This window comes from Mytilus edulis, chromosome 11 (genome assembly GCF_963676685.1).
Source record: "Mytilus edulis chromosome 11, xbMytEdul2.2, whole genome shotgun sequence".
Taxonomy (NCBI): Eukaryota; Metazoa; Mollusca; class Bivalvia; order Mytilida; family Mytilidae; genus Mytilus; species Mytilus edulis.
In genome coordinates this window covers 69,856,112-70,000,290 of record NC_092354.1, presented here as the reverse complement: position 1 = coordinate 70,000,290, position 144,179 = coordinate 69,856,112, and the positions used below count along the sequence as shown (strand labels likewise).

Sequence of the window (144,179 nt, the reverse complement as noted above, 5' to 3'; positions counted from 1 at the left end):
ACTCATTTTCCTTCTAATTGTTTTCTAAATTTTGTTTTCCAGTATTGAAATGATCTCCAACTCCACTGTACAAGGCATGTTTAACATGTTTAAATAATTATGTATACTTGTACCAGTAACTGTTGTCGTTCTTGATTTGTGTCGGAACTATTATTGTTTACTCTTCGTTTTTGGGTCGTACTCGTTATTGAAGGTCGTACGATTTTCTATAGTATTTAGTAAACACGTCCTTCATCTTCTTTATTTCATGGAGAAAAATTTACAAGTTCTGTTCTTCTATAAATCCGTGTTGTGGGGAAGTGCGAAATAGAACATTTTATGATCAAAAACGAAAATTTAAGAACATGTATCTATAATACTAAAATAACGAGGTCCAATTTGTCAGCCGTCATCACGTAAAAACGACGAATCAAAGAATGCAACTTTATATATAAATTATATAGTACAAAAGTGTAGATTAAAAATTACACCACTCCAGGCCCTTTTGTTTTCCACGTAATTAATATTGCCAATAATTAAAAAGTTCCGGGTCGAGTCCGATACCGATACTAATAGTATATTCACCTGTTACCTATTACCTTATATGTACGTTCCGCATCTGACAAGCGCACCACCAAACGGTGTATTTAGTATTATGCACGGGTCGACAGGCTCAAACAGAAAGATTTGAAAGCAGAGAAAACTGTGTATCTTATAATCGGCCTGACTTTATCAGATAAAAATACTAATACTAAAATAAGGTTTGCGCATAGTTATATACTTTAGTTCAGTCACGGACCTTCGAAATCACGGGTGTGTTCTAGTATAAAAGAGGGACGAAAGATACCAAAGGGACCGTAAAACTCATAAATCTAAAACAAACTGACAACGCCATGGCTAAAAATGAAAAAGACAAACAGAAAACAATAGTACACATGACACAACATAGAAAACTTAAGAATAAACAACACGAACCCCACCAAAAACTAGGGGTGATCTCAGGTGCTCCGGATGGGTAAGCAGATCCTGCTCCACATGTGGCACCCGTCGTGTTGCTTATGTGACTACAAATCCGTTAAATAGTCTAATTCGGAAGGTCACATTCACGAAAGGGAAGGGGATTAATAATAGTACAATCTAGTCCGTTTATTCATTATGGCTTTCTCTGGTGTTCTTTGTTTGATTTGTTGAATAGACAGATTGTCCCACTAAAAACACCACTCAGGTTTGTCACGATAACAACGGCTAAAAAAAGTTCAAATGGAACATCTGAGATATACTCAGAGATGTCCATTGAATACTATAAACAACTGCAAACAAGCACATGGCTTTCTCAGATTTCAAAGTGGCACATCCATTGTTGCTTAGTTGAGTTTTAAGTTTGTTCGTTTCTGTATATATTCGATACCATGTTAAGACATAAAAGGAGGAAATTGCTACCAGTATAGCGCTAGTCATACCAGTGCTCATTACAGCGTTGGCAATGACGCCTTTGACAGAATCAAAGGCACAACTGAAAAAAAGTAAAGTAAAAGAAACTGTTTTATATAAAGGGGTAAAATTGTACTGTCATGGTAAGAAAATACAAATAATCGAAAATTTACCAACATATTTCTCTATTAAGACTCTCAATCGTTTGAAAATACATAAAATAACACCAGTACAAACTTAATCCCAATTTTATATTTGTTTATTAGACGTTTACCTGTGACGTCTATTCGACCGTGCAAGGGCTGTATAGCCAGTCAAGGTCGTTAAAAACTTCCATTTGTTGTTGTTACGTCTATTTATTTTGGCGTTAAAACATTCGTGTGACGCACAGTTCACATTTATATTGTAATGTACTTTTGTAAATTTAGTTAAAGTATCTGATTTTTTTTTGCTGATTTAAATGTTCAAATGAACTATTATATTATTCAATAGACCCGGATTTGTTGTTGTTTTGTGGATTTATAACTATTGAACAGAGGTACAATACTGTAATACTTTATTTATGTGTAAATCATATACAAGCACTGATTAAGGAACTAGCAAATTGGAAATCTATTTCCAACTTAACTAAGATTTACTGATTGCCGATACATTAAATCAACCCTGCTTATGGAATATCATGAAACCATCCAGTCTACCGCATTTTTTTTATGACAAAGGTGCAGCCAAAGGAGTACAAATTTAAATTTAAGACCCAAAAGAATCTTGGTATCTAAGGTTTATCGTTTGGATGCTATAGACAATAAACAAAACATGTTTATATATATTGTCATCCTAAAATATTTGTTGTTTCTCAGATGTCAAACGTCACGGAATATCAATTATTGTTTTTCACTTGTACTTTTGATTAATATCTTTTTATTGTGTACGTTTTATAGACTTCCCTGTTTTAATATGCCTTGCAGTTAATTATTAGGCACAAGAAAAATCACAAAAACTACCGAGAAGATCCTGTGTTTCATGCATTGTTATCAAGGATATGAACACGTTCCGTTCTACCTTCAGTGTTTAAAGCCTTTTCGGAATAGTTTTTATTCGGGTTGATACCACACCCTTGCAAATTTGAAGGCTTATGAAATAATTAAAAGAAAAGGACGTATAACGGATAGTAGTCAGATCCTTATACGGAAAGAAGATACAGGATCTGTTTTCTAATCAGACTGAAAATATGATTGAAATTGACACTAATAATCTTTAACCATCCTAGTTTCATTAACACATTATGATTTATATCGCATGTACGTTCGCATGTACACAATTAGTATTTTTAATTGGTTATAAGTCATGCCTAATAGATAATTTAAGTTGTTTTAGTGATTCAAATTGTTAATTTATTTTTTGATTTTTTTTAATGCGGCAAAACGCCAAAACAAATGATAAAAATTGTCATTAAAGGACAATAATTTAAAGAAAGAGTCGACAGAAGATTTCCTCCATTTGTTGCTGATGACGTTTTTTGTTTTTGATGTTCTGTTGTTGTCCGCTCAAATTTGATTTGTCTTCCTGGGTTTTGGTTTATAACCCAGATTTGCTTTTGTTTTGACGATTTATAACTATTTAACAGAGGTAAAATACTGTAATACTTTATTTATGTGTAGAGCATATACAAACACTGATTTGCATCATTATTGTTAAAGCGTTCTTTGAATACACTTCAACATAGTTATCAGTTTGCTTTAAAATTATTATTGGCATAAAATGTGGCAATTAAAACCCCAAAACAGTACGTGTCTGTGCTCCACTAGTATTACCAGAACAATATACTTGATTTTCATAAAAACAGCAGAGACAAAAATAGTTATCAAATATTAAAGGGTCAAGATCACAGGTTTATAACAGTTCTATGATCATACCGTTTAGCGCTATAAAACCAGGTTTAATTCACAATTTTCTACATTTAAAAATACATGTACCAAGTCAGTAATGTGACAGTTGTTGTCCATTCGATTTTTTATGTGTTATGTCATTTGAATTTTGCCATGATTAGGGACTTTCCGATTTGATTTTCCTCTGAGTTCAGTATCTTTGTGATTTTACTTTTTTCACACTTACAAAAATCCATTTGGACCTAACACTCTAAAGGAACACACTAGTACAGCGATTATAAAAGGTCAAACACCAAGTAAGAGGAGCAATTTTCGGTCTTTGTTTCCAAAATTGACATTCTTCCTAAAATAAACTGACAGAAATGCGTTCAAGGCGGACGTCAAAGAAAATAAACCCTCAGATAAGCAGGTATTCACTATGAGCATAGCATATAAGGAGCAGAATCCACTTGGACGTATATGATCCTTGGAAATCAGTATATGTGCATGGTCCAGAGTATGTACAAAACCATAAGAAATATCGCAAATACATCTGTATAACAAAAATCGTTCATGTTTATGCCATAAATGATTTTCCAGTTCTCGATTTGTATAGAATTATAATAACTCTAACGGCAGAAGATAAACTCAACAACTAACAAACTATGGCCGTCACGTGAATGAAATTGAAACGGTAACGGCCGATACCGAACACACGAATATCGTATCCACTTTCAGCTAACGTCGTGTTGATATGCATACATTCCTTATCCATTTGCATTTCAATATTTGTCTAGAAAGATTTCCTCTTCCATGTTACTTAATCTAAAAAATAATGAAAAGTAGTCAGTAATGTAAGCAATATTCATGCAATCTAAGTTACATCATTTTATCGAAGAAAATTGTTCGTCAAGATATGTAATACCAGTAAATTCGATGATCAATTTAAATATTTCCGCTTGCTTATATTGTTCCTGGCACGCATACATCTAGGTTTTCTAGTTGAGTGCCTGGTATTAACCTCTTACCATTGTTTTGGACACGATAATGTTATCCATGTTTGTTTATAGTACTTATAGTAAATTGTTCTTTTGAAAGATACCATAAAAACTACAGAATAACCTGTGTAATGCATCCTCTCTAAGTATATGGAGTTTGTCGAAAGGTTTCAACAGTACAAATCAATACTTTGAAATGCAATTAATCATAGATGTCTCGTTTTTAACATATTAATTATTTATCTTCTTCCATTTTATTTTTAAATATGCACTGAAGGTTTAGCCAAACGTATAACCGATGAATATTTCTCAACATTATTCATTTACTTGCATCTTAAATGAGGTATACTATATTCCCTGACCATCAGTTCAAAAAAAAATAGCAGACCCATCAGCATTTTCAGCAGGTAACAAACTTTTAAAACAGCTATAATTGCCTAAGTCTTTGTTCCCATATTTTCAAATATGCCATAACAAGTGATGTCTGTGAACGATGTAATCCACCTGGGTTTATGCGCATATTCAACAAGGTCACTCTCCAACATCGTAGAAGAGAATAGAATTCGTGGCCAAAATATGTTGATCTACTATTGTTGATCATTTTGTCTGTTTCGTTTTTTTTTATATTTTCTTCAGTTTTTGCTCAAAACACAAAAGAAGGTGAACAAAAAAAAATGATTAAAGGACAGTAGTGACAGCCTACTATATATATCGACAACATTTTACTTGTTAGAACATTGTGTTTTGTCGATCAGTTCTGTGAATGAAAGTGTCTATTTATCTTTCATAATTTCTACCATATACACGATGTAATGCAAAACGCAAAAAAAATATAAAATCTTAATGAAAGGACAAGGAGTTGTTTGGCGTTTTCTTCTGTATTGTCTAAATCCTAAATTGTAGACAAGACAAAACAATTTAGTGCCACATGTGGAGTAGGATCTGCTTACCCTTCCGGAGCACCTGAGATCACCCCTAGGTTTTGGTGGGATCGTGTTGCTTAGTCTTTAGTTTTCTATGTTGTGTCTTCTGTACTATTGTTAGTTTGTTTGTCTTTTTCATTTTTTGCCATGGCGTTGTCAGTTTATTTTCGATTCATGAGTTTGACTGTCCATTTAGAATTTTTCGTCCCTCTATTGTACATGTTGTTCCTCATCATCAATTTAAATTATTTAAGTTTCTATCTATCTATTCAATTTTCAAGGTATAAGGAAAAATAAATTGAAAAAATAGGCACACATTGGCGGCAACATAAATAAATAGTCTGATTGCCATTCCAAGGTTTAACCTTATTTGTAAAACTTGTCTTGCTGAAAATTTTTGCAATATAAATGTTATCTCTATATATAGTTTTGTTTTCAAGATAATAGGCAAAACTGGTAAAATGGTTATAATTGTCATTTAAGAGCTATAACTCCTGTTAGATTTTTTTGGAAAGTTTTGCAGTGTATGCACAATCAGTAGAACTCGATTGTATAAACAATTATCTATTGGCATTTCTTTTTTTCCTAATGTATAACAGTTTTAAAAAAACAATTGCATTTGACCGTCATGTTCTATTTTGAGCCATGTCGGCCATCGCAGTTGGCAGGCATAATCATCTGACTATTTTTTAAACCAGAAACCCCAATGACTACTATTGCAAAGTTTGTGTTTGAATTTGGCACAGTAGTATAAGAGGAGGATTTGTTTTGTAAAAGATATCGACAATAGCTTCCGACGATTACGACAGACAACAAACGCCAAGTGATGAGAAAAGCTCACTTTGACCTGTGTGTAAGGTGAGCTAGAAAGGGTTTAAAAACTAGAAAGAAATGACGATGATTTTTCATTACAAATTGTATTTGTTACATACACTATTAGTTATTACTTTATTAATGCACACTTCGGTCCATAAAACGGATGAACGCGGAAGGTAGATGACCTGTAACACATTATTTGACATTCTTTATTTCGAGTATAATATTGTGAGCCTTTTATGATACATGCATCTATAAAATATCAAAGTGAATTTGCACATGTACGTACACGCAATTGTATAAATTTGAAAGTGAAATTGTCAACTGATATATTTACAGCAGTCTAGTATTTTAAGAATATTTTTCAATTTTTGTCTTATTTTCTTTATTCTGTATATCTTTGGCGTTTTACCCTTAATTATACTGCAAATTGTAAGTTAATACCTCTTATGTGGATGGACTAATCATACAGCACAGATTATTTAACATGTCTTATTTCTTGTGATTACCATGTCGGTGTGTGATATTTTTTGTAAAATAATTTTTTATGTGGCTTTTTGTCATATTAACATATCCTTACGTTTTCGTTTTTTCAATATATAGTTAAGTTTAATTTTGAAAAAATATATTATAAATGATGGCATTTTTGTCAAAAGTTATAGATGTTGTAAACCATTTAACATGTTTAATGCCGACGGTTCAAGAATATAAATGAACTCATTATAGATACAAGGAATATAGTTTAATATTCAAGAATATAAGAGCGTCTAAATGGGATTTACTAAAAGTAAAATGGACCAAAAATATAAATACTATAGAATAATTTAGGGCTGAAATGTAGAACAGTAAACAGTTGACATACGATGTGGAAAATGGAGAAAATGATCTTTGAAGGAAATTAAATAAAAGAGAAAGTGGTCCTAAACAAATTAAATAATACAGAAATTAAGGAAATAAATAAATGGAGAATCCCCATCGTGAACCTCATATAAGAGCAAAAGAACAGAAAACAACTAATTAAGCAAATTCACAGTTTTAAATTAAATTACTGTAAATTATTCATATGTGTGAGGACTATGATGCTGAAATGTTATCAAATATTGTTATAGAAGGCATTATTAGTTTTCTATGGAAATACTTTTTGATTATTTGTAACAAATAAACTTCCATATAACATTTCTATATTCCAATTACAAGCATCACAAAGAATTCTCAATTATTTTTATTTTTATTTTTAAAAACATACTGTTGACATTTCTGGAAGTTTCAAATAATTATTTTTGTTTACGACAGTCATCTTTGATTTCATTTCTTAGTTAACATTTTTAATGTAGATGTACATTATATATTAACATTAAATATTGGTTTACAAATGATGTATTTAGACTTTCATATCCTTTAAAGCCATTACTGTTTGCATATAGATTTTCATATCCTTAAAAAAAATACATAATTGGGTTGAAATCCTCTAGGAGTTTTTATGGAGAGAACTTTTTGTAAGCAAATATTTAAAAATTCTGCAAAGCAACAAACCTAATGAACGTAAATATATCAATTTTACTTAAGGTTGTACTTCTGTACATAAAGACAATGCAATTTCCCTTAGGAACTCTTTTTATGGTTATAGCTGTGCCATTTTTACTCTGAAGATTCGTAAATGAAATATATATTAGAATGAATCGTTTGTGTGCACTACTAGATTCAAAACATAAGGTTTTGCGCCATATTTTAAACAAATATTTGCCTTGAACATCTTAGAGTTTAAACTGCAATTCCTGTATTACAGCTCCCGTTACCTTGGGATTTTGTCAGAGCTTCGAATTAAGATGAAACATAGCAAGCAGATATGGGAACCAGTTACTAAGTACAATAAAATGTCTATGAATATCTCCCAAAAAGATGTGTGCATTAATAAAGTAATAACTAATAGTGTAACAAATAAAATTTGTAATGAAAAAACAAATGTTTAATTTTTTGCTGAAATTTATGTACCCATGAGCCTCCGTAAACTTATAACTCGAAAATAGACTGACAGTGCCATGAAAAATTAAACAACACAATACAAACAACAGTACACAAAACACAGCTCAAAAATAGAGACTGATCACAAGAATTCCACCGAAAAAAACAGGAGGTGATCCCAGGTGCTCTGAAAGGGTAAGCAGATCCTGCTCCACATGTGTCATTCCTCTTGTTGCTCCTGTAGGAAATGAAGCCAAAAACTGAAATGTTGGTTATGAGTGACAATACATCATCAATATATCTGAAAGTGAAAAAAAAGATTTTGTATGAAATCATATACAATACAATACAATACAACATTTTTATTGTTAATCAAGGACGCCCTAAAAGAGCAGTATAATTACAAACAATTTATAGAATACAATGATTATTATTGATTCTTAATGATAAATAATGACAAAATATAGAATAGAGAAAATAAACAGAAAAGCAAAATCAAAACCGCAGATATTTATATATATTCAACATATAAGTAGAAATACATGATAGGCAGAAGAAGTTCATAATTAGTACAAATTGGCATATCGAAAGTCCGTAAATAGCACGTCAACAAAATCAACAGATTTGTTGTTGATATAAAAAAAAATCAGCGTTTCGTTATCGGTACTTACATCAATTTTAGTGTTTTTGTTGTGCCGTTGTTCTTCTCTTATATTTGATGTTTTCCCTTTAGTTTTAGACATTATTAAAAGAGGGACGAAAGATACCAGAGTGACAGTCAAACTCATAAATCGAAAATAAACTGACAAAACCATGGCTAAAAAGACAAACAGACAAGCAAACGTATACATGACACCACATAGAAAACTAAAGAATAAGCAACACGAACCACACCAAAAACTACGGTTGATCTCAGATGCTCCGAAAAGAAGTGGTAACAAATCCGGGAAATATTCTTAATTCGATAGGTCACATTAATGAAAGGGAAGGGGATTGTAGTTACGACGTAAGGAACATATTCGATATCATTTGTGAAACGGTTATTCCATAACGGTCAACCTACTTGTGATGGTGTCCGTAAAATTTACGAAGGGATGATTTCAACTTCACCATTTGGAACTCTTGGTTTGATAGCTTCCTTGTGAGCAGCAACCCTCTATCAAGAAAAAAATGATAGGAAATGCAAGCACGGGAATATCGTATCAATTGAGAGATATATACCCCGTATACAGGTGCTGCTGGAATGTTGCTACTTTGAAATGGAAAGTTCACAATTGGAAAGCTAAAATCATCTCTTTTGTCGTAAAGTTTTGTTTTCAAGTGACACTCATTGTCAATGTCTAGATGTAAGTAACTAGGTTCGTCTAATGTTGACCGATTGATATTTTAGTCTGGTAAAACACAACTTCGGGTTCTATCTACTCGAGTTGATGTGAACCTCGCCATACAGTCATTTTGATTGATTTTAAATACAAGCAATGCATGTGGTTGTTTAATTTTATATTTTCTTTTTTGGGCTTCTTTTTATATATTTGTTTATTTTTGTTCTTATTGAGATTGTGACACGATGATGATGGCTGTATCATTATTTTGAAAATTTTACCTTTTTAGTCTGTTTTGTTCACGCATCGTTAAACATATAATGGAATTTGATTAGACTGCCATACAAGTGAGAGGTTTAGCGCTATAAAACCAGATTAAATCCACCATTTTCTACATAAGGAATATGACAGTTGTTGTCCATTCGTTAGATGTGTTTTTTTCATTTGATTAGGGACACCCCGTTATGAATTTTCCTCAAAGTTCAGTATTTTTTCTATGTTACTTTTTTCTTTCAGACAAATACTTTATAGGTTTCATATCTACTGTTGTTGTTTTTTTATTGTGCTACGTGTCGATCTGAAGAGTCAATTCCTTTCCAATTGTTTTCTACATTTTGTTTTCCAATGTTGTAATGTTCTCTAACTGTACTTTACAAGACATGTTTAACATGTTTCAATAATTATTGTATACGTATACCAGTTGTCTCTTTTGGTTTGTGTCGGAACTATTATTGTTTACTGTTTATTTTTAGTCTTACTCATTATTGAAGACCATGGTTTCCCCTGGGTAAATTATTTTTTTCGCCACCTCTTTCGCCAAAACTATATATTTTTCGCCATTTTATATTTTGTTTTGCCAAGTGTTGTTAATATATATTTCGTTTACATTTTTGTTATTCTTTCTATCTCCCAACCCAAAAAGAAAAACAACAACAAAATGAGTCTCAAACTTATATTTTAGTGGACATTATAATGAATAAACGATACACATTTACTTTTTAAAAGATACTGTAAAAATAGTAATATATATATAGAAATCATCATTTTGACCCTTGGGAACACAAGATTCATCTTCAATTAGTTAATTGGATATATATATATATATATTCCCCTCCTGTTGAAGAATAAAGACTAAAGGCAAAGATTTTTCTTACTTTTGAATAAGTTTGGAACAACCCCCCAAAACTGGGATAACCTTACATGGGGGACTGCACCTCGAAAAAGAGATCATTCTGCTGTTGTAGAAATTTAAGTATTGAGGGGTTAATCCCAGCCTGTTGAACATATTTCTTCATAACGACAGTTAGTCAGAGATTACTCTGACGTCCAACGGCTGTTTTTTGCCAAACAAGCTAAAGCCGTTGGACGTCAAGAGAATATCAAACTAAACGACAGTTTTCTTTTCTGGACCATCGTCCAAAACAAGACATGCTTGAAACACATGCATCGTTAAAAACGACTCTCAAGTCAATTATCTATATCAAAGTTGAAGAATAAAGTTTTAAGTCGGAAAATGTTTTTGCTTTGGAGTTTTCTTGTCCGGACCATAGTTAGAAAATAAAGAAAAGAAGATGTCAAAAGTATGAATCGCACATGTGCGTCAATTTGTATATAAAGCCTTTTTGTGACATGTGATAGACGCTATTTAAACAAATCATTAAAAAAAATTAACAATACAATCAACACCTTTATTAATTAGTCCTTTGATGTCTACAGCTATAAAATGCAATCAGATGATTATTGAATATCTGACAAAATCTTAACGAGTTCAAGGTGACTTCCGAGTATTGTCTGATCAGGTACAGACAAAGTCAGAAAAACCCGAATTTTGTTTTTAACTATATGGACGAAATAAAATCTGTCGCCAAATTCTTTCGCAAATAAGGAAATTTAATCGCCACAATTATTATTTTTCCGCAAAATGCAAAAATGGCGACTGCAAGCGGAAACCCTGATAAAGGCCGTACGATGTCCTATTGTATTTAACATACACGTCTTTCAGTCTCACGTTTATAACAGGATAATCAAATATTTTAAGTTATTATGAGTTTATTGGATAGACTGTAAACAAACATACAATCGTTGTCAATTATACCATAGTATTTCTTTATATCAAAATGTTCCGGTCGTCAAGGAAAAATTGAAATATCAATTTTCAATTCTATTTCATGGAGAAGAATTTACAAGTATTGTTCTATAAATCCGTTTTTGGAGAAAGTGCGAGATAGAATGATTTATGATCAGAAACGAAAATTTAAGAATATGTACATATTAGTACAATTCTAGTCCGTTGATTTACTATGGCTTTCTCGAGCTCTCATGTCTTAAGTCATTGTTGAATAGTAGAGCTCTGATCCGTATACTATGTAGATCTGCCCTTGCCAATTGTCATATCCAGATTGGCTTCCCCAGTACTTTTGTTTGAAACGGAATTTTTGTTTGACATGTTAAACAGCCATATTGCTCCACTATAAACACCACTGAGATTTGTCATGATAACAACTGCTAAAAATAGTCCAAATGGAACATCAGAGATTAATTGCCATGTTCCATATATACTCAGAGGCGTCCATTGAATAATATAAACAACCACAAATAAGCACATGGCCTTCGCAGATTTCAATGTGGCACTTCGTGAACATCCGTTGTTGCTTAGTTGAGTTTTCAGTTTCTTCGTTTCTGTATAAATTCGGTACCATGTTAAAACATAACAGGTGGAAAGTGCTACCAGTATAGCGCTTATCAGACCAGTGCTCATTACAGCATTGGCAATGACACCTTTGACAGAGTCAAAGGCACAACTGAAAAAAAAAGCAAAATAGAAGAAACTGTTTTACACAGTTTTATAAAGCGGTTAAAACTGACATGGTAAGAAAATACAAATAATCAAAAACTTACTAACACATTTCTATATTAAAATTGTTAATCGTTAGAAAATGCATAAATAACACCACTGCAATCCTAATCCCAATTTTATATTTGATTATTAGACGTTTACCTGTGACTTCACTTTTTGTGGAGTTAAAACATTCGTGTGACGCACAGTTCACAATTATATTGTGGTGTACTTTTGTAAATGAATGGTTAGTATCCGTTTTCCCCCTGTGTTTTAAATGTTCAAATGTACTATTATATTATTTAATTGTATATGTCTCTGTCCTGAGTGTTCTTAAATTTATATTGTACTGTATTCCTGTCCGGTAATGTTGTCATTATAACGGTATTGTTAACATTACCATTTAAGCGGGAGATTTTGCAAGCAATAAAACCATGTTCAACCCGCCATTATAGTTAAAATGTCTTGTAGTAAAGCAGGAATAATACAGTTGTTATCAAATAGTCCGTTTCTATGTTTGTTGGCGTTTGTTGCTGTTGACGTTTAGTGTTTTTGATGTTCTGTTGTTTTCCGCTAAAATTTGATTTGTTTGCCTGGGTTTTGGTTTGCGACCCTGATTTGTTTTTGTTTTGTCGATTTATAACTATTGAACAGAGGTAGAATACTGTAATACTTTTTTTATGTGTAGAGCATATACAAGCACTGATTAAGGAACTAGGAAATTGGAAATCAATTTCCAACTGAACTAAGATTAACTGCTTGTCGATACGTTAAATCAACCCTGCTTATGAAATATCATAAAACGATCCAGTCTACCGCATTTCTATAAAGAGCTTTTTTTTGTTACAAAGGTGCAGCCAAAGGAGTACAAATTTAAGACCCATGCAACAAAATCTTGGTATCTAAAGTTTTATCGTTTGGATGCTATGGACAATAAACAAAACATGCATGTATATATTGTCATCCTAAAATATTTATACCCTATAAAATAAGGAATATATGTGGTATGATTTGCCTTTAGATTTGCAATTTCGTTGTTTTTCAGATGTCAAAAGTCGAGGAATATGGCAATTATTGTTTGTCACTTGTTCTGTTGATTAATAACTTTTCATTGTATACGTTTTATAGACTTTCTGTTTTAATATGCCTTGCAGTTTATTATTAGGCACAAGAAAAATCACAAAAACTACGAGACTTCGAGGAATATTATAAACGGAAGGCCCTAATCAAATGGCAAGATAAAAAGCTTAAACACATGAAACGAATGATAACAACTGTCACATTCTTGACTTCAAATGGCACAGTTAGAAAAGTAACCTGATTAAAATTCAAATCCTGTTTTTCATGCTTTGCTATCAAGGATACGAACACGTTCCGTTCTACCTTCAGTGTTTAAAGCCCTTTTGCAATAGTTTTTATTCGGGTTGATACCACACCTTTGAAAATTTGAAGGCTTATGTAATAATTACAAGAAAAACAGTAAAACGGATTATAGTCAGATCCTTGTACGGAATGCGGATACAGATTCTGGATTATAATCAGACAATATGATTGAAATTGATTTCCTATCGTTAATTATCCTTTTTTAGATGGTGACGTTCCCTTGTCACCATCTTACGGTGTTTATATATCTTAACTTGTACGATTCGCTCGTGTATGTAACAATGTTTAAGATTTTAACGAGAGAAATTTATGTATTACTGAAAAATTATTACACCAGGGTTTTCGATATCACAAACTAGTCAAAACATTTACTAAATTTTATCATCGGTATAAGGACATCATTCGTAAATATAGCTCAACATGCAGACTTCTTATACGTTCAGGTATTTCACATCCATTTTTTTATGGAAATATTATATAATATGAGCACAAAGGTGATATAGTTACGATACTGTTGTCAGGTCATTAAAGATTGCATATTTTGGCGTTAATACTGATTCACTTATAGGGTCTTTGCATCAGAACTAAACACATTTATTCAAAAACCAGTTGTTGACATGACACAGGTTATGTTCTTCTCATATATGTTATGATTGTATGATATTCCGGGTGCGGGAATGTCTCGCTACATTGAAGACCTGTTGGTGACCTTCTGCTGTTGTTTTTTTCTATGGTCGGGTTCTTGTCTCTTTGGCACATTCCCCATTTCCATTCTTAATTTTATACTTATAATCTTTAACCATCCTAGTTTCTATGTTACTACTAGATTAACATATTACGGTTTATATTGCATGTACGTTCGCATTTACACAATCAGTATTTTCAATAGGTTTAATTTCAAATAGTTAAAACTGTGAAATATAGTATCCTGTTTGTGTATCCGTGGCAAATTTGTTGCTTAAGTTGCAGTAAATCGTGAACAAAGACTACTCAAATGTCAAACCCGAAATAAAATTGGGCAAACATGGTTGTATTCTTGGTAAATATGTTGTGCAACTCTCTATCTTATACATGTACCTGATATATTGAAAAATACGAGAAAGAATTAAAACATTGTACATTCAATGTAATGGTAACCTATGAATGACAATAAACGTTTCGAAAAAAATAGAAAATCCGCCGACAGCATCATTAATGTTAAAGAGTTCATTGGATACACTTCAACATAGTTATCAGTTTACTTTAAAAACATTAATGGCACAAAATGTTGCAATTAAAACCCAACAACAGTTTGTTTCTATGCTGCACAAGGTTTAACAGAACAATATACTTGTTTAATCGATTTTCATAAAACAGCAGAGACGTTACAAAAATAGTTATCAAATATTAAATGGTCAATATCAAAGGTTCATAACATTTTCTTTAAAGAACCTTATTTCGTCAGTTCTAAAATCATACTTACAAAAATCCATTTGGACCTAGCACACCCAAAGAACACACTAGTACAGCGATTAAAAAAGGTCCAATACCAAGTAGAAGGAGCAACTTCCAGTCTTTGTTTCCAAAATTGACATTCTTTCTAAAATAAACTGACAGAAATGCATTCAAGGCGGACGTCAAAGAAAATAAACCATCAGAAAAGCAGGTATTCACTATGAGTAGAGCATACAAGGCGCATAATCCACTTGGACGGACATGGTCCTTGGTAATCAGTATATGTGCATGGTCTAGAGTATGAACAAAACCATAAGAAATATCGCAAATACATCTGTATAATAAAAATCGCTCATGTTTATGCCATGTCATGAATGATTTTTTAGTTCTCGATTTACATAAAAGTATAATAACTCCAACAGCAGAAGATAAACTCAAAAGCAAGCAGAAAATTGCTGTGGCGTGAATTAAATTGAAACAGTAATGACCGACACCGAACACACGAATATCGTATCCACTTTTAGCTAACGTCCTGTTGATATGCATACATTCCTTATCCATTTTGCATTTCAATATTTGTCTAGAAAGATGTCCTCTTCCATGTTACTTAATCTAAAAAATAATGAAAAGTAGTCAGAAATATAGGCAATAATCATACAAATGCAATCTAAGTTATATCATTTTATCGAAGAAAATTGTTCGTCAAGATATATAATGCCGTTAGTTCGATGAGCAATTTCAATATTTCCGCTTGCTTATATTGTTCCTGACACGCACACATCTAGGGTTTCTAGTTGAATGCCTGTTATTATCTTCTTACCATTATTTCGGACAGTTTTACTACATATTTATTTATAGTAAATTGCTCTTTTCAAAGATACCGTAAAACTTACATGATAACCTGTGTAATACATCCTCTCTTAGGATATGGAGTTCGCCGATTGGTTTTAACATGATTCTGTACATGGTTTTTGCAATACAAATCAATACTTTAAATTACAATTTTTCTCAGATGTCTCGTTTTTAACATATTTATTAATTATCTTCTTCCATTCAATAAGTAAAATATGCACTGAATGTTTAGCCAATCACATAACAAATGATTTTGTTTTAATATTCGCTCACCTTGATGTATGTGCAAAATTAACCTAGAACACTTTCCATATTGGAGATAAACTTATCATATATACCCGTATCTAATCTTTGTATTTGCGCCAGACGCACGTTTCGTGTATCAAAGACTCTTCAGGGCGCTCGAATCAAAAACTTAATAAGGCCATATAAAGTACGCAGTTGACGAGACGAGAATAGAAGTAATAACAAAAATATGTGTTGTTGATCTTCTGTTGCTGATGACTTTTATCTGTTAAGTTTCTATCTGTCTTTTTTAGTTTTTTCTCAGAATAATGACAATCTATTATCGGTAACTATATCGGTAAAATTTAACTTATTAGAAGATCATGTCTTATTGATAATTTAACAAGTTTTAGTGATTCAAATTGTCTATTTATTTTAGGATTTTTATTATATGCGGCAAAACAACAATAACAATTGGTAAAAATAATAGGAAAATAACTTAAAATACAGAGTCGACTGACGATTTCTCCCATTTGTCTTAATTGTAGATCTTACGTTCTTGGTCAGTTTCGCTCGTTTAAGTATCTATCTGTGTATTATGTTTTTTAAGATATAAGACAAAAACGAAATAAAAGGTAAGAATCGACACCAAATGGCAATACCTCTAATGATGGAACTACTCAAATATCTAGACATATTTGCTCTGTCAAATTTTCTCTATTTATAACGGTTATCAAAATGATATACAAAAAGAGAATGTTACCCCATATGATCTATTTTATCCAATGTCAGCTATCTTGGTTGACAATCGTCATCATCGAACTTGATAGACAAAAAAAGAATGTTACAACTATGCTATATTTTACCCCATGTCGGCTATCTTGGTTGACAACTATTATAAAGGTTCATGATTACAGTCGAGTTTGGTTAAATTTATTCCAGTAGCGATTTCTTTGGTAAAAGTAACGACGACTGACTACGACGTCGACGGACGACGAACGGCAGGTAATAAGAAAAACTCTGTGGGCAAGGTTATCTGGAAAGGGTTTTAGAACTAAAAAGAAATGGCAAGGATATATATTCGATGATAAATTAACAATTTAAGTATAACTGATGGACGCGGAAGGTAGTTGATCTGTAACACATATGTTGACATGTAATTTAATTTGCTATATAGTTTGACACTTTTTACTTTTCGTGTATAATATTGTGAGCACTTAAAAATACACATGTCTGTTAAATATCAAATTGTGACTGCACGTACGTACAACCAATTTTATCGTCCTTCCCTACGGCTATATCACCCTGCTCTGTCACTCAGTAATTCTCGTATAAAGACTTCAAAACGAGACCAGGCATTATCAGCGACGTCACAATGTGAGAGGAGAAGTTATCAGCGACGTCACAATGCGAGAGGAGACGTTATCAAGCTTGCTTTCGTCAAGCGTAAAACTGTCTTAGGGAGAGGAAAAAAGACCATTAATAGAACGTAGCTCGTTCGCTACACTCCCTCGCAAAAAAGGTTCACATTGTGGCTCGCGGCTGATATTTTACGATATCAATGTGTAGAAAACCCGATAATCTATATGTATCAATGTGAAATGGTTAATTGGTATATTTACAGCAGCCTAATATTTGTAAGCTTTGTCTTCACTTTTTGCCTAATTTTCTTTATTCTGTATACCTTTTGCATTTTACCCCTAATTATACTGCAAAACTGTAACTTAATACCTATTCTGTGAATGGACTTATCCTATAGCACAGATTATTTTACATGTCTTATACCTTGTGATTACCAAGTCGGTGTGTGATCTTTTCGTAAAATTCATTTTTTTCAAAAGCTATACATATTGTATACCATTTAACATGTTTAATGCCGTCGGGTCAATAAAATTAGAGGGCCTATATAGGACTTACTAATTGAAATAATGGGCCAAAAGTAAGAGTACTAGACAATTTGAGGCTGAAATATAAAACAGAAACGAATGGGTTTAACATGCAGAGCATGGACAAAATTGTACTTAAAACAAATCAATTTAAAAAGAAGGTGATCTATAAAATAAAATAATACAGAAATTATGAACAGAAAACAACTATAATTTAGCGAATTCATAGTTTAAAATTACTGTAAATTATTCATATATATATGTGGAATATGATGCTAAGATACTTTAAAATATTGTTATAAAAGGCATTATTAGTTTTCTATGGAAATACTTTTTAATTATAAAATATGTCTTTGAATGAAAAGTTCATATGCACTACTATTTTTTTTCCAAAATTCAAAACCTAAGGTTCTACATCAAATTTTAAACAAATATTTTCCTTGAACATCTTAGAGTTTAAACGTACACTGATCTCCTGTATTACCACTCCCTTTACTTTTGGTTGTTTTCAGAATTAAGAATTAAAATAAAACATAGCAAGCAGACATGGGAACCAGTTGATAAATAAAATTAAATGTCTATGAATATGATATATCTCCCAAAAAGATGTGTGAATTGTGAAACAGCTGTATTTACAATGTCCATTCTATAGAGCAATATAGTGTCCCTTAAATGTAACTCATTTCTAATCCTGACATCAGTGACTCATTTGCATATTTTGTATTACAATTTGGTTGAATCTCCTGGACAGATAACCCCGTTATGATTTGGACAATGTCTTATTTCGATAATACGAAAAATGTATGATAAAATAAATGATAAAACTTCATACAATAAACAAGTTACATACCTTAAATACTTATACACTGTATGTAGATTCTCAAATACAGAAAGAAATCCCTTGCATTTGACGCTGTAGAAATTTTATAATACGGAATGCCAGGTTTCTAAGCTATTAAAGAGCGTGAACCTTTGAAAGAAAAAAGGAAATGAATCAATGAGGCCGATTTTCTAGAGTTTCATTGTTAACATTTTAATTTCACAACCATGAAATTTAATTAGTTGATTTATATTGCATACTAATGATTTTGATTATCTATCAAATCTATTATATCATTAATTGCATGGTGTGAACCTTGATATTATAAGAAAACATCATATAACTTTATTATAAGAGAAAAAGAAAGAAAAGTTCAAATTGTACATTACGCCATTGTTGTGTCTGTCATCTTGTACACATATTGTGATGAATCTGTATTCCTCTGATGTCTTAACAAGTTAAAGGTGGTCTGAATGGGGTTTACGGATAGATGATAAAGGACAAAATATACATAATAAAGAAGAGATGAATAGTGAAATATAGAAAAAAGTAGAATAATAAAAAATAATAACAAGGTTACAGAGCATATCACCGCAAATAATATGGAATACAGAAACGAATAACTTTTCTGCATGGTTTCACAGATGATATCGGATATGTTCAAGTACAACCCCGTTTCCCTTTTCACGAATGTGACCTACCGCATTATACTTTTCACCTGGTTTGTAAAAACATGAGCATAACGACTGGTACCACATGTGGAGCAGGATACGCTTACCCTTCCGAAGCACCTGAATCCCCCCCCCCCCCCAGTTTTTTGTGGGGCACGTGTTGCGTATACCTGATTTTTCTATGTTGTGTTTTATGTACTTTTGATAGTCCGTTTGTCTTTTTCCTTTGTAGCCATGGAGTTTTTATCAATGTTGAATGTCCCTCTGGTATCTTTCGCCCATCTTTTTCATCAACCGAAAATCACAGACTAATGCATTTCATGTGTTAACTTGATATAGGTGTGATGTTTTTTGATAAATAAGATATCAAAAGAGAATTTCAATATATAAATTTCTTATTGACGGTAAAAATGCATGCAGGGTTATACAAACAATAACACAATCTTATATGATCATTATGTCCTTATGCGTCGACAAATACTCGAGTTACAAAAAAATAAAGTAAAATCACAAAAAATACTGAACTTAGAGGAAAGTCCATTTGGCAAAATCAAATAACAAAACGCATCAAAAAAGAACTGTCAAATTCTGACTTGGTACAGGCATTTTCAAATGTAGAAAATGGTGGATCAAACCTGGTTTTATAGCGCTAACCCTCTCACTTTGATGACAGTCTCATCAAATTCCGTTATATTTACATTGATGCGTTAACTAAAATTATATCTGAATTTTTATCATAATGACCAAAAAATATATACGTTGTTTCTTAATGAAAAGAAATATTCAAAAATATACATAGAATATCATATCTTTTTTTCGTTTATGAACAAAATCAAATATATCTAGCATGATTGTGCTTTGGATTTCTAAATTTCGAGTATGCACGTTTTTGCACTGCAAGTGTGTAGCCTAAGATGCAAAATGCATTTGGAACATATATTATTACAAATGCATTGATATTGTATACATAATGAAATGCTCGGAACCGGTACTATGTCTTTACTCGATAAATAAAGACAACTGTAGTATACCGCTATTCAAAAGTCATTAATCGATTGAGAGAAAACCAATCCGGGTTTCAAATGAAAGCCGAGGAAAATACATCAACTATAAGAAGAAAACAACGAAACAACAGAACACTCATGACACTGAGGTGCAACAAAAAAACGACAATGCAACATACATTAATATGTTATTTCTACGGCGAAATACTCAGTCAGTTGAATATGAGATAAATGTGTTATCTAAATAAGCATGTACTAGACTTATATGTCAACAACCCACATATTTGTTATTTTTTCTTTTAATTTCAACTCTCTTGTAACACCACGATTTAATTATGTATCGCTCGTGAATATATCGCAGTGAAGTGTAATAGTAAAAGTGTTCTCCTTAGGTAAAAAAAAACATTTTCCGGCATCATGGACAATCAATACAAGGAAAAACATTATAACGGAATAATCACATTCGAGTATTTAAAACAATGCAAATCACATAATTTAAAAGTTATTGTATAATGGCACATCACTAGATATAGGAAGATGTGGTGTGAGTTCCAATGAGACAACTCTCCATACAAATAACAATTTAAAAAGTAAACCATTATAGGTTAAAGAACGGCCTTCAACACGGAGCCTTGGCTAACACCGTACAAGAAGCTATAAAGGGCCCCAAAATTACTAGTGTAAAACCATTCAAACGGGAAAACCAACGGTCTAATCTATATAAACAAAAGGAGAAACGAGAAACACGTATATATTACATAAACAAACGACAACTACTGTACATCAGATTCCTGACTTAGGACAGGTGCAAATATTTGCAGCGGGATTAAACGTTTTAATGGATCCAAACCTTCTCCCTTTTTCTGAAACAATAGCATAACATCACAACAAAGAAAAACATACGATAAAATATCAATTGGCAGACTTAACTCAATCAAAAAACGTATGATTAAACAATGAACGAATAAATTTGATCTGCGATATCTGAATACAAATGCACAGTTAATAAAATATTAGAGACAAACATTCATGACCAAAAAGCTAACAAACAAATTCAAACACAGGACATGACTGAGAAATATTTAACCAATCAATGTTCACTTTAGAAAAAAACGGGTTTTTTTATAATCTTGAAGTTTATACAAATGTTGTAAGAATAACTGAAAAATTGAAGATATTACAAATAATCAAAGCTGGTGTACAGACAAGATCCATATAAAAACAAAATAACAAAAAAGCATTATAAACAGTATCAACAGGTCGAATTAACAAGAAAATACGATTTGAGAGTACTCGCAGTTACTGACAGCCAGTTAAAAGCCAAAACCAATTAATAATAAAAAATCATGCATCAGAGACTAAAATCGACTAAAACACATCACAGGGATTTAGTATTTTAACGTCATTAATAGTCAAAGAAGACATGACTTGTGCAATGCCAAAAATAAATGTATCGACAGGTAGTAGTATAGTGAAGAGCGACTTCTATAGAAATAAAAGTTCCGTTAATTTGTTCCGGCTGTCTCTGATATCCTGTTTTCCTTCTTCAAGAACTTAAATTTGATACAGAAATCCTGTTTGATTTGTTAAACAGACAGATCGTTCCACTGAAAACACCACTGAGATTTGTCATGATAACAACTGCTAAAAATAGTCCAAACGGAACGTCTGATATAAGCTGCCAGGTGCCATATACACTCAGAGGTGTCCATTGAATAATATAAACAACTACAAACAAGCACATGGCTTTCGCAGATTTCAGTGTTGCACTTCTTGTACTTCCGTTTTTGTCTAGTTGAGTTTTAAGTTCCTTTGTTTCCGTATGAATTCTGTACCATGTTAAGACATAAAAGGTGGTATTTGCTACCAATATGGCGCTAGTGAAACCGGTGCTCATCACAGCATTAGCAGTCACACCTTTGACAGAATCAAATGCACAACTGAAACAAAAAGCAATATTTAGAATAACAACAGAAAGATTGCAGACCAAATATATGTTCAACTTAACCCGAACGAAATGTCCTATATTATTGCTGAAACAGGTAATATAGAAATTCAAAGTGTGGTTGGTGCTAATTTAAGAGCCATATTTACACAGGTACAAAATTAAAATTCTTTTTAATTTCTTCTCCCCATTTTTGCGACTTTCAAACAAGTGAGAGGTTTAGCTAGATTTTAAACGAGGTTTAATTTTTCTTTTTTTACATTATAAATTGTGTTTACCTAGTCAGGAATATGGTTGTTGTTATCAATTCTTTTGATGTGTTTGAATTTTTGATTTTGCTATTTGATTAGGGATTTTTCGTTTAGAATTTTCCTCGAAGATCTGTATTTGTGTTATTTCCCGCCATGTATGCTGTATTGGGACATATCACTTTGCTGAAAATGATTTTGTTTTCGTATATAAACCAGTATCCTGGTGAAATTATAATACGTTTCAGCAGTCGTGAGTTAAAAACAATCCCAAGAGCTCTGTACATGTACATGTGTAAAGACCGTTTTGCCCAATTGCAACATAGAAAATGGCCAAGGTATATCTGTTCTTTGTTTTATTGTCCGGTCTGGTAAGCCACTTATCGATATGATTAATCCTGACTATATAAGCCATTGTTTGTAAATTTGCGCAATAAATTCGTGCTATGTAAATCATTAAATGGACAGGATCAATATTTTTTTGGCAATTTTGGCCAATAGTAAATTCGTCAAATCTCATAACATCCATTTTATTTTTCATACTTACAAAAATCCATTTGGTCCAAACACGTGTAAAGAGGTCATAATGACAACTACTAAAAATGGTCCAACACCAAGTAAAAGAATTAGTTTCCAATCTTTGTTCCCAAAACTGACAGAAAAGCACTAAAGGCAGACGTTAAAGAAAACAGTGTCTCTGAAATGCATGTGATCACTATCAGCATTGCATACAAGGTGCATAATCCACTTTGACGGACATGGTTCATTGTAATCAGTGTCTTGGCGTGGTCCAAAGTATGTACAAAGCTATAAGAAATATCGCAAATACATCTGTATAACAAAAATCGTTCATGTTTATGCCATTTCATAAATGATTTTTCAGCTCTCGATTTGTATAAAAGTAAAATAACTCCAACAGCAGAAGATAAACTCAACAACAAACAGACTATGGCCGTCACATGAATTACATTGAAACAGTCATGGCCTACACCAAACACGGGATTATCATATCCGCTTCCAGCAGAAGTAATGTTGATGTGCATGCATTCCTTATCCATTTGACGGAAAATGAATACTAAACTAAAAATTGTATAAAAGTATAATAACTCTAACAGCAGAAGATAAACTCAACAACAAACAGACTATGGCCGTCACATGAATTACATTGAAACAGTTATGGCCGACACCAAACACGGGATTATCATATCCGCTTCCAGCAGAAGTAATGTTGATGTGCATGCATTCCTTATCCATTTGATGGAAAATGAATACTAAACTAAAAATTGTGTTCGATAAATGATGCTAATTAAATTGTATGAATATTGGGGTTCGTGTTGTTTATTCTTTAGTTTTCTATGTTGTGTCATGTGTACTATTGTTTTTCTGTTTGTCTTTTTCATTTTTAGCCATGGCGTTGTCAGTTTGTTTTAGATTTATGAGTTTGACTGTCCCTTTGGTATCTTTCGTCCCTCTTTTGCATATAACGCAATTTAAAATTGTGCTTTATGACAGTTTAGAATAACGCCATATGCTATATGTAGCTGTCGTTTTGTTGTTTCGGTAGATTCTATAGAGAACAGTTAATGTGGATTTCCATGTTATAGGAAGAAATATAAGCAATATTCATACAATTTAATTAACATCATTTATCGAACACAATTTTTAGTTTAGTATTCATTTTCCATTATAGTTGATGATCAATTTTAATTTTTCATATTTCCTCTTGTGGGTATTGTTTCTGGCACAAACATACCTTTTTCAGTTTCTAGTTTAGTGTCACGTTTTAACTTTTTATCATTGCTTTGGACACGCATTTACGAGATATTTGTTGATAACAAATTGTTCTTTTCAGAGATACCTGAAAAAACAAGCTTTTAATATGTTTAATGTATGATCTCATAGGATAGAGAGTTTGACAATAATTAATACAATACTATACATGCCTCTAGCAAGGCAAATCAATACTTGTAATTGCAATTAATCTTAGATGTATCGTATTTAAAATATTAAGCATTTTACGGACGCCATCACGAGTTGGTTGCCCGCTACGGATTATCCGTTTCACAGATGATATCGGATATATTCCTAATGTCGTAACTACAATATCGTTCCCTTTCTACAAATGTGACCTACCGATTAAGACTATTTACAGGGTTTGTAATAACATGAGCAACACGACGGGTGTCACATGTGAAGCAGGATCTGCTCACTATCCGGGGCAACTGGGGTTTCTCTCAGTTTTGGTGCGGTTCGTGTTGCTTTTATGTTGTGTCTTGTGTACTTCTGTTTTTTGTTTGTTTTTTTTCTTTTTTATTCATGGCGTTGTCAGTTTATTTGTTATCTATAAGTTTGAATGTCCTTCTTATATCTTTCGCCCCTCTCAAGTGTGTATGTTCGTCTTTTTGTTTTTAAATTAAAAGGTTTAGCCAGATGTTTAATCATTTTTTCAATATTCCTAAATACAGTAAAATCTACTGAAATAACCAACCATACAAAAACATAGGGCCGTGTCAATCGTAAGACTTGGACGTGAATATGATTGTCTTAGGACACGTCTAATAGTCCCCAGTCAGGGCAACGAAATTCCCCTAAGATAAGATAAAATATTTATAAGTTTGGTCATAAAGTTAAGATACTAGTATATAAATTGTGTCTTATGATGGTCTTAGGATAGTCTTTAAAGCTACGATTTAATTAGTCAAAAGAAAACAACAAACATGACTTTCGATTGGTATTTGGAAAATTTATCTCCACATATGTATCAAATTACGACAATAGTCACCACCGAGTATTCTTAATATATATGTTATTTCAATACTGAACAGAGTCATCATGTTTTACTGTTGCTGTTTCCGGATGATTCAAATTATTTCAAATGGTATATAACATTCGTTTCTAATGTAATCATTTTATCAAAGTTCTATAGCAAAACAAACATTTGTTAACCCTTTCAATGATGTTAAGATATCGATTTCCATGTCCTTTAAAAATAAAAAATAAATACCATTCGTGTTTAAATCGTCTATGAATTTCTATGAAGGGATCTTCTTTCAACAAATGTTTCAAAATCTGAAATGCAACAAACCTTAATCATATCGAAGTTAATATGATAGTAATACCAATGAGCAATGTGGGGATCTATAAATGTTTATCCTTTCAGAACCAACATTGAAGAAATTTTACATTATTATCTGAGATAGCTATAACACACAGTTATATAGATATCGGCGTTATGTAACAAAGAGCGGATGTAATTGAACAACTATTAACTTTTAATTAGCTTTTTCAATATGCTAATGAATGATTCCAATTAGCTATCAAATCTATTATATATAAACTCATCATAGATACCATTATTAAAATGTTGTTTGCCAGACGCAAGTTATAATTCAATACTTTACATTGACTGATACATAATAAGTACACAATGTATAACGTTATTATGAGAGAAAAAGAGAAAAGTTCAACTTGTACATTACGCCATTGTTATGTTTGTCATCTTTAAAAAATAATGTGATGTATATGTATACATCTGATGTGTTAATAAGTTTAAGGTTGGTCTGAATGGGGTTTATAGATTGAGAACAAAGGGGAATACCTAGAAATTGGCAAACATAATATATAGAGATCATTGGGGTGCTAAAATATAAAGAAAAAGAGCAATCAAATTAAAGAACAGAAAAAAATACCCTAAACATTAAAAAACAGAAAAGAACAAAGGGGGCACCTAGCCATTTGATTTAAAATTTAATGTTAAATACAACTGTGTTATGGTCTGAAATGTTTGACGCTCAACTTGAGAAATCAAAGACTAGTTCACTACATTGAGATGGAAATCTGTATTATTTATTCTCTGCAACCAGATATTGAGTTAATCCGAGTAAACAGTACGTCAGTGGTTTGATTGTCGACGTAAAATGTCATTCCTTTCGGATTTTTCATTGCAGGATATTAAAGTCATGATTTTAAAAATATGCGGATGTATTATGTACTTTTAATTAGCTATTGAACATGTCTTTTAATGATTTCATATAACTATTGATCGAAATGAAATGGCAGTATTTATTTATATTCAGTACTGATATTACTTCCAGGATATGAATTTATTATGAGAGAAAAAGAAAATATAGCTTCCATGTTTACAGTACGCCATTGTCATGTTTGTCGTCTTTAACAAACATGTGATGCATCTGAAGTTCTTCAATAGAAAGAATAGACAAAATTTGGCAAACAAATTAAAGAATGCAAAAAAATGTCCAAGAAATTTAAAAGAATGCAGAAATGAAGATCCCCATATAGAACCTTCTGCATGTTTTAAGGTGGTACCAAACACCGTAACTAAAATCTGGGAATCATCCGAGTAAACAGTACGTCAGTGTTTTGATTGTCGGCGTAATGAAAATGATAGGGCAAATGCTCTTTTAAAATATAATTCCTATTGGGTCCTTCAGCGCAGATTTAAGTCATTGTGTAGAAAATATGCGAATGTAAACTTTACAACTATACAATCACTTTTAATTAGCTTTTGAACATGTCTTTTAATGATTTCGTATAACTATTGATCAAACTCTATTAACATAATTGTGCATTTTGGCCGTGACATTATAAGTACACAATTTATAACCATGGCAACAATAACAATAACAATATAGATTATTTGGAAACACTCAGACACATATTTACATGTACAACAAGAGGCAAAATACATAGTCATTATATTATGGTTACTACATAAAATCAAATTAGTTACAATATTTTAACTAATTTCTTAATAAACAATGATAAATTGTTAAGAACTTTGATATTGCGAATTGAAAGCAGTCCCTTCATTTTCTCAACACATGGATAAATGCGGTAATATTCTGAAATATGGCAGTATTATAATATCTTGATATTACTTCCATGGTATCAATTTATTATGAAAGAATGTAGAAATAAAGATCCCCATATAGAACCTTCTGCATGTTTTAAGGTGGTACCAAACACCGTAACTAAAATCTGGGAATCATCCGAGTAAACAGTACGTCAGTGTTTTGATTGTCGGCGTAATGAAAATGATAGGGCAAATGCTGTTTTAAAATCTATTTCCTATTCACGGGTGTCATTCGGTTTATCGAGAGAAATGATCGTGAATGAATAGCTAACGGCGGTCAAGTATTGAGAGACGATCGTGAAAGTTCTGGTAACGGATCGTGAAAGACATTTAATGTACATTCTAGTTCAGAATCTTTGAAAAAAATCGCTTAATTTTCAAAACGCGGAAATATTCCGAACAAAAATATATGTGTGTCAAAATGGTTTAACTTCCTCAACATAACTGTGAAAGAAGATAAAGAAAATATGAAGTACTTTTTGAAAAAAACACAAAAGGCGCAATGCGTGTCTATGAAATTAATTACAAATAACACGCTTTTTGTACCTATAATGGTCATATTTCAGAATATCATGATATATTTGAAATTTGTTCTTTGGTGTATCTGATAGTACAGTAAAATTAAAGTATGTTCTTCCCTTAAAAGCGTTAATTTGTTTATGAAAACCTTGAATTTGTTGAATTTCCATCAAACTTGATCGTGAAAGGTCAGGCAACGTATTATTTTGATCGTGAAAGAAAATGCGTGACCAGACTTAATACTAGTAATCAGAAATCAGTATTTCTTTTACCATTTGATAAACCTGCAACTGGTTGAAGCCTGTAACTATTTTGATAAGGATGAACATTAAAGCTATTATTTTTTTTCTATTCAACACTTTACCTCGAAAGTTAAAAATAAACAACAACTAAAAACGTGTCTAAATAAGTGTGAAAGATTCAGCTCTGTGAATCGGTCTAGTGCAATTCAGGCAGACCGACACTATTTAGGATATGCAACGTTTAAACCAAAATGTTATCCATCAAACAAAAAAATTACAGCAAAAACGGCATCTTTCATGTGTAATTTGAGATTAAACGATAACCAACATTTTGTGCAACAGTACTTTCTTAGGTTCTTTAAATACAAACGCAGATGTGGATTGCTTTAACTATATACTACAGACTGTAGAATACCAGATCGCAAATGCTGTAATGTCTGCTTTACTTATGATAGTATATTTGTTTAACGTCTACAATAGCAAGGGTTTTACTAGAAGTGTCAAATGCGCTTAAGATTGTCATTGGTTCATAAAAAGAGGTCAAGGTCAGATGAACCATGCCATACAGATCTCTACAAATATCCCGTACACCAAATAAATGTATTCCGATCCTTACAGTGCCTTAGAAACTGACAAATGTAAAAGTTATGCTTGGCCGATTAATTCGGAACATAAGGTCAAAAGTATATGAACCCTGACCGACAGCCAGACATAGACATCTTACTATCATTCAATATATCAAATACAATTGACATCACCATTGTCATATATGAAACATGCAGATAGACATGTATACTATACACGAAATACCTCGACGCTATAGCATTCAGGTATATATCCAAAAGGACAAACAACATAAAACAAACATTGCCGAATGATGCATGAGAATGAGTTCGATGTTAGTTGAAACCTTGCAGAAGTCGAAAATGTACACCTTACAATCATAACAACAACACTGGATGGTTTTTTCGGCGTTTTGTCACCCATTGTCTTTTATTATTGCCGTATTGTTATTTCTTTTTCTTTTTATTTTCTGAAAATATTAATACTTTGAAATGCTTATACTTATGTGGAGCATGATCTACTTACCCTTCCGGAGCACCTGAGATCACCCCTAGTTTTTGGTGGGGTTCGTGTTGTTTATTCTTTAGTTTTCTATGTTGTGTCATGTGTACTATTGTTTTTCTGTTTGTATTTTTCATTTTTAGCCATGGCTTTGTCAGTTTGTTTTAGATTTATGAGTTTGACTGTCCCTTTGGTATCTTTCGTCCCTCTTTTATTGAGGATGTTGACCTATCTAGCTTTTCTCAATACCAATAACAAATATTAATTATCATATAATTGAAGAATAATTTGAACGTCTTCGTAGCATCAGATCTTTCACGATCCTTTTCACGATCTTCAAAAATGCGGTACGTCATCTTTCACGATCCGAAAAATCAATTTTGTGTAAATAGTTCTTTATTTACCAAGTTTCAGATTATATTCATACAAAATAACTATGAGAACCATTTGATTAATTCAAATAGAATGCCCTTACTCGGATGAAAGTAGTTTATCTAGTCGAATTTGTGAAAAAAAATCGTGTTTGTTTACATTTTTTATGTCATTGAAATGTCGAGAAGCAATCTGCCTTTTGTTGTTTTGTAAAAACTATGTACTTTTGAAATTGGATATTCTCACATACTGATCATAATGTTAAACCATTTTGACAGACAGTTTTATTTTGTCGTAAATTTGTCTGTGTAATTAATTAAATTAGAATATTTACTGATCTTTCATATGTCCTCTCGATTAAATGTCCTTCACGATCCGTTACAAGAACTTTCACGATCGTCTCTCAATACTTGACCGCCGTTAGATATTCTTTCACGATCATTTCTCTCGATAAACCGAATGACACCCGTGCTATTGGGCCCGTCAGCGCAGATTTAAGTCATTGTGTAGAAAATATGCGAATGTAAACTTTACAACTATACAATCACTTTTAATTAGCTTTTGAACATGTCTTTTAATGATTTCGTATAACTATTGATCAAACTCTATTAACATAATTGTGCATTTTGGCCGTGACATTATAAGTACACAATTTATAACCATGGCAACAATTACAATAACAATATAGTTTCTTTGGAAACACTCAGACACATATTTACATGTACAACAAGAGGCAAAATACATAGTCATTATTATGGTTACTACAAAACAATGTTAACATATAATCAAAGAAGTTACAATATTTTAACTAATTTCTTAATAAACAATGATAAATTGTTAAGAACTTTGATATTGCGAATTGAAAGCAGTCCCTTCATTTTCTCAACACATGGATAAATGCGGTAATATTCTGAAATATGGCAGTATTCTAATATCTTGATATTACTTTCATGGTATCAATTTATTATGAAAGAAATTTAAAAGAATGCAGAAATAAAGATGAAAATGATAGGACAAATGCTCTTTTAAAATCTAATTCCTATCGGGCCCTTCGGTGCAGATTTAAGTCATGTGAATGCAAACTATACAATCACTTTTAATTAGCTTTTGAACATGTCTTTTTTTTTTTTGCTTACGGAAATAAAGTATTATTATTTAATTATTTCGTATAACTATTGATCAAAATCTATTATATAACTTGGCCGCGACATTATGAGTTTAAGTTTTAAGTTTAAGTTTAAGTTTAGTGTGTAAGACATTATGAGTACAAAATGCATAATGATCAATGGCAGTATTATATCTTGATATTACTTCCATGGTATAAATTTATCATGAAAGAAAAAAGGTTTACTTCAATATATATATAGTACGCCTTTGTGGTCTTTTACAAACATGTGATGCATCTGAATGTGGGTCTGGATGAGGAATATAGAATAGAGAATAATGAGCTATTAAAAAAGAAAAAAAAAGAAATAGAAAGAATTCGAAACCATGCATCAAGAATAAAAAGGTTCTTGAATAGAAAGAATATACAATAATATGCAAGCAAATTAAAGAATGGGGAAAGATGTCATAGAAATTTATAAGAATGCAGTAATGAAAATCACTTTATAGAACCTTCTGCATGTTTTTTGAGCAATCGGAAATCAAAAACCAAATTGTATGCAGTTGATGTGTTAACAAGTTAAAAGTGCATTTTGATAAATCAGATAATTATTCAAAGATAGTGAAAATTTGCAAATTTTCTTTTGATTATAAAATCGGCTACAGTGTGATACATAAAAACAATCTAATTACAATATTATTATAATAGATATCTTTTTCATTATTCTATGACGAATATACGAATAACAATAAAACTGAATATTTATCAGATGGACCAGAAATGTACTAGTAGTTGTACAACGGTGAAATATTTTAAATTATCATAGAAAACTATATTTTTATTTCATTGCAAAAAAGATCAAATATATGCTCGTGTTTGGTGGTTTCTTATTGTCGAGTATCGATTTGTGTTTTAGCACTGCAAATGTTTACGTATAAACAAGAAACAAAAATTCTGTTATTTGACAATAATGTGAAGTTACAAGCTACTACATACATCAAATTGGGAAGTACCCATGCAGTAAGAAAAAGATATGTGTCAGAAAAGGAAATTTTTGTCGTGTAAACTGCCGGTTCCAGATCCGAAAAAAGGAGTAGGGGAGTCATTTTCTTCTTATTGGCGCAATCGTATGTTTTATTTTTGGCGCAAATGTAGATTTAAAACATGTGGCGCAAACGTAGCATTTGAGAAAAAGGTTGTGGCGCAAAAGGACGCAGAGGGTCTCATATTATTTTTTTAGGGGGGAAGGGGGTCTGATTCCAGATCACGAGGATTGTTTTTCAGAATCCTAATCATCATTGTATAATAATACCGCTTATTTTTTCGCGTGTACAGAACGGCTTAGTTTTCCGTATTCACGCAAAATAATTTGATTTGCATGAGTCTCCCTTACAAAATACCAATCGTCCAATCCCTGGTCATGCTTACACCTTCATGAGACCCACTGTAATATTGTATATTTAAACTTATTGACTGGGTCTTAATGGAATAATAAGTTTATTGTTCCTCGAGGTGCAACTATTGCCCTGAGGCGTAACCGAGGGCAATGTTTGTATCGGAGGGAACAATTAAAGTTTGGTATGGGAAAAAAAGTTATGCATGTCTTAAATGTTTGCTCCATTAAACTTTAAAGTAACACATGAAGGAATATTTTTTATTACTTTATTTAGATTGATTAGGTGAAAAAAATAGCTTGTAAACTATGCAAATTTTCGTTTAAAATCAACATCGGATCAATCTGTACCGTTGTCTATTATGGAGGCTCGAGGGTACAAAAATTTCAGCAAATATTTAAACATTTTTTTCATTCCAAATTTTATTTATTACACTTTAAGCTGTTACTTTATGATATAGTACAAAAATCAACCCCAAAAAATCAATTCGTTTTGGCTCCAGATGACTTATAGTAATTTTATATCATTGAAAGACCCCAAATTTTCTGCAATTGGTGCCAAAATTTAAAAAAAAATGGCATTAAAATATATATTTTTAACTCGTCGGTAAACTTTGTTTTAAGAATTTAAACTGTACTTAGACTAAATAATTGTAAAATTTAAGCGTTTTTTGTAATTTAGTTCTTTTTTTTTCGATATTACCTCTATTTCTCCTATTAGTTCAACAGATAAAAAGAAAATTAACAAAAATACATGTTTCTTTCGAAGGCAGATTGTGAGCTTTAATGAACGGAGACCCCATGTTTTTATTATATTTTTCATTTAAGTACAAAAGATGTATATGTTAAAGTTCATAAATAGGAGGGAAAAACAAGCGAATACCTGCATTTAAAAAAAAATGGATTTATACCCTCAAGCCCCTTTAAGTGAATAATCTTAGTACATTGACCATAAATGTAGGGCTATAACCTAATCTTGTCATAATCCTGAAATAAGTATGTCGTATGACGTATTATTCTTTCAAAATATTTCCGTTTTCGGTTTGCATTACACGGATGTATGTTAGGTTATCATTTATATAAGATGTTATATCAAATTGTCTAGGTATCAAACCATGATCGCACACACATCATCATCTAAGTAAAATTTCTTCTTCCCTTTTTTGTCCTTTTTATTTTTTCGTTTTTTTTGTTTTTGTTTTTGTTTTTTTTATTATTATTTGTTTTTTTGTTGTTTTTTTTTGGTTTTTTTTTGTGTTTCTGTTTTCTAAATAATGATTTATTTATTTATATATTTTTATTTTTGATTTTTTTTTTCTGTATTATTATTGTTTTCTTTTTCTTTAATTTTCCGTCTTTTGATCCATATTTATATATATATTTACTAAATAGATATAATCGGCAACTTTGACATATTCACCATTTCCTTTCTCAATTTTATACCATTCTATACATGCATGCTCATACATATATTTTTGTATTATATTGCTATAAATGTTAAATGGAGAAGACTTCATAAGTCTGTTTGACTTGTGTCTTATCCAATTTGTACTTTAACAAATAAAATATGTTTAAACTATATAAGATTTAAAAATAATGTCTGAGTCTTGAATAATTTGGGATGTCCTTTAAAATTTGCTTACATGTATAAATGTTTGCAAAAATATACAAAGACTTCGAGATGAGCACATAATCTCCGTCAAAGTTTTTATATAAATGTTCAAGACCATATGATTATTTGGACCGTACGCGTACGGTCCGACCATACGCGTACGGTCGGACCGTATGAGTATACGCGTACGGTCCAGCTGACCAGACATGTTTTGAGATCATATGGGTTAAAAACAAATATTTATCAAAATCTTTATTTTAAGTTATACAAATTGTTATTATTACAAATAGATGGATGAAGTGAATAAGCGAACAATTGACATTAAATATTTGTTTAATTGTATATGTGAATCCTATTTTGTTACTCTGGCCCAAGGTGACACTAGTCTTGCTACCAGAGGAACGTCATACTTTTTTTTTTAACATTAACATGTTTTGTTCATGCATGTTCCTTTGCATATGCATTTTATTTGTAAAGTTCCTAAATATTCTATGACAATTGTCCTCCCACATTATGTTTACTTCCGATAACTTCAATTTCAATGAGCATACTGGGCTGCAATTAATGAATTACTGACATTCTAAATACAGGAGATTAACAGATTAAATAAGCGAGTTTTTTTTTAAATAGTTAAAATATTAAGTTTTTATTTCAATTACTATTGAACTTTTTATATTAATTTGAGATATAAGTTATGTTGATCTGTTATATACATTTGTATCTAATAAACTTGACCAACTTCTTAATATTAGTCCGACCGTACGCGTACGGTCCGACCGTATACGTATTTTGAAAAAGTACGCATACGGTCCAGACCGTACGCGTACGGTCCAAATACTCATACGGTCTGGAACATAAACACATTTTGTCTGTATTAAAACTAGATTATGTTGGATGATTGACTCATATGTATGATAACCTGTTATACATATGCACATACACATAATTAGTTTGTAGCTTCGATAACTGAGTATTTAATATAAATCTTTTGATAATGAAATGCACATTTTTACCCCCAGGGGTAGAAGGCATATAAACACCCAAATATATACGAACACAATGCAACAATTATAACTTATGTTAAAAACATCATATATATACTATATATGCAGGTGTTGTAACCATTCTGTTCATTGCAACTGATGTAAATAATTGCTTGAAATGAACATGAACTATAGGCTAGGTAGAAATAGATGAACAGGGACAATAACAATAACGATATGGTTTTGTGGACACTTAGTACAAACTCAACAAAAAAGTGAGCTTAGAGATATTAGGTTCTCAGTAGAACAATATCCAGTTTCGCAATATTTATGTTTAAGGAAGAAAGAAAATTCCACATTATTAGACATTAATCCGGCAATATACAATTTATCAAATATCGGGGTATTTGTTTTATGAATACTTTATTATTGTTTTAATCTGTAAAAATAAGAATATGTGGTTCCATTACCAATGAGACGACAACTCTCCACAAGAGACCAAGTAACACAGAAATTAACAACTATAGGTCACCGTACAACCTTCATCAATGCGCAAAGCCAATAACACATATATAGTCATCTATAAAAGGCCCCAAAAGGACAAAGGTACAATAATTCAAATGAGAAAACTAACAACATAATTTATGTACAAATTAGTGAACGAACAACAAGTGTGTTACACAGCAACAATTAACTACAACCACTTAATTACAGGCTTCAGTGTACATTTCCAAATCTAGTTTCAAATTTTTTGGTCTAAGTTCTAAGTTTAAATGATGTCTTTTCATATTTTTAAGAAATGGCTAAACCATTGATCTTCCGGAACTGGTACATGGTCACTTCCGGAACTGGTACATGGTCATTCATGTTTAGTTTGATTGCTGATAAAATTAGCAGCAAATTGTTTTCCTGAATAATGACCGCTTTGAAATATTCTAGAATAATCATAATAAAGAAATGTAAAAGCATTGACTAATTTGAAATATTTCAGACTAATTATAATAAAAAAAATACAAAAGGCAAAAGGGGTTCCTCCTTTTGAAATACTAGTAAGTAATTTTCATAGCAATTAGTATATCTGTATATCTTAGGCCTTTTATAACTGACAATGCAGTATGTACATGTGTTTTGTTCACCGTTGAATGCCATATGTTGACCTGTAATTGTAAACGACTCTGTCATTTGCAGGCGGAAACCCGGTTAAAATAGAACAAAAGAATCGAAGCTCTTTGTTAGAGAGGGCCCTCATGGGATCCTCCCTCCGCCTGAATCCCGATTCCCTCCGCCTGCGTCCCGGTTCCCTCACTCCGGAATGGTCCGGACCACTCCGGAATATTCCGGACCCAGGTGAATCCCGATTCCCTCACTCCGGATTTGTCCGGACCACTCCGGAATATTCCGGACCTGGGCCTGAATCCCGATTCCCTCACTCCGGAATAGTCCGGACTGGTCCGGAATATTCCGGAGTCACCTCGGCTCCGGACTCCGACCACTCCGGAATATTCCGGACTCATTCACCATGCCCAATTTTGAAATTGCCGTCCAGTCCGGAATATTCCGGAGCACATTTTTATGGCCTTTTTGTGTTTCAGGAGAACGTTTAAATCAAAATCAAGGAAACATTCGTAAAAATAACAGATTGAAATCCCTTTTCGGTGCTTGAAATTAAAATTCAGTCTAATAATGAGTTCGTGCAGTGACAAATGTGTGTAGTATTTTCATGATGAGAGTTATACATTAAATAGGATTCCAATAGCTTGTTCCTGTGATGATATATATAAAAAGTGACAAGAATAAGAAAGAAATATTCAAGTTAAAATTTGTTTAACAATTAAAAAAGAGAGATATATGAACATTTGGTATTCAAATAAAATATATCTTTCTTGTATTTGTATACTTCAAATGCCCTTTAATGGGTCGATACATTTATCACGAAGCACTTTCTTCACTTCTTTCACATTCAATATAAATTTATTGTGGAATATAGAGGTCGTGATGACTATAGAAAATAAACTTTGAACATCAGGTTGGTCAAAGATTAAAATTTACTTTTTGTGGTTGTTGTTCCTTTTGTTTCTGGTAAAAAAATGATATCTGATTTTTTTTAACTTTAAATCGCAAAATAATTCTGGGATCTGTTTTACTTCTGAAATGTCTCTCTTTCAAATAATGGTGTCGTATATGTCCACTATGAAAAGTTAAACAAAACATAAATCTGACTCGTTGTTGAGGGCCTTACGACAACATACAGAGGATAACATTTAGTCATTGACAATCTTACATCTTACATAATATATAACAAAGTTTAAACTATTGTCATGAAGAAATAATTACATTAGATGTATGTTTCATTATACATTATTCTATTTGGCTACATTGCAATCTCGCGTTATTCCTTAGTCAACTTCATAACACAATAACATTTATCATTCATGATGACACGAGGTTCCACAAGAAAGTGCACATGTAAGTTAAATAAAAACTTGATGAAAACCGTGTTTTCATGATCCTAACTGAAAGAAATGTAATAATAAGTATTGAATGCTTCTTTTTGTAACTTCATAGGGTTGTAAAAGCGTTGACCGTGTGCACATTTTTAGACTTGTTTAGAAATTTACAATTTTCGCACAAAATGTACTTCGGACTACGCTTTTACATCCCAATGAAGTTACAAAAAGAAGCAGTCAATTCTTAAATAATGGTTTTTAAAAGCCGATTAGAAAAACAAATTTGACAAAAGCAACCGACCAAGGTTTCACATAAGCACTACATGTGTCTCTGGAGTCTCTGCATTGTGATTTCACATTGATGTTGATTACAGAAACTCAATGATTATCATTATATAAACAAATGTAAATAATTTTTTTTCATTATTTTGTTTGAAATCTGTGATAAAAGAAATACGTTTTATGATTGTTAAGTGACTTATAGACCCAATGGGTCGGGTGTATTTTATTGTGTATGTAAAATTCTATCAGATAACCTTTGGAGCAGTTATCAGTCTTTGAAGCATGCTCACTAAGGTTCTTTTGGTGATATCATTTTCCTATTGGTCAAAACTTTTTTTTTTTGCTTTGACCAACTTTGGAGGAGTTATTTTCAAAGAATTGATAAAAAAAAAAAAAAAAAAACAACACATAAGTTTACTTTCTAGCTTATCTAGAGCAAAGCATCATGTCAGGCATTGTCATTACTAAAAAACAATAAATTTCTTCTAATCTGAGAAACAATTCGACATTTTAGCAAAATGTTTTACTAATGATACTGATGATCCACCAGAATGTTATATAATAGAACCATACAAATACATGTACATGTAATAAGCAAAAACATGTACATGTAAAAAATACGTGGTATGATTGCCAATGAGACAATTCCCCACAAGAGACCAAAAGGACACAAACATTACTTCAGGTCACCGAATGGCTTTGACAATGATCGAAGCTCACATCGCATTGTCAGCTATAAAAGGCCCGAAATGACAATGTAAAACAATTTAAACGAGAAAACGGCCTTATTAATATACAACAAAAAAAAAAAAAAATACATGAAAAAATATTTTGTTTATGTGTTGCTCTCCTAGCTCCAAAATGTATCCTAAAATCAAAGATCTGGAACATATTCTATCGTAACCATTTGGTAATTAATGCAATTAGTGTCTCAGTTAACACAAGTAATATTATAACACCATATAGGAAAAACACAGAACTCCTTTTGTCATATTAAACACTGTCAAACATCCAAACATACTATCCACACTCATCTGTGTCCACACTTGTTGTGTATGTAATATATATTTTGAACTTTACTGAACTGATATATTACACATGTCACTATAATAAAAATTACTTACTTACTTACTGTAAACTGTTTTACCAATCTATATGAAGACATGGAAATGTATCAAAACAACCAATTATCTATCTAATTGGTTACAATTTTACCTAAAAATTTGTGATTTCAACCTATATGTCTATGTAAGGAAAATTCGGAAACGCATGCTCATTCCGCCACAATGGCGATTATATATCACCTAACTTCATTCCATTTCATATTTATATATATTTCTTTTTGTTTGAAATTGGATTTTCGCCGTTTGCTATTTATAAGAATTATGTATAGATTGGAACTAGTATAACAGTGGTTAATGTATCATACATATATATTTTTAGGCCTACGCATTAGACATAAGAAATCTGTACAAATTATTAATATAAAACATAGTTACGCAAGGGAAATGATATGTTATAAGAAGCTACTTATCCTATTTCTGTGTTTGTTTCGTTTGTAGCAAAATGATTTTAGAGTAAAGATTCCTATGAGCAAAATTTAAAGACGTTTGATGATCAGCTTTCCAAATTGTTTTTGTTCTTGTATTTTTTTCCACACACAGACACATATATAAAAGACGATGAGGTATGATTGCCAATGAGATAACTGTCCACAAGAGACCAAAATGACACAGAAATTAACAACTATAGGTCACCGTACGGCCTTCAGCAATGAGCAAAGCCCATACCGCATAGTCAGCTATAAACGGTTTTAAACTGAAGCAAATTATCTATTTTATTTATATTTTGATTAAAAACATTTTGGAATTACAAAACAATATTATGTCCATGGCAGTTGAGTAATTGATTATTGTTTGCTTTTTGTATCATGGCATATAATTCAAAAACATCCTTTGTTCGACCTGTTAGTCAAATGCATTTGTCGAAATATACTTGTTCATTGTTCGGTCTTTTAAAAAATGTTGTTTGTGCTGTATTTAGACCCCTCTACCAAGAAATTTGTTTTGCATGCACATGTGTAAAAAAAATCCAAAGCAATCATAGGTTTAACTTTCTTTAGACTTGTATATATATTATATCTGTACAACCTTCAAACCTATGAAACATCAATTATTGATAGAAAAAAATACCGTTAGACTAAGTGCAATTTGAATAATTATGTAACATAAACGATACAAATGTGTTGCAAACAGAACCTTTTGCCGATTGCACTTCAATTTATTTATTATGACAGAATACGGTATTTTTTCAGTTTAATTCGCGCATAATTTTAAAATACTTATAGTAAATGTAGGTTTAAGTGAGAAATAATATAATAAGAAATGCTATCTAGAATTCGAAACCATGCAGTAAATGCAATAGGCTGGTCCTCTATCTCTGATATACGGGTATCTCAGATATCCTTAAAAAGACAGGGAACAAGTCTTTCAATGTAGGTATTTTGATTGGTTTAATCAAAATGCTTTGGTTAAAGAAGTACTGTCATGTGTAGTTTTACAATTGAACTTCAACCGTGAGTGCGACAGTATTTCATCCAGCAAAAAGAAGATTAGTAATGGAATATCGTCAAAGAGAGAACAAAGATAGAATACGGTACGAATATTTTGGTTCTTCAAGTTGTTTTGGTTTTAACAGTTATAATTGATCAAATTAAATAATTATATTTTAATTTAAGATAATTTTCGTTAAGAAATTTAAAACAAATAATAGTTCGACTTCGGGACAGATTTAGGAATAGCATTGTATGAAGTATATAGAGTTCCCATTTTTAGGAAGGAGTCTCACCCTTGAATAAAACCCTTATTAACTGTTATTTTATGTTATAGAATAGAACGATTAAGTTTTCAACATTGTTAAATTGAAATTACATCTAAGAGTCCATGTGATTAATGAGACGATTCCTATGTCTGTTCCGAAGATACATGTTTGATAAACGCACATGTTCTAAGTAAAAAAGTCATGTCCTCTAGTCCTAAAGGCGCTTTGAAAAAAGTCATAGGGGGCTATGTTCCTGCCTTATGTTTATTTTAGCTATCATCTACTTGAATTGATTCTACCCTATGGAGCCGTTTGTGACAGTTCTTATCTATAATAGATCACAATACCAAGAACAGATCAGAGAGCCCTATCTATTTTTTGGTAAACGGACCGAAAGTCACAGGACAAAAAGTCACAGGACATAAAGTCACCTAACAGTCACAGGACAAAAGTCACAAATAATCTGTTGACAATTGTTTGAATATATAAGAGAAATATCTTGAAATATTTACTTTTTAATACATATATTCATATTAAAGTTTAAGAAATGTGTCATTATACTTGAAAAATTAAGATTTATTTAAATTTTATAATGCAAAAGAAAGATTTCTTTGCACCATGAAGCCATTTAAGTGCCAACTGAAGCCACTTTGACATTTTGTTTTTTTAATAATTATTTGATCATCTTTGATATGTTTTTGATAAATTTTGTTTACAAGGTTGGTTTATTTACAATAGTTCAAGAAAAATACAAAAATATTTTTGTAGAAATAAGCGTTTTTTATTCAAAGAAAATATCAAAAAAAAATGAATTGTGACTTTTTGTCTTACATTCTAGTTTTTTTGGGTCCTCATTTAAATTATTAGTGAACTTTTTTTTAATTTTCGATTACGTTAAATATTTTATTCATTCTAATGATTTGATTAATTATGTTATGTTACAATCATTTCATTAACTTTTTAACAAAATAAGTTTTGATATGGTTGTTATTTATTACTGTATATTGCAAGTGACAAATATCCTCATTAATACTAAACCACATAGGTATTATTATGTAAGATTGTATAATGTCAGGTAAAGTCTGGTAACAACAAAAAAATACATGGACACTGTGTAATCCAATTTAACATTTACCTGTAATCTTTCGAAAGAAATTGTATTATGGTACGATCTTTTTACCTTTTTATGAGAGGTTTGGAGTATGAAAGCGGACACATTTTTTCTTCTTCTCAAATACGTTCTTTGTCTCTAAATTTATTTTAAAACGCCCCTCATAGTAAGGGCCGCATATAATGCCAGGTCTTTAAAGCTTACTATACTAGGTATTGGTTTTGTACATCGTTAAATGCCATACTGTGACATATAATATATAAATCGTCTTTTGGTCGTATTTTTTGTGTCTTTTGCAAGTTTTAAATACGTAATGTATTTATATGCATGTTTCTTTTTCAGTTCAACATCCAATCCAAGAAAGGAAGTCTTTCTTTTTTATAAAATAGAGTCACCACTTAGTAACTTTTATGCCGCCCGATTCGAGGTGTCTGGAAAGTGGTACACTATAGTACAGAGCAATTCTACTTATACAAAAAAGCCGGTAAGTGTTTTAGTGGTAATCTTATAACATGAAAATGAGAAAGTATACCGATTAACACGTTTAAAAAATATACCCAACAAATAACAGCGTATCCAGAACCTTGAAGTCGGTGTGTGTGTGTGGTAAACGGACAGAAAGTCACAGGACAAAAAGTCACAGGACATAAAGTCACAAATTTGGTAGGACAAAAAGTCACAAATATTTTGTTGACAATTGTTTGAATATATAAGAGAAATGTCTTGAAATATTTACTTTTAAATACATATATTCATACTAAAGTTTAGGAAATGTGTCATTATACCTGAAAAATCAAGGTTTATTTAATTTTAATCATGCAACAGATATATTTCTTGGCACTATGAAGCCATTTAAGTGACAACCCACTTTGACATTTTGTTTTTTTAACAATTATTTGATCATCTTTGAATTTTTTTTGATAAATATTGTTTACAAAGTTAGTTTTTATACAATAGTTCCAGAAAAATACAAAAATATTTTTGTAGAAATAAGCGATTTTTATTCAAAGAAAATAGTATGAAATTCAAAACAGTGTAGCTGTGGCCATTGATTGACACATTAAAATCATTCATTGAATGGGACAATTTAGGTGAACGTTTGTATGTAACGACCAATGCTCACTATGTACTTTTTAAAGACACTTAAACTATGGGGTCACCAAAGGTTCTCAACACCTAAATAAAGTAATTCGAAAAATTAATCAGAAATAACACGATATTTTGATTTATATCAATTATATAAATCAAAACACAAAGGTTATTCCTGATTAATTTTTCGAATTATTTTATAATTAAAGGCGTTAAGAAACCTTTGTTGACCCAACAGTTTAAATGTCTATCGTAGGTACGTCATGAACAGTGGTTGTTACAGACAAACGTTCACGTAAATTGTCCCAGTCAATGGATGATTTTGATGGGTCAATCAATGGCCACAGCTACACTGTTTTGAATTTCATACTAATCAGAAAAAATGAATTGTGACTTTTTGTCCTGTGACTTTTTGTCCGTGACTTTTTGTCTGTGACTTTTTGTCCTGTGACTTTCTGTCCTACATTCGTAAGGGGGGGGGTGGGGGGGTATTGCGATCTAAATTATATATTTAATAAACATTTATGTGAGTGTGCGTGGTAATGGTAATATTTTAGTCATTATAATGATTTAATTACGTTATATAACAATAATTTCATTAACTTTTTAAATGGCCTTGTTTCTTTGAAATTGGTCTACTTAATATTTTAAATTAAAGATGTCAGATCATCATTTCTATAGTTCTTTATCGTTATTTTTTTTTTTAACATTTCACTTTTTTCTTTAGTCAATTGATCTCTATTATAATTGTCTTAAGCATGTATGTAATATTTGCCACTTGACGTTGAGTAACCAACAATCACCTCTTTAATCTGTAATTATCAGAGATAATAGAGATCAATTGCGGCTCTTGGGCTGATATTGAACCTAGGGCTGATAATACATGCGATATGAAAAATGGCATGTAATAATCTATCTTTTTATCATATTTACGGAAAGACATGTGATAACAATCGAAGCATGTGATAAACTTTTCATATCAGCCCGCTAAGCACCAATTCGGAAAATATGGAAAATACTTTAATTTAATGCTATTATCATACGGTAAAAATTATATGTTATTTAGTCTAAATATATGATAATTACATTTATCGGTACCATGCATTATTCTCTTTTCTTCAAACTACATCAGAGAAAAATAATATATGTCTCTAATATCATTCATATCCTCATAAATGATGACCCATGCCTAGCCTCATACATGTATGTACATGGTAATTGAAACAGGAAAAATATACTGTCATATATTACCGTATGCTTGGACTAATAGATAAATGTATTTATATATAAGTAGTTCCAGATTATGTTTTATAATATGCAATTGCGGTTTATTAATGATTATAAATAAAACAATGACAATCAAATTCTTTTTTTGTGGAAAGAGGTTTGGGGCAGTATTTTTTAAAATAAATTGTTGGTTTCCTTTGAAAATAGGAATGAAAAGAAAATACGACATTCAATTAGAAAATCTTGTTTGTAAAGACAGTTTGATGTTGAATAAAATCACAAAAAGACAGTTTTGAAGAAAAAAAGTCACAAAAATTGGTAATGTGAGAATTTTGTTATGGAGACATATATTCCATATATCGATACTAACATTCTTGGCACTAAACATTTACTGATATGAACATATTTTGTGAAAACACAGAATTTGATTAGGTATTTCTTTCGGTTCATTCCCTCTATTCCCACTTTTTATAAATCTGGTAAGAAAAGGTAAAATTTCATGTGGGAATAGAAGGAAAACTTGTGCAAGCAAAGGATTATACTGTACAAACATTTTTTAATCAACTGTTAATTGACCAGTTTTTTTTTTTATTAGAACAAGAATAAGTTATTTTTGCATCTGTATGAATTCTGGTTTTTTTTTAAACAAAATAAATAATGAAGTAAAGTTAACAGTTTTCACCCATTATTTTATATTTTTGATTATTGGTCCAAGTAATTATATTTTAGAGTATACTTTTATTCCACATCTTAAGCCAACAGGAATCACCAAAAGCATTAAATTATCGTTTATTTAAAGTTACTTTGGAGTTTGAGAAATATTTATTTTGGATGACCGGCAGATATCCTTATTTCTTAAATTTGGAACTTTGAACATGAAATCTCCAATAGAAACTGGAAGATGGCAAAACATAGAAAGAGAAAACAGAAAATGTGTATTGTGTAATTCAGATGCCATTGGTGATGAATACCATTACATTTTTAATTGTTCAGCTTTCGATAATTGTAGAAAACAATGTATTGCATTTTACAATAGAAATAGAACAAACACATTGAAGTTTTATGACTTAATGAATTCCCCAAAATGTACATGTGCAGAACTGAACGAACTTTGTTAACTTATTAAGGAGATCAATAACAAATTGAACTTTTCTGGATGAACAATTGGGAATGCCTCTATCTACTTTCGTACATTATTTATTTATGTAATTGTATTGAAATATGTATAATTATCTGTATACCTTACTGTAATTTGGTTTGTGAGAATAAAGATATATATATATATATATAAGATTATACTTGGTTATAATATTATTTATATCATGATTTGTTAGTAAAGCAGACAATTTTTTGAAGTTACAAATCCAATCTATTTATCATAATTTTTCTTTATTCTTTAAGTACAAATTCAAAAGTTTAAAAATAAATCTAACTCCAATCTATTTATCATAATTTTTCTCTATTTCTAAGTATTTATTTGATGAAAAAAGAAACATATTACAAATAAACAAGGAATTATACCTAAACAGTGTACCAAATGTGTTATGCTTTAAAAAAAATACAGGTAAATCTTAGGTGAAATTCTAATTAACCCTGATTGTTATGAAAACAAATTATTTATCAAAACATCTATTGTTATTTGCAAGTGGGAATAGAAGGAATAGTATTTTTAAAAAGTGGGAATAGGAGGAAGACACCTTTCTTTCATGGTCAGATGATTTCACCTGTTAATCGATCTCAATCTGGGATATTGTGTATTAAAAATAGAAATTAAATTTTTTTTTAAATCGTACTTTTTCCAATCAACAAGTACATGTAAATACATTTGTAGTTTTAAACATCAAATCTTTTAAAAAGAGACATTAGTTTACACACAGGTGTCAATATTTACACACTCAACAATAAATTGTCATAAATCACGCATGTTGAAGCTGGGATTAATTAACGGATAAAGTTAAGAAGTCAAATCAAGCTGCGATTTATTTCCGCTCTAGATTTATTAATAATTAATAATCTTTTATTCGTAAGCAATACAGCTTATAGAATTATAAATATTACAAATATTCAATTACATCAGTGAAATATATTCACATTTAAACAATTTAGTAAAAAAATCATATAAGTAAGTATACCCATATAACAGAACAGCAGAGTATGGTAAAACTTAACACATATTAAGCATTCATAATGATAAAATTAATTACGTGCCTTTTTGGCCAGAAATAAAAGCTTCCCTAAATGAATTGTTAAGTTCCTTTACATTATGAACAGATAGCAGTTGTATGAGTTTAAAATTCGAAGGTTTTCTCCAATAATATGGTTTGATAAATTTCTTTCGAAGTTCATTATACTTTTCACATACTAAAATAAAATGATATTCATCTTCAATTACAGTACTTCTTTATCACACATATTACAAAGTCTCAGATGTCTCTTAATATTATAAAATCGGTCAGTTTCTATATTCAAACAGTGAGCAGATATGCGATATTTACAAATAAATGGTTTATAAATATAATTTACAGCATGATCTAAATAAAATTGTAACAGACCCACCAAAGATTAAACATCTGAATGGGAGCGCGTTTCCTATCACATTATGCAGAGAAGCATTTTGGGAAAGGTAATAAATTACAAAAATATATTTTTATTTATCAAGAAGTAGAAAAATCTACATACAAAAAACGTTATATGGTTATGTCATAACACTGATGTTACGTTGCATTTCTTCTCGAACCATCGTCCTACTATCTCAGCAGTCAGCACAAACACAAAATAGCAAATACGCACTTAACAAAAGCAATTTGATAATAGCGACCTATGACAGATACTTGTTACAGTTTGAGAATACAGAAATATAAAAAAATTTATCTTGATGCCAATACAATCTGCAATTCATTGTCGTGTTAACAAGAACGAATTCACAGACCTTTGTTTCATATTGAAACAAAAAGTATCCATACTAAATATTGACTGATTTTCAATTATCTGTAAAACTGAACATAATACTGGTACAATAGAAAAGGAGTTCCAAAACCGAGTCACTGAAATTCTTCTGACGATCTTGCGTATCTTCTAAGAAAAAATGGTAGGTAAAATACTTATGTCACATATTAAAATGCATGTCGTAATGCTAAACCTTCATATCACATTTTATTTGTTTGTTTAAAATAGGTGTTTGAGAAAATTGCATGCATTGATTCATTCTTATTTATTGAGTGTACATTTATATATTTCTAGTTCAGCAGTGACAAAACCCTTAAAAGGAATCTAAAGGCGACGTACCCAAAAATCCTGGCAGAATCCAGCCTATGGACCTGAAATTGGGGACTGGGTACGGACATACAGACCCTCATGCACATGATCCAAAGTTGTGGTGAGGACGGAACCGTCTTGGGAAAGCATGGTCCATGTTTAATTTAATTTCATTCGTTTGTCCTTTGATTAAATCACGTTAATGATACGTACTTTTCTTGGTTTTTTTTCTTCAAATTTCCAATTGTTACGTCATAAAAAGGCCTTATATATAAAAATGATGGGGTAAGATTGCCAATGAGAAAACTCTTCACAAGACGCCAAAATTAAGAATAAAAGTTCACCTTACGGCTTTCAGCAATGATCAAAGCATATACTGCATAATCAGCTTTAAAAGGTCCAGAAATGACAAACGTTAAACAATTTAATCGAGAAAAGCTAACCAATGCGACCTAAGCTATACACAAAACAATAAACCAAAAAGCAAATATGTGACTTAGCAAGCTAGCAACAAACGACACTGAACAACAGGTTCCTAACTTAGTTCATATCAATACATACAGAATGTGACGGTGTTAAACATGTTAGCGGGCGCCAAACTCTCCCCTTACCATGCTCATTATGTTGTGTCCACTAAAACTAGATGAAATCATATTTAATTACTTCCTTTTAACCTTCAGTATGCTGCGATAATTTGATGTTCAATATGTTCCTACAAAGTTATCAATTATTAATGAAAATCTACGGAAGCGTATTAGCGCCACATATTTTTTTTTATTTTTCTTCCTATGTTTGCGTTATAACGCAAACCTTTGCGTTATTACGCAAACATTTACGATATAACGCAAACCTTTGTTTTATCTTATTTCTTATTTAAGATTCAAAGGAAACAGTAGCTATTAATGGAGGAGGCTGTATATATTAAAATTTATCACCTTTGTAGTCATTGCAAAGTAAAATGCTTGAATAATTAGATCATTGACCAATAATGAGCAGAATAATATAAAAAGATGTGGTATGAGTGAGTGCCAATAAGAAAACTCTCCATCTAAGTCACTATTCGTAAAAGTAACCATCATAGGCCGAAGTATTGTCTTCAACACGGATCATTGGCTCACACTGAACAACAAACTATAAAGGCCCCCCAAAACGATATCCATATTAAAAATCGAGTAAATTGAGGTTATACCGAAGAAAAAAATCAACCCTGCTAATATAGCTATAACCGAATATAAATATATACTTCCAAAGTAACTCTCGCTTGAGAACTGTGTAAAGTAGGTTAGATTTGAGTTGTAACGCAAAGGTTTGCGTTATAACGTTATAACGCAAAAACGTTATAACGCAAAGATAGGGAAAAAAATGTGTGGCGCCAATACGCTTCCGTAAAAATCATTAACAAAAAAGTAATAAATTTGATCCAGACCATATGGGTATTTGGACATGCAATACGCGTACGGTCCGGACCGTATGCGTACAAATGTATAGTTTTAACCATATGAGTATTTGGACAATACGCGTACGGTCCGGACCGTATGTGCCACGTATGCGTATACTCGTACAGTCTATTACGAGCTGGAACATATCTGTTATTGGTTTTTAAAAATCAAATATATTATAAAAATATTATAACAATTAGATGAATAAAGTGAATAAGTGAACATTTGATTTTAATCAATTGAAATTAAGTATTTATTTAATTGTCTATATGAATCCTTATTTTTTTATTACTTAATTTATTTCCACAGATTTTTTTTATTAATTTTATTAATTTCTGTCCAGTGTTTTTGTCGGTTTTTGTGGTAAAGTTCGTAAATATTCTCAAAAGAAGATCTTCAAACATTATAATTACTTCCAATAACTTCAATTTCAATGATTGAAAGTTCAATCCATGTAATTTGCTAAATACAGGAGATTAACAGATTGAAATAATCAGTCTTTTTTTAAATAGTCAAAATATTTAGTTTTTATTCAGTTTACAATTTAACTTTTAAAATTGATTCGAGATTTCTGTTATCTTGATCTGTAATATATATTTTAGTCTAATCAGTGAACTTGACCAGTCAGACCGTACGCGTACGGTCCAAATACTCATATGGTCCGGAACATATTAACATAAATTAGAATATAGTAATTTATGTGTCATTTGGACTGTTGTAAAGCGTTGTCTCATTGGCACTCATACCACGTCTTTTTTACGATTTGATTAATTTGGAACTCTCTTTGTAGTTGAAAACAGCAATTTGTATTCTGAGAAATAAAACAATTTATTGTAGTTATTAATTTCTCAATGACAATGTTTCATTATTAGTAATTGCTACTCGATTTAAATTTGTCAACGTTCAGGATATTCATAACATATAGTTGTCACTGGACGTACTTTTCAAACATTTTACTGTGTAAAAAGTTTCAAATAATTGTTCGATCCTTAAATTTAACTGTCTCGTGTGGAGAAATATCGTAAAACACTTGTTGCCTCGATGGCATCTATATTTTTCGGTGGTTTCCTTTTTCTGGTGATAAAAAAATGTCTGGACAATGGATGGACATCTCAATATGTTCTTTCACAGACCGGTCAAAGAAGTCTGGAAATATCCGTAGTGATTAAAAATAACAACTCAGTTGGTCACCTTTGACCGGAGTCGAAATATTAAGACAGTTTTGGTTATTTAACGTGCAGTGGCCAATGTTTCAGTATATACATCTTAATTTTATAGTTTAATATGAATTATAAAATATACAACTTAGAAATAGTTAAAACGGGTTGATTTAATCTCTATATTCGTTGCTTGATTTAATTATAAATTATTTTTTCTTCTGTTGTAAAACATGTTTTCGGGAAATAGTAGCTAATAATGGATGCAGATTTGTACTGAAAATAGATATAGTATTATTTTTTTTAAATCTGAAATATTCTTATCACAGTAATTAATAAGCGCATGTGTTTAGATCACAATTAACGTTCATCCTGTTTATTGTGTTATTCTTTGCATGATTTAATTATAAATTATTTTTTCTTCTGTTGTAAAACATGTTTTCGGGAAATAGTAGCTAATAATGGATGCAGATTTGTACTGAAAATAGATATAGTATTATTTTTTTTAAATCTGAAATATTCTTATCACAGTAATTAATAAGCGCATGCGTTTAGATCACAATTAACATTCATCCTGTTTATTGTGTAGACCCAGTTGAAACGTTGAGCAATGAATAGATGACAATTCAATCTGAGTTTTATGATTGTTTATGAATGGAAAGAAAATAAACCCTCAGAAAAGCAGGTATTCACTATGAGTAGAGCATACAAGGCGCATAATCCACTTGGACGGACATGGTCCTTGGTAATCAGTATATGTGCATGGTCCAGAGTATGAACAAAACCATAAGAAATATCGCAAATACATCTGTATAATAAAAATCGCTCATGTTTATGCCATGTCATGAATGATTTTTTAGTTCTCGATTTACATAAAAGTATAATAACTCCAACAGCAGAAGATAAACTCAAAAGCAAGCAGAAAATTGCTGTGGCGTGAATTAAATTGAAACAGTAATGACCGACACCGAACACACGAATATCGTATCCACTTTTAGCTAACGTCCTGTTGATATGCATACATTCCTTATCCATTTGCATTTCAATATTTGTCTAGAAAGATGTCCCCTTCCATGTTACTTAATCTAAAAAATAATGAAAAGTAGTCAGAAATATAGGCAATAATCATACAAATGCAATCTAAGTTATATCATTTTATCGAAGAAAATTGTTCGTCAGGATATATAATGCCGTTAGTTCGATGAGCAATTTCAATATTTCCGCTTGCTTATATTGTTCCTGACACGCACACATCTAGGGTTTCTAGTTGAATGCCTGTTATTATCTTCTTACCATTATTTCGGACAGTTTTACTACATGTTTATTTATAGTAAATTGCTCTTTTCAAAGATACCGTAAAACTTACATGATAACCTGTGTAATACATCCTCTCTTAGGATATGGAGTTCGCCGATTGGTTTTAACATGATTCTGTACATGGTTTTTGCAATACAAATCAATACTTTAAATTACAATTTTTCTCAGATGTCTCGTTTTTAACATATTTATTAATTATCTTCTTCCATTCAATAAGTAAAATATGCACTGAATGTTTAGCCAATCACATAACAAATGATTTTGTTTTAATATTCGCTCACCTTGATGTATGTGCAAAATTAACCTAGAACACTTTTCAACATTGGAGATAAACTTATCATATATACCCGTATCTAATCTTTGTATTTGCGCCAGACGCACGTTTCGTGTATCAAAGACTCTTCAGGGCGCTCGAATCAAAAACTTAATAAGGCCATATAAAATACGCAGTTGACGAGACGAGAATAGAAGTAATAACAAAAATATGTGTTGTTGATCTTCTGTTGCTGATGACTTTTATCTGTTAAGTTTCTATCTGTCTTTTTTAGTTTTTTCTCAGAATAATGACAATCTATTATCGGTAACTATATCGGTAAAATTTAACTTATTAGAAGATCATGTCTTATTGATAATTTAACAAGTTTTAGTGATTCAAATTGTCTATTTATTTTAGGATTTTTATTATATGCGGCAAAACAACAATAACAATTGGTAAAAATAATAGGAAAATAACTTAAAATACAGAGTCGACTGACGATTTCTCCCATTTGTCTTAATTGTAGATCTTACGTTCTTGGTCAGTTTCGCTCGTTTAAGTATCTATCTGTGTATTATGTTTTTTAAGATATGAGACAAAAACGAAATAAAAGGTAAGAATCGACACCAAATGGCAATACCTCTAATAATGGTACTACTCAATTATCTAGACATATTTGCTCTGTCAAATTTTCTCTATTTATAACGGTTATCAAAATGATATACAAAAAGAGAATGTTACCCCATATGATCTATTTTATCCAATGTCAGCTATCTTGGTTGACAATCGTCATCATCGAACTTGATAGACAAAAAAAGAATGTTACAACTATGCTATATTTTACCCCATGTCGGCTATCTTGGTTGACAACTATTATAAAGGTTCGTGATTACAGTCGAGTTTGGTTGAATTTATTCCAGTAGCGATTTCTTTGGTAAAAGTAACGATGACTGACTACGACGTCGACGGACGACGAACGGCAGGTAATAAGAAAAACTCTGTGGGCAAGGTTATCTGGAAAGGGTTTTAGAACTAAAAAGAAATGGCAAGGATATATATTCGATGATAAATTAACAATTTAAGTATAACTGATGGACGCGGAAGGTAGTTGATCTGTAACACATATTTTGACATGTAATTTAATTTGCTATATAGTTTGACACTTTTTACTTTTCGTGTATAATATTGTGAGCACTTAAAAATACATATGTCTGTTAAATATCAAATTGTGACTGCACGTACGTACAACCAATTTTATCGTCCTTCCCTACGCCTATATCACCCTGCTCTGTCACTCAGTAATTCTCGTATAAAGACTTCAAAACGAGACCAGGCATTATCAGCGACGTCACAATGTGAGAGGAGAAGTTATCAGCGACGTCACAATGCGAGAGGAGACGTTATCAAGCTTGCTTTCGTCAAGCGTAAAACTGTCTTAGGGAGAGGAAAAAAGACCATTAATAGAACGTAGCTCGTTCGCTACGCTCCCTCGCCAAAAAGGTTCACATTGTGGCTCGCGGCTGATATTTTACGATATCAATGTGTAGAAAACCCGATAATCTATACGTATCAATGTGAAATGGTTAATTGGTATATTTACAGCAGCCTAATATTTGTAAGCTTTTTCTTCACTTTTTGTCTAATTTTCTTTATTCTGTATACCTTTTGCATTTTACCCCTAATTATACTGCAAAACTGTAACTTAATACCTATTCTGTGGATGGACTTATCCTATAGCACAGATTATTTTACATGTCTAATACCTTGTGATTACCAAGTCGGTGTGTGATCTTTTCGTAAAATTCATTTTTTTCAAAAGCTATACATATTGTATACCATTTAACATGTTTAATGCCGTCGGTTCAATAAAATTAGAGGGCCTATATAGGACTTACTAATTGAAAAAAATGGGCCAAAAGTAAGAGTACTAGACAATTTGAGGCTGAAATATAAAACAGAAACAAATGGGTTTAACATGCAGATAATGGACAAAATGGTATTTAAAACAAATCAATTTAAAAAGAAGGTGATCTATAAAATAAAATAATACAGAAATTATGAACAGAAAACAACTATAATTTAGCGAATTCATAGTTTAAAATTACTGTAAATTATTCATATATATATGTGGAATATGATGCTAAGATACTTTAAAATATTGTTATAAAAGGCATTATTAGTTTTCTATGGAAATACTTTTTAATTATAAAATATGTCTTTGAATGAAAAGTTCATATGCACTACTATTTTTTTTCCAAAATTCAAAACCTAAGGTTTTACATCAAATTTTAAACAAATATTTTCCTTGAACATCTTAGAGTTTAAACGTACACTGATCTCCTGTATTACCACTCCCTGTACTTTTGGTTGTTTTCAGAATTAAGAATTAAGATAAAACATAGCAAGCAGACATGGGAACCAGTTGATAAATAAAATTAAATGTCTATGAATATGATATATCTCCCAAAAAGATGTGTGAATTGTGAAACAGCTGTATTTACAATGTCCATTCTATAGAGCAATATAGTGTCCCTTAAATGTAACTCATTTCTAATCCTGACCTCAGTGACTCATTTGCATATTTTGTATTTTCAATTTGGTTGAATCTCCTGGACAGATAACCCCGTTAAGATTTGGACAATGTCTTATTTCTATAATACGAAGAATGCATGATAAAATAAATGATAAAACTTCATACAATAAACAAGTTACATACCTTAAATACTTATACACTGTATGTAGATTCTCAAATACAGAAAGAAATCCCTTGCATTTGACGCTGTAGAAATTTTATAATACGGAATGCCAGGTTTCTAAGCTATTAAAGAGCGTGAACCTTTGAAAGAAAAAGGAAATGAATCAATGAGGCCGATTTTCTAGAGTTTCATTGTTAACATTTTAATTTCACAACCATGAAATTTAATTAGTTGATTTATATTGCATACTAATGATTTTGATTATCTATCAAACCTATTTTATCATTGATTGCATGGTGTGAACCTTGATATTATAAGAAAACATCATATAACTTTATTATGAGAGAAAAAGAAAGAAAAGTTCAAATTGTACATAACGCCATTGTTGTGTCTGTCATCTTGTTCACATATTGTGATGTATCTGTATGCCTCTGATGTGTTAACAAGTTAAAGGAGGGTCAGAATGGGGTTTATTGATAGATGACAATGGACAAAACATACATAATAAAGGAGAGGTGAATAGTGAAATATAGAAAAAAGTAGAATAATAAAAAATAATAGCAAGGTTCAAGAATTGAGCATATCACCGCAAATAATATGGAATACAGAAACGAATAACTTTTCTGTATGGTATCACAGATGATATCGGATATGTTCATAAAGTTGTCAGTACAACCCCGTTTCCCTTTTCAAGAATGTGACTTCAGCATTATACTATTCACTTGGTTTGTAAAAACATGAGATAACGACTGGTACCACATGTGGAGCAGAATACGCTTACCCTTCCGAAGCACCTGAATCCCCCCCGTTTTTTGTGGGGCACGTGTTGCGTATATTTGATTTTTCTATGTCGTGTTTTATGTACTGTTGATTGTCCGTTTGTCTGTTTCCTTTGTAGCCATGGAGTTTATTTTTTATCAATGAGTTTGAATGTCCCTCTGGTATCTTTTGCCCATCTTTTTCATCAACCGAAAATCACAGACCAATGCATTTCATGTGTTAACATGATAAAGGTGTGATGTTTTTTGATAAATAAGATATCAAAGGAGAATTTCAATTGATAAATTTCTTAATGACGGTAAAAATGCATGCAGGGTTATACAAACAATAACACAATCTTATATAATCGTTATTTCCTTATGCGTCGACAAGTACTCGAGTTACAATATATCTGAATTTTTAACATAATGACAAAAATATATATACGTTGTTTTAAATGGAAAAAAAAATATTCGAAAATATACATAGAATTTCATACCTTTTTTTTCGTTTATGAACAAAATCAAATATATCTAGCAAGATTGTGCTTTGGATTTCTAAATTTCGAGTACGTTATCCCATCGAGCTAGAGATAAAGGATACTACAGATACAGTTAAGTCGGCCTCGTATCTTGACTGACATCTAGAAATTGACAATGAAGGTCGATTGAAAACAAAACTTTACGACAAAACAGATGATTTCAGCTTTCCAATTGTGAACTTTCCATTTCTAAGTAGCAATATTCCAGCAGCACCTGCATATGGGGTATATATCTCCCAATTGATACGATATTCCCATGCTTGCATTTCCTATCATGATTTTCTTGATAGAGGGTAGCTGATCACAAGGAAGCTATTAAACCAAGAGTTCCAAATGGTGAAGTTGAAATCATCAATTCGTAAATTTTACGGACGCCATCACGAGTTGGTTGACCGTTATAGAATAACCGTTTCACAAATGATATCGGATATTTTCCTTACGTCGTAACTACAATCCCCTTCCCTTTCATGAATGTGACCTACCGAATTAGACTATTTACCGGATTTGTTATCACATAAGCAACACGACGGGTGCAACATGTGGAGCAAGATCTGCGAACCCTTCCGGGGCACCTGAGATCACCCCTAGTTTTTTGGTGGGGTTCGTGTTGTTTATTCTTTAGTTTTCTATGTTGTGTCATGTGTGCTGTTGTTTGTTTGTCTTTTCATTTTTAGCCATGGCGTTGTCAGTTTGTTTTAGATTTATGAGTTTGACTGTCCCTTTGGTATCTTTCGTTCCTCTTTTTTGCACTGCTAGTGTGTAGCCTAAGATACAAAATGCATTTGGAACAAATATTATTACAAATGCATTGATTATGTATCATAATGAAATGCCCGGAAACGGTACTTTGTCTTTACTCAATAAATAAAGGCAACAGTAGTATACCGCTATTCAAAAGTCATTAATCGATTGAAAGAAAACAAATCCGGGTTTCAAATGAAAGCCGAAGAAAATACATCAACTATAAGAAGAAAAAAACGAAACAAAAGAACACTGAAGTGCAACAAAAAAACGACAATGCAACATACATAAATATATTATTTCTATTGCGAAGTACTCTGTCAGTTGAATATGAGATAAATGTGTTATCTAAAAATGTATGTACTAGACTTATATGTCAACAACCCACATATTTGTTATTTTTTCTTTTAATTTCAACTCTTTTGTAACACCATGATTTTATAATGTATCGCTCGTGAATATATCACAGTGTAGTGTAATAGAAGAGGTGTTCTCCTTATGTCCGAATTTTTTTTCGACATCATGGTCAATCAATACAAGGGAAAATTTCGAACGGAATAAACACATGCGAGAATCTAAAAAAAAATGCAAATCACATAATATAAAAGTTATTGTATAATGACACATGACTAGTCCGTGAATTTTCTGGCTTTCTCTGATATCCCGTTTTCGTTCTTTAAGAACTTAATTTGATACAGAAATCCTGTTTGACCTGTTAAACAGACAGATCGTTCCACTGAAAACACCACTGAGATTAGTTATGATAACAACTGCTAAAAATAGTCCAAACGGAACGTCTGATATAAGCTGCCACGTGCCATTTACACTCAGAGGCGTCCATTGAATAATATAAACAACTACAAACAAGCACATGGCTTTCGCAGATTTCAATGTTGCACGTCTTGTACTTCCTTTTTTGTCTAGTTGAGTTTTAAGTTCCTTTGTTTCCGTATAAATTCTGTACCATGTTAAGACATAAAAGGTGGTATTTGCTACCAATATGGCGCTAGTAAAACCGGTGCTCATCACAGCATTAGCAGTCACACCTTTGACAGAATCAAATGCACAACTAAAACAAAAAGCAATATTTAAAATAACAACAGAAAATTTGAAGACCAAATATATGCTCAACTTAACCCGAACGAAATGTCCTATATTATTGCTGAAAAAGTAATATAGAAATTCAAAGTGTGGTTGGTGCTAATTTAAGAGCCATATTTACATAGGTACAAAATAAAAATACTTTTGAATTTCTTCTCCACATTTTTGCGACTTTCAAACAAGTGAGAGGTTTAGCTAGCTATAAAACCAGGTTTAATTTTTCTTTTTTTACATTAGTTTTTATTTTTACCTAGTCAGGAATGTGGTTGTCGTTATCAATTCTTTTGATGTGTTTGAATTTTTGATTTTGCTATTTGATTAGGGATTTTCTGTTTAGAATTTTCCTCGAAGTTCTGTATTTGTGTTATTTTCCGCCAGGTATGCTAAATTGGGACATATCACATTGCTAAAAATGATTTTGTTTTCGTATAGAAACCAGAATCCTGGTGAAATTATAATACGTTTTAGCAGTCGTGAGTTAAAAACAATCCCAAGAACACTGTACATGTACATGTATAAAGACCTTTTTGCCCCATTACAACATAGAAAACAATGGCCAAGGTTTATCTGTTCTTTGTTTTATTGTCCGTTCTGGTAAGCCACTTATCGATATGATTGATCCTGACTATATAAGCCATTGTTTGTAAATTTGCGCAATAAATTCGTGCTATGTAAATAGACTTGATCAATATTTTTTTTCGCAATTTTGGCCAATAATAAATTCGTCAAATTTCATAACATCCATTTTATTTTCCATACTTACAAAAATCCATTTGGTCCAAACACGTGTAAAGAGGTCATAATGACAACTACTAAAAATGGTCTAACACCAAGTAAAAGAATTAGTTTCCAATCTTTGTTCCCAAAATTTACATTTTTCCTAAAATAAACTGACAGAAAAGCATTAAAGGCAGACGCTAAAGAAAACAGTGTCTCTGAAATGCATGTGATCACTATCAGCATTGCATACAAGGTGCATAATCCACTTGGACGGACATGGTCCTCGGTAATCAGTGTCTGGGCGTGGTCCGAAGTATGTACAAAACTATAGGAAATATCGCAAATACATCTGTATAACAAAAATCGTTCATGTTTACGCCCTTTCATAAATGATTTTTCAGCTCTCGATTTGTATAAAAGTATAATAACTCCAACAGCAGAAGATAAACTCAACAACAAACAGACTATGGCCGTCACATGAATTACATTGAAACAGTTATGCCCGACACCAAACACGGGATTATCATATCCGCTTCCAGCAGAAGTAATGTTCATTTGCATGCATTCTTTATCCATTTGCATATAACGCAATTTAAAATTGTGCTTTATGACAGTATAGAATAACGTCATATGCTATATGTAGCTGTCGTTTTGTTGTTTCGGTAGATTCTATAGAGAAAAGTTAATGTGGATGTTACAAGAGTAAATCCAATAAATAATGAGGCATATTATTTATCAGAAATATTAGCAATATTGATACAATTTAATTAACATCATTCATCGAACTAATTTTTAGTTTGGTATTCATTTTCTGTTATAGTTGATGATCAATTTCAATTTTTCATTTGTCCTCTTGTGGGTATTTTTTCTGGCGCAAACACCTTTTTCAGTTTCTAGTTGAGTGTCACGTTTTAACTTCTTATCGTTGTTTTGGACACGCATTTACGAGATATTAGTTGATAACAAATTGCTCTTTTCAGAGATACCTGAAAAATAAACAAGCTTTTAATATGTTTAATGTATGATCTCATAGGATATAGAGTTTGACTATGGTTTTGAATACAATACTATACATGGCTCTAGTAAGGCAAATCAATACTTATATAATTGCAATTAATCTTAGATGTATCGTATTTAGAATATTAAGCATTTTACAGACGACATCACGAGTTGGTTGACCGCTACGGATTATCCGTTTCACAGATGATATCGGATATGTTCCTAATGTCGTAACTACAATCCCGTTCCCTTTCTACAAATGTGACCTACCGAATTATACTATTTACTGGGTTTGTAATAACATGAGAAACACGACGGGAACCACATGTGAAGCAGGATCAGCACACTTTCCGGGGCAACTGAGGTTACCCCCAGTTTTGGTGCGGTTCGTGCTGCTTTTATGTTGTGTCTTGTGTACTTCTGTTTTCTATTTGTCTTTTTCTTTTTTTATCCATGGCGTTGTCAGTTTATTTGTTATCTATGAGTTTGAATGTCCTTCTGATATCTTTCGCCCCTCTTAAGTGTGTATGTTCTTTTTGTTTTTAAATTAAAAGGTTTAGCCAGATGTCTAATCATTTTTTCAATATTCCTAAATACAGTAAAACCTTCTTAAATAACCAACCATACAAAAACATAGGGCCGTGTCAATCGTAAGACTTGGACGTGAATATGATTGTCTTAGGACACGTCTAATAGTCCCCAGTCAGGGCAACGAAATTCCCCTAAGATAAGATAAACTATTTATAAGTTTGGTCATAAAGTTAAGATACTAGTATATAAATTGTGTCTTATGATGGTCTTAGGATAGTCTTTAAACCTACGATTTAATTAGTCAAAAGAAAACAACAAACATGACTTTCGATTGGTATTTGAAAAATTTATCTCCACATATGTATCAAATTGCGACAATAGTCACCACAGAGCAATCTTAATATATGTTATTTCAATACTGAACAGAGTCATCATGTTTTACTGTTGATGTTTCCGGACGATTCTAATTATTTCAAATGGTATATAACATTCGTTTCTAATGTAATCATTTTATCAAAGTTCTATAGCAAAACAAACATTTGTTAACCATTTCAATGATATTAAGATATCGATTTCCATGTCCTTTAAAAAAAAAAAAAAAAATACCATTCGTGTTTAAATCGTCTATGAATTTCTATGAAGGGAACTTCTTTCAACAAATGTTTCAAAATCTGAACTGCAACAAACCTTATTCATATCGAAGTTAATATGATAGTAATACCAATGGGCAATATGGGGATCTATAAATGTTTATCCTTTCAGAACCAACATTGAAGAAATTTTACATTATTATCTGAGATAGCTATAACACACAGTTATATAGATATCGGCGTTATGTAAAAAAGAGCGGGTGTAATTTAACAACTATTAACTTTTAATTAGCTTTTTCAATATGCTAATGAATGATTCCAATTAGCTATCAAATCTATTATATATAAACTCAGTATAGATACCATTATTAAAATGTTGTTTGCCAGACGCAAGTTATAATTCAATACTTTACATCGACTGTAACATAATAAGTACACAATGTATAACGTTATTATGAGAGAAAAAGAGAAAAGTTCAACTTGTACATTACGCCATTGTTATGTTTGTCATCTTTAAAAAATAATGTGATGTATATGTATACATCTGATGTATAAGTTTAAGGTTGGTCTGAATGGGGTTTATAGATTGAGAATAAAGGGGAATACCTAGAAATTGGCAAACATAATATATAGAGATTAATGGGGTGCTAAAATATAAAGAAAAAGAGCAATCAAATTAAAGAACAGAAAAAAAAACCTAACATTAAAAAACAGAAAAGAACAAAGGGGGCACCTTGCCATTTGATTTAAAATTTAATGTTAAATACAACTGTGTTATGGTCTGAAATGTTTGACGCTCAACTTGAGAAAGACTAGTTCACTACATTGAGATGGAAATCTGTATTATTTATTATTTATTCTCTACAACCAGATATTGAGTTCATCCGAGTAAACAGTACGTCAGTGGTTTGATTGTCGACGTAAAATGTCATTCCTTTCGGATTTTTCATTGCAGGATATTAAAGTCATGATTTTAAAAATATGCGGATGTATTATGTACTTTTAATTAGCTATTGAACATGTCTTTTAATGATTTCATATAACTATTGATCGAAATGAAATGGCAGTATTTATTTATATTCAGTACTGATATTACTTCCAGGATATGAATTTATTATGAGAGAAAAAGAAAATATAGCTTCCATGTTTACAGTACGCCATTGTCATGTTTGTCGTCTTTAACAAACATGTGATGCATCTGAAGTTCTTCAATAGAAAGAATAGACAAAATTTGGCAAACAAATAAAAGAATGCAAAAAAATGTCCAAGAAATTCAAAAGAATGCAGAAATGAAGATCCCCATATAACACCGTAACTAAAATCTGGGAATCATCCGAGTAAACAGTACGTCAGTGTTTTGATTGTCGGCGTAATGAAAATGATAGGGCACATGCTCTTTTAAAATCTAATTCCTATTGGGCCCGTCAGCGCAAATTTAAGTCATTGTGTAGAAAATATGCGAATGTAAACTTTACAACTATACAATCACTTTTAATTAGCTTTTGAACATGTCTTTTAATGATTTCGTATAACTATTGATCAAACTCTATTAACATAATTGTGCATTTTGGCCGTGACATTATAAGTACACAATTTATAACCATGGCAAAATAACAATAACAATATAGTTTCTTTGGAAACACTCAGACACATATTTACATGTACAACAAGAGGCAAAATACATAGTCATTATTATGGTTACTACAAAACAATGTTAACATATAATCAAAGAAGTTACAATATTTTAACTAATTTCTTAATAAACAATGATAAATTGTTAAGAACTTTGATATTGCGAATTGAAAGCAGTCCCTTCATTTTTTCAACACATGGATAAATGCGGTAATATTCTGAAATATGGCAGTATACTAATATCTTGATATTACTTCCATGGTATCAATTTATTATGAAAGAAATTTAAAAGAATGCAGAAATAAAGATGAATATGATAGGACAAATGCTCTTTTAAAATCTAATTCCTATCGGGCCCTTCGGTGCAGATTTAAGTCATGTGAATGCAAACTATACAATCACTTTTAATTAGCTTTTGAACATGTCTTTTTTTTTTGCTTACGGAAATAAAGTATTATTATTTAATTATTTCGTATAACTATTGATCAAAATCTATTATATAATTTTGCAACTTGGCCGCGACATTATGAGTTTAAGTTTTAAGTTTAAGTTTAAGTTTAGTGTGTAAGACATTATGAGTACAAAATGCATAATGATCAATGGCAGTATTATATCTTGATATTACTTCCATGGTATAAATTTATCATGAAAGAAAAAGGTTTACTTCAATATATATATAGTACGCCTTTGTGGTCTTTTACAAACATGTGATGCATCTGAATGTGGGTCTGGATGAGGAATATAGAATAGAGAATAATGAGCTATTAAAAAAGAAAAAAAAGAAATAGAAAGAATTCGAAACCATGCATCAAGAATAAAAAGGTTCTTGAATAGAAAGAATATACAATAATATGCAAGCAAATTAAAGAATGGGGAAAGATGTCATAGAAATTTATAAGAATGCAGTAATGAAAATCACTTTATAGAACCTTCTGCATGTTTTGAGCAATCGGAAATCAAAAACCAAATTGTATGCAGTTGATGTGTTAACAAGTTAAAAGTGCATTTTGATAAATCAGATAATTATTCAAAGATAGTGCAAATTTGCAAATTTTCTTTTGATTATAAAATCGGCTACAGTGTGATACATAAAAACAATCTAATTAGAATATTATTATAATAGATATCTTTTTCATTATTCTATGACGAATATACGAATAACAATAAAACTGAATATTTATCAGATGGACCAGAAATGTACTAGTAGTTGTACAACGGTGAAATATTTTAAATTATCATAGAAAACTATATTTTTATTTCATTGCAAAAAAGATCAAATATATGCTCGTGTTTGGTGGTTTCTTATTGTCGAGTATCGAGTTGTGTGTTAGCACTGCAAATGTTTACGTATAAACAAGAAACAAAAATTCTGTTATTTGACAATAATGTGAAGTTACAAGCTACTACATACATCAAATTGGGAAGTACCCATGCAGTAAGAAAAAGATATGTCAGAAAAGGAAATTTTTGTCGTGTAAACTGCCGGTTCCAGATCCGAATAAAGGAGTAGGGGAGTCATTTTCTTCTTATTGGCGCAATCGTATGTTTTATTTTTGGCGCAAATGTAGATTTAAAACATGTGGCGCAAACGTAGCATTAGAGAAAAGGGTTGTGGCGCAAAAGGACGCAGAGGGTCTCATTTTTTTTGGGGGGGAGGGGGTCTGATTCCAGATCACGAGGATTGTTTTTCAGAATCCTAATCATCATTGTATAATAAAACCGCTTATTTTTTCGCGTGTACAGAACGGCTTAGTTTTCCGTTTTCACGCAAAATAATTTGATTTGCATGAGTTTACCTTATAAAATATCGTCCAATCCCTGGTCATGCTTACAACTTATTGACTGGGTCTTAATGGAATAATAAGTTTATTGTCCCTCGAAGTGCAACTATTGCCCTGAGGCGTAACCGAGGGCAATGTTTGTATCGGAGGGAACAATTAAAGTTTGGTATGGACAAAAAAGTTATGCATGTCTTAAGAGGGACGACATCAAAAGTTCAATGAAGGATAAAAAACTTAATTCACATAGTTTTTTCACTGACCCCCCCCCCCCCCCCCCCCCCCCCCACCCCCCTCTTAACTTAATTTGGGAAAAATTGATTGACCCATATGGATATATGTAAAAATCAATGTCGGATAACCAAATCTTGCAGCCGTTCAACCCCCCACCCCCAAACTATTTGAATTAAGTTTTTTATCTTACATTGATCTTTTGATGTCGTCAATGTTTGCTCCATTAAACTTTAAAGTAACACATGAAGGAATATTTTTTATTACTTTATTTAGATTGATTAGGTGAAAAAAATAGCTTGTAAACTATGCAAATTTTCGTTTAAAATCAACATCGGATCAATCTGTACCGTTGTCTATTATGGAGGCTCTCGAGGGTACAAAAATTTCAGCAAATATTTAAACATTTTTTTCATTCCAAATTTTATTTATTACACTTTAAGCTGTTACTTTATGATATAGTACAAAAATCAACCCCAAAAAATCAATTCGTTTTGGCCCCAGATGACTTATAGTAATTTTATATCATTGAAAGACCCCAAATTTTCTGCCATTGGTGCCAAAATTTAAAAAAAAATGGCATTAAAATATATATTTTTAACTCGTCGGTGAACTTTGTTTTAAGAATTTAAACTGTACTTAGACTAAATAATTGTAAAATTTAAGCGTTTTTTGTAATTTAGTTCTTTTTTTTTTCGATATTACCTCTATTTCTCCTATTAGTTCAACAGATAAAAAGAAAATTAACAAAAATACATGTTTCTTTCGAAGGCAGATTGTGAGCTTTAATGAACGGAGACCCCATGTTTTTATTATATTTTTCATTTAAGTATAAAAGATGTATATGTTAAAGTTCATAAATAGGAGGGAAAAACAAGCGAATACCTGCATTTAAAAAAAATGGATTTATACCCTCAAGCCCCTTTAAGTGAATAATGTTAGTACATTGACCATTAATGTAGGGCTATAACCTAATCTTGTCATAATCCTGAAATAAGTATGTCGTATGACGTATTATTCTTTCAAAATATTTCCGTTTTCGGCTTGCATTACACGGATGTATGTTAGGTTATCATTTATATAAGATTTGAAAATAATGTCCGAGTCTTGAATAATTTGGGATGTCCTTTAAAATTTGCTTACATGTATAAATGTTTGCAAAAATATACAAAGATTTCGAGATGAGCACATAATCTCCGTCAAATTTTTATATAAAAACATTTTGTCTGTATTAAAACTAGATTGTGTTGAATGATTGACTCAATATGTATGATAACCTGTTATACATATGCACATACACATATTTAGTTTGTAGCTTCGATAACTGAGTATATAATATAAATCTTTTGATAATGAAATGCACATTTGTACCCCCAGGGGTAGAAGGCATATAAACACCCAAATATATACGAACACAATGCAACAATTATAACATATGTTAAAAACATCATATATATCTGAATTAAAAAAGTAATACTATATATGCAGGTGTTGTATCCATTCTGTTCATTGCAACTGACGTAAATAATTGCTTGAACTGAACATGAACTATAGGGTAGGTAGAAATAGATGAAAGGGGACAATAACAATAACGATATGGTTTTGTGTACACTTAGTACAAACTCAAAAAAAAGTGAGCTTAGAGATATCAGGTTCTCAGTAGAACAATATCCAGTTTCGCAATATTTATGTTTAAGGAAGAAAGAAAATTCCACATTATTAGACATTAATCCGGCAATATACAATGTATCAAATATCGGGGTATTTGTTTTATGAATACTTTATTATTGTTTTAATCTGTAAAAATAAGAATATGTGGTTCCATTGCCAATGAGACGACAACTCTCCACAAGAGACCAAGTAACACAGAAATTAACAACTATAGGTCACCGTACAACCTTCATCAATGAGCAAAGCCAATAACACATAGTCATCTATAAAAGGCCCCAAAAGGACAAAGGTACAATAATTCAAATGAGAAAACTAACAACATAATTTATGTACAAATTAGTGAACGAACAACAAATGTGTTACACAGCAACAATTAACTACAACCACTTAATTACAGGCTTCAGTGTACATTTCCAAATCTAGTTTCCAATTTTTAGGTCTAAGTTCAGATGGTTAATGTATTCATGTATTGTTATTTGAAGATATATAAAAAATTAATTAAATGATGTCTTTTCATATTTTTAAGGAATGGCTAAACCATTGATCTTCCGGAACTGGTACATGGTCACTTCCGGAACTGGTACATGGTCATTCATGTTTGTTTGGCTGCTGATAAAATTAGCAGCAAATTGTTTTCCTGAATAATGACTGCTTTGAAATATTCTAGAATAATCATAATAAAGAAATGTAAAAGTATTGACTAATTTGAAATATTTCAGACTAATTATAATAAAAAAAATACAAAAGGGGTTCCTCCTTTTGAAATACTAGTAAGTAATTTTCATAGCAATTAGTATATCTGTATATCTTAGGCCTTTTATAACTGACAATGCAGTATGTACATGTGTTTTGTTCACCGTTGAATGCCATATGTTGACCTGTAATTGTAAACGACTCTGTCATTTGCAGGCGGAAACCCGGTTAAAATAGAACAAAAGAATCGAAGCTCTTTGTTAGAGAAGGCGATAAATGCTTACTGTAATGTTTACTATAGTAACAAAAAAAATAAAAGTTAATAGAAACAAATAAAATGACAATTTTCTTCTCAATTACGAAGTGTTCTATTTTAAAAACACCATTTGCATAAGGTTTCAATTGATCTATTACATAGTTAAAGTCATAAGAAACGAGTGAGTGGTGAAAAATAATGTTTATCCAATTCTTGAACCAATGCATGCTGTATATATATATCATAAACTTAGTCCTCTGTGTACGATTTTCTCATTTCTTACGCAAGTATATCGTATAATCGTCATTTTTTCCCCTCTTTTTCTGTTATGATTTAACAAATATGGCTGCTCATTAAATGTCGTGTTTTGAAGCCGATGTTTACCGATGGTCACCTTATGGTAAACAAATAACAAAAAACATGGGTATTGAGCACGTGTTTAACATGTACAATCATATAATTGTTCATTTAATGACAGATCCATGCGTATTGCAATCACCGGATTTTTACGAGGAGGGTTACACTCAATTAAGTCATTATGAATACTGAAAATATGTCGGCGAATTGCTTCCTGGAAAGGAAGCAATTAAAAATAAGTAAACTTCTTCTAAATGTTGACAAATTAAAGAATTTTCCTCAGAAAAAGAATATGTACATAAGTTGTATAATGAAAACTATCCATTTACTAGTAGTTATAAAAAAACATATGCATATTTTTTTTTAATTTGAGGTTTCTTATGACTTTAAGCAGAACAATTGGATATCAAGTCGACGACATGGGTATCTATCAAGTTGGAAGCAGAAAATGCATAAATTCCGATTTTTTTGAAAAAAATACCACGCACAGAGAACATATCAATCTATAAGTTTAGTAATTTTCGTGTCAGCCCTTCCATTATGTGACTGAAGAAAAAATTATGTATCGAAAAGAGAAAATCGAGTGCACCTTTTTATGTTAAGTTGAATATTTTGTCTTGAAAACGTACAAAGCAAGAATATTTGATACATCATCTCGCTTCAGATTCTATCATTTGTATATATCAAAGCTACAGGTTGACTTTATAACATAAAAAAACCACAGTACGAAAAGATGAAATAAGTGAAATACCTATCTAATGAATCATAAAAACAGAGTAGGTGTGTTCGAATAGCTATTTTTTTTACTAAAAGTACTGATCAGTACTTGACGACATCTTGTAAGTTGGATAATGAAAATGAATATCTTCGAAAAAAAAAAATGTGTGTGTGTTAGCTAAGGTTTGTAGTCTTCAACCACCAAAAAAATCTAGTCTGCCCTTCCACGAAATATTTAATTAGAATTTTTTTTAAATCTTTATGAATTTTCAAAAATTCCACCTGACAACCGATTAGACAATAGTTTTAAGTTGAATCAATGCAGACAATCATTAACTGATGTTCATTAGCTAGCAGATACATTTGTCTTTTAAAATACAACTAACATATAAGGATCGTAATTGTGCTATGCGGATAAATTTGTCGGTTTTCAAGAGCAAAATTGGCAGCGCGTCATCCCTACAATGGCTTCCATTTCTACGATTGTGAAAATTAACTGGCGTAATGGGGAGATAATTTTGACGAAGTAGAATCCTGACTGCAAACCACATCTTCTAATTCTATAATGAAAGTTTTACATTAAGTTTTCTCAATGTCACCTTCGACATATTTGTTTGGGTGAAAATGTTTGTTGTGTCGTACCTATCTTTTTTGTCCTACGTCTTCTTACATTTGGTCTCATTTGGGTCTAAGCGTTACGATTTTTTGTAAGCGTGACACGTGAAAGTCAAATTATTGTGTCGTGAAATCGGGAAATGAGATCTAGTGGGCACCGGGAAATGACAAAAAATGAGAATTGCTTACGTACATAGTGTAAGCGGGATTCGGGAATCTTACAAAACAGTAAGCGGGATCCGGGATCGGAACCCCCCTTACCCCTTACATCTATATATATTATAGTGTGTTCCAAGGAATTTTTCCATAAGGAATGATTCGGAAAGCCTTATATTAGCATTAACATGATAGAAGTAGTAGAAATGTACCGTTGAAGGTAATTGTATACATCTTCCTAATGCAAAGCTAATTATGATTGCTCTTTTGGATTCTTTTAATGGTATTCAAAGTCTGAAATTTCTGCCTTCAAGTACTTTTGATCTCAGCGTACCTAAAATAAAAAAAAGAAGATGTGGTATAATTGTCAATGAGACAACTCTCTATAAGAGACCAAAATGACACAGAAATTAACAACTATAGGTAACCGTACGGCCTTCAACAATGAGAAAAGCCCATACCGCATAGTCAGCTATAAAAGGCCCAGAAATGACAATGTAAAACAATTCAAACGAGAAAACTAACGGCCTCATTTATACAAAATAAATGAAGGTTGTTCCAAAACTCGTGTTACACGTAGGTAATAATATCATCAATTGTGTAAACGTTTGTCAGTCGATTTATGACGCAATTTTACAAATCCTGTATCACATTTTGTAATTTAGGGGCCAGTTATAACCCGCCGACTATACGATGTAGGTTTAGCTTTTTGTTGAATGTGCGCTGGAACTGTGTGTGTAATATAAAAAAAATGAAGATGTGGCATAATACCTAACGAGACAACTATCCGCAATAGACGAAATGACACATACGGCTATAAAAGGCCTCGAAATGACGAATGTTAAACAACTAATTCAACTTGATTTGGAATCTTGTAGATAGGTCTTACTGACAATCATGCCCCATCTCCTAATGGTTATTACTGACAATCATGCCCCATCTCCTAATGGTTATTACTGACAATCATGCCCCATCTCCTAATATTTATTAGTTTGTATTTCTTCACTTCATTATTGTCTTAATTGACTAGAATTTATGTGTTACATATTTGTTTTTCGTTCCTTTTTATTACATAAATAAGGCCGTTAGTTTTCTCCTTTGAATTGTTTTACATTGTCTTATCGGGGCCTTTTATAGCGGACTACACAGGCAAAATTTGCTCACATGAATTTCACATCAATCTCACGTGAAATTCACATGAAAAATTTCACGTAAGATTCACCTCAATCGAGCTTATACATGAAACTCACGTGAAAATTTTCATGTGAATTTCATGTGAATTGAGATTCACATGAATTTGATGTGAAATTTTTCACATGAATTTCACGTGAAATTTACAACAACAAAAAATGATATTTTTCATGATTTTAATTAAATTTAAAAATTTAGATGTTATTTGAATTACTCTATTTTAAAAATTCATGTCAATTTCACATGAAAAATTTTACGTGATTTCATGTGAAATTCACATGAGTTTCACACAAGAATCACATGAAACTCACAAAAATTGTTTTCACGTGAGTTTCACGTATAAGCTCGTTTGAGGTGAAATTGATGTGAATTTCACGTGAGATTCACATGAATTTAAATTCACGTGAAATTGATGTGAGTGAAATTTGCCTGTGTATGCGGTATGGGCTTTGCTCATTGTTGAAGGCCGTACGGTGACCTATAGTTGTTAATGTCTGTGTCATTTTGGTCTTTTGTGGATAGTTGTCTCATTGGCAATCATACCACATCTTTTTTTTATAGGATTGTCAGTTTCAGTTTTCCTACCGAAGATCGATGGTTTTCTCCGAGCACTTGAAAGCTTCCTTCCACAATAAAAACTGACCGCTACGAAATAACACAATAGTGTTGAAAGTGGCATTAAAAACCGACCAACAAATCTTCACTTCATTTCCCGAAAAAGAACGAATGATCAGTTTTAAGTTGACCTATTTGAAAGACAGAGAACTGATATGTTATAGCTGTGAAAATAAACTTTTTACAAGTGTATTCCCTGATTAATGAATCTATCCTGAACGACCAGTGACAAATATTACATGCATATTTGAGATAATATACTAATAGTAAGATCTGGTAATTAGTGTATCACGGACAACAGCCTCAATTGAAACAATTATGAATAAGTGTATACATTATGTCAGAATGGAAAATATGACAACGACAAGGTCAATGTGAGAACAGTGTTCGAAATGAAGGTCTCACAGCTGTACAATAGACAAAATGTTACCTGAACCTAATGCTATGATGGACCTGAGTTAGTTAACACTTTTTAGAGAAAAACAATTGAAACAGACGCATAGTCTAATAAATGCTTCATATAATATAAAGAAACCTGTCTTTCTGTTGCTTTCTAGATGTCTCTTGGTTCTTTTTGTGGTTGGGTTTATGTTACATCGATGTCCACCTCCTCCTACTTATCACATACATATATCAGTCTCTTAAGACCAGCTGTCCTGAAGGTGCCTGAAATGTTGCCACTGGACATTAAGGGAGCTGGCTTCTCAGTTTCAAAGTAATTAACTTTTCATAACACTAGCATATATTGATAGGGGATTAATAAAGGAATCAAAAAAGCAAAAAAAAAAATATAGGTCACCGTGCTTGTTTTCGAGATATAAGCCATTGAAATTTTGGCTGGAAAATGGTATCTCTTGACTTTTCATAGCTTTATCATTGACAAGTTCAAGTCCTCAAAAACCATTAAAAAATAATTAAAATTTAATAAGACTTTAACAGACAGCTTATCATTATACAGTCATGTAAAAGAATTATAAAAAGAAAAATGGGGGTCACCGGGCAAAATTTGTTAAGGCATTCAAATGGATTCCGAAAATCTGACCAAAATTCCAAAACCTGACAAGCGAGTTTCCTTAACAGGCAACCACCAATCAATCAATAGTGTGTCATACTGATTATGCATGAAATATTTGCTACTGGACATTAAGCTACCAACAATCAATTAATCATAAGACCAGCACCATTTCCTGATAATTCTCTTGGCAAGTTACAGTATATGTTCACTATCCAACTTATATTTTCTCTTATTTCTTTTGACATACAGGTCATGTTCAGTGTTATCTTTGTAACTGCATAATTATAAGAGTTTTGGATTTATATATATTTGTCAAAACATGTATCTGGTACTGAAAATTAGTACTGAGTAATGTATCTAAAAAAGATCCAAGTCTGGTTATCTAGCATGACCTTTCATAGAAGTTCAGAAACTATAAATGAAAAAAAATAAAAGAAAAAAACATTTCAAATTCTGAAGTATCAGCTTGTGCTTTTGTGGTGATCTCATCTTTATTTACAGCCAACGTTTGTTTCCAAAAAAACATACCAATAATAACAACAATGTTCAATGTGAATGGACATCATCGTTTTTTGTGTGCCAAAATTATTTTAAAAGTTTGTTTCTAGCAAAATGAATAACAAAAACTGGTAAACTCAAATTATACTTCTGTTTCATTTGTATAAAATTGAGAATGGTAATTGGGAATGTATCAGAGAGACAACAACCCAACAAGAAACAACAAACAGCCAAAGACCAACAATAGGTCTTCAATACAGCGAGAAAATCCTCACTTTTTACTTATATGTAACTTTTTTTTCATGTTTATTGATTTCTTTATTTGATTTCGCAATTTTCAATTTATTTGATATATTTAAAAAAAATTAATCAAGGAAGATCAAAGTTTTTCACATTTGTGTTGATTTATATTTGCATTATTTTCCACGTGCAAGCCATGAAAAATAAATTGCTTGCCAAAATTAGTTGGTTTACAGTTGATCAAACTTTTCACTTCAAATTATAAAATGAACCTTTGCTCATTGTAGAAGGTCACAAAGTGACTTATAGTTGTTAATTTCTGTGCCATTTGGTCTCTTGTGGAGATATGTCTCATTGGCAATCATACCACATCTTCTTATTTGTATTTGTATAAACCACAAACTCATCAAAACTAAAACTACATTAACCAAATATGAGACAGACAGACATATGGACACAGCTACTAATGAAGGGGAGGAGTACAAGTTACTTTTCATGGAACCTATGACACACTTGATGATATTTGTTTTCTTGATCTCTTCTTGAACTGGTACCAATATTAACACTACAAGAGGTATTTCTTTAATATATTTATTTATCACAGTGTGAAAAACATAAAAATTTGAATTATTAATCAACAAATATTCACTAACAATTCTTACACAAAACACAGGCTTTCCATTATAAAAATGTTATGAATAATTTAGTGTGGTTATTTTAACCAGAAAATTTTACAATTTAAATTGTCCAAAAAATTGACAGAACTGTTGAGGACTAGTGATTTTTTTTTATTGAAAATGTTATTGAAAATCTACTTAATAATCTTGAGGTATTGTTACAAAATGAAATAATGCATTGATAAGCAGCTGAGTAGCTCGTAAAGTTTAATGCTTCACTTAGCCATTTTTCAATAATGAATTGTCACTCTAAGATAGGCCTGTAAATAGGCAAATAAATAAGGTAGTGGAGATTGTTCCCCATCAGTTATTATTTCAATTTATGTATTATAACAATAAATAATTATCTTTTTAAAATACTGTGGATTCATTAATATTCATTGGATACCAATTTTCGTGGATTTCATAGATACAAGAAGAACCACGAATTTCAATGGTCAACGAATTACAAATTTTCTTAAGGAATGTATGCTGACTTTGCCAAAATCACAAAATTAAATATCTACTAATATGCAAGTTTTCCTCAATTCACGAAAATTGGTACCCACGAAAATAAATCAATCCACAGAAGAGTTATGCAAATATAGACTCATTTCTCAAAATCAGCAAATCCTTACAAAACATATTACAAAATCAAAAATTCTTGTACCTATTTTCTCATGCACTGAACAAAATATTTCAAGTCCTATAAAATGTAATTACACATATAAAAATTTCAAAGCAGCACACCACACAATACACGTATCTATCATGTCTATATAATTAATTCAAATAACAATCTGGTCCTATTTCTGCTCACACCTATTTATTAACTCAGAGTTTTTTTGCATTAAAGAAGAACCCTCTCTGCTTGACTCACTGCCAGAGTGAAACTATCATTCAAAACATCCATAACTTCATAACTAACTTTCACAGGAATTATAATTGAAAAAAAATCAGTCGGACTGTACTATAGTCTATACCTACATTTTTTAAATAAGATATATTTTTATTCAAATTAAATTTTATAATTCTTTTTTTGAATTATGAAATATCCATTATCTGACAGATTTATACTATAAATATATTTTAGTGTTTTCCCTAGTAAATTATAATATCCATTATCTGACAGAGTTATACTATAAATATATTTTAGTGTTTTCCCTAGTAAATTATAATATCAATTAACTGACAGAGTTATACTATAAATATATTTTAGTGTTTTCCCTAGTAAATTATAATATATAAATTATAAAATCTGTCACTTGCTGAACATCCAGTGGTCAACAGTTCACACATTTTTAGGAGCAACTTTTTGTTTATAATATATGTTATAATGATTAATGCCAGTCTTTTGTCACATTATGTATATTATTGCCATAGCATGTTCTATATGTTTTTGCAAATAAAATATTCATTCATTCATTCAATAAGTTGTACCTCTGCTTTATGGTAATAATTATACAAAGAATTGGTTGAATATGCATGATGTTTTCTGTGTGGAAAACAGCAAAAACCTGGTTTTAACGGATTTACATGAACAATTATGGATTTCCCTTGAAGTTTTTTTTTAAAATGAAATGAAGATAAATGTTGAATTAGAAATACAAAAATCTGTGTAACTTTATGTTGTATTTTATTTATAATTACACCTTATGTAAGAATCCTGGGTTTTGATTGGTTGATAGCCAGTGTATTTTTCACCAGTTTACTGTTATCAAATGAATATCGTTCATTTTTAAACGCCGCCCGGGTATATGCAAAAAGAGTACGCCCTTTTTACCCTCTCTGCCGTGGTATTTGCCAAAAAATACTCTATCCGACTGGACGCTTGTAATGTCACAATCATCAAAGTGTTTTTGAACATTAACATGAAAAAGACCCCTCCTTAACATGATACATCTGTTCAGAACACAACTATCTGAAAAGAGCTAAAGCAAAAATTAAAAGCATTGGGAATAAAAACAATGAATCTGATTAAATACAGATCATGTGCCCATGCTACACCAGCAAGAACCTGACAACGCTCTGTTCTACCTCTACTCTAAAGATCTTTTGTAATCCCTCTGATTTCATTTTAATGATACCGTCTCAGAAAGTTCATAGGCAGATTTATCATTGGCTGATGTAATAACTAACAATTCAGACAGTAGAAAAGAGTGTTGTCACAGGCGCGGATCCAGAGGGGGGTTCCGGGGGTTGGAACCCCCCCTTTTTTTGGACGATCAATGCATTTGAATGGGGACATGTAATTGGACCCCCCCCCCTTTGTCCTGGGTTAGGAACCCCCCTTTTTAAAATGGCTGGATCCGTCCCTGTGTCAGATACTTGTAACAAAGAGTGGACGCAGGAACTATATTTTAATCAAATTGGTATGAAAACTAAAGACAATTAATGAGATCTAAAGAAAATGATACATGTACATGATGTCAAGTCATATGATATCTTGGTTTTTTTCCATTATAATAATGTTTAATTTTTCCAGAAATGTTACTTCTTATTTAAGTTATTTGGTAGGTAGAAAATTTAAATGTGATGGTTTAGTTATAGACCCCTAAAATATTTTATTTTTTCTCAGGAGTATGAAGAGATTTAACTTCAAAATTCTTAATGTGCAGGTTTCAGAAGGTTGAACCTTGAAAAATATATGAAAAAATAATTACTTTGCAATTGTCATCTGTGTTATTTTTGAATATTTGCTTTCAGATGTATTGTTATTATCCATAACCATACAGATATGATATTAACCGTTGAAATTCAATATTTTACATACTAAAAATAGCATTTAGGCCTTAACTCCTTAAACATCTTAATGGTAAGGGACAATATAAAGTTCTGAAAATGTTATGACCTAATTCTAAGTGAGCATAATACCTAAAGTAATGGTTAGCTTTATCAAAAGGAAGACAAGAAACAAAAATAATGATCATTTTGCACAAAAAACAAGACTCATTATCAGTAAATATTGAGGTAAAAATCATTACATCCACCAAAAAAATGCTTCAAATAAACTACTGTACAACAGAAAGACAACTATACATACAAGTTTTGACTTTCGGAGCTTAAATACTGATAAATGCATCAAAAACAAACACAGGTTATTTGAGAACACAATTTCTGCAGATATTCATAAAAATAGATGAATGCATTTAAGTATCTAATTTGAACTGTTTTTAAGTAATAAGATTTACACAATAAGGGTTGAATAACTTGATAATTACAAGAACTACATTATGCAATGAAATGATGAGTCAACAAGATTTATGTTGCTACATTTTTTTTCTAGAACTGGTTTAAATTCTATTTATAGATCTACAAAAATTGAGAAAGGAAATTGGGAATGTGACAAAGTGAGAACAACCCGTTCAAAGAGCAGAAAACAGGTGAAGGTCACCATTGGGTCTTCACCACAGCTTAAAACAACTATTAAGTGTTGAGACAAAAAAATGTGTTTGAACAGCTCTGGAAAAGGTTCAAATTACAAAAAGTAAATATTTGTTTAACATGTAGAAGTATGGGTGTAATAAGTTTTAGTACCTTGGTTTACACCTACCCACAAATTGTCTACTATCTAGCAATATAACAATGCAGACTTACAGTCAAACATAAATTTTAAAGTCAAAAGATCATATCAGTCTGTGAGAAAAAAATACTTGTGCAAATTAAGTTAAGGTGGTACATAACCTTACAGGGAGATAACTCTGTAAAAATCTGCTGAACATTTTAACCACATTCTATTGTTAATTTGAGGAACTATAAAAGCTTCTCAATTATCATAATTTGAGTTTGTTACTCTGCTATATATCCAAAGAATTTTTTCTGATAAAGTGTGTGGTTGAAGTTTTTTGAAATTTTTCATTTTGTCAAAGGGTCAAAGTAAATATTTTTTAAAAATTTTATGAAAATTAAACAAGCTTGGTACCACCTCGATTTCATAGCTTTTACTATTGTTCTATAACTGTGATTGTCAAATAACTAAACTTTCATACACCCTGCCGTCTAACCAAAGGATGCTTGTCCTTAAATTTTGATTATGAAAACAGAGAAAAAAAAATAATTGTGCATTGTTTATAAAGTGAGGTATATCAAGTGCATTATCTAAACTACTGTCGATCATTATTGTGCAATGGCTACTACTTTAATAAATAATTTAAGGGTTTCATTTAAAAATCAAGGGATATAACTCTTTTTAAAGAGTCAACAGAAAATTATACATGTAATAACATTGTCAAATTAAATCATCAAAATATCATGAAAAATTAAGGGAAAATGTACTAAGGGAAGACAAATCAGAAAAAGTAAGCTCTGTTTACATGTGTTTACAATAATGCCTTTTTTATTTATATTTTTGACAGTTCAAACAAAAAATTATTTGTGTTTAGGATTTCTCTACACACTCTAGAGCTCTGCCCTGATGATTTTATAAGAATATTCATACCTTAACAAAACTGAAGGTTTTTGAACTTCATATTAATTGTTCAACAATATATGAAAGACTATAGTTATCAAACCATATTTATCATCCTTGTTTGTTCATTAGTATATAGATTACAAATAATACTTATGCTAAAATGATATGTATATTTTTCTGGTTCTTAACATTATCAATAATTCCCTTTTCTTCCCAAAATAAATCTCAACATAAGGACCCTATATATAATTCTTTGTGGAGAAACCCTCGATACACTATATTTTGCTTTTAAATGTAACTCAAGACAAAGAATATGTCAATTTAAATCCATCATTAGCAATGATTAGGGCAAGCAAATAATCAAAAAATAATAAGAGATGGTTCACTGTTTACACCGTCAATTCTGTTCTGGTTAAGTCAAGCGGAAAGGAACCATTTCAGCAGTCATATATTATCTAAAATATTTATCAAATTATTCTTCATCTATGTGGAAAATTGTTTGTGCTCGTAGCCATTGCAATGTAATATCAAATGTTGTAAAGCTAACTCCCACAGCTATAGGTCCTTTGATCCAGTTCATACTAAGTCCTTTATATAATCCCCTTATAATTCCCTCTTCTCTGTAGGTACTGGTGGCTGTTACCCAAATACCAGTGTAGTCGTTGACATGACCCGTACAACCTAAAACAGTAAAGTGTAGCAATTAACCATCAGAGTTAAAAATGTTAAAGTTTAATCAATAATTTAGTCTTATAAACATGATTTTTTATTAGTTGTTATTGACAATTTTCTAGCGGTCAGTAATTGTGAGTACTTTTAGCTCTATTTCTTTTGTCTTTGGGATGTACAAGTACCCGGCCATGTCCACTCTGTGTTTTTATTAGATGTATTTCTATTTGCATCAATCTGATGAGTCAAGCCTTTTCAACTGGTTTGTATTGTTTGTTCTTATGTTGTACCTTTAATTACACCACTGCCCCCTGGTTAGAGGGAGGGTTGGGATCCTGCTAACATGTTTAATCACACAAAATTGTGTATGTGCCTGTAATTCAGTGGTCGTTGTTTGTTGCAGTTACATATATGTTTTTTGTTTGTTATCTTGTAAATACAATTGGCAATTAAACTTGTTCTTGCTTAAATTGCTTCACATTTGTCGTTTTACAAATCAATAAAATCTCTCAAAATAGTTCTGAGTCTTTTAAATTAACATGAGCTCCGCCCCTTTCCTCTATATAGCAGACATACATTGAATCTGATTCAAGACAAACCCTATGTTAGCTGGAAAAGATATCACCACTCTTTCAAAGCATGCAAGACTTCTATAGAGGACAAAGCACTGAGTGACAGAAGGATTGATAGACAGAATTTCTTTCAAGGAAGGGGGTATAACTACAAATAACTTTAACAAATAATTTGCAAGTCAAGAAATTGACAATTATAGTGAATGCCTACTCGCAATACCATTTTCTGTGTTCAGTGGAACGTGAAATTGGGGTTAAATCTCTTATTTGGCATTAATATAATAGAAGGATCATATCATATCATAGGGAACATGTGTACTAAGTTTCAAACTGATTTGAAGTCAATTCTACATTGACCAAAAACTGAAGCAGGACAGACAGACAGACAGAGGAACAGATGCATAGACCTGAAAACATAATGCCTCTAGATAGGGCATAAAAATCAAATTCAAGAAATAAAATTTTTTATTACTATACAATATACATGATATACTACAGGATATTTTAATTGATAAATACTCATTTGTAAAGATCTAAGAAGGTGTATTACATACCAGCTGTTTGCATCCGTCGTCTAACAATATCTAATGGATAAGATAGGGATTGTGAAGCAAACCCAGCTACAGCACCCATACACCATCTCTCAAAAGGCTTGGGCTCTTCTCCTTTAGCATATTCTAATAAAAAATATGTCATATAATACATTCAAATTCAGTCATATTCATCAAATTTGACTTTTCAAAGACTAAGCTATTTTCTCAAAAAATAAAAATTTTAAATATTTATTGAAGAAATGAATGCTTCTTTTTGTAATTTTATTGGGGTGTAAAAGTAATGATCAAAGCACATTTTGTTTAGAGCGTGGAAGCATTGTTATGTTTATAAGGCCATGAAATAAAAGTTTTATCAATGTTTTCTTTAATGTTCCTGTCCACATTTTTTTGGAAGCACGTGAATGATTCATTTCATTTTGATATGAGGGTTAAATGATGTGTATTGTTGCTAGCCAATTAAACTAGAAGATTCTCATGAATCATACATGTAATGTTATAATTTTGTTTTGTTATGTTTAAAAACTTTTTTTTCCATTTCTGAATAAAACAGACCTTTTTATTATAACATTGAATAATAAAATTACCTGCATGGCTTTTCTTCAGTGTTTCATATGTGAAGAAACTAGTCCCTGAGTACATAGTTGATCCTAGAACTGTTGGCAGATAGCCTCGCCATAATGTCCGAAATCCTTCCTGACGATATGTCTTCATTATCACTTGAAATAAATTAGAATACCTACAAATATAAAACCTTTAGTAAGTATATGTTAATTCATCTATTAATTCATGTAATACTAAATAAGATTAACAGGACTTGGACTTTGTAATTGAAAAAAATAAAGTTGATTGACTTTGTACTAATACTAATATAAATCTCTCTTAGCTTTACTTACAGATTTTTTTCTGTGACAGCCATCCTTGCCCTGACTAGATCCAGAGGATATGTTAAAGATGTGGATGTTATACCAGCTAATGATCCAGCTAAAAACCTCAAATGTGGGGGTAAATGCCTGTAATACATAAACAAATTAAAATTTTAAAATCCAACTTCAATCTTTAGAGCTAAATTAGGATTCAAAATTGATGTTTTTTTTCTATTTTAGTCCTTCATTATATATACACATATTTTTTGACATTACAATTGTAAACAAAATAGGGTGAGTCTGTTGGCCATTTTCATATAATATTGGACTTCTAATTTGTATATTCTGTAGACTCTCAAACATTTAACTTGTATCCTGATTAAATCCTTTTCCCTCTGGACCTGTGATAAGTGATTAAGTGATTGTTTTAAGAAGACATAATATATCAAACACTATGAAATGTATGTGCAAACTTTCATCAAGAGGAATTTTCAATATTAAGAATATCTACCAAGATTTTGCATTTGAAAGATGGCATAAATTAGATTTTTCTACAAAAATTACAAAGAAAGCACATGAAAGTACAATATAAATATATATATACTCAAATGAGAGGTGTCATTTATATACACTCACATGGTAGTTAATACTTTTGTCAACACTTGCATACACATGATCTTTATTTGTGGAAAATTGACAAAACTCATTTTTTTTGTTTACATATCATAGTTTTACTGGATGTTCATATACATTTATGTCATATGATTATCATATTAATATAATCAAAGAACATGATTGCTCTGAGGGATACGATTGCCATTGTTTTCATTGATACATGTATTAGTATTATTTTCAAAAATAATTCAAATGCATCAGTCAGGGGCGCTACTTAAACAAGTAACTTTTTTTAGTTACTTATATCATGTATATAGGTAATTTTTGTTTTTAAAAAATATAAAATTACTCAATAGAGTTATTTTTAATTTCAATAGAAGCAGGGACTAACTAAATGTAGTTTTCATGAATTTTTACATCATGTTCTTTCATAAATTTAAGAATTTGTAAGATTTGAGAGGAGAATAGACATAAAGGGTTACTTTAATCAAAGCGCGAAAGCGCTGTAAAGGCAGTTAATTACAGGTTGTGTGTATTTCTAGTCCAGTTATATCATTATCTTCCATAGAACAGAGGTGGTTTGTAGAATTTAAGATTTAGAGTTCTTTTGTACCTAGTTCACCTATATGTATAGTCTACTGTTTACAGTATATTTTCTGTGCCTCGCCATGAAATGCATTTTTAGCCATGGCCTTGTCAGTTTGCTTTAAATTTATGAGTTTGACTGTCCCTTATGTTTTCGTCCCTCTTCTTTAGACATATAAGAACTTTTCCTTTTCAATATAAATATACTATTTTTAATTATTGATTGTATACGCATGTTCTATGACTCCCATAAAAAGAAGTTCACAAAGATTGACTAGTCTCTGTACTGTGTGTATAGCAAGAACATCAAGTAACATAATGGTAAATGAACATAGTAACACATCAACTTTTTTGATGACCATACCTGCCAACTGTCAGTATTTGCAGAGTATTTCCCCCATCGAGCTCGAGGCTCCCAAATGGAAATTTTGTAAGAGCAATTTTGTCGACTAATTTAAAGAAAACAATTAATTCAACAATGGCAATGAGCTTGTTTATGCACGAAGAAGCCAAAAACCACATTAGAATATATTTGAAGGGAATCCATGACAAATCGCCCCATTAGCAAAAAGCCCCACTTTTTCACTAACTCGCCCCACTTTAAAAAAAAACTGCCCCAACCTGGATAACCAAATCGCCCTACTTGTGAAATGTGTTATATCCCTTAATATTACTCCTGCCAACTTGCCCCAACTTATACAAAACGATAATATCTAGATAAATATATTATTAACCAGGAAGAATTTACTAATGCCACCTCGCCCCACTCATGTAAAAAGATGTTATCCCGTTGTATATAAGTTAAATTCCGTTAATATTACTCCTGCTAACTGGTCCCACCTAATGGAAATCAGTGAAATCTAGATAAATATATTATTAACCATGATGAATTTAGTAATGCCAAATAAAGGCAACAGTAGTATACCGCTGTTCAAAACTCATAAATCCAGGGACAAAAAACAAAATCGGGATAACAAACTAAAACTGAGGGAAACGCATTAAATATAAGAGGAGAACAACGACATAACACCGAAACGTAACACACACAGAAACGGACCAAGCATCAGACCAAACACCACGAGAATAACAAATATAACATGAAAACCAAATACATGAATTAGGGATAGACAAGTACCGTGCCACGTCTGATCTCAATATCTCAAAAATAAGAGAAAACACAAACGACTCAACGTTAAAATGCAACACACACAGAAACGAACAATAATATAACAATGGCCATCTTCCTGACTTGGTACAGGACACTTTTAAAGGGAATAAAAGTGGTGGGTTGAACCTGGTTTTGTGGCATGCCAAACCTCGCACTTTAATGGCAAAGTTAAATATAACATTGAAATGACACCATATTACAGGACTACAATACAAATAAATAGGAGAACATATTAGACAAAGAAAAACATGATTAATAGATAACAAAAAGCGTCAGGTTTAAAATTCAATACGCCAAAAACGCGCCTTGTCCACACAGGACTTACAAGTGACGCCCAGATATAAAAGATCGAAAGAGAAAAAAGTACAAAGTTGTACAGCACTGGAGAAAAAAAGTTGAAAAGGTTTCGCCAAATACGGCATTGTTTTTATGCCCGGGATAAGAACATTCTTATTATATAGAACAATTCATGCTATTGCAAACAGTAAACTTTATCAAATGAATATGAAAGAGATATACATAAAGAAACTGAAGTATTAACTAATTACAGAAAACTAAACCCAAATACATAACACCCAGATATAAAATATCGAAAGTGAAAAAGGCACAAAGCCGCACAGCACCGAAGACCAAAAGCTCAAAAGGTCTTGCCACTCTCCCCACTTATGGAAAAAGATGTTATCCCGTTGAATATAAGTTAAATTCCTTATATTGCATTATGATACAATTAACAGGTTTCTTATAATTGTTATGCAAATAACTAAGCTTCAAAACTTAGTTATTCTTCAACAATACATTTTTTTTTTAGAATTATAATTTCAGTATATCAATAATAGTAATTAAATAAATTTTCGGTTTGTTTGTATTCTGTGTAGATTAGTTTTCATTAAAGTGGTGCGAGTTTTTATTTTTAATTATATATATATATATTAATCTAAATATTACCGTTTTTTTATAAGTAGGGCGGGTTGGCAGGAGTAATATTTAACATGATTTAACCAATTTCACATGTGGGGCGATTTGATAAATCAGTTTGTGGCGGTTTTTTTGAAAAGTGGGCGATTAGCCAGTGGGGCGACTTGTCCTGCTTCCATTTGAAGGCCCCCTTGAAGGTTTTGTATGACTATATGAACCATCTTTCACGTAAAACCCCCATGTGCATTTTGAAAAGTTGGCAGATATGTTTCTAACTCCAGGCAAAATCTACCGGTATGAATGAAAAAGAAGTTTTCAATTAAGGCTCTGTGGCCATAACAGCTGTCTCATTAGCATTTTAACCACTTCCCATATTTGCAATTAAAACAATAGAAGAAAATTATTCAACGCACAAACAAAACTTACTTGTAAATATGAAATTCTCTTTACGGTATGAGTTTTTCTCATTGTTTGAGATTGTACAGTAGTACCTGTAACTGCTTATAGATAAAGGCAGATGTGGTGTGAGTGCCAATGAGACAACTCTCCATCCAAATAACAATTTAAAAAAGTAAACCATTATAGGTTAAAGTACGGCCTTCAACACGGAGCCTTGGCTCACACATACCTATTTCTTATTCACTTTTGCTTGATAAACACACTAAATATCATGTATATACATTGTACCACATCTCCTTATTTTTATATGCATTCCAATAACATGAACAATTGTAATTCAATTCTATATACCAAAGCAAAATGAACTGCACCACTTTCATTCACTAGTATGCATCTTTTGGCAAAATACAAGTTCTTAAATGACACAAGATAAAGATATATTTATTGATAAAAAAAAAAAAATTTAGTAAACAACTCTTTAACAGGTATAAAAAAAAAAAGCACAGCTGTGTCATAACTTGTGAAATCTGTGCTGAAAACATAGACATTGATGGTATTTGAGTAATTCCATATGTGAAGCTCAACATTAGCTCGTCAGTTGGTGGTGGACAGTTATAGTTCCTTTCTGCAGGCTAGGATGAATGACTTTTCAGGAAAACCAATTTCACAAATCAAAACTTTCCTCTAGATTTCTCCTACAATATTCATCCAGTTTAGTTCTTTTGGTTTAATTGGACACCGTCCTGATTTTTAATTTTGCAAACCATTCAGTCTCTTGCTTGCAAATGGTGCATGAAAATAGGATTGGTATGGCAGTAGACAAGTCTCTTTAAAGTGGGTTTGTGCCCTGAAAAAAAGTTTTATAAATTAAGTTTTTTTTAAACTTGTGCAACACACATACCTAAATAACTATAACATAGAAGAGAGCATCATTCGTGTCAATGTTTTGTTCCTGTTTACATTGTCATTGATATTTTTTCAGAAAGCCTGAGGCATAGCTCATGAATTCCTGTCATTACATCCTAAATTAACATAATTACTGCTAGAATAATTATCAGTATGATATTTATACGTACACTATCATTGTACAGCCCAAGTCTTCAGTATATATCATTGTTGCATTCATTCACTCCTGTGTTCAGTCTTTCAAAAATATTTAAACATCAACAAATAAGGAAAAGAAAACACTAGAAAAGATACGTACATACAACCCGTGTTTAAGTGTATTTGAAAGAGAAATATATCTGGTTAAACGATGTATAAAGGAGGAAAAAATTGCAGATATTGCATTACGATGCTTTCTACCTAATAGCACATGGATATGTTTACATATTTAGACTTGACCCTGTATGACCCGTACCTTGTAGGTCACCGCCGTCGTTTAAACACTAGACTACAGTCGTGTATAAGACAATAAAATGCTTAAGCCTGTACTATTTGTGTGAAGTAAATGTGTTTTTTCTGTACATTTAAATTGTTTTACCTGATAGCAAGGACGTATATCTATCCGTTTCCTTCTCAATTCACTTTGTCAATTTCTTCGAGCTCCTTCAAAACATACGTATTACTGCGCCCGGAAGTGAAAAAATATTAGAAATCCTCGTAAAATAATGCTATTTTCAATTTTGTGGTATCCATTTTGTTATATTTATTATATATAGATAAAAAAAGTTACGATTAATTATGAATTTGCATATCATTATACGGAACGTTTATGGACTATTTTTCCATAGCTGTAAGTCGGTCATTATGTGAGTTCGTGGTCAAGTGGTTAAGACCGATGGCTACAGTGCTGAAGGTCCCGAGTTCGATTCTCACTCGGGGTGCTAAAAATATCAGCACATCAGAAGGGTAATTTTCACCCTCTCACACACATCTCTGGTACCCAGACCGGAGTTTAAACTAGAATGGGTACTTTGGGGGCCTCGGTTGGTCAAAGGTGTCCCCTGCTTTGACCTGGAGATCAATCTTCTGATATCTCTCTGGTTTGTCTGTTTCCACCGAGTGGCCCGGTGGTTCCCTCCGAGTTCTTCGGCTTCCTCCACCATAATAACAGATTTCCCTGTGTCTCCTAACACTCCCTCTGTGTTGGGTTGGGGATTGTCCTGGTGGTGGGTTGTATATAAGTTAGTGACACATCTCCATTAATCCTGATAGGGAGTGTACATGGATTCCACTGTACCCTCGCAGCAATCGAGGGGTGCTCCGTTCACGGAGGGATCTTCGTACATACATACATACATACATACATATGGCGGGAAATCATGTACACATACACACGTAGATTGGCTGGTACCTGATCGTAATGTTACACATCAGATATATCAAATAGCTAATACCCGGAACGTAGTACCGGGAACCAGGATAATACGTAGACAACATACATAACTAATACCGAAATTGAAAACGCTTTACGGTTTCTCGTTTATAAACTGAATTCCGCTTTGAATTATAGAAGATGCAATATTAATCATGTTCAGTCGACTTTTCATTGTTATATCAACGTCTGAACTAAGGAAAAAATCTTTAGATCTCAGATAACACTCGAAATTCACCCGACCTCTTTCCACACGGAATACAAATAATGATAGTTTGTAGTCAGGTTGACTGCTTATAATGCAAAATACACATTAATAACAAGTTCTATAAAACGAACAATACACACTGATCGTTTCTTTAGTCCCCAATGTAAATGAAAGAAACAAAAACCATATCATACCATAAAAAGAAGAGGAGAAATTCGAACATTTCCGGATCTTTTTCTGGCCAAAAGACCCCCTGCATAGATTGCGTATGAAAAGATTAACCTCATGACTTGAAAGTCAGGCCTTAAAGCACTGCCTTTAAAAATAATGATAAAAATGTTACTTGAATAAGTTATTTTGTACATCTTTGAAAGAATTAGTAATAACACTTGTTTAAGGAACATATGTAATTGTTTTGGGTTACAAACTATAAATAACTTCAAGCCTTAATTCATAAGTTTCTATCTATTTATATCTGTCTACCTTCAAGATTTTGAAGGAAAACTATATTTTAATAGTCCCAAGAGACCAACCTTTGATCATGAAGTGTCGATATCAAATATAAGTGCGTCAGAAAAGCAATTAGTGTTTCAGAAGGATTAGATTTTATATTCCATGGGAAAAATAACCAGAATGACTGTAAAAATTTGTTAAAACTAGTAAAGTTTGAATAATTGGTCACCTATAAAAATTATATTTAGAAAAGTAACTTATATAAGTAATCTTTAAAATAGCCTTGTTTTCAACATTACTTATATAGGTAATTTTAAAAGTTACTTGTTTAAGTAATGCCCCTGACTGTGCATGTGTTAAATGCTCGGTAAAATGTAATTTACATAATCTGAATAGTTATTCAACTTTAAAAATAGCCAATCCTCGATACAAGTATATGAACAATGTACTTATTGTGTTTTATTTTTATACTATCAATTCCAAAGTTTACTTTCCACAGCAGTCACTGAGAGTGAGAGAAGGTATTTCACTTTGTACCTTATCACCTATTTCCCTACTTGAATTCTAGGAGGAACCCCATTTCTAACTCTTTAAATATTTAATTTCCTTTGGATCAATGGGCATGACTCCTTTCCCTACACATTTCTATATTTAAATTGCAATTGCATTTAATATAATATGACTTCTATCGACAGACCGAGTTAATTTTTCTAAAAGTATTGTCGTATTTTGATTCAGAATTGACAAAAGTATAAGGGAGACAACTGTAAGCGATAATATGGAAGACTCCACTTCGTCTGAAGGGGTGTTCTAGTTACACCTTAACGTTATGGACTACATTTATTTTAATTTAAATGATGCATATATATATATATATGATTTCAAATTATGCAACAAAAATAATCCTCAATAGCAGACAGACATAGAAAGGATCTCGTGAGTTTCAAATTAATCAATGGAGTGGGGAATCCAGAGCAACCATTTAATCTGAACCCCTTGAAGTCAAGAAAACTATATGCATGCGCATAATTATCTAAACAAACCCTTGACTTGTGATTTGTAGCAAGGACGTATATTAAATGTTAATTAAACGACCTCCATTTCTTTATGGAAGTACAATATCAAATATCAGTTTCATAACGGTGACATATAAGAAAACTCCACTTCAGTTCTTACATGACAGAAAAAGATAATTGATTTATCGATCGAAATTCAGAGAACTCTCGCATGTTATCAAAACTGGGGAATTCCCTATGACGTGTTTCTAAATTTATAAAAACACTTAATATAAATACTGCTTAATTCTGATTTTCCCTGTTGTTAAAAACACACATACAGTACTGTTCAAAAATATCGATTCGATAACTTTTTTCTCCGATTTCCGTGTTTCTCGGAATCACACCGAGTACCGCGGATTTCACTCCTAAAATCCTCCAAAGATTCTCTCCCAACACCGCGTGGCTGTTAATTGGTTTATTGCCCATCGGATATACTTCAAATCAACGACGCGTGACAACATAATTGGATTACCCAGATAATTTACCTTTGAACATTTAATCGATCTTGGTTGCACAGGTGTGCTTTTAAAATCACGGTATTATAAATTGAACAAATGTTTTCCTTTCTTTGACAGATAAAGATGTGACAATATCATTTAGAATAAGATAAATATTATCTTTTATATTTGTGTCTCATGCCGTTATCTTTAAAATAGAACGTACATACGAAAAAGTATGAAGAAAATTGTTATTTAGTGTTTCTATTACAGTCCGGTCAGGTCATACATTGTGTTCTTTCAGCAAGGACGATTTTGCCACAATTAGTTTCTTTTATAACTTATTCAATAAGCAATATCAGCGCATTAATTGTTCATTATTAAAAAATCAACTGGCTAATAAAATCATGTTTTTTTTCGGTAACCCGATTCATCGGATCATCAAGTAAACTTAATTTATTGAGCAATGTAAAATATGATGTTTCACCACCTCGGTACATTTATACAGACTTGAATAATTCAAATTACGAACAGAAACTGTTAAATGACAACTCTGTTGACAAAGGAAATAATTTCAAGTGATATTGATAGTGCTCGTCATTTTCGCATTTTACGGAACGGTTTTCAAATTGACGAAAGTATTTATATCAATTTCGTCATTTGAATTTGGAAAGTGAAAAATATGTTCACATTAATTATATTATAAATGTACTATAATTCTACCGGTGTTTGACAAGTTTATGACGCTCAATCATTTTACGTTTACAAAAGATGTTAAAAGTTGTGATGATAAGTAATCCGCTTATCGCTATCCGATAGGTCACTAATCCTTTAATTATTGATAAAATTTACCAAACCTCATAATTGCCCATCATAATATTCTATTCCAGTTAAATCAGTCATCATTTTATTTTCAAAATTTCCCAACCGCCTACAATTGGCATTTCTTTATCGTATTATCATGATTATTGTCATTTGAATACAATCAGTCACCCCGGACAATTTCCATCATAATTTCAATTAATACATCACCAACTGTAAATCTATATTATTGACCATGGACATATAACTAATGTACTTTCTTTTTTGAAAGATAAAACATTAAAATTCAAATAGTTAAAAATGTGTTCACGTTTATTCGGATAAGAATTATATTTTCCCGATAAATCAATTGTAAAAGGACCTTCTGGAGCCTCAATACGATTGCACAAAAATGTCGTTCTGCAACTTTAGAAACCTTGAATGGACTTTCCCACGGTCGGCCAGAAAGGTCACCTGAGTTTACTAGTACGCGATATTTTTTCCCGCCCTTTAAAAAACTCGTGCTGTGGATAACATTGATGTTAACTATTTTTAGCATTTAACATTGTTAAGTAAGTCAAGTTCAAGTTCAACCCAAACTGTTGATAACTGAGATGTGTATCGTGGAATTGTCTTCGCACGGCAAATAATTGTTTTTAAAATCTTTTGTTGAAAATACACAAATTTACATTCATTGTGCGAAAGTTAATATTAAACAAAGACGAATTAATGCAGCTGGAAGTATTCCTGTTGTAACGGAAATGTATTATTATTCTGCTGTACTGCCAACAAATCGTAAAACGAAAATGCCGTAATTGTTAAGCATAACGAATGGTGAATAATATTTACCTTTTTACTTGAATATACAAAACTTTCAAACACGTAATTTTATTTAACTGCTCAGATTAATTTAGCGAAAGTTTCCGGTTATTTTTACACAAGTATGCTCATTTCGTAAATAATATATTAATTTACTGGTGAAGACATCGAGGTCAAAATTAAGTAGTTTTCATTTTTTATAAAACTTAAATACAATTGAAAGAATTAACAACAACATTTTGCTTTTAAATCTTTTATTCATTCCAGCAATTAGATAATCGTAAAAAGAAAATGCCGTAGATTTACACAATTAATACGGGGCAATCATTTTGTCTAATGAATGGTGAATAAATTTTCCTTTTTACTTGCATATATAAAACTTTTAGACTTATAATTTTTAAATAAAGATTTTAACTTTGAAGTAGAATATTTTGTTTTTCACATATTCCGCTATATTTTATAATCGGGTTTTTTTTTTAAAGCAAGTACATTAAGGTTAAGATATTTTTAGATGGGCTAACAAAAAATACGAAAATATTTTGACTTTAGTTTTTATTACCACAAATGAAATTTAATTAGTATAAAAGACATTTAAAATTATACACCTGTTTGACACTTAAACTGGTACAGTAGACCGGAAATATAACTCTTTATTACTTCAACCTTTACCTGTCAGGTAATCCATTTACCCATTCAGTCTTGTGCCGGTATAGATCAAAGTAGGATAAGGGCAATTAATTCCTCGGTGTAGAGAGTGAGCTCGTTATCACAATAAACATTTACCTGATTTTGGGAGAGATTACTCCCAAATTCCTCCCAACATTTTGGGAGGAATATCGGAGTTTGTCGGAGTGGCTCCGACATTTTCCTCGGTGTAGGGTGTGGGAGAGTTGGTACTCTTGAACTGTACTGTATAAGTCAAGGGAAATATTGAAACATGAAGATTGTGAGAAGAACATTATAGGACAGTTGTTTAAATTCAATCCTTTTGTTTGTTTTTACCATTTTAAGCAAGACAATCTTAAGAATCTGAGATGTTCCTTCATGTTTAGAATAAAACGGTTGACGTGATGGCATGGTCCTGAGTCAATGGTAAAAGTCTACAGATTGCTTGAAAGGAATCGTATCCAAAAAACTAAATAAATGCTTAATGAAACAAGAAACTCATGAAACTTACTTTTTCCGTCTATTTCTATTTAGCATTCGTTTATACTGTTCATGGGCTGTGTATTGTATTGCAGCATACGGAACAATTCTCAACATTGTGGCAGAATTGCCTCTCCATAGAAATATAAAACCTTCATGTTTTACTGTATGGAAAATAAACTTAAATGCTGATTTAAAAGAAAATCGTCTGTTTGATACTGAAAGTAAAAAAAAAAAGTTCATACATTTGTCATACAAAAGTTTAAAAAAACTATTCAACACAATAACATGAATAAGCTAGCATAATTCACTGTTAAATGAATGTTCCAAGTACTGAAACAAAATTTATGAAAAAGGTGGAATGGCCAGATAGACTGTAAATAAAACTCTAAACAAGAGACATTTCCCATAACTATATTATTATAGGAAGCTTTTCACATGATATGATTCAATGAAAATTTTAAACAGAGCCTCTCTAGTGGAGCAGAAACTGTCAGCCATTAAAGAGCACCTAATACCGTACTAATCTTTTGAGGTTTGCACATGTATGTATTACTCATTCTGAAGTTGTTTGTGTATTGTGTTTTTGGTCAGTCAACCTTAGGTTTTTTTTATGATTTGACCAGTGTAGTATTGTTGTTCCACCACTTTTATTTAGACAAGGTGAACTACAAAAATGAACTATATATCAAAATTTTTCAAACTTGAAATTGTAACCTTTTCAATTGCGAGTTGAGGCGAGACGAAATATATCAATTTGGGGTTCACATATTTATATATCACAAAAAATCTCTGTGTTTAACTGTTCGACTTGATCATTGAACTTACTAGATTTGGCATCTGCAATAGTCTGCCATCTGCCATAGTCTGGCATCCTCTGCCGGATCTACTTATGACAGTCTAAAATTCTGCTCTAGAATTTAATTTGATTAACTTACCCTGGAAATTTATTTTTGTTCTGTCTAACGGGGCTATTACAGTTTTGGCTACAGCACCTGCTACTGCTCCCGCCACCAAAGATGTGATGATCTTGTTATGGTTAGGGACCTATAATGATATATATTAATGTTATAAGTTTATCCTTTTACTCAGTCTTCCCTCATCACATCAAAATTTTGATGTGTGAAACTACTGTTAACTCAGATAAGCATTTATTTTGCTGACATTGCAATAATTAATCTCCTATTTTACACAAAATTTGCATAATATAAATGCACACACACATTTCTGAAAGTAGTTTTCAGTTTGTCCTCTGAAGATCAACCTGAATATTTATTTGTGTACTATTGACTATATTTGTACTGTTGTTTGTCTGCTGGCCTTTTTCTTTTTTAGTCCTTTGTGTTGTCGGTTTATTTTCTAATTATTGGTTTGAATGTTTTTTTGGTACATGTACAATGTACATGTTACGTTTCACACCTCTTGTACTGGCATATCTCTATCTGGTAATTTTAAGTTGTTCACACATGCTTGTAAAATTGTACCTTATAGTTATATTTATGTCAGGGGACTTACTGAAATAAGTGATTTTTAAATCACTTATTTGAGTAGCAAATTCGAGGTTTTGTCACAAATCAGGATTTTGTAGTTTTTTCAAAATTTTAAACATATAAGTTTAAAAAACATCTTTTAATTAGTAAAATTAAAAAATATGAACTTTTTGCTTCTTTTAAGTAGCAAGGTTTATGCCTTTGATGCTATCATTTACCTGAAAATTCTATTTTAGTTGAAAAAATGCTATAATAATGGCTTTACATAATGAACTGATACTTTCTTAAAAGATTTTTCACAGCAGTGGGAGTACATGTATTTTTCCTGTGAAGTTCAAGGTTTCATCTTTCAGATTATGTAATAAAATTCTACTGTTCACCATAAAAATTTCACTGTTCGGGGGTGTTGAATTTAATGGGGGTTATTAAAAGAATGATACCTAAAGAAGTGATTTTTGGGAAGGAAATTGAGGTCTGATACTTAAACAAGTGATTTTTATGTCATTATCCTAGATTCAGTACAAGGTCATCACCTGAAATGACCTGGTCATCCTAGACAACACAGATGTTGGTTCTGATAAGTTTAGAAACATAATTAGTCCCTGGATCATTAGTATTCTATATTTAAAGCTACACTAATATTAAATCACTTCTTCTAGTGATTAATTTGTACTACTTAAATAGGTGATTATTAAAGAAAGACAACTCTAACTTCCAACCTTTATGGAAATAATGTTACTTGAATCAGTGATTTAGAAAATCACTTGTTTAAGTAAGTCCCCTGACTGTTTATGTATGTTCTCTATAATTATCAGATTATGTAATTGTAGTTTTATGAGAAGTAAAGTATTCGTATTTTATATATTCGGTAATTTTTAAGTTGAAGTAATAGGAGCGCTCAATCTTTTCCTGTTTGCCTCGGGCTCTATCACTTACCTTAGAATTAAGTTTATGCTCCTCAACATGGAAATGTTCATCTCCATTTTTACCCGTCTTTGTCAGAGGAGAAGGGAGTGATATATCAGTAGTGTTCAGCACATCTACAGCAGATGTTTCTTTCAAATTTACACCCATTCAGCTACATCTGTTTAACATACACAATCAAATGGTAAATAAATAACATTTACAACCATTCAGCTACATCTGAAAAATACAATATAAATAATATTTATACCCATTCAGCTACATCTGAAAAATACAATATAAATAATATTTATACCCATTCAGCTACATCTGAAAAATACAATATAAATAATATTTATACCCATTCAGCTACATCTGAAAAATACAATATAAATGATATTTATACCCATTCAGCTACATCTGAAAAATACAATATAAATAATATTTATACCCTTTCAGCTACATCTGAAAAATACAATATAAATAATATTTATACCCATTCAGCTACATCTGAAAAATACAATAAAATTACCCATTCAGCTACATCTGAAAAATACAATATAAATGATATTTATACCCATTCAGCTACATCTGAAAAATACAATATAAATAATATTTATACCCATTCAGCTACATCTGAAAAATGCAAAACTAAATCTCACAATTAACAAGTATTTTTCCGACATGTTTTTGTGTGTGAAAGAGTCATGGATTGTTATTGACACATCAATATCTGCCAGCATTAATTATAAAACTATAAATATGAGGACTCTACATGTTCAGGTCTTCATTTGGAACTGACATGTTCAGATTATTTCATTTGAGTTTAATAGTTGAAAGGATAAATGATTGGGTTTTCCGTGTCAGCCTTGTAACAAAATGGTAAAATAATATATCTTCTCAAATTCACATTGAAGGGATATTGTGTTGTAGTTGTACTTTCAATTTTAGGGGGCACAAGGCTACATAAATATTTAGCATAAACATGATAATTAAACATTCAGCAACTTCAGGGGAATTTTTATTTTTGAATTTCATAAAACAATTGAGATATTAATCATATCTATATTTTCTTGAATAGTACCATGTACAAAATGATCATGATGTAGGTCATTTGTAGGTCACAAATTTTATTGTTAGATTTAGTTTCAAATTGTGGTAAGTTGATATTTTCTTTATCTAATGCAATGTAATTTGCAATTGGACATGTTGCAGATTAAATTAAAATACTTGTTCAATAAATAGCTCACATTTTTCTTCATATGCAATTTTGTCTATTTTTTTTGGTAATAAGGCCACAATTAAAAATATTTTGGTTTGCCCAATCTCTACCCAAGGTTGAGACAGTGGGTAGGTAGGTAGGCGTTTTCTTTTTTTTTTTCAAAAAAAGAAATTGAAGCATCAGGTGTTTATTAGTCTTCATGCCTATCTGATTAAAAAAAAACTTCTTCAAATCAGAAGAAATCAGAAAATTTGAGTAGGCAGCTTTTTTTCTGGGCATGCTGGGTAGGTAGGGCTAATGGGCAAACAAACCTATTCTTTTTTATGGCCTAATAATATTTTGGAGTGGGGGGATATTATATGATTCATTGTTTGACTTCATTATTTTTCATCACGCAGATATCTATATTGTACAATCTAGTTTGCAAGTTCAAAAATTAGGACATTGCTCATGTTGCATGTATCTCTGCAATTTCTAAAGCATTTTTGCTGGAATTTTATTTTTCTTCATTGAATTGTAAATAGTCCTTGTCCATACAATAGATACATACACATGATACATTGTTTATATCACCCAGATGTCATAATTCATTTTTTATCATCATGATCATTATTGTTTTACTAATTATTTATAAAATCTTATCAGGTTAATTTTTGTTCAGGTTGGTTTGTGATTTTAAAGAAGAAAATGCAGCTCTTTGAATATCTCTGACAATATAACTGCTTATATGTATAAAAGTTAAAGGGTTATTTTAGCACATATTAAAAAAATTATTTCACATTTTTCATGCTTAACTTGAAGCTTATTAATCTTGTTAATCACTGTTTTAATTTAAAAAAAAAAGCAATGTGTAACCTATTCTTTACATTGTTTGGTCAAAGTAAATTAGGGCATGCTATTCCCTATGTATGCATGTAAAAAAAAACCTTTATGACCCTCATTAGGGAAAACTGTTGCATGTACATAGACCAACATTTTACAAGCACATGTGGGTCAAAGTCCATTTGCTTCATATAAGTCTCTGCAACATAGATTACATCCTGAATCAAGCATGCAAAAAATTGATTTCATTATGCGAATTAAGATTATGCCTTATAAATAAAGAGGGGTCATCTGAAGTCTTCATGAATGTCAACATCATCAACAATATCCGTAAAGCAATGTTTACCTCTTTTTATGGAAGACGTTTTCATTATAAAACTAAATAAACGTATATTGTTTACCTATATAGTTCTGTGTTTACATCAAAAGCAATATATTTGGGATATTTAATGCTTATGCAACTAGCAGATCCTTTTACATTTTGATTGTTGCTATTCTCAGTAATTTGTAGCAGACAGTTACAATTACCTCCCTTTGAAAGAAAACAAAAACGAGATGCAAATTTTTTTTTTTACGATATAGTATTTATTTGAAATGTTTGATTTCAGTAGAAGTTGATTTAAAAATAATAAAAGTATTTGGTAATGAAAATATTAAACATATCTTCAAAACACAAATTTTACGTTTTGAGATTATCTTGTATGAGGGGAGCTAACTCTACTCGTGTAAACAAAAGTTGAAAAGAAAATGGTATGTATCAATTAAAACTGATTCATCTTGTTTAACAATTAATCTAATGATTATTAAAACAGCTATTAATTATTTTTTTTTCTTTCAGGCTAGATACTTCAGTCAGAGTGATATAGACAGTAAGTGTAATTATTTAGCCTAATCATAACATGATTTGTCAAAAATTATAAGAAACCTGATTTATGACCACACCCACTTCTTCTTCTTCTTCTTCTTCTTCTTCTTCTTCTTCTTCTTCTTCTTCTTCTTCTTCTTCTTCTTCTTCTTCTTCTTCTTCTTCTTCTTCTTCTTCTTCTTCTTCTTCTTCTTCTTCTTCTTCTTCTTCTTCTTCTTCTTCTTCTTCTTCTTCTTCTTCTTCTTCTTCTTCTTCCGAATACGGGAGTAGACTCCTAGGTAGGAGTGTAAAACTTCCCGGAACTTGTGTGCTATGTACATATGGACTTAATTTAAAAATAATATGACAAGAAAAATCGTTATCAATAACATATATACATTATGTACAGTGGCTTTAAAGTTTAATAAGTTGCTGTGGATCCTTCAAATGTTAGAGTGGATATGCCACTTTTGAAGGATTCCAGGGTGTCTGACATACCTATTGCTTCAGGTAGTGAGTTCCAGTCCGAAATAGTTCGAGGATAAAATGAAAATTTATAGAAATCTTTATTTGTTGATATTTGCCTAAATTTATGTTTCCCCCTAGTGCGTCTATCAGATATTGTTAAGTTGTCCTTAGGAACTTCAACTAACCCCCAATTTATTTTATACAGCATAGTTAATCTTGCCTTTTTCCTTCTTAATTCTAAATTTTCCCATTCCAACGATTTTATTAAATTTGAAACTGCTCCAGGTGATCTGTCTTTATAATCATTGAAGACAAACCTGGCTGCCTTACGCTGTACCTGCTCAACCTGAGTGATGTGTTGTTTTTTGTACGGATCCCAGACAGGAGAAGAGTATTCGACGACCGGACGGACAAGTGATGTGTACGTAAGGTTTTTAACCTTACGTGTGCAGTTTTTTAAGTTCCTACGAAGAAAACCTAAGGTTTTATTTGCCTTACAAGTAATATTGTTTATATGTGTTCCCCAATCAAGATCATGGCTTATAGTTACACCTAAATATTTACTGTCTTTTACTGCTTCTAAAATATGATTATGCAATATATAATCAAAAGTGGAAGGTTTACTTTTTTTAGAAATATGAATGACATAACACTTCTCAGGATTAAAATTCATTTGCCAATCCTCTTCCCATTTTACTAAACTAGACAAATCTTTTTGAAGTAATTGTGCATCAGAACTATTATTTACATTTCTATACAATAAACAGTCATCTGCAAAAAGTCTTGCATTACAAGTTACATGTTCGGGTAGGTCATTTATAAAGAGTAAAAATAATGTTGGGCCTAAAACTGTTCCCTGAGGGACACCAGAATCAACTGCTAATTTTGAAGATTTTACACCGTTTAGTAGTACTTGCTGTTGCCTGTCAGCTAAAAAGTCATTTATCCAATTTAGATTTTGATTTCTTATACCATAAAATTCTAATTTCTGGGCTAATCTTTTATGGGGGACTTTATCGAAAGCTTTAGAAAAATCTAAAAGTATGACATCTATTTGGTTACCATAACCCAATGATTTAGCAAGGTCTTGTATGCTGATGATAAGTTGGGTCTCACAAGACCTTTTGCTTCTAAACCCATGCTGACTATCATTTAATATGTTATTAATTGCAAGGTGTTTCCTTATGTTGCTTGTTAAAATATGTTCTAAAATTTTGCAACATATTGCAGTTAATGAAACTGGTCTATAATTAATAGCGTTATGCTTGTCACCTTTTTTAAATATAGGTACAACATTAGCCTGCTTCCAATCATTTGGGATTTTACCAGTATCAATAGATTTTTGGAAAAAGAATGTCAAAAATGGAGACAATTCTTCTGCAAAATTATGTAAAAAATATGCTGGCAGATTATCAGGGCCAGTGGCTTTATGTGGATTTAAGTTTTTAAGTAACTTTAATAAGCCATTATTACTAATAAATATGTCTGGCATAGTGGGGTGGGGACTTGTACCTTTATTTGGCATAGAGGATGTATCTTCGGTAGTAAAAGCCTTTTTAAATTGTTCATTTAGGATGTTAGCTTGTGTATTTGGCTCACTATACAATAAACCATCCTTTCCTCTTAATGGTGATACTCCAGATGTTTCTGTTTTTTTGCTTTTAATAAATTGCCAGAAAGATTTAGGTTTTTCTTCTAACTGGGGGCTAATTATTTCTTGCATATATGTGCTCTGGGCTCTTCTTATTTCTCTTTGAGCAGTAGCTTTTAACTTTTTATATTTATCTTTATGTTCTTGTTTACCAGTTTTTTTAGCTTTGTTGTAAGCTTTACGTTGTTTTTTACATAAATGGTCTATATCCCTATTTGCCCAAGGGTTGGTGTACTTAGATTTAGTGATTTTGCTTGGTACATTATCATCTATTATTTTATTACTACCTTCTTTGAATTTATTCCATAATTGGTCAATATTTAAATTTTCATTAGTCTGAGATATAAGTTCAGATATAAAATGAGATGTTACGTCTTTTATCTTTTTAATATCTACCTTTTTCCATAAATAAATTTTATGTTGTGATTGTTTAGATCTTTGGGGCTTGCAGATTGCATCCACTAAAACAATATCATGGTCAGATATACCTGGTATAGATTTTATTTTTGTTATTAATGCAGGTTGGTTTGTGCAGAAAAGGTCAAGTATATTATCTTTCCTAGTTGGAAAATCAACCATTTGTTCAATGCCTAAGTTGTTCAGCATTTCTATAAATGCTTCATTCAGCTCCTTAGGATACATTGAGCCAGATATATTTTGCTCAGGCCATTTTATGTCTGGAAGGTTAAAGTCACCACCAAGCCAGAAGGTGGAATTTTTAAATTTTAACTTAAGTTCATTAATTTCAATGATCATTTGTTTGAGATAGTCTATATCATTTTTATTTGGTGGTCTATATGCAGAAATAATAACTAAGGATTTGGTATCAGTTATATTAATTTGGGCAGCAATAAGTTCTACATTTTTGCTTTTATATACTTCTTGGCAAATAATACCTTTTTTAATGGCGATTAATACACCTCCACCTTCTTTTCCGACCCTGTCGTTTCGGAATACATCTTCAAATAGTGTGTTTGGAAAAATTTCAGAAGATAATACATCTTTGTTTAGCCAAGTTTCATTACCAATAATAATATCTGGTTTAGATGATGTTAATAAATTTTCAATTTGAGGAACTTTATTTTTACAACTTCTAAAATTAATCTGAAGAACTCTTAATGAGTTTTGTCTATTAATATTCTTATTTCTTAATTGCTTCGTCACTGGTGGTTTAGGTGATGATGTAGCAACTGGGTCTCCAAAGTTTTCATGACTATCATTTATATTAAAGCTTGAGGAAAAAGCTGAACTATCTGAAAGTACTGAATATGAGTTAGGGTTCAAAATAGAATTACCTGATGAGAGGTATGATTGAAAAATGGTTCTAGAGTGATTAGGAGTATCACATATCGGGCATATCCAAAGTGCTGATGAATTTCCAAACTTTTCATACATTGATGGACTTATATTTACACATCCAATATGACACCATTTATCACAATTATCACAAACAATGGCATCACTGTCCCAGGTACACTTAGATGGAAACAAGACGTTTCGGCAATAGAGACGGTTCGGCATTGTTCTTTTGGACATGTACCACTTCGGTCATATAATAAAGGTCGTTTCGGCCTATCTAGATACTTCTACTTTTTCTTCTACTTTTTAGTGACCGCCTTCAACACGTTGAAGTTTATGTCACTTGCACTGCGCATTGCTTTGTGGTCCACAAATTGTGGAGACGTATATACAGTGAAAAATTTTAATTTTATGATTAAAAGCAAAAATTAATTATAACATTTTTACATAGTGATAGTGCATATTTTTTTATTTTTATTTATTTATATATTAAGATAAAACTATTTACACATGATGAATTTACTGACTGTAGGTGTGGGTTGATATGGCTGTTTTGAATGACTCTATAGAGTCGCTCATAACAATACTCAGAGGAAGGCTGTTCCAGTTTTTTATTGTGCGTGGAAAGAATGATTGTTGGCGTATTTGCGTTCTGCAGGATGGAATCTGATATGAGAGTGCGTGCATGTTCCGGGACTGTCTGAGCGGTTGTATAAGTCTGTCTGTTTTTGTGATGGCTATGAGGTGGTATGAAATTTTATAGAACATGACAAGGCGTGCATCAGTTCTTCTGTATGCTAGGTTTCTCCATTTTAAGTGGTCAATCATGTCACTAACACTTGATGTGTTTCTATGTCGGTTAGTGACAAACCTAGCAGCCCTTCGTTGTACCTTTTCTAGTTTATTTATGTCCTCAGTAAAGTAAGGATCCCATACTGAACAGGCATATTCTAGTGATGGTCTGACTAAGGATTTATATGCCTGTTCCTTTACTGAGGTGGAACTGATGTTAAGGTTCCTTCTTAGAAAACCTAGTGTACTGTTAGCCTTATTACAGATGGTGTTTATGTGACTGTGCCATTTTAGGTCTGATTGTATTGTCACGCCTAGGTATTTTGCTTTGTCCACATGTTCAAGAACATGGCCGTGTAGAGTGTAATTGTAAATAATTGGATTTTTATTTCGACTGATGGACATAACATTACACTTGTCAGGATGAAAAGCCATTTTCCAAGTATGTTCCCAGATGCCTAGTGTGTTTAGATCTTTTTGTAGGGTTTCGCAGTCGCTGTTAGATTTTATAACCAGATAAGCAATAGTGTCGTCTGCGAAAAGGCGTATGGTGGAATTTAGCCCAACTGGAATATCATTAATATAAAATAGAAACAGACTTGGGCCCAGAACAGATCCTTGAGGCACTCCTGACTTCACAGGGACATAGCCTGAAATCTCACCCTCTAGAATAACTGCTTGGGTACGACATGATAAAAAGCCCTGTATCCATGCATTTGTTTTCCCCTGTATCCCATAGTAATTTAGTTTGTGTGATAATAAATTATGGCTGACTTTATCAAAAGCTTTAGAAAAGTCCATTATGAGTACATCTGTTTGTTTTGAAGTTTCAATATTTTTGGTGACATCATCTATAAATTCCAAAAGCTGAGTTTCACAAGATCTATTTTTTCGAAAGCCGTGTTGAAGGGGATACAGGATGTTATGGTTGTCTGCGTGTGTCATGATTGCGCTAACTACAACATGTTCTATAAGTTTGCAACATATGCATGTTAAAGAAATAGGCCTATAATTCTCTGGTTTATATTTGGACCCTTTCTTAAAGATAATAGTGCTACAGGAACAATAGTTAAAAAATACGAAGGTTTAAATCTGTAACGTACGTTATTTATACTTTATGCATTGTTTTATATGATTTATTATACATGTTATAAGTTATGTTTGTACATTTTTGTTCTTTTCAGAGTTCAAGGAATGCTTCTTTTATCATGCACGAAAGAGTATCAAAAATGAAGAAAATCTGTCAATTATAATGAGATCTCTGGGGTATAGTCCAACCAAAGAAGAAGTATCAAAGTATTTTACAAATTATGGACCAGGTAATTAAATATGATAAAATATGGCCCACTCAGGCAAGGTAACTGGCTATAACTAATATGACCCAGATTACTGTTTTATAAAAAAATATAGGCCCATAGCAATTATGAATGTAGGACAGAAAGTCACAGGACAAAAAGTCACAGACAAAAAGTCACGGACAAAAAGTCACAGGACAAAAAGTCACAATTCAGTTTTGAGATTATTTTTCTTTGAACAAGACTACACTAATTTTTTAAATATTTTTTTTGTTTTTTCTTGAACTTTTTTATATGAAGCAACTTTGTAATTCAAAATGTGTTCAATAAATATCGATTATGATCAAATAATTGTTATGAAAACAAAATGTCACAGTGGCTAACTACCTAAATGGCTTTTTTCTGCCAAGAAATATGTCCTTTGTATGAATAATTTTAATAAATTTTCATTTATCAAGGCTTATGAACAATTGCCTAAACTTAGAAATAAAAATATGTTACAAAAAGAAAATATTTCAAGATCTTTCTCTCGTATATATTGAATCAATTGTCAACAAATTATTTGTGACTTTTTGTTCTACCAAATTTGTGACTTTATGTCCTGTGACTTTGTCCTGTGACTTTCTGTCCGTTTACCGGCAATTATATAACTACAGACATATATTTGGCCCAGGAAACAACATGTACTTACATCATGTACATGTACAAAATAAAATTGTCCAGGTTACTCCATACAAGTGAATGTGGCAAAGGAATTACATATAAATGGATATGGAACATATTACTACATGCAGAAAAAAAACACATATTTATTTATACTACATATTGCATGTATTGAAAAAAACATATAACTAAATACAGAAAATACAACTATATATAGTAAAAAAAAGTAATGTATTTCTGTATATAATATATACATTTTATTGATAAGTTAGTACTTGTTAGTGCACAATATGTATATATAGTAATAATGACATGTATGTAACTGAATAGAAATATGATAACATGATGTATAATAAATTCTAATTTATGAAATTAATTTAATTTTTGCTGCAACCAGATTATGGAATTTTTCGTATTTGCCTTCTTTATTTATCAATATTTCATGATATTGAAGAAATTCTTTTTTGAAAATTTCAAACATATTAATTTGTTTTGTTTTTTGTTCGGATATATAGTATCCTTTGTATACAGTAAAAAGAATAATTGTAATTAAATCATTAATACTGTAGTAACTTGTATCGTTTATTTTGTATCCGTACAAAAGTGATTTAATTGATATGATGTGATGTCCTATTTTAAGTTTATCAAGTAAAAGTTTTATTTGATTCCAAAATGATTTCAGAAATTTGCATGTTAAAAAGTAGTGCTCATAATCTTCGATGACATCACAAATATTACATAGCGGAGTTTTAGTTATTTTCCAAGAGAAAAGTAATTGTTTGGTTGGTAAAATGTAGTGCAGAAATTTCCATCTTAACATTTTGAATTTATTATCTTGTATATAGTAAAAGATATAATTTAGCATTTGTTGTCTTTTGTTTGTGTTGTTTTCCAAGATAAATATGTTGTCCCATTTTTGAAATCCTATTGGTTTTTCATAATATCTATTTAAGAGGGAGATGTAAATGTCTTTGGAGGAAATGTTTTTAAGTGATACCATTTTCCCTTTTTTATCTTTAAATTTATATTCGGAGTCAATGGTGACTTTTGTTTTTAATGATTCTTCTTTAGTTAGCTCTTGTAACCACTGTTTTGGTATTGCTTTCATTAATTTAGAATATTCTGAAAACCAGTTAGCATGACAGGAAAGTTTATCTAAGATCATGTTTTGATTAAATTTTCCTTTATTATCAATAATGTCATTTAAAAAAAGAATTTTGCTGTTTATCCAGTTTTTGAAGATGAGACATTTACCGTTTAATTTGATATTTTTATTGCCCCATATAAGCTGCTGTCTTATTTGTTTATATGATAGATGATCCAATTCCTTTTCAGATTTTGTATTTATCCATGATTTGATTATTCTTAAGTAAAATTGTGGAATTAGTTCTTTCAGTTTATAGACCAAATTAATATTGGTAAAATTCATTTTAAATATAAGGAATTCTTGTCCAAATTTATCAAAATAAAATCTTGGTAATACTTTCCAATTGGGTGATAGATCTTCGTTGTCGATGAGTTTTTTTACCCAACTAATATTTATCACTTCTAGATATTTATCTATGTTTATCATTTTAAGCCCGCCAGCATGGTAATTTTTACTTATTATATCCCTTTTAACCTTTTCAGATTTATTATTCCATGTAAAACTGTATATTAATTTTTTAAATTTTGCTAGGTATTCGTTATCAATTTCGGTTACAGATGCAACATATTAAGTAATATTCGGTAAGATTAATGATTTAACAAGAGTTATCTTACCTAACATAGTTAAATTTCTTTTATTCCAATCTTTAATTATTTTTTCAGATTTTTCGTATTGTCGTTGCAAGTTTAATTTTTTACACTCATTTTTATTAAGTCCAAAGTATATTCCCAAAACTTTTATAGGTTTTTGTGTAAAATTAATGTTTTCAACTTTATCTTTGCAGGACTTTAAATTGCCGAGCCATATTCCTTCTGTTTTATTTCGGTTAAGCTTTAGGCCTGAAAGTGATCCAAAAATTTCTATAATATTCAGAGTTAATGACACTTCTTGTTTTGAATTTAAAAATAAAGTGGTGTCGTCTGCAAGCTGGCTTAATTTTAATGTATGGGTTTTATTATCTAGTTTAATTTGAAAACCTTTAAAATTTTTATTCTGTCTTAATCTACTAGCTAAAATTTCAACAGCAATTACGAAAATTATAGAACTCGCGGGACACCCTTGACAGATTCCGCGCTCAATGTTGAAGGGTCTTGAAATCCAGCCATTATTTAATATGCAACCCTTTATATCTGTGTATAACGTATTTATCCACCTCAAAAGAGATTCCTGGAAGCCAAATTTCTTTAAAGAACAATACATAAATTCCCATTCTAGCGAGTCAAATGCCTTTGTGAAGTCTAAAAATAGGATAGCTCCATCTACATTGAATTTTTCCGAATAATCTATAATATCTTGGATTTGTCTAATATTAAATCCTATATATCTATTTTTTACATAACCGTTTTGGTCACTATGAATAATTTTATGCAATATTGGTTTCAGTCTTTGTGCAAGAGAGTATGCTATAATTTTGGTATCTACATTTAGTAAGGTAATTGGTCTATAATTATCTAAATTTAATGGGTCGTTTTTCTTGTATATAAGGGTAATCAATCCAAGTTTCTGAGAATTTGTTAATTCTTTTTTTTCATAGCAATTATTAAAAACATCTACAGCAAAGTTTTGTAAGTTTGACCAAAAAGCTCTATAAAATTCAATTGAGAGACCATCGATACCTGGTGTTTTATTAAGTTTCATTTTAAAAACAGATTGTGTACATTCCTCTATTGTCAGGTTGCCGTCAATTTCATTGCCTTCTTTTGTACTTAATTTGTAATTTATTTTAGTTTTTTCAATATAATTTTCAATTTCTGTTAGATCAGGGTTAGTTGACTTATATAAATTGACATAATAATTTCTCCCCGTATCTAATATTTTGCCTTGATCTTCTGTTATTTCTCCTTTACTGTCCCTTATAGCAGTAATGTTTTTCCTAGTTTGTCTTGATTTTTCTAATCCCAAGAAATATTTTGTATTTTTTTCGCCCTCTTCTATCCATTTAACTCGTGATCTTATTTGTGCCCCTTTTATTTTATCTGAATATAGAGTTTGTAGCGTTTCTTCTGTTTTATTTATTGAATCTATTATATTTGGCAAATTATTTTTTCCATCCAGGTTGTTATCATGAATTTCATTCAAAAGTTTAAGTTCTTGTTCTAGTTTTGTAATTTCATCTCTTTTATGTTTAGCTTTTAATTTACAATGTTCTATAGTTTTCTCTCTTACTTCTATTTTAAAAAGATCCCACACGATTGCTAGACTTTTTTTATTTCTTAATTTTTTATATTTATCTATCAAAGTATTTATTTTTATTTTGTATGATTCGTCGTTAAGAATATTGTTGTTTAATTTGAAGTATCCCTTTCCTTTGTTCCCTTGACAATGATTAATTTTAAGTGAAATCGCTAAGTGATCTGTATATTGAATTGTTGCAGGTCGTATATCAGTGCTGAGTACTCTTGGTCTCACATCTTCACTTACTAGAAAATAATCAATTCTACTAGCTACTTCATTATTTTTCCTTTTCCAGGTATATTGCGTTTTATTTGGATTTATAGCTCTCCATATATCTATAACTTTTAGTTTTTTTATCAAAGTTTTTAGCCCATTTGTCTTATTTTTTATTTTTTGTTGATCTTTTTTATTACTTTTTCTATCTTTTATATTAAGCGTTTCATTCATATCACCGCCTATGATAATTATACCAAGACTATATTTTTCAATGACACTTAAAGCTTTTTTAAAGAATATATTTCTATCTTTACATGTGTTTGGGGCATAAAGGTTTACAAAGGTAAATATATTTTTATCGATTTCTATGTTGATTAAAACAATTCTTCCGTCTTGATCTACATATTTATCTATGATTTCATACTTAATTTTTTGGTTGATATAAATCGAAACACCTCTTGATTGCGTGCTTCCAAAACTATGATATAAATCGCCCGTAAATTCTTTATCTATTGAATTGTTCGAAAAATGTGTTTCTTGTAAAAATATTATGTTGCATTTTTGTTGTTTTATCCATTCTTTTAGTCTAATTCTTTTTTCATATTTTCCTAACCCCTGACAATTTAAAGAACATATATGCAATGGATTAGTTGACATCTTGATTTTGTTTTTAAAAAAGTATTTGATACATGTATTTCAAATATAAAAAGCAGAATATACATACAAATATATACAGAATTTAGAGATAAAAATACAATCATATGTGCATCTCTAATGACAGTTTTAACTTTGACTGTGTGAGTTGCTAGACTAAATATAATTACATGTACACACATACATTTAATTTCATATTGACCGACTTTAATAGGTTTCCACCTATTTCTATATTTAGAATTGTTAGCTGGTAAAATATATTGACCTTCACATGTAAAACGATTAATTCGCACGAGGATTAACTTTAATAGACTAATATACCGTACATAGAAATATATAAATGTGATGGATATAATATATATCTTTCTGAATTGGTGAGTATTGAATTTATTTTTCGTTAATTGTATATTTTTAAAACACTTTTCAGAAATAAAGACATTAATAAACAAGTAGCAAAAATAACGGGAGATTATTATCAAATACTTTCGTGTGCTTATGATAACAGTACAGATATTACAACTATTTTGTTTACGGGGCTTGACTTTAATTATACAAATATTTAGCAGGACACGGAGATTCTGATTCAAATAATTAAAAAAAAGAAGACATAATGCATGAATGGAAACTTTTGAGGTTACAACTAAAAAAGGATAATTATCTGCATATAAAAACAGGTATAAATAGGTCAAACTGATTTGTTTACATTTTGTATACAGGTGTGTGGAAATGGCGATGAAATTAATTTGCATATCTATATAAATATAGTAGAGTGCTATTGGTTTTCTGTTTACATGATTATATGACATAGCGCACATATTGATATTTTGGTACATTGAAACACAAATTATTACATATGTATATATAACTATACTTGTTATTTCATATGGGAAAAAAAGGAGTAGTTTCATTGATCTATACATATTATATTGACAACAATCTATTTATAGAGTTAATTGTTCTATTTTGTTTTGTGCAGAGTATATACAATCTAATGTTATTGTATCATACACTGCCACATATTTTTTTAATTATTTTTTATAGATATATATAAAATAGGAGTATATACAGATATTTGTACAAGTACAAATTATTATGTCCATTGACTTAGGCATTGTTGTATGGATAATATATTTTGAAAGGAAATGATATATGGTAACTGTTCTTGTACCTATGTCTTTGATGATTTACTGGAATCAGTTTGTCTGTTGTGATATTCATCTGTAGGGGTTGTTGCTGGTCTTTTCCCCTGTTTTTGTACTGGTGTTGTTGATTCAGGGTTTACAATGAATTTGTCTATTGGTCCTTTTGATTCAACTTTTGGCTTGCTTTTTGTATTGTCTTTGTTTTTCTTTTTTCTTGTTTTTTTCTCCTGTAAATCAGGATCAATTTCTGTAATGACTTTACTGATAGCCGTTGTTGTTGCTGTTATTGCTTCTGTAGGTAGCAATATTGACTGTGAAGGTGGGGTTTCACAGAAATACATTACTAGGCATACAGAAGTATATACTACAGTACTAAAGAAAGACTCAGACCTATTTCATTGAGCAGCATCTCCTCTGAAACCATACAAAGTCAGAAATATTAGGACATGTACTTCCTAAATTTTTCTTGGAAACAACTTATTTACACAGAGAACACCAATTCTTAAAGAAAAGTAATCTAATGTAATCTATTACATTTGAAATAAGGTGTAATTGTAATGTAATCGATTACATTTTATTAGCACAGTAATTGTAATTTAATCGATTATAATTGACCCCATCCCTGCTTACAACTACTAACAGTATAAGTCATGTTAGTGTTTTTTCCAAAAATTAATACATTTATTTCTTAATTAACAGATATAGAATTTGCATCTTTCCTGGAATGTATGCATGACCACAAAGGAGTAGAAAATCCAGAAAAAGAACTGATAAATGCCTTTAAAGCTCATGATACACAGAGTAAAGGCTATGTTAATGCATCAGAAGTTAGACATATCTTAATGAATCTAGGAGAAAAATTAACTAGCCGAGAAGGTATGAATGTATTGATATAAGATTTTATTACTCAGCTGTGGATTTGGTATTTGGTCAGGAAATTTATCTGATTGAGTATAATATGTTGTGTAATATTGTTTAGATCCGCCAGGCTGTTTGACAATAATTTGTAATTAAGTTTATACCAACTAAGTATTAAAATATTTGGTTTAATACATAGTCATATTATGCAGCTTCAGTTTTAAGATATATAATAAAATTGAGACTGGAAATGGGGAATGTGTCAAAGAGACAACAACCCGACCATAGAACAGACAACAGCAGAAGGTCACCAACAGGTCTTCAATGCAGCGAGAAATTCCCACACCGGGTGGCGTCCTTCAGCTGGCCCCTAAACAAATATGTATACTAGTTCAGTAATAATGAATGCCATACAAACTCGAAATTGTACACAAGAAACTAAAATTAAAAATAATACAAGACTAACAAAGACCAGAGGCTCCTGACTTGGGACAGGCGCAAACATGTGGCGCGGTTAAACATGTTTATGAGATCTCAACCTCCCCCTATACCTCTAGCCAATGTAGAAATTTAGTAAACGCATTTTATACGCACATTAAAGTTCAGTTCAAAAGAAGTCTGAGTCTGATGTCAGACGATGTAACCAAAGAAAATAAACAAAATGACAATAATATATAAATAACAACAGACTACTAGCAGTTAACTGACATGCCAGCTCCAGACTTCATAAACTGATTGAAAGATTATGTCTTCATCATATGAATATCAGGCACAATCCTTCCCGTTAGGGGTTTAGTATCATACCATCATAAAATATATGAGAAGAACATAACTGTGTCATGCCAACAACTGGTTTTTAAATAAATGTGTTTAGTTCCGATGCAAAGACCCTATAAGTGACAATGAATCAATATAATAATGTATAGTTGTAACTATCTCAGATCTGCAGGGCAGTCCTTTCATGTGTGACGAAACTTTAAATTTTAAAACACCTATGGAGCATGGATATTTTATTACAAAATTCACGTGGCTCTTATAGTATTCAAAGTCTAATTTAACATTTTGCCAGGAAGTTCATTATTTTATAATTTTCAGACCTGTTTGGTACAATCAGAACTTGTAGTCATTCAGTATTTGCTGAATCCTTGAATTTAAATAATCCCTCTGAGCATGATTTTAAATCAATGATTAGTAACAAATGGATTTATACAGTTTGTACTTTGAACAACATTGTGGCAACTCCTTAAGAATGACCTTGCCCTTATATTTACTTACTGATTTTATAAGATTGCAGAGCTCTGCATCAGATGATAAGGTTAACATATCATCACACACAAATGTTTTCAGGATTTTTACATTTTTTGTCCCTATACATATATTATGTACATATTCCTTTAAAAAATATTTTAAATGTTTTCTGAATTTTGATTTTGAATCCTCTGTACTTTTCATGATCAACCATACCATCTTTTACAGAGCAATTATGTAATTTTATAATTATATGGTGTGTTTTATTTTTACAGTTGAAGCAATGTTACGAGATGCAGGAACACAACCAGGTGGACAGATCAGATACAATGAATTTGTAAAGACATTGTTAACCCCTGTACCAGATTATTAAAACATGATATATATGAGAGTCTCAAGTATGGCCACATCACAATGACATCTTTTTTGTTCAGACTGACATTCACTGTAAATCATATGCATGCTAAACATTTTTCAAAAGGCAATGGGGAGAGAACATACACTTTTTTATTTTTGATAATTTTTTAGAACGCTAAGTAATGTTTTAAACTTTCCATTTTTTTACTATTACCTATGTAATACATGGCTAAAAGTGAAAAAAAAACTATTGGTATTATTGTTAAGAGATATTAAAAAAACATATGAAATATCTAAAAAGGGAGATAACTCAAAAAGTACATTCCGTTGTAACAGTTACAGTTAATATAAAGTACATATTCTTTTAGACTGAGGCAATGAGAAAGATTAAATATCCATTTCATGATGTACACCATAAGTTTGTTGTGTGACTGATATATGGAAGGCTATGTAAAAGGTCTCTACCTATTTAAGTTGTGTATGAAAAATAAAATCACTTACAAAATGTATGTATTTAACTCTCTAAATTTCTTTTTAAATTTTAAAATATCGTTTTTTGGTTTTTTTTCCTACCAATTACAAATGAAATTCAAATCCTGCTTAATATTATAGCATCAAATCTTATCTTTCCCTAAAATCTTGAAAATTATAAATTAAAATGATGCGGCCATACTTCCCCAAAATTACTACTTGATTTGTAAATTGCAAGCATTATTATTTCACATCAATGTTGATTTTTCATTAAGCATTCCATCTGACACATAAGAAGAAAAACTTTCAAGGTTAAAGGAAAAAAAGTTCAAAGATCATCATTCTATACATCATGTACACTACATGAAACTATTGTTTTTTGATACATTATATCAAATTTATATTTTATATTTTATATATATTCTGAAGTGACATTCCATGTATACCTAATGACTTAAGACTGGTCAATGTCATGTATACGTTGTCTTTTATTACATATGGTTGTTTAAAAGTATGTGTTACTGTACATGTTTTATTGTCACTAAATTTGTGATTATTTTAAGTTCCAACAGACCAGGCATGCTGTAAATTAAGGGATACCCTATTTCAGGGCTTCCAAAAAATATTTGAGCCAGCCGGACAATTCATATCTGATCCCGATTTTAATCCCTTAAGACTTAGTCACAAAAAGGCAATAGTATGGTAATCAGACGGCCATTCCAATGATTGGCATTACATTAAAAAAAAAATTAAACTTTACTTTGATATGATATGAATTTGATGTTCGGATGTAACTGTTAAATTGGCAGTGCACTATTCAAAGTGTGCACATCAGCGTGCTCCTATCTGCCTTAGACTTTTTATTTGTGCAAATTGACATTGTCAAAAACTTTACTTTCGTTTCAACCGGATGTTGACTTGACAATGGTAAAACATGGACCATAAACGGATACGTAAAATCCGTGTACGTTTACAAAGCACGACTGAGAGAAGAAGCTCTTTCCACGTTGTTTCTTCAACAAAATACTTGAATTGAACGTTAGATACAGATATCAATGATAATTTTAGCATTTTTAAAGAAATGTAGGATGCATTATTGAATTTCCCACCTGTGCACATGCGCACACGTGTTCTAATTCATACGACATAGTTCTGACGATTTTTTATTTAAAACCTTTTTATAAAATTTTTCATCAAATCATGTTGATAAACTAATTTCTAATAATTTTAATCTATTGGACTTAATCAATTAAATACAAACCGCTGAAATGTAAGAAAATAATTGTGAATAAACCGATCAATTTAAATACGATGTCCGGTACTGAACATAGTTCACCTGTCACCTGAACAGGTAGATTTCAGCTGTCCTACTACTAATTAGCCTTGATTAAAATTAGAAGGTATTGAAGTAGGTTTTGTTTTGATAGTAATTAATCTTCATGTCGCATTTATGACCGGAAATGTGTTGATGTTAAAGGCAAAAGGTTGGATCAAAAAGATCGTGAATTATGTAAAAATGACCGAAAAAGCCTTGAAAACTAAAAAGTATATGACCGTTTCATGCTTTGCCCAGCCGGACTTTTACCGGACATTATACAAATGACCGGAATATATGACCGTTTTGGAAGCCTTGCCCTATTTAAGAATAGGTTATCTGTTGGTCATTGCTTATAAGTAACAGTTTAAAAGATTTAATCAAATTCTTGATTTAGAGGGAATCATTAAAGGGAACTCTTTAATTTACATTGTCAGACATGAATCTTTGATTGATAATTTCCTTTTATTACCCTTCAGGCTATTCTTTTTAAATAACCACCACCCATCATATTTTAATATTTTTGATTTGAACCAAATCCCTCAGTTTTCAATTCTTTTAATAATAATAATAATAATAATAAGTCCTAGGCCTTCAAATCATCATTTCAAAATCTAAAGGAGTGTGTGTAATTTTGATATTTTCTTATCCCAAAATGAAAAGAAAAAAACTAAATTCATTGATAAAATTTCCATTGTTTGATTGTTTTTAACTAATCACAACGTTTTGTTGTATTTTCTTAAAAATTATTATCCAGACGGTTCTGAAACAGAAAACTGCATAGAGTGTTAAACCAAACTCAGTTGTGTAAAATTAATTGAATAATATGTACTTGTCAGTTATGCTTATTGTTATATTTTATTGATATATTTCTACAAAGAATAAAATGTTGACATTTGTATTATTTCTGTTTGTCACCCATGTTGGGGGGGGGGGGGGACAATTGAATACAGGATTTCTGTTCTTCTGGTTTTGTTAGCACTTTCACATATTCAATTGCTGACATTTAATGAAACATTTATCATATGTATATATCAGCAATAATTGGAACGAGTTTAAAACAATGTAGTGTTGATCAAATTTTATGCTCCTGCCGTAGTGAAGAGAGGCATTTAGTTTTACACTTGTCTGTCCCTACATACTTAAAAATAGAAGGATCAATACCACACAAGAAAGGTTTGGATTGATTTTTATACGACCGCAAAATTTGAAAAAAATTTCGTCGTATATTGCTATCACGTTGGCGTCGTCGTCCGAATACTTTTAGTTTTCGCACTCTAACTTTAGTAAAAGTGAATAGAAATCTATGAAATTTAAACACAAGGTTTATGACCACAAAAGGAAGGTTGGGATTGATTTTGGGAGTTTTGGTCCCAACATTTTAGGAATTAGGGGCCAAAAAGGGCCCAAATAAGCATTTTCTTGGTTTTCGCACTATAACTTTAGTTGAAGTTAATAGAAATCTATGAAATTTTGACACAAGGTTTATGACCACAAAAGAAAGGTTGGGATTGATTTTGGGAGTTTTGGTTCCAACAGTTTAGGAATTAGGGGCCAAAAAAGGGCCCAAATAAGCATTATTCTTGGTTTTTGCACAATAACTTTAGTTTAAGTAAATAGAAATCAATGAAATTTAAACACAATGTTTATGACCACAAAAGGAAGGTTGGTATTGATTTTGGGAGTTTTGGTCCCAACAGTTTAGGAATAAAGGGCCCAAAGGGTCCCAAAATTAAACTTTGTTTGATTTCATCAAAAATTGAATAATTGGGGTTCTTTGATATGCCGAATCTAACTGTGTATGTAGATTCTTAATTTTTGGTCCCGTTTTCAAATTGGTCTACATTAAGGTCCAAAGGGTCCCAAATTAAACTTAGTTTGATTTTAACAAAAATTGAATCCTTGGGGTTCTTTGATATGCTGAATCTAAAAATGTACTTAGATTTTTTATTATTGACCCAGTTTTCAAGTTGGTCCAAATCGGGGTCCAAAATTAAACTTTGTTTGATTTCATCAAAAATTGAATAATTGGGGTTCTTTGATATGCCAAATCTAACTGTGTATGTAGATTCTTAATTTTTGGTCCCGTTTTAAAATTGGTCTACATTAAAGTCCAAAGGGTCCAAAATTAAACTTGATTTTAACAAAAATTGAATTCTTGGGCCTCTTTGATATGCTGAATCTAAACATGTACTTAGATTTTTGATTATGGGCCCAGTTTTCAAGTTGGTCCAAATCAGGATCCAAAATTATTATATTAAGTATTGTGCAATAGCAAGAAATTTTCAATTGCACAGTATTCAGCAATAGCAAGAAATCTTCAATTGCACAGTATTGTGCAATAGCAAGAAATCTTCAATTGCACAGTATTGTGCAATAGCAAATATTTTCAATTGCACAGTATTGCACAATAGCAAGAAATATCTAATTGCACAATATTGTGCAATAGCAAGAAATTCCAATTGGATTTCAATTGGAGTTATCTTTCTTTGTCCAGAATAGTAGTTGAATCAACTTAAATCATTGTTTTATACAATATATATACAATGTATATTCACTTTTACTACCAACTGATAGATTAAAACAATCTTTACCATTCAGTAAAAACAAGCACTTTTTTTACATTTTAATATTTTATGATGTATTTAAATGAGTAGTTATTGTTTGCAAACTTCATTAGAAATTTGAATTGAGATCAGTTTTGAAATAAGGGAAAGGGGGATGTGAAAAAAAAATTGGGGGGTCAATTTTTTTCATTTCAGATTTCATAAATAAAAAGAAAATTTCTTCAAACATTTTTTTGAGAGGATTAATATTCAACAGCATAGTGAATTGTTCAAAGGCAAACATATTTTTTTTAAGTTCATTAGACCACATTCATTCTGTGTCAGAAACCTATGCTGTGTCAACTATTTAATCACAATCCAAATTTATAGCTGAATCCAGCTTGAATGTTGTGTCCATACTTGCCCCAACCGTTCAGGGTTCAACCTCTGCGGTCGTATAAAGCTGCGCCCTGCGGAGCATCTGGTTGGTTTATGTTACCAACAGTCTAGGAAACAGGATCCAAAACAAGCATTTTTTTTAATTTTCCGGACAATAACTTGTGTGTAAGTAGATTTAAGAAGATGAGATATGAGTGCAAATGAGACGAAATCTACATTTTACCCCGATGTTTTAGTTTTAGCCATGGCAGATATCTTGGTTAGTTGGCCGTGTCACTGGACACATTTTTTTAAAAACTAGATACCCCAATGATGATTGTGGCCATGTTTGGTTAAAATTGGCCCAGTGTTATATTCCTATTTTGGGTCTTCTGGTTATCGGGACTGCCTCACACAATTTATCTATTATGTCAGAAAACGTGGAATATGTTTTAGCTATTATGATTACGTTGAGTTGTCGTCTGCCAATGCAGTAGCATGGAGATGTAATAAAGAATTGATTTGAAGACCAGTTTATTCGTCTCTCGTTATTTGTGCTTACCATAGTCCCCGAGCCAAGTACACGATACCAGTATTGTCAGAGGAGAAGATTTTTTTAAAAGTAAACGACGACGGAGACCAAGTGATAAGAAAAGCTCACATGGCCCTTTTTAATTTTAATGTCTGTAAATAATTGATAGCTGCAATAATATAACTCTCTTTTATGTAAAAATCTGAAAATGTATAAATGTATATTATGATTGACAATGAAACAGCTATAGAACAAATGACGTAGGTTGTGTCCAGCTTGAAAATCACTAACAGAAAGATATCCGGTGTTACTTTCTTTCAACATGTTCAATACGTCTTGCATTGGCCAGCGATTTTTAGAAAGAGGTTTCGTGGAGCACTTGGAAGACCCAGCAATATACCGTTGTTTGTAAGGACACGTATGTAGCTTAGGTATCCAATACAGTGATGGAATAGCCAGTTCTTCATCTTTGGTTGAAATTCAAAAGGAACATAGAACAGACCTATGATTATCCAGGATTTCCTCTTTGGTAAGTGTTGTGAGGGTATATGTTTAGTTTACAAGTGAATTTCCAATACCTAATTCGTTTATGTAATGAGTTTTACACACAAACACGATGTTGTTAGGGTTTATCTGCGGGGACAACAACATATTTGTCATGAAGGTAGGATAAGTGTTTTGCAACATCTGGGTCTTTAACAATTGACGTAGCATGGGCATTGATAGACCCATTCAGTTTCTTAATTCTGATTTGTATCAACGACCTTACTAACGTCAATATTGAAATCCTGCAAAACGTGTTTGTAATTGAAAATTTTTGTTGGCAAAGGAAAGATTAATGAAAGATTTTTTCTCTTTTTCATCTTTTCCAATGCGGACTTGCTTGAAAAGTCTGTGATTTGCAATATCCGAAATTTTAGCTGTAAGTTTGTATTGGTTTGAATGAGGGTTTGTAACAGTGTTTTCCAAACATAAATTGAAGAGAGAATGAAGTTTTGAAAGGGGTAATGAATCAAGTTTCGTGCGAATGTGATGAATACCTTACGGCTTTTGTATAAATGGCAGCAAGTCATTAATAGAGACATCATGCAGAGTAGGTGGTGCATGTGTAATGACGATGACCATGACTGCGTCTACGTCTACGTCGAGGAGTAGAGTTGAAAATATTCATCACATTCACCGAGCTACACGAGGGACTAGATAGAATACCCATACAATCAATTTTGTCATTGCAACCATATGGTGTCGCAGTTCCCAATTGTCAAATCCAGTACTTCTCTTTTTTTCTACGGCAAGGCGTTGAAAGATTAGAATTGTTAGAGCTATGGTATATTTTTTCGATTATGCGAACTGTCATAAAAACGATGGAATGATCGGAGTGATTGAAATGCTGGTAAAGAATGTCGTTTGCATTGAGGTTAATGTCTGATCTATGACCGCACATACGTTTGTTTAGCCTTCCTTTCGTTTCACCGACGTAAACCAATCCGCAAAGGTTGCACTCTAATCCGTAGACGACATTTATCGATTTACAATTTATATCATCGTAACTTCTGGTAAAATATGACTTCTTGGTTAAATTGCTAGTGAATTCAGCATCTGTTATTAAAATTTCGAACGAAATCCCAATGTTTGTATGTATGTACGTACAAAAGATTTTTGCGGTCGCATAAAAAGTACTAAGTATGCCAATAATTTATTCATTTATCTTTAACACATTCTGAAACAAATACATTTTCGTTTTTGAAAACCAAACAAACATGTAAACCAATAAGGGATGTATATCTGCTTTACACCACAAAATGTTTGTATGGAATTTTTTATCATTATTTGGATTTCAAACAAGAACATTATGGTTTAAATTCTATTTTATATTCTAAATTGAGATTTACGGACCGTTGTGGCTGCTATGGACCTTAACAGACACTAAATTGATGTCTTTCTTACGTTTTATAGTTATTTGAAAAAGGAAATTTCAATGTCAAATCAGCTCCAAGATATGTCAGTGTCTCCAGCATATACATGTACATAAAGAGAACACTTTGTTGGAGTTTCTTGTGGATGTACAAATTTTACCAAAGAATACAAAAAGAGCATCATAGCTAGATAGCTTTTCAGATATGATGTCTGTTTGATTAATAGAAAATCGCAATACAAATACCAAATTTATGGGGATCAAAATCAGATTATATAATCTTTTAATTTATCAAAATTATAATTCAATCTGATAAGAAATACTTTCCAAGAACACAAATCCATGCTTTTTATTAGATCTATTACAGGGATAAAAAAAAAGAAGCGAATTACATGAATTTCTGATAATAATAAAAAAAAAAAATGTGTGGATTTTAATGGTGCTTTTTTGTGGACTTTAACGGGACTTGCTATTTTGTAATTTAACGGTGTTTTTTGTGGACTTTAGCGGAGGTCATTTTATGGACTTTAACGGAACGTTTGTGGACTTTAACGGCGTTGTGGACTTTAGATGAATTGTGGACTTTAACGGTGCCACAATGTATTTCTCTTCTGTAATCCTTAATTTTTGGGGCCATTATCTCTGTTCTCTAATTTGTTTGCCAATTATTCCATTTTCTTTCTATTCAGTCACACCGTTATTCCATTTTTTTTTCACTTTTTCTCCATTTTCACCCCTTTTTTCTAAGCCTGTAAGGAAATCTGTAAGCGTCATCCAGACCCATCTTTACCTTTTTATCACATGAGAAGCATATCAATACACCACAATGTTTGTAAAAGATGACAAACATAACAATGGCGTAATGTGCAAGTTTTTTTTTCTTTTTCTCTCATAATAAAGTTATACATTGTAGACTTATAATGTCACAGTCAATTATAACGAGCTTCTGGCAAACAACATTTTAATAATGGTATCTATGATGAGTTTATATATAATAAATTTGATAGCTAATCGAAATCATTCAGTAGCATTTTAAAAAGCAACATAGTTGTGAAATTACATCGGTTCATTTTTAGGTAGTGAAGCTGCTTTATGCTAGCACCCTATATTTGTGTTCTTCCCAACGAATGCTGAAAAAGTGCCATTGTTATTATCTAGCAAGCTAGGTGTTATTTATAACTAATAAACTTTTTCAATATTTTTAATTCTGGAATACAAAAAAATATGACCAGAATAACCTTAACGACGTAAAATATTTGAAGTTGCACATAGGAACTAGTGCTCAATAGAAATCCGTACGTAGTTTAGTATCCCCTGTGCTTTTGGCTAAGATGTCATAGAACAGTTATATGAAATATTTCATCGCCGAAAATCTCTAATTACAAGTCGTTTAGATTTCCCAAATGGCAAAAGGCACAGGAATATTGTTCATGTACACCAAATTGATAGAGGAAATACAGTTAGATATAGTAGTCTAAGTTGGCAATTTAACGTACACGAATCGTATGTTAGTAAGTATACATTGATTCTGATGATATATATAAAGCTCAATTAAAAGTAAGTCTTGTTAATCATGATATTCTTTTTCATTAAGAGGATTATGATTATTTAATTGATTTCTATTAATTGTATGCACATTTAAATTCCTTTCTTTTATTATATTATTTCGTTTATCACTGACCTTGCTAAATAACGTTGTTCTTATTTATGAATGAAAAAGAACCGGAAATCGACGTTGTTTGAACGATATTTTAAGAAATGCAGAACAACTCGTCCCAGAGACAAGTGAAACCGAATTTAGAGGTCATATATTTCAACACTATTCACATTACTAGAACATACTCATTAATGCGAACTTATATGTACGTTGTATCGATACTAACATGTATCGGAAATTATCTGCTAAGGATAAGTCAATGATAGGAAGCTGCTACTACATACGGTCGCCTGTATCTATAACGCAATTTCCAATGTTAAGGTCAACATCATCATAAAGGCTTTTTATTTACTAATAAAAACGATTACAATTTAAGCGTTTGAATGTAAGTGACTATTTTCATTTACTTATAATTATGTTTGGCATAAAAAACATTAAGGCACTCCTATACTTCATGGTTATTTACACATACGAAATTAAAATTCACTGCTGAAAACATCAGTTATATACGAAACAAGATTCCATTGTTTTCAGTATTTTTTAAGTACAGTATCATTAAATCATATTTCACCCAAATTGTGATTGAAAAGTTTAACCACAATGTATACTATAAGTGTATAATTTTTGTTATATGCTTATATATGTTCCGGACCATATGAGTATTTGGGCCATACACGTATCGTCATGGGTATATACTCACATGGTCCGGTTAATTGTCACGATGAACTTTGAAAAAGGGTTCATCAATTAAGAGTTTCTGAAAATGAATTTAAGACTCATTCAATCATTTTGTTATCATTGTTACATGATGAATGAATTAAAATGAATTTTGCTTACAAGTAAGAACTTTAGTAAAATCATTTTAACATGGTCATTATTGATTTGTCCTTACATTTGTACGAAACGTAATATGTCGACTTATGAAAATAGCTGCAAGAAATATCTAAATGAAAGAAGTTACTTTTTACAGTTACAACTTTATTTAACAATTGCTCCCTATATCTTCAAGATATTGAATTTCGTTTTTTTCAACCGAAGCGTTCCGGAGAATCCATATTAGAGACATTTCCTCTTATGTATTCTATATTAAGTTAGTGATTTGCATTTGTAACTAATAGAGACCTAGGGTCTTTGGATTTGACGTCCTTGGTCCAAAAAAAAAGAAGAAAATTAGGTCTAGGTCAAATTTTAAATTTTTGATTTTTGCTTTGTACTCTCACTTCTTTTCATAAACCGTACAAGATATTGACAACTAATTGTCATTTGCGACCTGTTGTAACTCATAAAATTGTTTTATTCTTTTCTTTTTTTTTTATTATTCATCCTGTTTAACAGCAAACTTTTATTTTAATTTGTCACATACATTCGGTGCTGTTGTTTGTCTGTTTTCTTTTTATTTTTTAATAGCCATGACGTTGGCAGTTTCTTTTCGACTTTTAGGGGCAGTTTTGCGCTAGTACGGACCTGAAACAGTATTTATGTAAAAATTTTATGAAAGGTGTAAAAATCAAATTCATACTTGTATTTAAACGATTTTTATTGTTTCCTGTAATTTCCTTATCAAATCGGGTACAAGAGTGTCCTTATAAATACATTTCGGCAATAGTCTCGGACTTAACAATAATTAGTTCTTATTGTTATATTACATTTTGTGTGTTATCGTAGCCAGGTTAAATTCTAACTAACTCTCCACAATAGACCAATATGACATAGAAATTAAGAAATATAGGTAACCGTACGGCATTCAACAATGCGCATGGCCAACACAGACCCCGAAATGTCTGCTCCTTAGGATTCAATATTGGTTTTGGATACCAAATATTTAATAACTGGTAATACATAAACCACGAAATATAAATTTTCAATGGAGTACACATTTTCTAAAGAATTGTATTTAGACTTTGCCAAACCCACTAAATTAAGTATCCACAAGACAATTTTTTCCCGACGTGAATTTCTTCTACATAAGAATCCACCGCAATATAGGTCTGGCGGCTGGGTGGGGTTAAATCAATCGAGAATAATGGCAAAGCAAGAATGTGTCCATCGTACACGGATGCTCCACATTAAATAAAGTGTGTCAAAATATATATGTATTGACAATTTAACTGCATGTCAAAAATGTGTTACAGATGATATACCTTCAGCGTTCATTCGTTATAAGGACCGAAAAGGTTTGTATCCCTCTTTATTATAATTGTTGAAGCGATATTATTGACATTTCTTTATGTATAAAGAAACCCAACAAACCTTTTGCTCACCTGGCCGGAGGGCCAAATGTTCTTTTCTCATCACTTGGCGTCCGTCGTCCGTCATCGTTGTCGTCAAAATCCTTATCCTTTGAGACTACTGGTCCAAATTTAACCAACCTTGGTCATCATTGAGATATCCAAGATTGCTGATAAGGCTAACCATAGGGATGAAACGTAATTTTTGTATATTATTTAGAAAACCGTTAATAATTGAGAAAATCTAACATTAGCAAAAATGTTTGGAATATTGAGTTCTACCAATTGTGCATACACTTCAAAACTGTCAGACGATTTTTTAACGGAAGTTATTGCCCTTTGACAAATTTTACCATTTTTCATAGTTGTCCGATATTTTGAAAAATACAACAGATAGAAAGATACTTTGAATGTACAAATGATCATCAAACCAAGTTTAACAAATAAGGTCAGTCGACTCCTTATTAGAGTTATTGGCTTTGGTGTCCAATTTTTACCCTTTTTGCGTTTTTGCCGTATATCTTAAATATCGTATTAGATAGAAAGAAACTTAGATAAGCAAAAATAATCAACAAGACAATATCTACAATTAAGACATGATGGCAGAAATCGTCAATGAACTCCTTCTTGAAGTGATTGCCTTTTAATGGTGACTTTTACCTATTTTTGGCGTTTTGCCATATATCATAAAATTCATAAAATATAAACAGACACTTTGAATCACAAAACTGATCAGCAAGGCACAATCTACTAACAGGTCAAATTTTGCCGATATAGTTTATTGACTGTTACTCTTTATAGGAATGATTGTCCATAAATCAGGATTATGTTTACCTTCATTTGTGCTGACAGTTAAAACTAAAGAATATACAGAAAAACTAAATAGACAAAATGATCAGCAATAGAGATCAACAAAACAGATTATTTGTCATGAATTATTTTCTCGTCTTCAATATGTTGGAGAGTGTCCTTTATTAAATTTGCTCATAGTCCAAGGTGAGCAACACAAGCTCTTTAAAGCCACTAGTTTGATTCAGTTATGTGAGGAATGTATTACATCATCTATATTCTATTTCATCTTAAGTTCACAGGCACTTGTCTCTAGAAAATATTCTGTATACCTCTACAGGTTTACTAACAATATATGTTGATATATGTTAGAGACACGTTATAGTTTACCCGACTGCTGACGTTAATTTTTGGGCATATTTAACATATCATAGCAAATAGCTGTTTTAAAAATATGCTCCAAGCTCAGCATGCTGAAGGGGTCTAATTTTAAATAAGATTAAACTGATGGTCAGAAAAGATAGCATACTTTATTCAAGATACAACTAATTAACAAATATTGAAAAAAAAAATCATCGATTAAACGTTGTTTTGTTTGTTCATTAACAAGAACTAAAAACAATTAATATGTTAAATACCAGACATCTGATATTAATTTTAATTGCATATATCGATTTGTCTTTCCAAAGACATGTAAAGAATCCTAATGCAAACTATCGTCAAACTCTATATCCCTAGAGAGGATGCATTACACATGTTATCCTATAGGTTTTACGGTATCTTTGAAAGAGCAATTTACTATAAACAATTATCGAGTATAAATGGTGATAAGAAGTTAATACAACCAATTCAACTTGAAAACCGAGATACGTAGTGCAAGGAACGATATAAGCAAGTTGAAATATTGAAATTGATCATCATATTTAACGGTATATTATAACTTGACGAACAGTTATCTTCAATAAAATGATGTAATTTAAATTGTATGAATATTGCTTATATTACCGACTTTTGTCATTATTTATTAGATTCAGTAACATAGAAGAGGATGTTTTTCTAGACAAACATTAACATACAAATGGATAAGGAATGTATGCATATCAACTATACTTTAGCTGAAAGTGGATACGATATACCTGTGTTTGGTATCGGCCATTACTGTTTCAATTTAATCCACGTGACAGCTATCATCTGCTTGTTGTTAAGTTTTTGTTCCGCCATTGGAGTTATTATACTTTTATATAAATCGAAAAAAGGAAAGTCGTTTATGAAATGGCATAAACATGAACGCTTTTTGTTATACAGATGTATTTGCGATACTTCTTATGGTTTTGTCCATTGTTTGGACCACGCCCAGATACTGATTACCAAGGACCATGTTCGTCCAAGTGAATTATGCTCCTTGTATGCTCTGCTCATAGTGAATATCTGCTTATCCGAAGGTTTATTTTCTTTGACGTCTGCGTTAAATGCATTTCTGTCAGTTTATTTTAGAAAGAATGTCAATTATGGAAACAAAGATTGGAAACTGTTTCTTTTACTTGGTGTTGGACCATTTTTATTCGCCGTACTAGTGTGTTCTTTGGGTGTGTTAGGTCCAAGTGGATTTTTGTAAGTATGAAATAGAACTGAGGTAATAGGTTTTTCAAAAACAAATGTCATAAACCTCTGATTTTGACAATTAAATATTTTTATAACGATTTTTGCTATTTCTCTACTGTTTTATTTTGCTTCAATCGTTTATTGTTATTCATAGGTTACCATTGCATTGAATACACAATATTTTGCTTCTTTCCATCATTTGTTAATGTAAGATAAAGAGTTGTTGTACATCGTATTTACCAACAATGGAATCATTTAATCCAAATTTCATTCCGGGTTTGTCATTTGAGAGGTCGTTGTTCACGTTTTATGCAACTAAAATAAGAATTTTGCCATGAATACACAAAACAGGATACTGTGCTTCACCGTTTAAACTATTTGAAAATACTGATCGCTTACATGTGCACATATATGATACAAACCTTAACATGCTTATTTATTAAATCATGGAAACAAGGATGATTAAAGATTTCAATTTCATTTATATTTTCAGAATAATTAAAATACAGATCCTATGTCCGCTTTCCGTACAAGTATCTGACAAAATTACTTTCTGTTCTTGTAATTATTACACAAACCGTCCATTTTTCAAAGATGTGGTATCAATCTGGAAATTTTTTTTAATCCCGAAAGGGCTTTAAAAACTGAAAATAGAACGGAGCGTTGTTAGATCCTTGTAAGCAAAGCATGCACACAGGATTTGAATTTTGACCAGATTGCTTTTTAAAAGTGGGTTGCCAAATAATGAACTTCGTCCCAGGTTAGAAGAGGGTTGGGATCCTGCTAACATGTTTAACTCCACCACATTCTGTATGTATGTGCCTGTCTATAGTCAGGAGCCTGTAATGCAGGGGTTGTCGTTTGTTGGTGTGTAACATACTTGTTTTTCGTTCATTTTTTGTACATAAATTAGGCTATTAGTTTTCTCGTTTGAATTGTTTAATATTTGTCATTTCGTGGGCTTTTATAGCTGACCATGCGGTATGGGCTTTACTCATTGTTGTAGGCCTATATAGGTGACCTATAATTGTTAATTTGTGTTTCATTTGGTCTCTTGTGGAGAGTTGTCTCATTGGCAATCATACCACATCTTCTTTTTTTTTTATATTCGAGGCATATTAAAACATGGAAGCATATAACAAATGACACAATCAAACGTTATTAATCAACAGAACAAGTGAAAAACAATTGCCATATTCCGTAAATTTTGACATCTGAGAAACCACGATATTGCATATCATAAGACAAATCGTACTACAAATTTAGTGATGTGTAGATTTTTAATTTCGGAGGGTATAAATCTTTTAGGATGTCAATACATATAAATGTTTTGTTTATTATCCATAGCATCCAACTATGAAACATTTGACACTAAGATTCAGTTGGGTTTTAAATTTCTACTCCTTTGGCTTCATCCTTGTAATCGAAAAATTGCACTTTATAGAAATGCCGGAGAATGGATGGCTTTATGTTATTTCATAAGCATAAACTAAATTTACATAATCAGGGTTGATTTAACTTGTCGGCAAGTTGTTGATCTAAGTTAAATTGGAAATTGATTTCCAATTTGCTAGTTCCTTAATCATAGCTTTTATATGCTCTGGACATAAACAAAGACAACAGTCGTATACCACTGCTCAATAGTTATAAATCGATAAAACAAAAACAAATCCGGGTCACAAACCAAAACCAAGGGAAACACATCAAATCAAAACAACGGAACAACAGAAACACTAAACTGCTGCAAAAGCAAACGCCAACATACATAGAAACAGACCATTTGTTAACAACTGTCATATTCCTGACTTGGTACAAGACATTTTAAGAAAAAAATGGTGGGTTGAACCTGGTTTTGTGGCTAGCCAACCTTGCGCTTTAAGGCAATGTTAAATATACCGCTAAAATTACAACACTACATGACAGGAAACAGTACAAATAAATGCAAGAACACTTAGGAGAGAGAAATACACAACTAAATAATATAATAGTACATTTGAACATTTAAACCACAGAACAAAACCCGGATACCTTCCGTTAATTTACAAAAGTAAACCCAAATAGAATTATGAACTGTGCGTCACACGTATGTTTTAACGCCACAAATAAAGGCAACAGTAGCATACCGCTGTTCAAAAGTCATAAATCGATTGAGAGAAAACAAATCTGGGTTACAAACTCAAACCGAGAGAAACACATCAACTATTAGAGGAAAACAACGAAACAACAGAAATACTGAAGTGCAACAAAAACATACATAGAAATGAACTATTAGATAACAACTTCCATATTCCTGACTTGGTATAGGACATTTTAAGAAAAAAATGGTGGGTTGAACCTGGTTTTGTGGTTAGCCAAACCTCGCGCTGTATGGCAATGTTAAATATACCGCTAAAATGACAACATAACATGACAGGAATACAGTACAAATACATGCAAAAATACTCAGGACAGGGAACTACATAAACACATAATATAATAGTACATTTCGACATGTTAACCACAGAATAATAACGAATATCTAAAATTAATTTAGGACAACAAGTGACGTCACAGGTAAACGTCCAAAAATAGAATATAAAATTGGGATATAGTTTGTAGTGATGTTATTTTATGTATTTTCTAACGATTGCAAGAATATTAATTTAGAATTGTGTTAGTAATGTTGTGATCGTTTGTATTTTCTAACCATATCGGTTTTAACCGTTTAATAAAAATGTGTAAAAACACATAATTCTTGAATTTTCTTTTTTTTTCAGTTGTGTCTTTGATTCTGTTAAAGGTGTCATTGCCATGGTTGTCATCAGCACTGGTCTGACAAGCGCTATACTGGTAGCACTTTCCACCTTTTATGTTTTAACATGGTACCGAATTTACACAGAAACAAAGAAACTTAACACTCAATTAAGAAACAATGGGTGTGCACGAAGTGCAACATTGAAATCTGCGAAAGCCATGTGCTTATTTGTGGCTGTTTATATAATTCAATGGACGCCTCTGAGTGTATATGGCACATGGCAGCTAATATCAGATGTTCCGTTTGGACTATTTTTAGCAGTTGTTATCATGACAAATCTCAGTGGTGTTTTCAGTGGAACAATCTGTCTGTTCAACAAATCAAACAAGATATCTGTATCAAACCAAGATCTTGAGAAAGAAAACAGGACATAAGAGAAAGCCGGAGAAAATCATCGGACTAGAGTTGTGCTATTGTATATATTTTTTTTATATTATTTGAATTTCTACAAATACTTGAATGTGATTGGTCCGTCAGAATATTTTTCCTTAGTTTACACTTCGATAGACCATGTATCCGAGACTACTTTCTTAATTCATGTTATCATTGTGTTGATTTCACTGTGATGAAGAAAGTTGAAATTTTAAGACAAGCAACAAATGTTGGGTTGATCATTATAAATTAGTGTTTACCGTCGGAAGGACCGAATATCGAATACCAAAAACGTAAATTGGTTAACAGGACTTTTTTCAATTTTATAAGATTTGATATAAATGTTTATGTATGAAATCATTAAATAAGTTTAGTCAGCTATAAAAGGCCCCGATGAGATTTTTTTAAAATTTTATATTGAAATTTTAGAATTGTAAATATTTTAGTAACTCAAATTACATAACATTCATGTCTACCATAGACAACAAAAAATGTGGTAAAATAAAGACAAACAAAATTTGTTTATATACCATATGAATTTATTCTTATCAGATATTTATTAAACAGATAAATGTGAAAATGCTCAAGACTGGCAGAATATTGAATGTTTTCATGCCTTAAGTATTTTATGTTAGCAAAAATCTTTCTTGATTTTCAAACAGATACATTAAATGTATGCTATACCTTTAAAATTTATCCCTAAACCTATCTAAACTTCATGATATGTTGTGAAATTTCTATGATCTGGACAGTTAATGTGTTCTGTTGAATATTTGATGAGGTTTGAGAGTGAATATTTTCTAGTTTATCTGTTTTTAGAAATTTATAAACCAAGCCAACTCATATTTTCCCTCTCAAAAGGATCTTGTCGCAAGTTATCCTAGATAACCACCAACATTAAGTTTGTCAGTAAACCCATAAAACTCGTCTAACAGCTCAGGTCAAGATCTTAGTACATAATTAGTATATACGTTTTTTTAAACAGTAACTTTAAATCAGTAATCCGCTTAAATTTTACGATTTACTTCATTATTTTATTTTTGATATATTATAGCGTTGGCCTACATCTGAAAGTATAACCTCGATATTGCAAGGCCTTGTCATGCATTAGGGAGCTATCATTTGATTTTTAGGGTGGGTGGGTGGGTGGAGGGCTAGGATGAAAAAAAGGTAGGACAGGAATTTTGAGTAAAAAAAAGGCAGGATGAGCAACTTGGCAAAAAAAAGTCAGGATGACAATTTATGTAAAAAAAGTCAGGATAAACTAATAAAAAGGCAGTACCGAATACAATGAAAAATAAAAAGGCAGGACAGAGATAACAACTAAAAAAATGCAGGACAACATTTTTCTCCTAGCCCCCCCCCCCCCCCCACCCCCCCCCCCCCCCCCCCCCCCCCCCCCCATTAAAGTCAAATGGTAACTCCCTAACCACAGAATCTACTATTTTTCTAATCAAAATATTTAACAGTTTAATACTTACATGTATGAAATATTTAAATAGTTGTAAAACACCTATTGTTATTATGTAAACATCTTTGAAGAAACATTTTTTGTTGCGTTGAAGGAAGTAGTAGGTAACATATCAATGGTATTTTATTTAAAGTTGCATTACTCAACCAGTACTGTCCATATCAGTTTGACGAATATTTGGGACCCTGTCCTATATGTCATGTCCAGCGAACTTGTAGCAAATTATATGTTACTGTCCATCAGATTGTCTTATTTCGAATTTTCTGTCGACATATGATACATATCGCTGTATCAACAGTTTATTCATAGTAAATATTCTATGATATTTTTACCGGCGTTTTGCATTTGCGGCCGACTTTTCTTTCTCTTTGGCCGATTATTTTCTTCATTTGCGCCGATTGTTGTACAGGTAAATTACTACAGATGAAAACTATTTGTATTTATCTTTATCATCCTTTTCCGCTAGCCAACCTATGTTATGAATTGTCAATGATAACATGCACATAACTGTTGCCCCCTGCCCACAATGGTGAGGTAGAAGTAGGATTTCGAGCAAAAAAGTCAATTTAATGGTTAAAAGCACTTTGTTTACATACACTAAAATAACTGAGTATAATATATATATAGCAATAACAAATCAAATGATATAAAATCTATTTACAGCCTTTAAATTATTGAAGGACAATAAAACCTCTTTACGCCACGAAAAAAGCACAGCACTAAAATGCAAAAAGGAGCAAATAGAACTTGAAATTATTGAATCGGCGCAAATGAAACAACCAAATCGGCGCAAATGAAAGATTGAAAATTTATAAGATCGTATTGTAAGCTAAATAGCGACCTAGTGCATGTAGTGATCTGAGGCATTTTTCAATTGACCTGGTAATCGAAGAGGATATCCTACTAGAGCCTACCATAATCAACACAATCACGTCACGGGTGACACCAGTGGAGCAGGGTCTGCCGATATTACCCCCTCCCTCAATCCCACCTAAAGCATGTGGTATCACCCAAATGTTTGATAGGATTCATGTTGCTCAAAATTTAGTTTTCTTTGTAGTGTTTTGTGATTATAAATAAGAAAATGTGGTATGAGTGCCAATGATACAACTCTCCTTCCAAGTAACAATGTATAAAAAGTTAACAATTATAGGTCAAAGTACTGTCTTCAACATGGAGCCTTGGCTCACACCAAACAGCAAGCTATAAAGAGCAACACAATGACTATTGTAAACAAATCAAACAGGAAAACCCAGGTCTTATCTTTATTAATATGAGTAACACTTAAGAACCACACCAACAGACAACCACTGAACAAATGGCTCCTGGCTTCGGACAACAGCATAAAAATGCAACGGGGTTAACCGTTTTATCAAACGGCAACATTCACCCCTTACTTAAGAGAGGTGTAACATTACAACATAAATATACACTTGTTTGTATTTTCGTCGCCTGTCATCGCATGGCGTTATTAGTTTCTGCCAACTTGAGTTTTGAATATCCCCTTACTGTGGCGTATCTTACTTCGATCTTTTAATCGGACACAGCACCCTTACGATATTGAACTATAGTTATTTTGTGCGAGATGAATGATTAAGAAGCCATGTCTGATAGGAAAAGGAACATAAATTCCGTTCTCCAAACGTATCACCTTATCTATACAATAAAGAACGCTTTCAACAATAGTTGATATTTCCTTAGGTGACCTGTTGTAATGCCAAATATCCGCTGAAATTCAGATTTGATTCGTCTTTTTTGGGTGGCTGTAAAAAAAAATTTCATCAATATCCCGGACGACCCACTTTGCAACACTTATTCATTTGATGAAGTTTTTAATATGCTCGGTCCGTCATCAAATATTTGCCATTGAATCTTCAAACTTTGTAATGCATCAAAATGATTTCATTGAAATCAGTAGGTCAATTTGAACGAGACGGATTATGAATTGTGTTTTTTTCTGCAGTGAAAATTCATTTGAAGTTGCTACTACTAGTTTGACAATGACACATATTCAAAATTGAACTAGCTTTTAATGTCTGGAAATAATTGATAGATGCAAATATTGAATTCTTTTTTATGTAAAATTCTGAAAATGTATAAATATATTATAGTACATGTAGAGTGATTGACAATGAAACAACTACTTAAATGACGTAGATTGTGTCTAGTTTGAAAATCACGAACAGATTGATATGTGGTGTTACCTTCTTTCAGTACGTCTTGCATTGGCCAGCGATTTATCTGATACATGTTAGGATTTAGTGCAGGTACTTACGAGATAAGAGATCGGGTGCACTAAGTTTTCATCCACGTGTCAAGGATAACACGATAAAGGTATCAACAATCTTATGTCATTATTTCTTTAATCTATTTTCATTTATTTTTGGAAATTTCCTAACCTTGATTTAAAAAGATTTTCGTCAAATCAATCTTCTAAAGATAGTGATTCTTTACGATTTATGTTAATAATTCAGTTACGTAAAATTCTTCTCTTGTACATGTTCTCAATTTTAAAAATATAAAATATGAAATATAATTCATAATAGTAGCTCTTTGAAAGATGTGTGAATGTTTGGTTCCGACATCAATCTTGACAGACTTAATAAAACCTTTGTATTAAACAGATAAACTAAACATTATGGCATTTATATATGAAGAAACTGATCAATAATCTTCAGGGAAATACTAAAAGGATTTTTTTTTTTACACACTTTAATGTTTGTGTATCAATCAAATGCGATGGCATAAAAATAAGCATGTCGCCGCTTCAATCGTTCAAGATTGTGATCTTCGTAGTGCGTTGGCTATGCAGTTTATTTCCTGAAAGATGGAAAATTAAAATTACAAAAATAGTCCCTAATCAAATGGCAAAATCAAAAGCCCAAACACATCAAACGAATGAACAACAACTGCAATATTCCTAACTTGGTACAGGCATATTCTTATGTATAAAATTGTGGATTAAAACTGGTTTTATAGCTAGCTAAACCTCTCACTTGTATACACTTGTAGAAAGAACCACTCTAAGAAGAAATTAGAAACTGCACAATGACGACTGTGTACATGGTTAATTTCCTATGAAATTGTTTAAACAAACAAGATTAAACGGAGAGAAATACAAACTATTGAATTCTACATACTGATATGTAATAAGTAACAAATAAAAAGGCTAATTCAGACATCAACTGAATCAAACAAAGTTTTTCTGAGTTTCGGGTTATATCATGAATGGTGCGTGTTTTGATGTACATAAATAATTCCTGGACTGTCTGATAAATTCATTTATCTGGAAAATACGGAAAGTTAGGAAAACGTATCAAAAATAAAAATCGAAACCTAAGTGAGTGTTGATGATGCTGATACGGACGGCAAGTGAAATCGCTTTGTATCGCGAATTTTGTTGCGGCATGACAAAATGCTGAATACTTATCGAAATAAATTGCGACTATATAACAGTACTTATATTTTTATTAAGAACAAATTTATCAATATCAATACGGATTCGGTGGATCTGGCGGCGGTGGCGGCTCTAGAACAACAGGCCATGGTCTCATTTTCATGTTGTCGTCAGTAATGCTTGCTACAGAAATCTCATTAATTTCTATAAAATAAAACAATAAGGTTAAAATTGCATGTATGACCAATCTTAGTAAAGTCCAATCTATCGTACATTGTAAATCGTTACTCCTCTATTTACTGTTAGCAGCACAGCAAAATTACAGTCCTATATTCTAGTAGATATACCAGGGGTGAAGGAGTAGACTCAATACTGCAAAATGAGAGGGGATAACTTCTGAAGTTACAAGCAACCCCTCCCCCCCCAAAAAAAAATTAATAAAATAAATCAAACTAAAATAAAAAAAATAAATAAAAAATGTCAATAATCTTTAAGTCATTGTCCTAATTCAGTTTCATTTTCTATTTTCAATGAAAAAATATTCCAAAAGAGTACATATTTATGCCTGGGCTCCTACGCCAATGCATAATATTTATCATTAGTGGTGATCAGCAAAAGCAATGGTACAGTAACTGAATACGACAAAAACGGACATATATGATTTTTATTCAAGTAGAATACAAATCGCTATACCATTTTTTTCTATAAAGATCTTTGATCGTATATAATGTATTGGGTACAGTTTTCTTAGAAAAAAGTGTATGCACTTCAGTTTGAGATATTATATTTATTTTCATGGCCCCGTATACATTTTTATTATTTTTAATTCTGTCGAATGAGGGTAACTGACAATCTCCTTTAGAATATATAAATTCTACTTTCCCAAGCCTCTGGTTCAGAGACTTTTGCTGTTGGAAACTAAACTTAAATGTTATTTGTTTATGTAATATGTTTTACGTAACTATTAGTTTAGTTTATATTTTTATATGGTACATAATGTGTTTTCTCTCATGAAAGATATACCAATTTTTATCTCTGACAATGACATATAAATATTTTTACTTGTCTGTGTATATTCATTGCATATATGTATGCTGTTAGATGCATATATACTCATAATCAACATTCCATTTTATGTAAATGAAACTATACGTATGCAAGTATCCGTCATGTTATGTTTGTAAAGATAAAACGTGTCATATGTATTTAAAAGAGGGAAACAGGATACTCGCGAGATCATGCAGCATATACTATTACTGCACAGGCAATATACTTGAATTATCTTTCCAACCAAATGTAAAAAAGAAGATGTGGTTTAATTGCCAATTAATGAGATAATTCTCCACAAGAAACCAAATGGCACAGACATTAATAACTATAGGTCACCGTATGGCCTTCAACAATGAGCAAAACCTAAACATACCGCATAGTCAGCTACAAAGGGCCCAGAAATGACAAATGTAAAACGATTAAAACGCGAAAACCAACGGCCTGATTTAAACGAGAAAACAAACGGCCTCGGCAAAGAACAAATGTATTTTTGTCCAATTGTTTTGCTTCCTCAATCTGAAAACGATCTTTTACCGTAATAGTTATTCAAATTAAACTCTTATAATAAATCGTACTACGAATCGTTGTCTTTGTAGTAAATTCATACAGTGGCATGTTGTAAGGTATACTGTATAAGTATATAACATATAATTTGTCGTTACCTTTTCCATGATCAATAGGTACATCTAGTTCGCTAAGAGATTCCCAGTCTCCGTCCAGACGTGGTACACTAACTGCAAATTTGAAACATCGACATTTACATAATGTGTCTGAACTGATGTAAACCAATCTCACCCATTGTTAAAACAAAGTTTCTTTATTAGATGTTAATTTCAAGTTTTTCTATTCATAGATATTTTTCTAATTCTAACCCAAATAACCCTCACGGCCTTGTCATTAGAAAAAAAGGTATTCGTTATTCGATCTTTTGATCATACTTTAAACATAAATTTAAACCATTTATCTCTAAATACAAAGACAAAATAATAACATGTAACGTCGTTTTACCTCTTTTACTTGGTATGCGTACTTTGTGTTTGATTTTTAAACCAAATATTGTTCTTCGGTCTAAAATGTCATGCATGGTTTTTTCATTACGGTCCTTTGAGTTGATTTCATCGACTGCAAAATATAAATAATCAGACTTTTTTCATATAACTAAAGACCATTACATTTATTAACGTCCCAACAATACATGACATGTTGGTCACTGAACTTTAAGCAATAAACAATCATTCAATTGAATAAGTATCAAGAGTTTTGTCAGAATTTGCATCCTGAGATGTTTCCTATTTAACATAATTATCTACTTTTTTTTCGTTTTCTAATTTTTATAACGTTTCTGCAACAAAACTAAGTGTTTCAACTGCAATGACGTAAAAGTTGACCTCAATAGGGTTTCGCTTTCCATTCTGATTTTATTACCTGTTATTACTGTGAAAGCCCATCTATTGTGAAAAATAATACTACAAGTATTAGGCATCACATATGTTTGAAATACTTTGTATGATTTTGTATTGACTTTAAAGTTTTAAAGACTTTTTCTGAAGGATTGATTGTTGTTTGCTTAACGTCCCGGTAGGGGAAATTTAGACTGCAACTAGAAAAGTATTTTGGTCATCTACGGGCTCATCACAGAGTTGTTACCAACTTTGGTCTGTCAAATTAAACTTATTACGGTATCGTGTTTGTACTAACATGACCAACACGACTCATGACACATAAGTGGCACATGAGATAACATCATGTCTTTGGTTGGGTACGTGTTGGTCAATCTTTAATTTCTATGTTGTGTTTTGTGCATACTATTGTTTGTCTTGTTTTTTCTCTCTTAGAATTTACAATGTTGGTCCTTTTTATAATGAACAAATTATTGTTGCTATCTTTAAACTAAATGGCTCTCTGAAATATTCATAATATTCAAAGGTGTTACTCTTTAAACTGTTTATTCTGTTTAAACTGTTTATTATTTGTGCTGAAATCATTGTAATGCATCAATTTTGTAGGGAGAAAAGGGCCCTTACGGCATTAAAATTTTGTCTCAAATTTCGAAATAAAAACATGTAATAATTTTGCGTATGCATCTCATTTTCATTTGTTACATTTTTTTTTAAATAGCACACATTAATGTTTTTAAAATTCTGGCTTTATTGTGTAAGACTGACCGTATAACTACGCATAGTCCACATATCATTTTATGTAAATGAGACAAACGAATAAAGTAAGTTTTGGCACCTTATCTTTATATTTGGATACTAAAACCTGAACAGTCTTACTTACATTCCAATGAGGAATTTTAGGTGCGTGCAGTAAATACTATCAAAATAAAACACTAACTATACAAGCCATATGATTGAGTCGTATTTCTTACCGATATATACATTTATTTGTCGGGATGTTTTAACCTCTTCCTCAAATTGAAGAACGACATATTACCGCTACAGATATAAAAATAGAAAACAATTTCAACTCTACGGTTTCCTATAACATGTACAATAAACAAAAAAATCGTTGTCTGCTGATATAGCAGGAAAATGAATAAATATAAAAGTATAACCTTTGTCAATTGATAAATCTAGTTCGATGTTGCCAAGACATTGAGCAAGTACTTCATCTTCGCATAACACACGATCTACAAAGTTAAAACAGCGACATTTACTGAACTTGTCTTAACTAAAGTATTTAGAATTATATCTCATCATAAGTTTGTAAGATCTAAAAGAAAATTAATTACCAAAGCTGTTTTTGGCAAACACTTTAAGATTCTTCTACTTCGCTCTTTTTTTTGTCGTTTTAACACTCTTTTATTCGAGCGTCACTAATAGTCTTATGTAGACGAAACGCACGACTGGCGAAAATATAAAATTTCAATCCTGATATCTATGATGAGTTTATTTAAACCATTTATCCCTGAAAACTTTGAATATTAAAATAACATGTAACCCTGATTAAGTCATTTTTAATCAAATGAAACCATTCATCCCTCAAAACATTGAACAGTATTGACAACATTCGACCGTGTGTTACAACTTTTGTCTGATAAGCGTTTCTCGTATTCGATTTCTACTCAAACTATTGTATCATGATCTGAAGTGATTAAATCACATTATGCTGACTACTAGCCAGCCAGCATTTGCTCTTGCTTCTAAATGCCAAGGATAGGTAGCAAATAGTACTTTTATAAAGTCTTTGGTTAAGTCCAACCAGTGGGTTACTAAGAGAAAGTTAGGGAATAATTCACCTTAGATATGAAATACAATGCGATTTTTAGGAAGAAAAATAACTATAACGATAAAGTGAACATCGATGTTTGTTACTGTAACTGACTATTTTATTTACACCAACAACGCATGAGCAAATAATAACTTTAATTTTGTTATTACGAACCCGCTCTAGTATATTCAACACGTATCCATCAAGGTTGCAATATTAGGCCACCAACAATCAATCAATCAAGGCAGTCAGTTCCACGTACAGACGACATATGATATAGTTTAGTGTAACAGTATCGGACTACAACACAGTAGTAACATTTTAACTCTGTTATTTGCCAATGTTCATATATTTTCCAATCCATGTGACATTCCAACAGTTTCATTCATGTCACTGGGTTCGGCACTTACTACCAGGCGACCTTGTTATAATGTGTGGACACAATAATTTTCAGAAGGCAAAAAAACCAAATAAAACTGAAAAGGACGTTTAAAATTTTAAAATTCTTGGTTTCAAATGTTGTGCTACAATGCACAATTTTGTAATTATTACGTTTTCTTTTGCGCGATAATGTGTAAGGTTTTTAAAATTTATATCCATAAACGCGGCCTTTTCATTGCATACAGATGTCACACGCCAAACTTATTTGGTAATTTTATTTCTTTTAGATTGCAAGAGTATTAATTTCTAAATCTTTACATTCTCTTGTGTATATCTTTGTATACACAGTGAGGCTCAGAGTTTGATGTATAGAATCTTTTATTTTCTTAATTGACTTGTAATTAAAAAAATTTTCTTGTTTCCACAAACTGAATAGAAACTGGTGGGTTTGGTGTGTATATCATATCAGTCGTAAGTGTTGCTTTTTGATATAAAAAAAAATTGTTCGAACAAGCATATATTACCTTCTATCCTAGAACATGTAGCATTTTGTCTGTTTTTCGACATCAGTATAAAACATTAATCCCAGGTTGGTGTATAAGCTCATATACTGCAAACTTGTAAACTAAAACGATAATTATATTGTAAAAATCATAATTTAATGTACGTTTTGGAAGAAATTATGTATTAATTCCACAAAAGGCAGTTTCTCGGATTTCATCAGTAAAAGGAGTATGTAGAACGTCTAAAAGATGTTGAGTATCAAACCCGCAGACAGCAATTAACTTTACATTCCCAGTGAAATTTACGAACGAAATTCAAAAGGACGTGTCTGAGAAAACATGTGACCATATTTCTTTACCCGCGCAAAGCTATTTCTGTCAGTTTAAGGTGGATCATAGGTATATACTTCTTAAGATAGAATTTTCTTATACTTAATAAAACATTTGGGTCACCGCGCTATTTTGCAAGCTAAAAGTCGTATAAAACTTGCATAGATTGTTAATGAAAAAACAAATATTTGTGAAAAATTTGTGAAATAAAATTTGGAAATAAAATATAAGAATGAAGGTTTTCTCAAATGCTTTAAACAAATAAAAAGATAAGGATGTCACCGAACTCGTTTTCTTGCTATGAATACAATTTGGGAATCACTATCACGTCAGTATACAATTTTAACTATCAGAGTTACCTCCCTTAAAATGACATAGTTGAAAAAATGATTTTAAAACTAAAAAATATGGTTTTTATTAAAAAAAATGGATAATGCAACAAATCATTAATTTTTCTATATATCAATTATCATTCCTACACATTAATTGCAAGTGTGACTAAACATTTGCAGGCTAAGGCAAAGAACTCGACCGATTGTGTATACAATCAAAGATGGCGGTATATAGTGAACCTACCTAGATGTTTTAAAGTTAAGGTCGTTAAACACTTCCATTTGTTGTTGTTTTAAAGTAAATTTACTTTTTACATTTCATGCAAGGTAAAAGATATTTAACCTAACGATAAACTATTACACAACTATCTGTTACAAACTTCGATAAGATGTTTTATAAATAGAAACACTGGATAACAATTGTCTATATGAATCACCCGTTTCTATTTTATGTGCAATTTATATTGGAAAATTGAGGTTCATTAGTATAAATAAAAAAATACAAAATAGAAGTATTTATAGACCATTGTAGACGTTAATGGACTAACCACATGCAATATTTAATATAACAACCATGTTTCCGTATACGGAGCAAATTTTACGTTAAATACAGATAAATTATACACTTTTTTTGCTCGGACACATTGAAAACTCAGTAAACATACAAAGCTATATATTTAACGTGCAGATTGACTGCGATGATACTAGGTAATGGTTGAAATCTTGGGGTTTTCGTAAGAATGAATGAAATATCATTGATTTCGCAAATGCGTTCTTAAAATTGGCCTTGCAAAATTGAAATAAACAATCTTTCTCTGATTAAAGAAATTCTTTCTCTTCCCATAGCTTATTAAAAATAATATGTTATTTCATAGTTAGTCCTTTTGATTTGATCATATACAAATACAGAATTTTCACCCCTTCATCTTAAGTTGAGGGAAATCATACCACATCTCCATATTTTTATATAATTATGTGTCTTTTAAAAACCATACCAAAATCGCACAAAATCATGTTCCTATTTATCAAAATGTTCACATGATGCAGTAGATTTGACCACTTCACGTAATATTATGTGAATTTTTTTTTCGTCTACCTTAATTAAACCAAATATGAAATACATGCAGACGGACACATAGACTACACAACATATTGCCCCCTTACTATCTTATGCGTTGCATACCAATAAGTTGATTGTAAACTAACCTTATTTTGAGCAAAAAGGTTTGAACGTCACATGCCTAATAGCATCATCCAAATGATTTTCCTTTAAACAACCTTAAACGGGTGTGCATAATTTAACATATTAATGTTCCCGCCAATACCTTTGTTTGTTTCACAATACTAAAATAGTTTTACCTGGGTTGATAACGTGTTTAAAATTCATCGAAAACACGTGATTTTACCGACTTACAACCCAATTTATTTTACAGATTGTGGAAAAATCACATCTTTTTTTCTTATTATGATATAACATTAAGTACCGAGTCAGGAAATTGACAGTTGTTATCCATTTGTATGATGTGCCCTCGTAAACTGGTTTTCGTAAATTGTAAAATTGAGAATGGAAAATGGCGAATGTGTCAAACAGACAGCAAACCCGACCAAAGAGCAGAAACAGGTAGTACTATACGGAGGTCGGTCCGCAGTCAGGAAACCTTTCGGTGGTTGTATATATAATATGAAAATTCCATATGTTTTGCTATTTGGAGAATATTGAGTTGTTGTCAGATAAAATAGTCTCGGTTGCAGTCTAGTTCACATATTCATCATCCCAAATCTCCTTATAATGAAATAATTGAAACACAATTGATAAAGGGTATCCATCTATGACAAAAGAATCAGTGCATATCCAGCAAAAACATACAAAAATCAAAGAAACTAAGCTTTAATTGCTGTTCTGATTTGGTATCAAGGTTGTTTGGTGTATATTAAATCTATATCATTTCAAAATTCTTCAAAAATTAAAGTTTGGCTGCTATTTTGAATCAGCCGGCTGTATGTCGGTGATGTGTAGTTTTCCTTTTAATTGGAATTCTCTGAAACCACTAGATGATCTAAACCAAACTTGATCTGAATTATGCAGAGGGTGCGTTAATCTAGGAGCCGGCTTAGATTTGCTTGAGAAAGAATTCAGTATTGTCACAACATTTTGTCAACGGGTTTTCAGAAAATTTTTAACGTAATGGTAATGAAGAAGAAGCTGTCTAATAAAATATGTTTATAAATTGCATATGCTTATTAATGTTGGTTCTACATTATTGATATGTTAGATAAACATTTTTTATTTGTGTTCGTCACTGTTGATGGCAGTTGTGTGAACGTTTCTGTTGAATACATTTACAACTCTTGTCATGCTTATGGATTTTGGCGATGGGACTCATATTTATAGCCTTTGTTGAAGACTGTTTGAAGCTGTGATTTGTTTTTTGTTGTTGTTGATTTACCGTCTCATTTATCTATACAACACAACGTCCCATGTTCGTATTTAATCAACATTTAAAACAATCCTAAAGATCCCATGTATGTGCACCTGCGATTGCTGCTGTACATGTCATCGAAACACTAAGCCTATTTACCTATCACAAAATGGAGATATCTTATAGATATAGGAAGATGTGGTGTGAGTGCCAATGCGACAACTCTCCATCCAATTAACAATTTTAAAAAGTAAACCATTATAGGTCAATGTACGGCCTTCAACACGGAGCCTTGGCTCACACCGAACAACAAGCTATAAAGGGCGACAAAATTACTAGAGTAAAACCATCCAAACGGGAAAACCAACGGTCTAATGTCCATATCATTTCACAAATGCTACGTTTCTGGTGTCTTACAAATTATCACTCAACTGTCTGTAAAAGTTAAAGTAGCTGAGATTTCTAAAATGTTCGACGATAGATTATTCTAAAACTTCTGAAAACACCGTGAGTCAATGTACTTTTACATTTCAAGATGAAACATAAGTGTTCAAGCTTTGCTTTTTCGTTATAGTAGATTGAAATAAACGAAATCACAATATTTTTAAATGGATTAAATAAACGAAAATTTATTATTCCATTTTTTAGGGAAACATTTCAAAATTGCATGATATTATAACTTCCAAAATATCAAGACAAAAATATTGGGTCACAGGCCTTATTCAACATGTTTAAAACAAAAACCAAAGAACACTTTAAGTCTCCTTTTCAAATTCAGTGATATGTCCTTATTATATTTTTTTTCTGAAATTTTAACAATACAATTCATAACACTGTATTTTATGATATTTTGAAATATGACCAAAATTGAGGCTCAGAAAAATACCCGATTTACCTTAGCTGCACAAAAACACGTTTATATAAAAGCAAAATGATAAAGAACTGATTTAAAAAAAAAATATAATAGATAGTGTCTTTCAATCATAAAACACTCTTTTATTTTGAATTTTTGAATTACTAAGGCTTTTCTACCTCAGGCATCAGTTACCTTAGCTGTATTTGGCAAAACTTTTAGGAATTTTGGTCCTCAATGCTCTTCAACTACGTACTTTATTTGGCCTTTTAAACTTTTTTGGATTCGAGCGTCACTTATGAGTCTTTTGTAGACGAAACGCGCGTCTGGCGTATATACAAAATTTAGTCCTGGTATCTATGATGAGTTAATTTAAAGGCCTGAGAAAGTAATCTTTATTCTTGAATCCTTTGATCCCAGTTTGTTTCTAATGTCATAAGTCTATTTATGAGTAAAATCAAACTAAATAAAATAGTCAATGTTTTGTAATGGGCATTGTTTATTTGAACAAAATTTATCATGAAGGAGCCTTTGCCCAATTCCATAGAGGTTTGACAATTTCTTCTGTCTTAAAAAAATAACCGTAGTTTAAACCTTAATTTCAATAGAAAAAAAACCCCCAAATATTTCAATATATAAAACTTAATAATAGAAATAAAAGGAAAACAATTCTACAAAGATTCGAAAAGGTTATTGATGTGTAACAAATTTGACACAACAGACCAAACCGTAAAAATAACGAACCGACGGATCACTATGTCTCGCTTTCGACGCTGGCCACACAAAAGGTTGATGGTTAAGAGTAAGAAAACTTCAGACGACCGAATCATACTATTTATTTTATTAAAAACAACATATATTATTGTTAATTTGGATTGGGTGGATCTGGCGGTGGTGGTGGCTCTATAACAACAGGCCATGGTCTCATATGCATATTGTCGTCAGTAATGCCTGATACAGATTTTTCTTCATCTTCTATAAAAATAAGACAAGAGGTGAGCATTGTTTGTAGGATCAATTTTATCAAAATTCTTCTTTAAATCGCAAAATCAAATTTCAATACAGAATAGAGGTTAGAATATTTTGATTAGATTTGTGGTATGACATAACAGAGAGGTCTCACAAGTGGACAGATTTCTTCAAATGGCAATTCTTTTTTTTTTGTAGTCAAAAATGATGACGGGGTTACGGGTAAGAATCGAAAGCGGGGAGCTATTGCTTTCAAATACACTAATTGTCCAAGAGTGCATAATTATTCCTTGTAGATACTAAGCACGAAAACCATATGCAGTAACTATTACAATATAATCACCAGCAAAAAACATTGAAATTACAAAATCAACATTGTCTCTTGTACTGTTTGTGTTAGGATATGCACTAGAATTTACCTTTACAAATATTGAAATTGTAAAAACAAACTTAATTCCATATCCTACAATAAATCGTAATAGAAATCGTAATATCGTGTAATAATGGCAAAACTGTTTTCATAACCTGCTCTATACCCACGCCAGTCAATATTAGAATCTAGTTTGTTGTCACCGAAAGCTTTAGCAAGAGTTTCATCTTGATGAGGTCTCTGACTTGGTTCACTACCTTCAAAATTGAAGCATTGACATACAGTGCACGTGTCTGATCTAAATTCAATAAATGCCACCAAATGATAAAATGTAAGTTTCTCCTTTAGTTGTTTATTTTCATTTTTCTATTGTTTAAAAATATATATTAATTGTAATATTATATAGTCACTTGCAGGTCACTTGTATTTCAATCAATGCATAGCAGTGCTATATGTTTTTTCTGAATTTGTTTTTTTCCCTGAATACAATACTGTTTATATGAAATCATCATCTTTACGATCAGAATAACTATTTATCACTAGTTTGTCAAAATTCGATTCTCTAATTATTTTATCTAAACAAAAAGGAGGTTAACATTGTCTGTAGGACCAAACTGATCAAAATACTTTCAATCGGAACTTGTCTGTAATAGGCATATCAAAATAAAAGTTCAGTATAGAATAAAGCATTGCATATGTAAATAAGATAAATAGTATGACATAACAGAGAGGACCCATAAGTGGACAGAATTCTACACATGACAACAATGTGTTCATTACCTGTGCCAAGCTAGTCAATATGAGAATTTAGTTTACTGTCACCTAAAGTTTTAGCAAGAGCTTCATCTTGAGCAAGTCTCGAAGGGGTGGGTGTCGTAATGTTTTTTTTTTTTATTATTAAAAACAATTCTTTTGATCTTTATTTTGATGATTTTTTTTTAAATTCTGAATGCTAATTAACCCAAGCCCTAATAGTATTAAATATTGAAAAAAATGATCTGATTGATCCTGTCGAAAATAATTCTGATTAAGAATGAAAATTCCCCACTCCCCTTGAAAATAAATGGTTGCTCCCTTACTTCAACGAAACGCTGCGAACAGCACTCCAGTCAGTGAATGATTCAGTTAGGAGAAAACAAAGTCACAATTAATATGAAAATATGTCTTCTAAATCTACATAGCTATTTTGATTTTATTTAGTTTTTGTCATATTCATAAATTTCTTTAACTAATATTTTTTTTGATAAACACGTTACGTTTTTCTTTCTGTAGTCATAAGTTTATACTTAATTACATAATGAAACAGATTTTCAAGATCTTCTAAATCTCATTGTTTGCACATACTTTTATTTGTCTCTGAATTTTCTCCTTATCTTCCAAATCTTACTGTTTTCGCGTTTAAAACCAAACTGATCTTGTAGAGATGTTCTGCCTGTGTTTCAAATCCAAATTTCATTAGTACCAGTTTGAATTAACAATATACTAGACCAAAATTTTTCATAAAGAATAGATTCTAATCATTTTATCCAATTGAAATTAATATTGTCTTTTTATACGTCCTCGATCTCCATATTGTGCACATATTTCCCTAATTTCACAGCCATAGCGTAAATCAGGTTTACATAACTTACATCAAATCTAAATGACAAGTCATTGATAAAGCAAACTGTTTCCTTTTTATGATACCTTCATACATGAAGATTTATCAATAACGCTCGATTAAAAAAGATTTAAAAATAAAGTACAAGGTTGTCTTCTTGGGCCTCTTGGATAGTTAATACAAATTCCCTTTGTAAAAGAAATAACATGATTAATACAGAGGCTCCAAACATTGTTGCGGTATACAACATTCGCATTTTAAAATATGGAATGTCTATCAGATTAAAATGTTCTGACGTTACAGCTTTTCTATTTCTCTTTAAGTGAATCATAACCACACTCAACTCGTTGATCTCTCATAGCTTTTAGTATAAAGGATAATTAAAATGCGAATACTTATGCACCCTTTGTTCCCCTGAATTTACTATAAATAAACTCATCATAGATACCAGGACTAAATTTAGTATATACGCCAGACGCGTGTTTCGTCTACAAAAGACTCATCAGTGACGCTCGAATCCAAAAAAGTTAAAAAGGCCAAATAAAGTACGAAGTTGAAGAGCATTGGGGATCAAAATTCCTAAAAGTTTTGCCAAATACAGCTATGGTAATCTATGCCTAATGTAGAAAAGTCTTAGTATTTCAAAAATTTCAAAAATTTGTAAACAGTAAATTTATAAATATAACCATATCAATGACAATTCATGTCAGCACAAAAAGTGCTGACTACTGGGCTTGTGATACTCTCGGGGAAATAAATCTCCACCAGCAGTGGCATCGACCCAGTGGTTGTAAATAAACTCATCATAGATACCAGGACTTAATTTAGTATATACGCAAGACACGCGTTTCGTCTACAAAAGACTCATCAGTGACGCTCGAATCCAAAAAAGTTAAAAAGTCTAAATAAAGTACGAAGTTGAAGAGCATTGATATAACTGATTAAATATATTAACAAATACCGCCAGTATCCTTGTCTGCATCTGCTGTACTTTTCTTCTCATCTGTAACATTGTTACAAATTAATTACATTATACTCTTAACATCACACATTGCCATTGAATCTATCAACACAACACTCTAAAGTGATAACTCTGGATAACGAAAACAGACATTTATTTTTCGGTTATGTTCTGCTGTGAATTAATTGTTTTTGGCGAAACCGTTTTCAGACTAAATACTAATGTATCCGCTCTTTTCATTTCATCGAAAATTCACACACTAAACTGTATTTCAATAAGAATGGGGATTGTTAATATCTTATAATTTCAATTCTCTTTTATGATGTTTGTT

At 31.4% G+C, this 144,179-nt stretch overlaps 4 protein-coding genes and 1 long non-coding RNA gene across 6 annotated transcripts; 3 read left to right on the top strand and 2 right to left on the bottom strand.

Moving 5' to 3' along the window:
• Window positions 1–41,682: 41,682 nt before the first annotated feature.
• On the top strand, window positions 41,683–47,207 carry LOC139496163 (uncharacterized). Its single transcript, XR_011657552.1, has 3 exons — window positions 41,683–41,908; window positions 46,266–46,363; window positions 46,981–47,207. It is a non-coding gene; the product is annotated as an uncharacterized lncRNA (long non-coding RNA).
• A 9,378-nt stretch (window positions 47,208–56,585) lies between these two features.
• Window positions 56,586–58,298, bottom strand: LOC139494544 (uncharacterized). Its single transcript, XM_071282704.1, has 2 exons — window positions 57,766–58,298; window positions 56,586–56,970 (listed from the first exon to the last, which is right to left on the bottom strand). The coding sequence occupies exons 1-2, from the start codon at window positions 58,296–58,298 to the stop codon at window positions 56,586–56,588; spliced, it is 918 nt and encodes a 305-aa protein (XP_071138805.1).
• A 13,786-nt stretch (window positions 58,299–72,084) lies between these two features.
• Window positions 72,085–95,132, bottom strand: LOC139496162 (mitochondrial coenzyme A transporter SLC25A42-like). Of its 2 annotated transcripts, none has more exons than XM_071284628.1 (8): window positions 94,992–95,132; window positions 92,580–92,786; window positions 91,092–91,200; window positions 90,185–90,371; window positions 79,263–79,379; window positions 78,954–79,105; window positions 78,370–78,492; window positions 72,085–77,255 (listed from the first exon to the last, which is right to left on the bottom strand). In XM_071284628.1, the coding sequence occupies exons 2-8, from the start codon at window positions 92,715–92,717 to the stop codon at window positions 77,047–77,049; spliced, it is 1,035 nt and encodes a 344-aa protein (XP_071140729.1). In that variant the 5' UTR covers window positions 92,718–92,786; window positions 94,992–95,132; the 3' UTR covers window positions 72,085–77,046. The 2 variants fall into 2 exon arrangements, with proteins under 2 accessions (XP_071140729.1, XP_071140730.1); XM_071284629.1 differs by having other exon boundaries at window positions 92,580–92,727; window positions 94,992–95,126.
• A 136-nt stretch (window positions 95,133–95,268) lies between these two features.
• LOC139496160 (calmodulin-like protein 4) lies at window positions 95,269–112,086 on the top strand. Its single transcript, XM_071284626.1, has 6 exons — window positions 95,269–95,340; window positions 95,429–95,459; window positions 100,829–100,963; window positions 107,636–107,812; window positions 109,318–110,481; window positions 111,515–112,086. Exons 1-5 carry the CDS (start codon window positions 95,338–95,340, stop codon window positions 109,413–109,415), a joined length of 444 nt encoding a protein of 147 aa, XP_071140727.1. The 5' UTR covers window positions 95,269–95,337; the 3' UTR covers window positions 109,416–110,481; window positions 111,515–112,086.
• A 10,216-nt stretch (window positions 112,087–122,302) lies between these two features.
• Window positions 122,303–127,056, top strand: LOC139494969 (uncharacterized). The gene is made up of 2 exons (XM_071283093.1): window positions 122,303–122,841; window positions 125,589–127,056. The coding sequence occupies exons 1-2, from the start codon at window positions 122,309–122,311 to the stop codon at window positions 125,998–126,000; spliced, it is 945 nt and encodes a 314-aa protein (XP_071139194.1). The 5' UTR covers window positions 122,303–122,308; the 3' UTR covers window positions 126,001–127,056.
• Window positions 127,057–144,179: the final 17,123 nt, after the last annotated feature.

Coding starts and splice junctions, on each gene's coding strand:
- LOC139494544 (XM_071282704.1), bottom strand. CDS start 58,298: ATGGATAAAGAATGCATGCAAATGAACATTACTTCTGCTGGAAGCGGA. Junction 56,971..57,765: donor TTTGGACCAAATGGATTTTT/GTAAGTATGGAA, acceptor TTTTTGTTTTAG/TTGTGCATTTGATTCTGTCA.
- LOC139496162 (XM_071284628.1), bottom strand. CDS start 92,717: ATGGGTGTAAATTTGAAAGAAACATCTGCTGTAGATGTGCTGAACACT. Junction 90,372..91,091: donor AACAAAAATAAATTTCCAGG/GTAAGTTAATCA, acceptor TTTTACTTTCAG/TATCAAACAGACGATTTTCT. Junction 78,493..78,953: donor ACTGAAGAAAAGCCATGCAG/GTAATTTTATTA, acceptor ATTTTTTATTAG/AATATGCTAAAGGAGAAGAG.
- LOC139496160 (XM_071284626.1), top strand. Junction 100,964..107,635: donor TTTTACAAATTATGGACCAG/GTAATTAAATAT, acceptor CTTAATTAACAG/ATATAGAATTTGCATCTTTC. Junction 107,813..109,317: donor AAAATTAACTAGCCGAGAAG/GTATGAATGTAT, acceptor TTATTTTTACAG/TTGAAGCAATGTTACGAGAT.
- LOC139494969 (XM_071283093.1), top strand. CDS start 122,309: ATGGATAAGGAATGTATGCATATCAACTATACTTTAGCTGAAAGTGGA. Junction 122,842..125,588: donor TTAGGTCCAAGTGGATTTTT/GTAAGTATGAAA, acceptor TTTTTTTTTCAG/TTGTGTCTTTGATTCTGTTA.